The sequence below is a fragment of the Phlebotomus papatasi genome, chromosome 4 (assembly GCF_024763615.1).
Source record: "Phlebotomus papatasi isolate M1 chromosome 4, Ppap_2.1, whole genome shotgun sequence".
NCBI classification, from domain to species: Eukaryota; Metazoa; Arthropoda; class Insecta; order Diptera; family Psychodidae; genus Phlebotomus; species Phlebotomus papatasi.
In genome coordinates, this window is record NC_077225.1 from 448,781 (window position 1) to 592,959 (window position 144,179).

Here is a 144,179-nt window from a genome sequence, read left to right on the forward strand (position 1 = left end):
CTTTGTAAGAATATTACTAAGGGAAAAAGGTGGTTGTTATTTGGAGAAGAGGGAGGTGGTTGATCGGTAAGGTTTGGGGAGGTTGGAAATAGAACATGTGATCTCTGCGAAATTCAGTGAATTTGAAGAAATATAGTTGTGTCAGCTCCGGCAGCCTTAAACATCGTTATAGACAAACGAAAAATGTAAACACGAGAAAGATAAGTTATTCTAGGATATTCAACCGTTTCATTACTGATTTCAATACCAGTGAAATTTTGGCTTTAAAAAATTGCTCGCTTGGACCACCTCCAAAACATTTCCGAAAATAAAAGAAAACGTAGGAGCCGTTTTCGAGCAAAGCCAAAAAAACATGGTTTTTGAGAGGATGAAGGAGGGTGGGGGAAAATAAAAATCATAGTAATGTTTCTTGGGTCAACTTATGGGAGGGGGGGAGAAGAAAAACGTTTGGTGATATCGTTTTTTTTTAATCCGGGTCACTGAAGATCGGAGCTTGGTATCTCTTACCGTTTATGATCTAGAACGGTAACAAGTTGAAAAACTCGATTATATAACTGCTCTCTCTTTGAGTTCAAGCAGTAAAATTAAACCCTCGATTTTGAGGTCTAATTTTTGGCGTACCTAATGGAACAAAGTTCCAAAAAAACGATTAAATTATAATAAATTAATATGATCTACACTTTAATGGGTTTAATAAAAATAATTAAGGCTTTCGCTGTATTTACCAGCTTGTTAAAAAGCGAATTTTATATGAAATAAAAAGAAACATCCACTACAGTAGATTTTAAAAAATCACATTTAGAGCAACAGCCGTACTTTTTTGTAGTCTGAGACATATACGTTCTTTCAGATCCGCAATATTGAATTTCATTTTATTCTAACAACCTGGGTGATTCAAGATAATCAAAAGTCGAGAAAAAGCTGCGGTATCTTGTTAAATCGAACGAAAACACCGATGAATTGACATTTTCTGGCATGTCAGAAAGCCAAACATATGAGAAAAACAGCTTACGCCAAAGCACTATTCCACGTTCCTACATACGAAAATATATTTAAAACTGGCTTGACTTTAACTCTAGAATAACTTTGGTATGTGATACAAACTGAAGTTATTTTTCATTTCAACATTCAGCTGTTAAGATTTATTGTCTTTAGAATTAAATTCCCTTTTAATGAAACCTATATAATTATTGAAAATCTATTTTTAAATTTTTCGCAAATTTTACAATCAATATTTTATCTGTAAAAACTCATTTGTGCTAAACTGAATAAATGTTTCAATTTCACAATTTTCTCTATTTTTTTATTTCATGTTTCACAATTAGATTTTTTGTTATTTAGGAACACCATGACGAATTGGCCTGCTAATTCAGGAAGCCCTTTAACAGATTTAAGCAAATTTAGGTTCTAAAGAGAAATCTTAGAACCCATAATGCAGTGGGAATTATTTTTTAAAATGAAGAGCGTAAAAATAAATTACTGAGTGTATCAAAAGTACCATATTTTCGTAAATGATTGTACTAAATCAACGAGAAAATTGTTCAAGAACTTGAATTCAAAAAATTGAAAATTAATGCATAACGTAATTTAATAAAAAGTAAAATATCTCGCTTTTCAGTCAATTACAATAGCTGTGAATATTTGTAAAGATATGTGCTGACGTTACACATAACCTCCAATAAGTTCCTGGACAGTGTCTGTGTGTGGAGGGAAAGTGACTGAATCCCTGGATGAAAAAATATGATCCCAGAAGCGTCTGGAAGGCTCTGACCGCGCTATCCGCCACCTGGAGTGAAGCAATTTTTGGTGTTGTGTTTTGTGTATGCGGGAAAGGTGTAGTGAATGCATCTCTGGCTGCAGGAAAAAACTGCCAGAGGCGTCCGGATAAGTCTGGCCACGCTACCCACCACTCCAGGTGGAGGTTCGATCTCTTTCAGGTTATCTTCTAGAGCCACCAGACGCTTTTCCTCAAAGTGAAATAACTCTTTTAGAGTTGTGTGTTTTCCGTGGGGGGAAATATGCGGTGACAGCATCTCTGGCTGCAGGGAAAAAGTGCCAGAGGCGTCAGGATAATTGGCCGTGCTATCCTTCACCTTGGGTGGAACTTCAAGATCTTTCAGGGCATGTGCTAGAGCCACCAGACTCTTCTGAGCCAGAAGTTCCCAGTACTTCTGACTCGGACAAGTACTCGGAGCCGGTGTTGAGATCACATCTGTGTTGATCAAGGCTCTCCGTCTTTTCTTCACATAGAATTTTCTTTCCACTGGCTCAATGAAGAGTCTCAGGATTTTTTTTATCTCTAATTTAGCATTTTTTCTGAAGCACTGAAGGTGCTAAGATATTTTAAAATTTTAGAGATTTTTGTGGAGACTCAGGAACTGTCCGGGAATAATTAATTCATGCATTCTGTACAATGTCTTCATCCTCATCCACTATGATCTAGGAATTTGCAAATTTTAGAGAGCAACTCTTGGATTTTCATCCTTTGCTCCTTACCATCATCACATTTTCACAAGTCCAAGACTTTGTGAGAAATTTTCAAATTTATTTTCAACATTTTTTGCGCGCTGTTATACAATTATCACTGGAAAGTTATTTACATTTGAGTAAATTTAACCTAACTTCTCTCGCGCCACGCACAAAAAATTGATTTATATTGTATTAATTCATTATTTTCCTTAAATTAAAAGGTGTTTGTCAATAACTTTTCATGATAAGTCGAGGAAAGTACGAAAATGAATTTTAATTTACAGGAAAATTGATAAATCAGACTGAAACAGAAATATTTTTGAACTCATATTTTACGCTAATTTCTTAATAAATACTCATTTATTTGCAGATAAAGAGCCTTTTTAAGTTTCAAAATTAATCAAAATTAACAATATTCTTCATTTTAAGTTATTTGGAACATTTTTTTTAAGTAAATGTGAAAGATGAAAATGTTGAGTTTATTCATTTATCAAACTCAACATTTTTGCTCAAACTCACACAATTTTACTCACATTGAGTTGAAACTCAACTCACATTGTTTGAGTTGCGAGCGATTTTTTCGAACAAAATATTCTCAAATTGAGAATCTCATTCTCAAATTTGAAATTGTAAAATTCGCTTGCAGGTCACAAATATTTTATCTTCGCCACATAAATATAATTGGTGCACCTCTATTCCCTCTTTAGATACGAAAGACATTAATTCTGCCTGCGAATTACAGATTGTTGTCTTTTTTAAATCTTCTCTTTGGATAAATTTTCCCCATAAACTGTTTAGCATAAGCTTTGACAGGTTACGGAGGCCCTTATTTACAGAAATATTTGCCCTGTCGAGTTTTATATGTTCATTCTCGAAATACTCCTGCAAATACCGTTCTCTAGACTCTTCAGATTCGCAATTCTCGGGCCAACCGCTAGACTCTTGTTTTATTTTAAGGAAATTATCCACATAATCTGCAAATAATCCCTTTTCTCCAGAATTACGGTCATATTGGATGGTATCATATACCCATAATTCAAGAGTATCTAATATTTTGTAGCCGTTTTGAACTGCTAGTCTAATCTCGTCTAGAGACCAGTATCCTAAGAGAGAACGTTCATGATCACTATGTGTACACACATCTAGATCGGATTTCTCTAGTGTACACATAGCACAGAGAGGAAATGTCAATCTGTCATTGCACCGATAAGGCAGACATGGTAAATAAAGGTTTCGCGGGGGCAATATTCGACATTTTGCAACACCATCATACTGCAAAATTTCATCCGGAACTGTGAAATTTCGAATTATTTTTGGATGTCCCACGAAATATTTAGTATATTTATTAGCCCAGGGGTACAAAGATGTAAAATCGTAATAATACATCTTATCACCTGGCCGAGCTTTATAATATAATTTAAATACCTCTGTGCGTCCTCCATAAACAGCTGATCTTAAATCAAACCCAGAGTTAACAATTTCTCTATGGTTTTCAAGAAGATTATTCAACTCTGGGTAAGATTTCAGAATTTTGCGAAATTCACATTCCCAGATGTAATTTAAATTGTATCCCAAATGCCGTAATTTGTTTATTTTATGTTGCGTCATTTTGTATCGATTTTCCAATATGTCTAGCGGGTCTTTGCTGCAACAGTGTTTTCGATTAGACAAACAAGTATGTCCATGGTAGAAACATCCAAAAAATTCGAAAACTGTGTTAGACTCTTTATCAAAACCGTCAACAATATAATTTGTATTTTTAATTTTTTCTTCATAGCGCAAATTAGGGTAATCAGTCTCTTTTTGAAAAATTAGCCAACGAAGACCGATTTTGCTCTGTAAATGAATGAAATTCGGATTGTAATTATTTTTAGGTGTAATACTTAGCGTATTCTCCTTTAAATAATTTTTTCTGTATGCTTTCATTACAGCATCCGCGATTGTTATGGACTGTAGAAAAGGATTGATATTAGTGGTTCTTAGAAAAGAAATCATAAAGTTCAAACAACCCGCGCGCAAAATATGTACGTCTTGTTGACAGTATTTTTTTAATTCCTCTTTATTGTTAAACACACGATGTTTATTTTCATCATACCATTTAACAAATTTAGAATACTTATCCTTAGACATATTGTCAATAGGATAATATTCTATCGGAGGATATGGTCCAACATAGTTTTCATTTTCCGGAGTGTTAAACTTATATGGATATTCGCCCTTATTGCAATCCTCTAATCCAAAACTTGAGGCGAATTTAGACAACGCGAAGGGAATGAAAGCAATTGAATCAATAAATTTTACGTCGTTAACAGAAATGCATAAAATTTTTCGTCCGACTAAAATAGGAGAAATTTTTACATCTCTGCTACATAATTCTCGAAGAATAAATTGTGCATCATATCCTTTGGAATTATGTGCAATTGCCACAACAGGCCATGTACGAAATTTGAGAACATAATCAACGAATTTTGACACGCAATCTTTCGAATCATTATTATAAACATTTTCAAATGGATTGCAATTAGGGCAGTTTGTCGGAAATGACGAAGCATAGCAACAAATATGGCATACAATATTGGTAATGCAAAGATTCGGAACGTGACGGTGAATCCCTTGGCCATCTTCAATCAATTGACATTCGAAATCATAAAATATGATTTGAAATTCTTGTGGTGGATTTTTTTTATAAAGTTGTACAAAGCAATAGTGTGGAACATCGACTATTTTATTGCAATTGAAACATTTCTTTGTGTTACATTTATGTTTGGTTGATGTGTTTTTAAATAGAATGCCGCAAGAATCACAAATTTTAATTTTGTCACACATTTTTTTAATTTTATGATGATCGTAACATTCCATACCTCTGAAGTGCCTGTTACAATCTTTACATTTAACCAAAGTTTTGGAAAATGAACAAGGGGGTTCACGATCGCAAAATTTGCACTTAAGTGGGCATTTGTGATCGTGATTATACAATGTTTCGCATACAGTGCATTCATGCCTATAATTAAAAAATGACTTTAAATTTCGAATTAAAAAATAATGATTATTTCTTTTATCATAAAATATATTTATATGTTTCGAATTTTTGTCTGCAATTTTGCTGCTTCTATATGCGAAACTTTTATAATCCCCCAATTTATCATAAACGGTTATAATATATTTCGGAAATATTATTTCAAATTTCGGGATGAATGATAAATCATATGACCCATTGGTATGCAAGACCTCACCACATTGGCTTATTAGATCGATAGCGTGGCGTTCCAATTCTCTTCTGTAACGGGTCCAGCTTCTTAGTGTCCTGTCTCGGCGTTCGTGGTTTTTCATATGAATGACACGTCCAAAAAGCAATGCTATTGGCAAACAGAATTTCTCAGCCCTCGTGTCTATTATACTATACTTTTTGAACCTTCAATAGAATAAATTTTAAATAAGGATTAGTTTTAAAAATATTTAATCATTTATTTATTTATTCATTTTATTATTTATTTACTTATTTATTTATTTATCAGTATTTAATACCTTCTTATTTCCGCCGGATTCATGTGGGCAGTTCTTCTTCTCCCAGCTCCATGCATCGTATGCAAAATATTTGCTGATAGCATTAATTCATCGGAAGCTCCAAAAGACGCATTACTTTGATTAATTTTTTCAAATCGATCAAGTATAGTGTCAGCAGAGAGGGCAGTTATTGGAGTGAGAGGAATGTATAATGGCTTAACTTCTGGTTTATGAGGTAGATAAAATTCTAGCCCTGCCTTATCACCAGCATTACCCTCGCAACTGATCATTTCAATAATCTCCCTAAACGCGTTTTCCATCCACTCAAATCCAGATGCAGCACCTTCGGGTCTTCTTAGGCGAAAATTTAAAGCAAGCTGTGTTAAATTAAACCGCTTATTGTATGATTTCTCCTTGTTCAAAATTTCTACCGTACTTGATGAATTAATATTTGAATCGTTGCCTGTAATATTAATAAAACATACGAATGAAGTAAAAATCAATTAATTGTATAGCTATTCGAACATACCATGTCCAGTTTGGAGAATTTCATGATCATTTTCAGCATCTTCTGATACAGTATCCATGTTAATAGAATTATCCAAAAAACTAGGTACTGATACCGGTGGAAGTAGCAAATTCGTTGGTGGTGTAGGTAGTGGATTTAAATGAGAAATAGGTAACTGATGTGAATTTTCTAGAGATGTGACAAAAAATAAAAACAATATAACATTAATAATATTCCGTTATATGAAAAAAGTGTAACTTACCTCTTCCGTTCCATAGCATTTTAATGATTCGAAAGCATAACATTTCATATTCATCAATATCCATAATAGCCCGAATGAAGGTGTTTCTTTCTTCTGGAGTCACTGTAGCACCATCGCGTAACACTCTCTCAATTTTTGTTAACACATTTTCTCTAAAGAACCTTAACTGCGGTTCTCCAAGAATCTTAAACAAGATAAGAAGGCTACTTGTAGAAAGCAACACTTCTTCCAAAAAGTTGTTTGAACTTTCCATTTCTCTCACTGGATGCACGATTAGCGTATTCAATGCACTTTGGGTGATGAATAAAATGAATTTCTACAGATTATGGTGGAATTGCAATTGAAATATGAACACAAAAGTGCGTCATTTCCATTTTTTTTTCGTCAGAAACAAATAAGCCAATGCAGCATTTCAACACATAAATGCACATACATAAAAAACACTTTTTTCTTCTTGCCAAATATTTTTATTATCATTCAGAATTGGTTTAATCTTCTAAGTTAATTTCAGTTACATTTTCGTACATATACGGTATTTCACTAAATAATCTAAAGTAATTTATTGGGGGTCGTAAATCCATTGGTGCTGTATATGATGATGAATCCAGCTTTTTTACTTTCATATTTTTACATGTTGCAATATATCTATCTAAATACTCTTTAATAAAATATTGTACAGAATTATTATAGATTAAAGTGGTATGTATAAAATCGTTTAATATCATTAAGTTTTGAAATTCAATTTTAGTTAGTACTAATGATACATCATTTTGGGTAAAAACTATACATGTAGAATTATTGAAGTCCAGGAAATCAATTTTGATTATATTTCCTTCTTTACTATTTGTTGATAATCCTGTTTGTTTGGTTTTTGCTTCAGCTGCATCTATTTCTAAGCATTCCTCAATAAATGTTCTGTTGCCGTAAATTGTTGACCACTGATTTCGTGTGAAGTTCACAGAGTCGATGCCAAAATGGTAATTTTGAGTAGATATCTGGACCCTTGGTATAAAATCAGAGGTTGAAAATCCCACAGTTACAAAAGTCGAGCAACTGGTATTTAAAAAGTAGACGTATCCTTGAAGAAGGCTCAAAGTATTTCTACTTTTTACTACTGTAACAGTTGATTTAGGATATCCATCTTTTTCTATTAGCAATTCCAGTTTCTTGTCGCTTTCATTTTTGTGGCTTCCTGTAGATTTCTCAAGCAATTTCTTTTTTATGTTCTTTGGTTTCTTTGGTTTAAAGAAATTTTCACACTGTGTCTTCATTGCAATTATTTGTATATGCAATGCTTACCAAGATTCGATCTTGACTAACATTAATTTGTATGATATCACTTAATTTAAAAAGTTTTCTTAAGTTGAGAAATTTTTTCGAAATAGCTCGGATATTTTTCGGTCGTTTTCGGATAAACGATTTGAAAATAGTTTGGCAAATTTTTCCATCGATTTATTTTTTGACCTATACAATGCAAACATGCAACAGTAATGTCCACATACACTTGAAAAAGGTGACTGAATAACTTTTCTATTAAAAACCACTTTATTTACAGACGTATTTCTTTTAATAAAATTTTTCAAGTATTTGAAATTTAATATCCTTCCATAAGAGTCGAAAACTTCAAGAGGTTTTCTATATGTTAATGGTACATAAACAGCTATCCAATGTTCACCAGGATGTGTAGATATAGCTGTATTTATTATAATTAATGAAGGTTTTTTATATATGTGATCAGGTAGCTTATCTATTGGATAAACTCCATAAAATATTTTTCTAGTATATTTATTTCTTTTTAGACATGTTACTATTTGAATTGTATCCATGACTGAGGAAAAGATAATGTTGGTTTGGCTTTATAAAATATTTCGATTGTTGTATCTCGAAGAGAGAAAGAGTGAGAGTGAGAGAAAGACAGAGAACATCATATTATTTTTCTAACCTTAAAAGTATGCCTCTGCGTATGAGATTTAGCACTGTACATATGAGAATGTATGTTTGCACACAATGTTTTAAAATAAGGTTTAGTATTGTACAGTGCAAACGTGTACCTCTGTAAAATGAGGCTCAAACCTGCACAATACAAAAGTATTCTTTGAGGGTAAGGTTTGGTGTTGTACAGAGTGTGTATTTCTATGCCTAAGGTTTAGATATGCACAAAAAAGGGGGGCGTGCGGTACCATACTTACTACTCGCGTGACTTTACGGAATTTATTGGATCGAGAAAGGATCAACTCAATAGGATGGATATTTCTTTTACGCGGAACAGCCACCATTGCCAATGGTTCCGGAAGAATTCTGGTTGGATCCAGTGGCCATAGATTAATAGTTTGTGTGACAAACTGTGGGCCATTCCACCACAATGTGTCGTTTATCAACTCAAGTGGGAGCATGCCACGTGAAATTACATCAGCTGGATTTATATCAGTTGGGACATGGCTCCATTTATGGACATCTGTCAAAGACTGAATTTCAGTAATTCTACTGAGAATGTAGGAATCAAGTTTAGTCCGCTTGGACCGAATTTGACCTAACACAATAGTAGAGTCAGTCCACATAAAGTATTCAGTAGTGTTTATGGATTTACGAATCTTATTAAGGAGACGAGCTCCAAGTAGAGCTGCACAAAGCTCCAGGCGTGGTATAGTGGGGGGATCGGTGGGAGCAATTTTGGATTTAGCCATAATAATTTATCACCATTAAGTGACCTTGAAGGTTTTCAGTGACAGCATATGCTACAGCACCGTATGCATATGAACTGGCATCTGTGAATATGTGGACTTCCCTTAGTATCGACCCAGACATATTGGATATCCAGCGTGGAATGGTCAGGGCTTTAATAGGGGGCAGAGCTTTGGAGGAACGCATCCATTCCACAAGGATGTGATTAGGGATGGGTTGATCCCATCCTAACTCATGTTTCCACATTACTTGGAGGATTAATTTTCCGCGTAAAACAGTAGGACCTATTAAACCTAATGGGTCATACAGCGACGCAACACAAGCAAGAATGTCCCTTTTTGTGCGAGCTAAGGTAAAGTCGAGTGATAGTTTATAATGAAAGCGGTCAGTAGTTGAGTGCCACGTCATGCCAAGAGCTGATGAGTTTGTGTGAGCTGAACTTTGGTCAGAACTGAAAGATGATGGGGCTACAATACTAGGATCATTAGCATTCCATTTGGCCAATTTCATACCAGTACTTGATAAAAGATCTTGTAGTTCTTCAATCGACTGGCGGGCGTGTTCGACTGATGACACAGATACCAAACAATCATCCACATAAAAATTGTGCGTGAGCAGATGACTGGCCAATGGATGAGTGAATTTTCCTTGCTCAGATAGATCATTCAAGACCCTAGTGGCTAAAAATGGGGATGATGTAACACCAAAACAAACTCCTCTGGCACGATAATGTGTTATGGGATGATCTGGATGAAATTTCCACAAAATTCTGTGATAATCACGGTGAGGGGGATGGATAAGAATTTGAGGATACATCTTTTCAATGTCACATGTAAAGGCGAACTCATTCATTCGAAATCGTAGAAGGATTTCGACAATATCAAGTTGGACTATGGGGCCCATCATGGCAACATCATTAAGACTGAGCCCTGTTTGGCTTCTTGAACTGGCATTCATGACAACTCTTGTTTTGGTGGAATTTTCAGTGGTCTTTACCACGGCATGGTGGGGTAAATAGTAAGAGGGTCGATTCAATTCTTCGTCTGGAACCTTTTCGAAAAATTGAAGAGTAAAATTCTCCGACATCGCTTTGTCGTGATTGGCTTTGAGAGTGGGGTTCCTCTGGAGCTTAGCTTCCAACGGCAAAAATTGCTTTGTGACATTTGGCAAATTAGTGCCAAGTCGAGTGAGATTGGGCTTAAATGGGATATGTGTAACATAACGACCAGTGGCGTCGCGAATTGTGGTTTCTCGGAAAATCTCTTCCACCTTTAAATGGTCAGAATTGGAATGGCGAGGTGGCTCGATTTCTTCCGAAGCCCAGAATTTTTTCAATGTAACATCAATGGAAGCAAGTGTTGTAGCAACAACTGAACATGTTATGGGATTTGGTTCTGGTTGATATGGACCAGAAATTACCCAGCCTAGGCAGGACTCCTTCAGAACTGGCAGCCCAGTGCCTAGATTGATAACTGCACCAGAAATTAGGTCATTATAGAATTCATTGCTGATAAGCAAATCAATGGGCTGAGAGACAAACCAGGTTGGGTCAGCTAACTTATAGCCCGATGGAATTTTGAGTTGGGCTTCATATATTTCCCAATTTGGAATCTTCTGCTCAAGTACTGAAGACACAATCTGGCAAGACATAGTGAAATTCACATTGTCCACCAAAGAATGTACATTTCACTCTGTTTGATATTTGGAACGAGAACCTCCCTGGACGACGCTCTCATTGAAAATATTAGATATAGTCCTTGGTAATTTCAGACGCTGATAGAGAGACTGAGATATTAGGTTAACCTGAGCACTTGAGTCTAAAAGTGCTCGGCACTGAGTAGGTACGCAATTTCGATCGAGAACATGCACTATTGCACTCTCTAAGAAAACCTTTTTGGGAATGTAAGAGATCCCGGAAATGGAATTTATAGCAGAAGCATTGGCCAATGTAATTGGCGTTGTTGAATTAGTAGCACTATTGGCTGTGCATGGACCCGTGGATTGGGTTTCCTGTACTATAGAAGCAACTTGTGGGCTAGTAGCCGGCGTTGCCGGTATAATAGATGGAGTTGGGGTAGTTCTTGAGGTATTAGAACTGTTGGGATGAAATGAATTATGTAATAAAGTATTATGGTGATTAGAACACGTTCTACATGTGAAAAACGTGCAATCCCTGGTGGGATGGGTGCTGATAAGGCAATTACGACACAGGTTCTTTTGACGAACGAATGTCAATCTATCTGGAGCTGACATATTAAGAAATGTTGGACATTTGAAGACCTTATGGTCGGCCTTGCTGCAAGCAGGGCATAGGTTGGAAGTTGCGGTAGCAAGCACAGTTGCCTGGTTGGATTTGGAATTATTAGATTTGGGTTGGTGGTGTTATGATGATTTAGAGCTCCCAGATTTTGGTGGATTATCTGGGGGCTTATTTGGCATGGTTTGGCATAAGCGTAGAGCTCGCACTCTTTTATCGAGAAAAGACATAAAGTCATTATAAGTGGGCATTTTATTGGCGGATTCTTGAGCCCAGAGTCCCTCAGTTTCTTGGCCTAGTTTAGAAAGCAGGAAATAAATAATCCAAGGATCACGACTTTTAACATCAAGGGCATCAAGTGAGTTGAGGACAGAATGGGCTGTGGAATAAAGTCCTATGATTGAGGCAGCTGTGGCAGTGGTCACAATTGGAATTTTGCAAAAACGATCAATTTGACTGTGGACCACTGCAAATTTATCATCATAATGCTTCACCAGAATATTCCATGCAGCCTCGTAATTTTCCTCAGTGACTGAGAGAGTGGATATCATTCGTTCTGCATCATCTTCGACATATGACATGAGATACTGAAGCTTTTGTACTTGTGATAATTTTGGATCATTATGAATGATGCTTGTGAACATGTCCTTGAATGGTTTCCATTTCGTATGATCCCCAGAAAAATTAGGAATTGATAAAGCGGGTAATTTATTATGGCTTTGTGAGTGGTTGTTAGAAGTAGAAGAATTATTGTGGGACCTTAAATTAAGCAGACTTTCATTCAAGTGTTCGAAATGTCTCTGATTTCTCAAATCAGACTCCTTTTGGTGTTCGATCAATTTTGCAAGAGCAATTTCGAGAATGGAGGGTTGTGGATTCTGAACAATATTTTGTGCTGTAGCACCAGTGGGAGATGGTTGGGGATTATCAAGAATAGGCAAATTTTTAGCGCCACTTAATTCCTTTTTTTTAGATTGTTGAGAGAAAGATGTCCACAGGGCGCCTGTTCACGCGAAAAAGACATATCCTAAATTTGTCCATGGAAACTTCCACCCATTATTATTTATTGGGTGACTCGTCTAATATGTCAATTGATTTTTTCCCCTCTCCATAACGGACTTTTTTTTCCTCTTTTCTTTTTTCCTTGTGCAAGTTCAAATGATTGTGTGTAATTTTCGCTCTGCCAGAAATTTCTTTAAGTTATTGAATAAAATAAACAAAGGGGGGTATGCACAGTAACCAGTTGATTTATTAATTTGGTAATAAATAAGAAAACCTATGGACAGTAACCAGCTTACTAATTTATAAATAAGTTACTTATTAAAATGGCCGTTAAAAGCTTAATTTCAAATTAATAAGTGTTCCGATGCACAGAACTTGACATTTTATTAACTAATGGAATTTTTGATTTATAAACATGCTCCTCGAGAGGAGGTTATTACACATTATTGTCAAATTAAGTGTTGGAAATCATGCCTCAAAGTACAATTTGTGTATTTCTGCTGTTGGTGCTTTTGCGAAAAAGGAAAGCCCAGGATGCTCGGTGAGAAAAATATATTAAAAAATTCTTTTAAAAAATGTAGTAAAATTTGTACAATTAATTTATCTTTTGCAGAACGAGAACTCTCCGGAGACTGCGAGAACTTCGAGACAAAAACAATGCATTTGTCCTTCCAGAAAACACATTTCGAAGGAAATACAGATTTCCGCGTGCTTTGGCAAAAGATTTGATGGATGAGTTGAGTCCTTTCGACGAAGGAATTGAAGAAGATATTCCTTTCTACATAATGGTTTTATCTACACTGTACTTTTACGCGAATGGTAGTTTCCAGGGAGTAGTTGGCAACTGTAATACTCTTAATACAAGCCAATCTTCTGTCTCTCGAAATTTATCAAAAATTACTAATCTAATTGTGCAGCACTTGGCTCGAAAGTACATTTCATTTCCATCAACAGACGAAGGGAAAAATATAGTTCAGAGAGGATTTCTTGATAAATTTGGCGTTCCAAACATCCTGGGAACGCTTGATTGTACACATGTAGCAATTTCAAAGCCTTGGAGTTCTGATATAGAGCATCATCCTCGTCATTACCGGAATCGTAAAAAATATTATAGTATTAACGTGGAAGCTTGTTGCACATCTGACCTGATTTTTACAAGTGTAAATGCTCGATATCCTGGAGCTGTTCATGATAGTTCCATATGGGTGATGTCTCCTGTTCGTGAATATTTACAGCAAAATTTTGATTTAAATAATCCACTATTCTTACTGGCTGATTGTGGCTATCCAACAGAACCCTGGTTGCTAACGCCATATATAGAGCCTCATGAGGATTTTCAAAGTTTCTATAATATGAAGCATAAACAGGCTAGAAAATGCATTGAACAAGCTTTTGGTGTTTTAAAGGGAAGCTTTAAATGTTTGTCTAAAACGCGAACCCTTTATTATCGTCCGACAAAAGCTGGGAATATAATATATGGCTGTGTGATCCTGTACAACTTCTTAAAATTAAACAATTTTCCACTGAACGATGTGGAAGAATTGGAAGATCAATCAGTGGAGTTTGCCATTGAAGAAGATGAAGATTTACTACAAATGGCTCGAAACATCCGAAATGACTACGCACAAACACTTCACCCAAGACTTCACCAATAGAATTCATTTGAATCGCTTCAATATATTTCAATGACTTGTAATCACATGAATTCATTTGTACTGTATTTTTTGATATCAGAAAGTAATACAAAAATATTATTCTTTATTTTGTGTTTGGCGATTTCCAGCGATAAAGAAACCCACCATATCCTTAAGAGAATTAGCGATGGTAGCAAAGCTCTCAGCGTTCTTCTCAGCAATTTGAGCATTTTTCTGGTTGACTTTATTTTGGTCAGAAAGAACATTCAGAATCTCTGCCATATCAGGATCACGTAGCAAAGATCGAGACTTCTTTTTCGGTGGAATTACCTGCTCCAAGGATTCCGCAGGAATATCAAATGATTTTGTCTTCTGTGAGAGTGATTCTTTGTCATGTTGATTAACAAAATCCTCCATTTCTAGAGACGTGCAACAACCAACTTCACCTAAAAAGGATTCATCTGGAGAGGCTAGTGAAGAATTTGCACCTGACTGTCTGCTCAAAATCCTTGTGGTAGGTGTCGATGTGGAAACTGTTTCAGGAAAAAATAGGTTTGAAAGTTCTGAATTTCCTTTCAAACGTATAGTTAAGTCAAGTCATATCATGTTCAATCATGTTTGTATGATCACCACTGAATTCTTATTTTTTGTACACCCTAATAATTCCATTTTGTATTTAAAATCTTGAAGAGTTGAGAATAAATTAGAAGAAGTTGACACTTTTATTGCCTTCCGCACTTGGACAAGTTAAAAGGGAGAAATTCAGAGAACCCAATAATGAATCACAAGGCAATAGTGATCTCATTATTTTTACTATTGAATCACAAAGATCTTGAGCAGTGGCTCAAAAGTTATATAAGATGTAAAAACACAATTTTGGATAGAATAAAGTGGACATCGAGAGAAGCAAGAAGTCTTCTTTATTTCTCAACATTCTGATTTCCCAGCTCGGAAATCATAATTGGCGCAGTCGGTAGGATAGAGTATTTTGCGACGGATTATCGCAAAGTAGCTCTATCTATCATATATCCTGACGGTTTATCGGGATATCCTGACGGTTAATCAGGACTATCTTCTCTGTGCTCAGTGCTTTCCTTTTTTCAACCTTCTATCAAGTGAAAGTAGTGAAAAAATCTACAAGAAAAATCTAATTAAGAAATTAAATCTAAAGTGAAACAAATCTACAAAATAAATCTCTCATTTAAAACCTAAATTAAAATTATAATTGATACAAAAACGTATTAATCCAAAGAAAGTGCCAAATAAATATATTTATAATCTTCTGTGAACCGGAACATTCAGCAGTTTCCAGTGAAGAAAAAAAACTTTTCCTGCGATTCCTGAGTGAAATTTTTTATACAACGATTTCCAGTTTCTAAACAATTCAACTTAGAACAACACTAAGGAAAATTTCGTGAGCTTCAAAAAGGACTCAACATATTCTTCAAATCCTCAACTACTTGAACAACCGAGATTCAACTCATCAAAATAATTGCAGCATTTTTGTGAGTGCAATCCTATTTTCCTATACCCAATCCCTTAATCTGAGATTGTTTAGTAATTAAATAAATAGTAAATAGTAAATTAATGTCACAAGAAGATCTTATAAGTGCTCTTGATAATTTTCATTTTAAAGAAGAATCAGAAAATCATACAGAAAATATAGAAAGTGAAAATCATTTAGAAAGTGAAATTGAAACAGAAATTGTAACAGAAACAGAAATAACGATGGCTACTGCGAATTTGAATGCAATCATGGCTTTGTCCAATTCTCTTAAAATTCCAGATGTAATTAAAACTTTACCTGATTATGATGGAAACCCACGGTTACTTTTTGATTTTCTCCAAGATGTGGATGAAATTCTCGCGATTATGGTGGCTTATCAAGAAATGCCTATTTATAATCTCTGGCTTAGAGCTATTCGTAATAAAATTACAGGACAAGCTAATGAAGTTCTTAACATGTATGGTACTGCTCTTAAATGGGTGGATATTAAAAGCAATTTAATTTCACATTATTCAGATAAAAGAAACGAAACTTCCTTGATCCAAGATCTTCATAACATGTATCAAAGTTCAACAATAGAAGAATTTTATGGAAGAGTGATTGAAATTTTTTCCAACCTTATTAATCAAGTGAAAATTCACGAAGTTTCTGAATCAGCTATTCAAGCAAAACATAATTTATACAAGGAAATGTGTTTAAATGTTTTCCTTCGCGGTTTAAAAGAACCGATTGGTTCAAATATTCGGGCAAGAAATCCAAATTCTCTTAAAGATGCTTTCGAATTTTGTCTTAAAGAACAAAATATTCATTATTCTAAAAGAAATATGATTCCTCAAAATAAGACCCAAAATAATTCAAGTCATACTACTACCTTTAGTAGCAATCATAAGAAAGACACACAATCTTCAAATCTTCAAATTAAGCAAAATTCTCAAACAATGCAAAATGTAATGCGTACCCCTCAAGCAACCCAATATTTTGTGGCTACTCCACAAACAACTCCAAATTTCGTGCGTATTTCTCAAATACCTAAAACTCAAAATTTTCAATCTAAACAAAATATGCAAGCTCAACAGTACACACAAAATCGTGGTGTCGTGAATCAAAATCGACCCTTTACTTCACAAAAACCTACTCCGATGGAAGTAGATCGAAGCACACTTATTAAAAATGTCCCCAAAACAACAAATTATTTTATTAATCGAAACCTTTCAAACAAACCAAACTTTACTTTCGAAGAATTACGAAACGCTGAAATGATTGAAGAAACTGAATTAAATAATGATAATCAAGCTTCATCATACCAAAATTTGGATGATATAATTGATTTACAAGAAAATGAAGAAATTGAATTAACTGACGATACTCAAGAGGATTTTCAGATCGACTCTATGATCCCCTCACCTTCATAGATACTAATTACCAAGAAAATACTGTTCTACCATATATCAACATCAGTTCCCCATTCGGATATTTAAAATTTTTAATTGATTCCGGAAGTTCTGCTTCTATGATTGATCCAAAATACATTCCTAAAGAATTTATTCAAAAACATTCTAATATTCAAGTTAAAACTATCATTGGACAACATAATGTATCTGAATCAGTTCAATTACCACCTTTTATTGAATTTAACAGTGATAAAAATCACATGTCATTTTTTATTTGTAAATTTCATAATTATTTTGACGGATTAATTGGCTGGGATATAATTAAAAATCTTAAAGCAATTATTGATGTTTCTAATCGATTAATGAGATTACCTTCAGCAGAAATAAAAGTTTATGAAAAACCGAATTTATGTTCTGGTAAATACACTATTCTTCCTAAATCACAAATTATGGCGCAAGTCCTTGTTGATAAAAAATTCGGAAATAATTATTCTAAAAAATATTCTTATTGGAGAGAAATTTAAAATTCCTGGTGGAGTTTATACAGCTGAAAATTGGAAAATAATCATTCCAGTTCAAAATCTGACTGATACTACAGAAATCTTCTTTATAGATCAACCATTAAAAGTTGACTATCTTGAAAAAGATTATGATTTATTTGACTTTAATATCAAAAACGAAATTCATAATATTGAATTTCTACCTAATGATGAACATGAAGAAATAAATTTAAATGACAATTTGAGACTTGATCATCTTAATTCGGAAGAACGCGAAGCTCTTATTAATGTTTGTTCGAAATTTAAATCGATTTTCTCCATGAATAATAATCAATCAGCTCTTGACGGAAATGTTACTCATAAAATAATAACCAAAGATGAAATTCCTATTTATACAAAATCTTATAGATACCCTTATATTCATAAAGAAGAGGTACGATCTCAAATTTCAAAAATGTTACAAGACAATGTATGTGGAGAATTACCTGTGGTAAACAATAATTTCTCTGTGATAGGATTCTGTGATATCTAATACCCTCTTCTTCCTGCCCAGTTTACCTATAAATATATTGTGGTGTTATAAATCGATCAGGGACTGTGTGTTTCTTTGGCTTCCTTCTACCGTTTGTGATATTCACGTACCTGGAAATATATATTCCTTTATTAAATGTCTTTAACAGTGATCCGGAACGTAGGCGGCTGGATTTTCCAGAAGATGTTTCCTCGATGATCGCCAAATGCCCTTCACCAAATCCACTGAGGCAGTGAAACACAATTATTCCCTTCACCAATTATTTATTTACACCAATTCTCCTCTACTAGACTGAACACAGTTTAACTCTACGTCACTGTCGTTTTTCTGTATTTTAAAGTTAATATTTTTGATAATAATTCACTAAATAAACTAATAACTTCAACCTCACGTCTCTTTGCAAAATCAAGTCTCTTACGTAACGCCCTGACAAGTTCCCGCTCATTCCCCTACTTTCTTTCCAGCTGATACTATTCACCACTTTTTCCTCTTTCTCTCTCCCTCCATGCATGTTCAAAATCCAACCGTCTTTTGTCTCTTATTGTTAAGAGGTCTTATAGAATGGAAATTCTATACAGTAATAAGACCTAGTTATTCACCCTGGTCATCCCCTGTTTGGATAGTCCCTAAAAAGATGGACGCAAGTGGTAAAAATAAATGGCGACTTGTTATAGATTACAGAAAACTTAACGAAAAGACAATTGATGACAAATATCCTATTCCTAATATATCTGATATACTTGATAAACTCGGAAAAAGTATGTACTTTACTACATTAGATTTAGCTTCTGGTTTTCATCAGATAGCAGTTCATCCTAAGGATATACCTAAAACGGCTTTCAGTGTTGAAAATGGACACTATGAATTTATAAGAATGCCATTCGGATTAAAGAATGCTCCAGCAACTTTTCAACGATTAATGGATAATGTTTTAAAAGAACTTCAAGGAACAATTTGCCTTGTTTCCATGGACGATATTATAGTTTTTTCGACTTCATTACAAGAACACATTGAAAATTTAAATAAAGTATTTTCAAAATTAGAGTCAGCTCAATTAAAAGTACAATTGGATAAATGTGAATTTCTTCAAAAAGAAACAGCTTTCCTAGGTCATATTGTTTCCGCTGATGGAATTAAACGTAACCCTGGAAAAATAAAAAGCATTAAAAATTTTCCTATTCCTAAAACACAAAAAGAAATAAAACAATTTCTAGGATTAGTTGGCTATTACCGAAAATTTATTAAAGATTTTGCAAAAGTCACAAAACCACTTTCAAAATGTCTTAAAAAAGGAGAAACAGTAAAACATACTACTGAATTTATAAAAAGCGTAAATATTTGTAAACATTTACTAATGAATGATCCAAATTTGACATACCCTGACTTTAATAAAGAATTTATTCTTACAACTGACGCCTCAAATATTGCTATAGGTGCAGTTTTATCCCAAGGAAATGTAGGACATGATAAACCTATCTGTTACGCAAGTAGAACATTAACTGACACAGAACAGAAGTATTCTACAATCGAAAAAGAATTACTAGCTATTGTATGGGCAACCAAATATTTTCGTCCTTACCTATTTGGTAGAAAATTTAAAATTTATACAGATCATCGACCCTTGACATGGTTATTTTCAATTAAAGAACCCAATTCTAAATTAATTAGATGGCGTTTACAGCTAGAAGAATTTGATTATGAGATAATCTACAAACCTGGAAAAATTAATTCTAACGCAGATGCGCCTTCTCGAGTTAAAATTGAAGAAGTTAATATGAACGAAAAAGAAATTGAATCTAGAGATTCATCTCTCACTCAAAATTCTGATGAAATGGATACAGTCCATAGCGCTCAAGAAGATACAGTAGATAATATTCCAATTTCTGAAAATTTATTAAATGACTTTTCGAATCAAATAATTGTCTTAAAAAACAATGAAACCCCTCATTCAAAATTTGAAATATTGTTCAAAACAAAAAAACGTCATACTTTTCAGTATCCAGCTTATAATGACGATATGATAATTTGGCTTCTAAAGACAGCTACGCCGCCCAAGAAATCCTGTGGAATTTACTGTCCCGATCTAGAACTTTTTACTCGAATACAAGAAATTTATTCACACTATTTCTCAAGAAATAAACTTTTTAAACTGGTGAAATGCATCAAAAACGTTCAAAATATTATTGAAGAAAATGAACAAGACAAAATTATTGAAAATCAACATAATTCCAACGGACATCGTGGAATAAATGAAGTTTATTTGCATTTAAGACGAGATTCTTATTTTCCAAAAATGAAATCAAAAATTACAAAATTGATAAATTCCTGCAAAATATGCAAAGAAAATAAATACGACAGAAGTCCACCATAACCAAAATTTGAGATTACTCAATCACCATCTCGACCTTTAGAAATTTGCCATGGTGATTTATTTTACGTAAATCGAGAAAACTTCTTTTTTACAATCATTGATAAATTTTCCAAATATGCACAAGCATTTAAACTTGAATCAAGAAATAGTATTCATATTAAAGAAGCTCTTTTCAAAATTATCTCATCTTATGGAAAACCTAAACTATTGATTTTAGACCAAGAATGTGGATTTAATTCGATTGAATTCAAAAATTTTTGCTCATCTTCTAATATAGATCTTCACATTACCTCTGTTAAAGGACATAGTTCTAATGCTCCAATCGAAAGATTCCATTCATCACTTTTAGAACTTCTTAGAATTACTAATGATACATCTGAATATAAAGAATATTCAATTGAAAGTAAAATTAATCAATGTATTTTCTTCTATAACAATTCAATTCATTCGACGACGAAACATACTCCTTTCGAACTCTTCTTTGGAAGAAAATATGATGAAAGTTTAACTCCAAATTTGGAATTCTTGATGAAATATCAGAATGATTTCTATGAGAAAATAACTCCAGAAATAAATAAAAAGAAAGAAAATATTATTAAGAAAATTAATCAGAAAAGATCAGACCCTATTCAATATAAAAATGATCAAGAAATTTTTGTCGTAAAAGACAGGCGTACTAAACTTACCCCAAAATTTAGAGAAGTAAAGCTCAGTAACCAACAAAAAGTTACAATAACAGATATAACAAATCGTAAATTACATAAAAGTACATTACGAAAACCGAATAAAACTTAGTAATTTTCAAGATATAATTATTTTAACGAAAACGACCTAAAAGACAATTCTGGAATGTAATATTACTTTTAACGATAAGTCAAACTCGCATTGTCCACAAATATTTTAAGTTATTTCATATAATAACAATAAATAAGAGAAATATATAAAACAAGAGAATCAAAAGTATTATCATACTAATATTAGAAATAACAATTTAAAGAAATAAAATTTTTAAATTTGTATCCTTTACGAAAACCGAAAAGAAAAAAAATCTTTTAATTTACTAAAACTACGATTAAATTTTACTGAGAAATTTAAATTCAATAGAAGCTTTGCTATCCACATATAGTAATCGCACCGTCTATTTCTCGAACTTTTCGTCAAGTGGCGTTCCTACCTTTGAGATTTGACAACTCACTTCGCGCCCGCTGGGCATTTTCTTCTCTCTCCTACCTCAGTTGGCTTTCAGCAGCCCAGCGAGTAAGACGTGGGGAATGTGTTGCTCGGGCGCTCGTTGTGAGAACACGTATTCTTAGTCATGGCCTCCTTCACAGCAGTGAGGAGATGTAAAAATTAATTTTCAGGAGTTATTTTTCACTGCGACGTTCATCGCCGCAGTGAAAAATAACTCCTGAAAATTAATTTTTACATCTCCTCACTGCTTCTCACATGATTTCGTTTTCGGTTACTTTTCTTCAGGAAAAAAAATGGAAACTGCTTTTAAATGCTCGTATGAGCTTTCAAATACTTAAACAATATGTTTTTTTCTATAATATACTTTATGTTTTAAGAATTTTAAATGATAAGTTCCTCTCGGATTGATACTGTAATCTTTTCTTTGAATAAACCGGAATTATTTGTTGAACAGTAAAATAACTAGTTTTTCTCAATAAAATAATAAATATAGAGACCGAGTATACGACAGTAAATAATTATTTTAGTCAGAAGGAAAACAAAATTTACTAGTAAAATGGTTTAAAAAAATCTTAAAATAATAAATTGGCCATAATATTATTTTAAAATTTCTACAGTAGTTCTCATAAAAAAATTTCAATAAAAAAGATTTAAAATTTAAAACAATAAATTTTTCAAAACATGAAAATTGTGAAATGATCATTGGAAAGAAGAATCGTAAACAATATGAATCATATTAACCTTTCTGGTTTAAAATGATTTATTGTTTCGATGTTTTCTAATAAAATACTTAATGGTATATCATAAATATATTTTATAAAAAGAATTGCATGAAAGAATAAAGTCTTTTTAGCATAAAAAAAATACCAGTTAGCCTAAAATTTTAACGAAAACTGAATATAATTTCTACAGGTAACAACTGAAGTGTTATAGCAAAATTAAAAATTCCTTTCTTCCTTTCTAACAAAACCTGCTGAACAAAGCAAATCTAATCGAACATTTTGCCACCCTTTTTCAATAAAAAGTATAATAATAGATTTGCTTTGTTCAGCAGGTTTTGTTAGAAAGGAAGAAAGGAATATTTTAATTTTGCTATAACACTTTAGTTGTTACCTGTAGAAATTATATTCAGTTTTCGTTAAAATTTTAGGCTAACTGGTATTTTTTTTATACTAAAAAGACTTTATTCTTTCATGCAATTCTTTTTATAAAATATATTTATGATATACCATTAAGTATTTTATTAGAAAACATCGAAACAATAAATCATTTTAAACCAGAAAGGTTAATATGATTCATATTTTTTACGATTCTTCTTTCCAATGATCATTTCACAATTTTCATGTTTTGAAAAATTTATTGTTTTAAATTTTAAATCTTTTTTATTGAAATTTTTTTATGAGAACTACTGTAGAAATTTTAAAATAATATTATGGCCAATTTATTATTTTAAGATTTTTTTAAACCATTTTACTAGTAAATTTTGTTTTCCTTCTGACTAAAATAATTATTTACTGTCGTGAAGGAGGCCATGACTAAGAATACGTGCTCTCACAACGAGCGCCCGAGCAACACATTCCCCACGTCTTACTCGCTGGGCTGCTGAAAGCCAACTGAGGTAGGAGAGAGAAGAAAATGCCCAGCGGGCCAAAGCAGAGATACTAGCGCCTCTATTGAAAAGTTCGAAGATTACACTTGTAAACAATGACCCAACCGATACCACTATATAGGATATATAGCAAAGATAGAAGTTAAGAACATTTCTAAATAAATAAAAATTAATGGATACAAAATATAATATATACGCATTAAACAATTTAATAATAAGGAAATTCAATTATTTAAAAACTAAAAAGTGTTAAAAAAATGCAATTTATATGAGTAATGCTAAAATCTTAATATAGTAATGTTTAAATACATCTTTATGTAATAATTGAATCACTCTTAAATGTCATGAAAAAAAATGAATGAAAAGTAATTCCTGAAATAAAAATAAATAAATAAATAAATATTGAATTGTAAAAGTGATCTTTTATAAAGAAATTTACGAATATTGTTCTCTGAAAGCTCTGTACAACAACTCTTAGATTAAAAATTTCCTAAACCAAGAATTCACATTCCAAAATCCTTTCCAAGGACAATTTATAAAAATTATGTTTCCTCCTTATCCTAACGCACTTTATAATGAAAAAAAATTATCTTCATCTGAGAACTTCATCTGTAATATGGAGGAATTAATCAACATTTTGAGAGGAAACCCATTATAATGTTCCTGCAGTCATCAAGACGAGTCGGAAACCAAACAGCTCCAGAATCAGCATTAATTTCTATTATTGTAAAATTTTATAATTGTAACCTACACAAAGAATTGTTAATTTTCACAATATTATTGATAAAATTTAAAGGGTTCTATTACATTCAATGAATTTATAAAATTTAAAATTTCGCTGCTACGTCAACAGATTATGAAATAATCATTATTATCTCCGTAGCATCGATTAAGGGTGGAGGAGTTAAGTCAAGTCATATCATGTTCAATCATGTTTGTATGATCACCACTGAATTCTTATTTTTTGTACACCCTAATAATTCCATTTTGTATTTAAAATCTTGAAGACTCATTAGAGTTGAGAATAAATTAGAAGAAGTTGACACTTTTATTGCCTTCCGCACTTGGACAAGTTAAAAGGGAGAAATTCAGAGAACCTAATAATGAATCACAAGGAAATAGTGATTTCATTATTTTTACTATTGAATCACAAAGATCTTGAGCAGTGGCTCAAAAGTTATATAAGATGTAAAAACACAATTTTGGATAGAATAAAGTGGACATCGAGAGAAGCAAGAAGTCTTCTTTATTTCTCAACATTCTGATTTCCCCGCTCGGAAATCATAATTGTATGATTCCAAAGGCTGCTAGAGCCCTCATCTCAAAATTGGACATTTCTGTTGCCACCCGGGAGTTTTTTTCGCTTTATTGTATTTGGATTTGAGGGAGTACTCCCATTCTTTGAGGTTCTTTATCCACGCACTGGTACTCTTCTTCGGCTCAATCGTATTAAGTTTACTTGCCAGAATTTTCCATTTTTTTGCATATGCTGCATCATTATTGTCTAGTACTTCCGGATTTTGCTCCACAAAACTAATGAAAATATCGCGCTGGCTGAGTTTGGTACGCTTCTCTCTGGTCTTCAGTCTTTTAGGTTGGTTTTCAGCTTCCTGCTCTGTTTCGTAAAAAAATATTGCATAATTTTAGTTTGCCTGTACTTGGCAATGACTTACCCTCCACATCAAGTGATAGAAACTCATTTTCCTGCATTAGAGCCATTTTAGAGACGAATTAGCACATAAATTCGGAAATATTGATATTAATTCACATTATCTCGCAGCCAAATGTCAGTGCACAAAATTTTTTGCACAACATTTACAATTTCTTAGCGATTTCAATAAAAAAATAATAGCTTGTGATTCAAAATGAAGATTTATAATATTTTATAATCAAAAAACAGTGAAAATTTGCAGAAAATATTATTTCAGTAATTCAGAAATGGCAATAATTTTTTAAATTTAGGAACCCTTCATTATATGAATCAGATGGTCGTCAAAATTTTCACATCCTCTATGCGCCCGTTCTGATCTCTAGCGGTGGACACAGTGAACACACTGATTAATTCGAAACAGAACTTAACAGAGCTTTCAAGTGTCATTTTCCGTGTCTGTGCATAGGTTTTCTGATTAATTAATTAATAAGCCTAATAAATCAGCTGGCTACTGTGCATACCACCCAAAAGGTGATCTTTCGCGACTGCATAAGTTGTTTAACTTAACCCTCATCGAGTGAGGCCCCAAGTGTTTCCCTGAAAGTGTCTTGTGTTGAAGAAAAGTGGAAAATTCTGCAGCGTCGTGCAGTCAGCCCAACGAGCGTGCGCTCTTCCAGGAAAAATTCTGCGCACAAGAACACGGAGGAAAATTTTTATTGATCCTCCTTCGCCAGGATAAACAGGCGTGTGTTCTCTCCATTTCAGGTATCATTACCAAGGATTGTTGGGGAGAATTTGTCTTGGATAATCAGGAGGTTTTTTACGTTTTATTCAGGTATCATTACCAAGGATTGTTGGGGAGAATTTGTCTTGGATAATCAGGAGGTTTTTTACGTTTTATTCAGGTAAATCCTCACCACTTTTATTGATCGCCAGGATAAACAGGCGTGTGTTCTCTCCATTTCAGGTATCATTACCAAGGATTGTTGGGGAGAATTTGTCTTGGATAATCAGGAGGTTTTTTACGTTTTATTCAGGTAAATCCTCACCACTTTTATTGGTCCTGCCGAGCACCGTTGGAGTCAGTGGAACTTCAGCCAGCGACATGCCGCACAAAACGTCATCTCGTGCCTCGTACAAAGGTCAATTGACAACCCTCAAGAGGAACATTGAGAGGTATGAGAATGATCCGCAGCTGTTAACTGAGCCTAACGCTAAATCGGAGCTGAAAACTCAGAGAGTTGGTGGACAGATTCGAAAAAAAGTTCCAAGAAGTGCAGCATTCAATTATTCAAGAGTGCGCCACTGCTGAACAAATTGAAGCTGAGAATTTAGAACTCTTGGCATTTTTGGAAGAATGCATGCAAACTTATGAAAGGATCTCGGTTCTCATAACCACAATTGAGGATTCTAAAGAACATTTGACACCACAATTGGATGGAGATTCCTCTTCCCTCAATAGACTTCTTAGCCTCATGGCAAGTCAGTTGGAGGAGCAAAAACTCCAAAGAACTTCAGAGGAAAGGAAGCTGAAAGAAATTCTGGAAGCTCAGAACAATAATTTCCGTTCTTATTTGGAACAATCCAGACAAGAACTTCTGAATGCTTCACTAGAAAATGAAACAAGTTTTGCGACGCAATCTTCTGCAAAATTGGAGCCAATTAAGGTCCCTGAATTTTCGGGATCTTATGCTTCATGGAGAACATTCCATGATATGTTCATATCCATAGTCGACAGCAATCCATCGTTGACTAAAGCGCAGAAGATGAACTACCTCAAAAATGCTGTCAAGGAAGAGGCTGAGCAACTCATCAGCAAATTCAGCATCTCAGATGACAATTACGCAAGAGCTTGGAATCGTCTCAAAGAGAGGTACGATGACAAACTTTCCATAATGTGCGCGCTGATGGATCAGTTTTTGGACCAGCCGTCAATTACTCAGCCCAATGTTGGAAGTATCAGGCGCATCCAATCTAACACTTCATCAGCAATTGACGCATTGGAAGGGATGAACATTACTCAACGAGATCCATGGCTCATCCATTGGATACTGAGGAAATTTGACAGAGAAACTAAGTGGCTTTGGGCGCAAGAGAATCACGATATCTCCACCACCACATGGGAAGATTTCGACCGGTTCCTGAACAAAAGATGTCGCGCATTAGAGCACACAGGACCCTCTGAGGACACTCCTGAACCAGGTCCGAGTAAGTCACAAAAACCTCAGTTTCCACCCAAAAAGAAAGCATCTACACTGGTATCAGGGATTCAAACCAATTGTTCTTATTGTAAAGAATCTCCCCATAAATTGTATCGGTGCAAACTTTTTTTGAGTCACACATGGAAAAAAAGATTGGAAGTAGTTCGTCAGCTAAATATTTGCCAAAATTGTCTTTCTGATTCTCATCCTATTGATCAGTGTAGTTACCCATTTTGTAAAACTTGTAATAAGTCTCACAATAAGTTGTTGCACGAAGCATTCAAGCCTTCAGCATCTTCCGGTGATTCTGACCAATCAGGATCTGCCCTTTGCGTTACAACTCAAAATTCGATCCCAGACACTGTCGCCGCCATGTCCAGTCAGTTGGCTTTGAATCCCACGATTCATTCTGCGGATAAGTTAACTTCCTCCACAACACCCACGTGTTTAACTACTAACGGGGGAGTTCACTCCAACGTGCTTTTTGCCACTGCTGTGGTAACGGTGTTAGGTCAAAACAATCAGAAACATTTCTGTCGAGTTCTTTTGGATCCAGCTTCACAGGTTAATATCATTAGCACCAATTTGTGCCAACTGTTGAAGCTCCCATGTAAGATTTCTCGTTTTTCCATCAATGGAGTAAATGACAGCACACAATTGTGCAAACAAGAGACTCAAGTCAAACTTGAATATGAGATTAACAATATTCTCATGAGCCAGTCTCTTGACTGTCTAGTCATGCCACGTGTGACTACAGACCACCCCAATTGGGAGGTCAATGATGCCAAGATCAAGATCCCATCTCATCTTAAGTTAGCAGATCCCCATTGGAACCACTGCCAACGTATAGATCTTTTGATAGGTGGGGCAAATTCTTGGGATTATTTCGGTGTCGACAAGTATGAATTGGGAGAGGGCCAACCGCGTCTGCTCAATAGCGTTTTCGGATGGTTAGTAGTAGGTCCTTGTTTTAAGGTCTCACCACCTCAATCCGTCTCTTGCAACGTCACCACCTTAGCTTCACTCGATAAAACCATGAAACAGTTCTGGGAAATCGAAGATATCCCCAAAGAGGACGTCAAATCGTTTGAGAAAGCTGAGGCGGAGAAATCCTTTGACACAACTGTCACTCGAACTAATGAAGGGAGATATCAAGTTCAACTTCCTCTCAATGAGAACATTCAGGTCTTACATTCCAATCGAAATCAAGCATTGCGTCAATTTTCGCACCTTGAACGCCGACTTGATAAGAACTTGACTCTCAAAGAATTATACTTAACTGTATTTCGTGAGTATTTACAGTTGGGAATTATTGAACGGGTCCCTGCAAACCAATTGTTTGCTCCTTCAATACCAAAATATTACATGCCACATCACTGCGTGATTAGGGAAAATGCGTTGTCCACCAAAGTTAGACCAGTATTTAATGCAAGTTCCGTCACAGCGTCAGGTGTGAGTCTCAATGACTGCTTGCATGTGGGACCTATCGTTCAGCCCCTTCTGATTTCAATCCTTTGGAGATTTAGGATGCATAAATATGCATTAACCTGCGACTTTGTTAAAATGTATTTGCAGGTTGAGCTTCACCCTTCCCATAGAGACCTGCAAAGATTCGTGATCAGACTCGACAATGAAATCGAAGATTTTCGATTTACACGGGTTTGTTTCGGGCTTGCCAGCTCTCCATTTTTGGCAACTAGGGTTCTCATGCAGTTGGCAGAAGACGAAGGTAATCGATACCCAGCTGCAGCTAAATTCATTCGCGAGAATACCTATGTTGATGACTGTTTGTTGTCAGCACCCACCGTTGATGAGGTTTTGAAAATTAAAGAAGAATTGAAGTCCCTATTTCTCTTGGCAGGCATGGAATTGTCCAAATTTCAATCCAACAGCTCTGCTGTGATGGAATCGGAGGTTTCCTCTTCTACTAATGAGGAAGTCAATTTGAGTTTCGAAACCAAAACCCTTGGAATTGTTTGGCTACCAAGTCAAGACTGTTTTCAGTTTCGTGTTTCCAATTTGGCTGATCAAGCTCTCCCAACTAAACACCACATTCTATCCACTATTGCGCGTATTTATGACCCATGTGGCTTTGTTGGTCCCATTCTGACCAGAGCAAAATTAATAATGCAAGCAACATGGATTGAAGAGCTTGACTGGAGGGACGAAGTATCCCAGAGTGTGAGGGAAAGGTGGCGGGAATTCATTTCTGATCTGCCAAACATTGAAGAACTGAAAATCCCACGGTGGTATTCCAAATTTGACCGGGTGGTTGGCAGAGAACTCCATGCGTTCTCGGATGCCAGTGGGTCGCGTATGGTGCGGTGGTTTTTCTCGTAACAATCAACAAGTTAGGAGAAAGATTTTCTAGACTTGTTTCGTCAAAGTCTCGAATCTCTCCACTTGACAAAAAGAAAAATTCCATGCCTAAACTCACTATCCCAAAGGCTGAGCTTTGTGCTGCAGTTTTGGCTGTGGATCTCATGATCTCAATTTCACAGTCACTGGCAATTGAGAATTGCAATTTCTGGACTGATTCAGCTGTAGTTTTGTGTCAGATCCATCAACCCAAAATCATTTTGTCACATTCAAAAACCCACCAATGGAATTATGTGTCAACGCATGAGAACCCGGCAGACCTCATCTCGCGAGGCACAAGCGCCAAAGATTTATTATCGAGCGACTTATGGTGGTCTGGACCCAAGTGGTTGTGCCTTAAGAGGGAAAACTGGCCCCCAGTGTTCTCTATTTCGTCATTTCACATGCGTTCTCCTCAAGCGTTATGCTTTGTGGAAAGTTCCATTCCCAAAGGGGGAGAAACAGAAACACAAAAATTTCGTTCAATTTACGAACATTTAGTTTGTCGTATTGGAACATTCACGCGTATTGTCCGGACGCTTGCGTGGTGCATCAGAGCTTCTGATTTCTTCAAGTCTCATCGACGTGTAACACGATCTCTTAAGATAGCGCAACAATCACCACTAACAGTTAGTGAAATTTGCAAGGCTGAGACTTTGCTCATCAAATGGGCACAGCACGAGGAAATGCCTGAAGTGGTAAATGCAGTGGCTAAAAACACCCTCGACTCTAACAACAAATTGAAATACATCAGAAAACTCCGTCCATTTCTGGATTCTGATGGGGTATTGAGGGTGGGGGGACGACTTCATTATTCTAATGAACCCTACGATGTCAGGCATCCCAAAATTTTGCCAAATGCAAAAATTTCCCATCTCATTGCCGTTAGAGAGCATATCACTCTGATGCACGCAGGTCCGCAACTTGTCCTTTCCCATTTACGCCAAAAATACTGGCCAATTCGTGGTCGAAACCTGGTCCGAAGAGTTTTCCGTGAATGCGTTGTTTGCAAAATAGTCAAACCTCCGTCTTGCGAACAGCTCATGGGGGAGCTTCCCGCATGTAGAGTATCTCATATCCGACCCTTTGTGGCCACTGGGGTGGACTTCACGGGCCACATAATGATTAGACGTTTGCCCAGAGGCAAGTCCTTGGAAAAAGCGTACGTAGTAGTATTCGTATGCATGAGTGTAAAGGCCGTACACTTAGAATTGGTGACATCATTGTCAACAGAGTCATTTATTGCGGCACTGAGAAGGTTCGTAGCCCGTCGCGGAATTCCCAATCAAATGTTCAGCGATAATGGGACAAATTTTGTTGGCTCAGATAACGAGCTAAAGACCCTGCTCAGTCACCATGCATCCCAAGAACGAATTACAAATTTTGCTTCATCCTTGTCCATTCAGTGGCATTTCAATGCCCCTGCTACTCCTTCTCATGGAGGATTATGGGAATCCGCCGTTCGTTCTTTCAAACACCACTTTCGTCGCACGGTCGGGCAAGCTCTGCTTACTTATGAGGAGATGGTAACGGTCTTGGCTGAAATTGAGGCCATTTTGAACAGTCGGCCTCTCGTAAGTATTTCCGAAGACAGTGAAGATCCTGTCATTTTGACACCAGGCAATTTCTTAATTGGAATTCCTCCTTTACAACTGCCTGATCCTTCTGTAGGCCATTTGGCCATGAATAAATTGAGTAGATGGCAATTATGCCAACGCATCCAGCAATATTTTGCTGCTCGCTGGAAGAAAGAATACCTTTCAACACTGCAAATCCGCAGCAAGTGGGATAAAAGGCACAAAAATTTAAAAGTTGGAAACGTTGTGCTTTTAATTGAAACCGATAGTGCCACAACTCATTGGCCACTTGGTGTTGTGAGGGAAGTTCATCCGGGGGTTGACGGATTGGTAAGGGTGGCTACAGTGAAAACTGCCAAGGGTGAATATAAAAGGCTCATTACTAAACTAGTCCCTTTACTTTCGGAATTAAAGGATGATTGAATCCATTTATTATTGTGAGAACTTATTCTAGTTCTAAGTTTAGCTTTGCAAACATGAATTAAATATTGTAAATTCAATTAAGTTCAATATTTGCAGTCGCTCAAGAGGGGGAGTATGTTCACGCGAAAAAGACATATCCTAAATTTGTCCATGGAAACTTCCACCCATGATTATTTATTGGGTGACTCGTCTAATATGTCAATTGATTTTTTCCCCTATCCATAACGGACTTTTTTTTCCTCTTTTCTTTTTTCCTTTGTGCAAGTTCAAATGATTGTGTGTAATTTTCGTTCTGCCACAAATTTCTTTAAGTTATTGAATAAAATAAACAAAAGGTGATCTTTCGCGACTGCATAAGTTGTTTAACTTAACCCTCATCGAGTGAGGCCCCAAGTGTTTCCCTGAAAGTGTCTTGTGTTGAAGAAAAGTGGAAAATTCTGCAGCCTCGTGCAGCCAGCCCAACGAGCGTGCGCTCTTCCAGGAAAAATTCTGCGCACAAGAACACGGAGGAAAATTTTTATTGATCCTCCTTCGCCAGGATAAACAGGCGTGTGTTCTCTCCATTTCAGGTATCATTACCAAGGATTGTTAGGGAGAATTTGTCTTGGATAATCAGGAGGTTTTTTACGTTTTATTCAGGTAAATCCTCACCAGCGCCCATTCTGGATATAATTCCATTGTGCTCAGAATCTTCCTTGTCTTTATCAAAGGTTGTGGCCAAAAGTTCGCGGTGAATTTGAATAAATTGGGATTCATAATCTTTAATTCTGTTCAAAATGGTTTGAATCCCATCATAATCGATTTCTTGATTTCCCGATGCAATTTCAGCAGAGAGATCTTCCAAACGCTTGATATACCCCTTAATGGAGCTTCTTTTCTCAGCTAATGGCATTGCAAAAGTTTAAAAGGGAGCACAACTGAAGGAAATGGTGTGGAAGGGAATCGAATTTAGAACAATAGAGAGAAAAATTACTCACCCCCGGTGCTTTCAACAACGTAGCCTGTCGCTGAGGCTCGGTTGGACCAACGATGGGGGCGCTCACCTGAATAAAACTTAGGGGTTAAATTTGTCCAGCTTATCCGGCTCGAAGGACCAACGATGGGGGCGCTCACCTGAATAAAAATTAGGGGTTAAATTTGTCCAGCTTATTCGGCTTGGAGGACAGAACGCGGTGAGTCCCTGGAGTTTGTGCTGGTTGATGGGTGGGGATCCTCAAAGGATTTTTGTCCTTTCACCTCCTTGTTCACTCGATATCGTTCCCCAAATGTCCAATGCACACAGTATGTGGGGAAATGGAATTCAAAAAAAGGGTGTTCTTCACTGGGTGATAAACGACTTTTATTCACCATAAAACTCCACTTCTACTTCACAATTTCACAAAATTAAAAAGTATTGAACAATGTGTTGAATTTAGGGTATGCGATTTACTTGATGAGTTTCCCGCAATGGTTACTAAGAGACTAAATGATTGAGGTGCAAAATTGCCTCTCGGAGAGGTCGAAGCATACGAGGAATCTGCTGACTCGCGTCTCTTGCCACACGCGGCGGCTGGACACATGATCCTCATGCCCGTGTGCAGAGGCGGATTCCTCATGGATAGGAATAATGCGTCAACACCCACTTTACGAGTTTTCCAGGAATAGAGGATGCCTTTGTTTGCTTAAGCCAACAAATGCATCCCCTTTTTGGTCACTCATATCTCGCCCATCGTGATCTTACGAACACCTGCCTAATGGCTTAAGATGTTACTTTGTCTCTGGGCTATAAATTTCATAAGGATAATTGGATAGAAAACTCTCGCGGCGCTAGACATGATCTATCATGTCTCTTCTTGATATTTCACAAAAGAACCAGCGCGATCATGAATATTTGATAACCGAGTTGTGATGCACAAAATGCGTCACAACAATCTATTGACAGAAGATGAAAATCATTGTTTCAAAATTATGGAGTATATATCATCTTTTGTGACACTGAAATTTTTGTCATTTCATCGTTTTATTTTTACTAGTGTAGGCCACACTTAGGACTACAATTTTACTGAATATTGCGAGGAAAAAAACAATAACACTCGAAATTGTGAAGGTTTTATTTAGTTGGCTGAATGCTCATTTTTCATTTGAACCTCGATATCGAGTTTAAAAAACAATCTGAGAGAAAAGTTGTACATGGTCGAAAATGTAGCTGATTAAATTCTCTATCAAACCCACAAAACAGATTGTTAGGGACAGTCCTAGTTTTCGAGATATTTTTGATCAAATTTGCTATAAAGTTTGATTTTTCCATTTTTTCTGAGATATTTGAGACTACAGCGCCCGTGGTGTCAGTTGTACGAACTTCATCTGTTCAGAGGATTTATCGGGCATGTAAAGGAGATCAAATTATTCCCTATTGAGATATAAATCGGTTAAGCAGAATCGGAGATATAGGCACCCAAGTATCAAGAAACGGAAAAAACGGTTTTCCTTAAATACCAGACGCAAAATCCAAATGAAATCAAAATGATAAGTATTTTCGTAAATCATTTGACCCTAGCAATAGAAAAAATAGCATGAGAACCCAGGGACAAAAGAAAAGTTCAAAATTGTATTGTATTGTATTGTATTTATTCTTCCATTATCATTGACAATATTTGGCCTTGTTCAACCTTTCATACCTTGCGGCCATCGCCGTCTTAGTGTTGGTTACCAACCTCCAGGGTGAAAACGATGAGAAACCCCTTCACAGGTTGTATATTGTCAGGTTTACACTTTTACATTTTTGTATTGAATCCTGAGCTTGTCCATGAGTGCCTAAGTCAATGATAAGAATAAAGGCCTAGCTATACTAGCTGTTGGCCATAAGAATGCAGCAAGATATCACAACATACATAGAAACGAAGACCGTAAATGAAGTACTGTAATTAATGTAATGTAATGTAATTTTTCTTTTTTTTTGATAATCAAGAGTAATTCATATTAGTAGTAATAATCTAGCAGCGTACTGTTGTGACGTCACCTGTGTTATCCAGCAGAGTACTGTTTTGTGACGTCACGGTGCAGTAATGCTGGTCGATGGGCTACTTTCAGGCCAAGCTCCGCCCCCCTTACCCAACTCCCGCGCCCCACCACCCACTTCTTATTGTTGGTTAAGGGTTCCTATTGGCTATCCAGCAGAGTACTGTTGATTCTTATTGGCTATCCAGCAGAGTACTGTTGGTAATACTCACTTTTCATTGGCTATCCAGCAGAGTACTGTTGATTCTTATTGGCTATCCAGCAGAGTACTGTTGGTAATACTCACTTTTCATTGGCTATCCAGCAGAGTACTGTTGATTCTTATTGGCTATCCAACAGAGTACTGTTAGTAATACTCACTTTTCATTGGCTATCCAGCAGAGTACTGTTAGTAGTAGTAAGGTCCCCGCAGACTCCTGTTTTGTGGGCGTGGCTTTCCATCGAGCACGAGACTGTTTGGTGCCGCCCACGTCGATAACTCTGGTGGGTGGGCTACCTGTAGGCCGGTTCTCCCGCCCCTCGCTCCTCCTCTTCTACATTTTGGTTAATAATTTTAACTGAATATGCCCGTGGAATGCTGTTTATAAATGATTTTCATTGGCTGGGCCCGCAGAGACCTGTTTGTGGGCGTGGCCTCCTGAGTACTCTTTTGGGGGGAATTGAATTTCATTGGCTGGGCCCGCAGAGACCTGTTTTGTGGGCGTGGCCTCCTGAGTATTCTTTTGGGGGGAATAGAATTTCATTGGCTGGGCCCGCAGAGTACTGTTTTGTGGGTGTGACTTCCTGAGTACTCTTTTTTGGGAAATGAATTTCATTGGTTGAGCCCGCAGAGTACTGTTTATGATTACTTTTTATTGGATGTCGCGCACAATACTGTTTTCTTGAATATTAACGGTTTTTTTGATGGCCATATTGCTTTTGAGCTAACGCTTTTTCATGTCCATTTTTATATATTTGAATTAACGGCAATTACTTGGGTGGATTCTTACTCATGTAATTTTTTTTCTCCCTATGCATTTGTGTGTGAAAAGATCTGCCGTCCATGGGAATTGATCACGGGACCTCTCAGTTGCGAGTCCAGTACCTTATTTATTACACCAATCGTGGCATGATAGAATCTATCCAGAGGTCTTTCCTATGCAGTAAGCGAGATTTTTTGTATTCTTTGTCATATGCACTGTCCATGTGAGGAAAAATGCAATGTAATATGACACCTTTTCGCGCGCTCGCTACCATATGGTAATGAGTGTGGCTATCGCTGAGCATGAAAATTTGATTCCTTGAGACGGGAAAATTGTCTTGTGTGTGCGATGCAGTTTTTTTAATTGATAAGTGGAATTTCGCAATATCTTGAAAATATTATATCATTCAATTCTTCAGAAGAATTACAAGTTGTAGTTTTTTTTTGCTGTTAATGAATGAAATTTTAGGTAAGATTCTTCATTATCTTTTTCCTCCATGCAATGTCCAAGTGTGCCAAAAATGCAAATGCAACAAATGCAATATGAGACCTTTTCGCGCGCTCGAGACCATATGGGAGAGACTTTTGCTATCATTCTCCACGCGAGAATTTGATTCCTTCAGATGAATAAAGCTATATGGAAAAAATGTCTTGCAGTGGGCAAGATATGTATTAAATTGAGTGGAATTTCACAATATTAATTAATTTTACTAACGATAAGGAGTATCAATGATTTTTCATTGGTTATTGAGCACATTGATGTTAATGACGTCATGCCATTTAAGACATTTTCACTGTATATTGATCAATAGATACTGAAACGTCATGTACTTCTGAGCTCGTATATTTCAATATTGTTTGCAATATTTGACTTTTTTCTTTAAATTGTAGCATAAATTACCGAAAAATGTCATACTTTTCCACTTACATGATTGTATCTGGCATCATTCGTATCTCTTGTTGATATGTTCAAATGATTTTTATGCAATTTGACTAATAAAATGTTTTTCATACAGCGATTTCAGATTAGAAGTGATAAATTTTGTGAAATTTATTGAATTTCTGCTCATTTAAGATGACGATTGTCATAAAATTTCAAGAATCTCTGTTTCAGATCACCAATTTTCAAAAAACAAACTGTTGATAAAAGATGTTGCTATGCTTTTTTATACACTTGTGTGGGATTATTCGAAATTTGCTCATCAATATCATGCATAAAATAAGAGAATTGAAAGATGAATGAAAAAAAATATCAGTGAGTGCAAAATTTCATGTCTTGTGTATGAATCATTTAACTCTCTTGATCGCAAGTGGGGGGAGGTATGGAAAAAGTGTTAGATTTCTCATTGCAAATTTTGGTGTTTTTCGCTATCAATGATTGAGATTTTAGTGGAGATTCTTCATAATCTTTTTTTCACTGCACTGTCCAAGTGTGAATAAATTCAAATGCAATATGAAACCTTTTCGCGCACTCGAGACAATATGGGAGAGACTACTGGTATCATTCTTTGCGCGAGAATTTATTCCTTGAGATGAATGAAGCAACATGGAAAAAAATTCTTGCATACTGCGTAAGGTACCAGTAATTATCAAATTGACTGGAATTTCGCAATACTCACTAATTTTACTGGAGATAAGAACTATCAATAATTTTACATTAGTTATTGAACAGATTGATGTTGATGCCGTCATGCACTTTAAACCATTTTCATTGGATATTGGCCAATAGATACTGAAACGTCATTGAGTTCAGATTTGAATTTAAACAGTTTTTTTATTTTAAAGAATGCAAGTTTTGAGCTTGTGTATTTCAATATTGTTTGCAATATTTGACTTTTTCCTTTAAACTGTAACATAAATTACCGAAAAATATCATACTTCTCCACTTACATGATTGTAACTCATATCATTCACATGACTTGATGATATGATCAAACGATCAATTTTATGCAATTTGTCTAAAAAATATTTTTCATTCAGTTATTTCAGATAAGAAATGATAAATTTCGTGAAAAATTATTAAATTTCGGCTTATTGCAGATGATGACGACCATGAAATTTTATGAATCTCTATGTCATATCCGCAATTTTCAAAAAAAAAACAAAACAAACTGATTATCAAAGATGTTGCTATGCATTTCTATACAATTGTGGGATTATTCGAAATATGATCCCTTGTATCATGCATAAAATAACAGAATTAAAAGATGAATGAAAAAAAATGTCAATGAATCCAAAATTTCGTGTCTTGTGTATGTAACAACTCATTTAACTTTCTTGATCGCAAGCGAAGAAAGTATGGGAAAAGCGTTAAATTTCTCATAACTTTGTATTATAATGTTCTTTTCTCTGACATTAGAGAATTTTTACAACATTACAGAACAAAATTTTTCAAAGTGAATTATTGATTTGTATTTTCTCTTATTATAATTTAACAAAATGAAAAATATCTTTAAATATATGTACAATATTTACCTAAGAATCTGACAATGTGGAGAAAAGACAGTAGAATGAAATAAAATAGGAACCAACTTTTCATATAAATTGATTTTTATGGTGAAATTTTGAATACAATTCAATAATTCGGTACCTGGGATGGTGAATTAACTTTTGCATATTTCATTGATGGCTCATTATCAAATTTATGTGTATATATGTGGGACATATCACAAAATAGAAGATGAAATACTTTTTAAGCAAAACTGCTTTAGGAAAAGAAACTACAATACTCAAACATAATATTTTTCATTAGAGTGAAAATTATCACTCATTGAGTAAAATGACTTGAATTTTGGGCTATTTTTGTCCCTGTCCCTCGTAGGGGTAAAAAATGCACCGAATCAGAATCTCTTGGACTTTCCATGATTAGATGTAAGACATTTAATTGATGTCGTTTATCGGTTAAATTTTTATTGTTGATTTTATGTCCGGAAAAAGTGTCTCGTCATTAAAGGATTAATCCTATCAGTATTTGCTAAATTTAGTTTAATTCTTGTCGGCTCAATCAGACATGTCGATATTTTTCGTGATACATGGAAGAAAACATAATTGATGCCTTAAGAGAAATTGAATCACTATGGGAAAGAGTATGATTTTTATACGGAAATAAAAAAAAAATGTCTATGCCACTCTCATTTAAAATCACCTGCGATAAAAAAAATTATGTTTGTCAAGATTTTACAATCAACATAAACAGGAATGAGTGGAATTACATAAAAAATGAATCAATTTACTTCATACTCTTTTCATAAGTTACCCGAGAATATGCTGAAGAATATTTCTCAGCTATTAGCCTTCGATAAAAAAATGCTTGCAAAATTTTTCCAGTTGCTGTAATACATGTGTAAAAAAATGAATCAATTTACATCAAATTTTTCTCATAGACTAAAAGTGAAAAGTTAGTATACATATGTCTCAATTTTTCTATGCAGATAGAAATTTTACACTTTTCGCATCATCATTTTCTATCGATTGTATCTAAAAAAAAAAAACCTTTTGAAGTATTTAAACGCTTGGACAAATGCAGATGCAATTAGTATCAGTCTTTTGATATTACAAAGTAAACATTTAAGTGGAATAAGAATGGAAAACAGGGAATTCCTTGCCAGATTAATTGCGGCTGAAAAATCGGAGACTGAGCTTATTGGACTCGTACTGGAGGATAAGACAACACCCCAACTCATCACAATTCTCCGTGCATGTGAGATCCCAGCGTTGCAGTGGGAGATTATACTGAGGCTCCAGCAAGCACCCCCGCTATCATTGGAGGAAAAGATGCAGATAGTCAGTTTCATCTTATCTTGTTCCAATACTGAAGTGAGGATTCTTGCTCCACTGGGTCAAATCTTATTTGGCACCACAGAAAACAGTCATGACCAAGTATGCGATGCCGAGAGGACACTTCTGTGCAAGATATGCTGGTCTGCAACAGTGGAATACATTTTTTTGCCGTGCAATCATGTGGTAGCCTGCGAAAGCTGCGCAATCAGAGTACGAGGAATATGTCCCCTGTGTCAACCCTCTCATTCTCGGGCCCATGCTAAGAGAATTTATTTCGGCTAGCTCTTAAGGTAAGACAATTTCTGTTTTTATATTACTGTTCACTAAATGATTATTCTTGATAAGTTTTATGAGATTTTTTTTAATTCCAGACGATAACCAAAATTAATTGAGGATGCAACATGACTGTGGAGCAATCAGTGGAGGAGTCCATGTAGGATTGATCACAAAATTAAAATCTCTAATGAAATTGAAATATTTTAAAGTTATATAATAAGAAATGTTATTAAATAAATTGTTAATTTAGTATATTCTATTTTCTTCATTATTTTGCTTCTTCAATATATTTTTTGCTGTAAGTGTTCTTAAAATGGATGGAAAATGTGTCGTTGGTAATGAAAGGTTTTTTCAACAATTGGTTACCATAAATTGCAACGTCGACGCTATGAAGTTAAACATAGAAATCGAGCTGATGGGAATATTTTAAATAAAAAACATAGTCTCATTTAAAAAATATATATTTTTCTAAAATGTCCAACATCGCAGTTACAAATCTTTAAATTCGTCATAAGAGTGCCGGGCCAATAGTTGAAGCAGGGGGCTCTCGACATTTCAATTTTCCATACGTTTTTGCATAGAGACAATGAAGACTATTGGTGAGTTAATATATTATTGCACAATTTTACATTGCAGTGACTAAGGTGACTGAGGTGTTCGACATGCATCAAATAAAAAAAAAAATTTCATTCAGTAATTCCATCAATTTTTTTGTTATTGGTTGGACACATAGTTTTTTTTTTATAAGCTCCTTCTTATCACTGATCACTAATTTCAACCCCTGTTCCATTTCTGCCTTAATTTTCGACAGGGTGGCAATAGATAATTTTTCATAACTTTTATTCAGCAACACAATCAGTTCCTCAACAGATTTATTTTTCAATAAAAAGTTGAGTAATTCTGTTTCGGATTTTTCCTGGACAAGAATCTCCATCAGTACTTTCAAATTATTTTCATTTTACTTTTACACTTGTACAAAACTAGGAGATATTGCAATCCCCCCAAAATTTCAGAGACTGTGACAAAATTTGATTTATCGATGGGTTTTATACTCTCATTCATTTATTGCGTAATTGTTGAGATGAAAAGTGCTTTCTTTGTTGATTAAGCTAACTTATCTACTGTTAAAATAAACTAAGAATGACATTTAAAGCAAATCATTTTCTAATTGAACACTGAAATGCAATAAAAAATTACAACATCATCAGATTTATAAGAATTATTCATTTGAAATATGATTCCTCTTTCTATGTTGATGTAATATTACGAAATTCTTTTAACTTAAAAACAAAAATTTGCTTTTTTTACACGATCCCTCTTTCTATGTTGACGCAATATTGTGAAATTCTTTAACTGAAAAACAAAATTTTTTGCAACAATTTCTGCTGATTTACAATTATTTCAACATTATTTCACCTTAGTCACTGCAATGTAAAATTGTGCAATAATATATTAACTCACCAATAGTCTTCATTGTCTCTATGCAAAAACGTATGGAAAATTGAAATGTCGAGAGCCCCCTGCTTCAACTATTGGCCCGGCACTCTTATGACGAATTTAAAGATTTGTAACTGCGATGTTGGACATTTTAGAAAAATATATAATTTTTAAATGAGACTATGTTTTTTATTTAAAATATTCCCATCAGCTCGATTTCTATGTTTAACTTCATAGCGACGACGTTGCAATTTATGGTAACGATTTCTCCGGATTGGTGATCTGACAAAACAAAAAATGATCATCATGATCATATTGAAAAAGATTCTCTGTTAAAGCAATTGTTGAAAAAACCTTTCATTACCAACGACACATTCTCCATCCATTTTAAGAACACTTATACCAAAAAATATATTGAAGCAGCAAAATAATGAACAAAATAGAATATACTAAATTAACAATTTATTTAATAACATTTCTTATTATATAACTTTAAAATATTTCAATTTCATTAGAGATTTTAATTTTGTCATCAATCCTACATGGACTCCTCCATTGATTGCTCCACAGTCATGTTGCATCCTCAATTAATTTTGGTTATCGTCTGGAATTAAAAAAAAATCTCATAAAACTTATCAAGAATAATCATTTAGTGAACAGTAATATAAAAACAGAAATTGTCTTACCTTAAGAGCTAGCCGAAATAAATTCTCTTAGCATGGGCCCGAGAATGAGAGGGTTGACACAGGGGACATATTCCTCGTACTCTGATTGCGCAGCTTTCGCAGGCTACCACATGATTGCACGGCAAAAAAATGTATTCCACTGTTGCAGACCAGCATATCTTGCACAGAAGTGTCCTCTCGGCATCGCATACTTGGTCATGACTGTTTTCTGTGGTGCCAAATAAGATTTGACCCAGTGGAGCAAGAATCCTCACTTCAGTATTGGAACAAGATAAGATGAAACTGACTATCTGCATCTTTTCCTCCAATGATAGCGGGGGTGCTTGCTGGAGCCTCAGTATAATCTCCCACTGCAACGCTGGGATCTCACATGCACGGAGAATTGTGATGAGTTGGGGTGTTGTCTTATCCTCCAGTACGAGTCCAATAAGCTCAGTCTCCGATTTTTCAGCCGCAATTAATCTGGCAAGGAATTCCCTGTTTTCCATTCTTATTCCACTTAAATGTTTACTTTGTAATATCAAAAGACTGATACTAATTGCATCTGCATTTGTCCAAGCGTTTAAATACTTCAAAAGGTTTTTTTTTTTTAGATACAATCGATAGAAAATGATGATGCGAAAAGTGTAAAATTTCTATCTGCATAGAAAAATTGAGACATATGTATACTAACTTTTCACTTTTAGTCTATGAGAAAAATTTGATGTAAATTGATTCATTTTTTTACACATGTATTACAGCAACTGGAAAAATTTTGCAAGCATTTTTTTATCGAAGGCTAATAGCTGAGAAATATTCTTCAGCATATTCTCGGGTAACTTATGAAAAGAGTATGAAGTAAATTGATTCATTTTTTATGTAATTCCACTCATTCCTGTTTATGTTGATTGTAAAATCTTGACAAACATAATTTTTTTTATCGCAGGTGATTTTAAATGAGAGTGGCATAGACATTTTTTTTTTATTTCCGTATAAAAATCATACTCTTTCCCATAGTGATTCAATTTCTCTTAAGGCATCAATTATGTTTTCTTCCATGTATCACGAAAAATATCGACATGTCTGATTGAGCCGACAAGAATTAAACTAAATTTAGCAAATACTGATAGGATTAATCCTTTAATGACGAGACACTTTTTCCGGACATAAAATCAACAATAAAAATTTAACCGATAAACGACATCAATTAAATGTCTTACATCTAATCATGGAAAGTCCAAGAGATTCTGATTCGGTGCATTTTTTACCCCTACGAGGGACAGGGACAAAAATAGCCCAAAATTCAAGTCATTTTACTCAATGAGTGATAATTTTCACTCTAATGAAAAATATTATGTTTGAGTATTGTAGTTTCTTTTCCTAAAGCAGTTTTGCTTAAAAAGTATTTCATCTTCTATTTTGTGATATGTCCCACATATATACACATAAATTTGATAATGAGCCATCAATGAAATATGCAAAAGTTAATTCACCATCCCAGGTACCGAATTATTGAATTGTATTCAAAATTTCACCATAAAAATCAATTTATATGAAAAGTTGGTTCCTATTTTATTTCATTCTACTGTCTTTTCTCCACATTGTCAGATTCTTAGGTAAATATTGTACATATATTTAAAGTTATTTTTCATTTTGTTAAATTATAATAAGAGAAAATACAAATCAATAATTCACTTTGAAAAATTTTGTTCTGTAATGTTGTAAAAATTCTCTAATGTCAGAGAAAAGAACATTATAATACAAAGTTATGAGAAATTTAACGCTTTTCCCATACTTTCTTCGCTTGCGATCAAGAAAGTTAAATGAGTTGTTACATACACAAGACACGAAATTTTGGATTCATTGACATTTTTTTTTCATTCATCTTTTAATTCTGTTATTTTATGCATGATACAAGGGATCATATTTCGAATAATCCCACAATTGTATAGAAATGCATAGCAACATCTTTGATAATCAGTTTGTTTTGTTTTTTTTTGAAAATTGCGGATATGACATAGAGATTCATAAAATTTCATGGTCGTCATCATCTGCAATAAGCCGAAATTTAATAATTTTTCACGAAATTTATCATTTCTTATCTGAAATAACTGAATGAAAAATATTTTTTAGACAAATTGCATAAAATTGATCGTTTGATCATATCATCAAGTCATGTGAATGATATGAGTTACAATCATGTAAGTGGAGAAGTATGATATTTTTCGGTAATTTATGTTACAGTTTAAAGGAAAAAGTCAAATATTGCAAACAATATTGAAATACACAAGCTCAAAACTTGCATTCTTTAAAATAAAAAAACTGTTTAAATTCAAATCTGAACTCAATGACGTTTCAGTATCTATTGGCCAATATCCAATGAAAATGGTTTAAAGTGCATGACGGCATCAACATCAATCTGTTCAATAACTAATGTAAAATTATTGATAGTTCTTATCTCCAGTAAAATTAGTGAGTATTGCGAAATTCCAGTCAATTTGATAATTACTGGTACCTTACGCAGTATGCAAGAATTTTTTTCCATGTTGCTTCATTCATCTCAAGGAATTAAATTCTCGCGCAAAGAATGATACCAGTAGTCTCTCCCATATTGTCTCGAGTGCGCGAAAAGGTTTCATATTGCATTTGAATTTATTCACACTTGGACAGTGCAGTGAAAAAAAGATTATGAAGAATCTCCACTAAAATCTCAATCATTGATAGCGAAAAACACCAAAATTTGCAATGAGAAATCTAACACTTTTTCCATACCTCCCCCCACTTGCGATCAAGAGAGTTAAATGATTCATACACAAGACATGAAATTTTGCACTCACTGATATTTGTTTTCATTCATCTTTCAATTCTCTTATTTTATGCATGATATTGATGAGCAAATTTCGAATAATCCCACACAAGTGTATAAAAAAGCATAGCAACATCTTTTATCAACAGTTTGTTTTTTGAAAATTGGTGATCTGAAACAGAGATTCTTGAAATTTTATGACAATCGTCATCTTAAATGAGCAGAAATTCAATAAATTTCACAAAATTTATCACTTCTAATCTGAAATCGCTGTATGAAAAACATTTTATTAGTCAAATTGCATAAAAATCATTTGAACATATCAACAAGAGATACGAATGATGCCAGATACAATCATGTAAGTGGAAAAGTATGACATTTTTCGGTAATTTATGCTACAATTTAAAGAAAAAAGTCAAATATTGCAAACAATATTGAAATATACGAGCTCAGAAGTACATGACGTTTCAGTATCTATTGATCAATATACAGTGAAAATGTCTTAAATGGCATGACGTCATTAACATCAATGTGCTCAATAACCAATGAAAAATCATTGATACTCCTTATCGTTAGTAAAATTAATTAATATTGTGAAATTCCACTCAATTTAATACATATCTTGCCCACTGCAAGACATTTTTTCCATATAGCTTTATTCATCTGAAGGAATCAAATTCTCGCGTGGAGAATGATAGCAAAAGTCTCTCCCATATGGTCTCGAGCGCGCGAAAAGGTCTCATATTGCATTTGTTGCATTTGCATTTTTGGCACACTTGGACATTGCATGGAGGAAAAAGATAATGAAGAATCTTACCTAAAATTTCATTCATTAACAGCAAAAAAAAACTACAACTTGTAATTCTTCTGAAGAATTGAATGATATAATATTTTCAAGATATTGCGAAATTCCACTTATCAATTAAAAAAACTGCATCGCACACACAAGACAATTTTCCCGTCTCAAGGAATCAAATTTTCATGCTCAGCGATAGCCACACTCATTACCATATGGTAGCGAGCGCGCGAAAAGGTGTCATATTACATTGCATTTTTCCTCACATGGACAGTGCATATGACAAAGAATACAAAAAATCTCGCTTACTGCATAGGAAAGACCTCTGGATAGATTCTATCATGCCACGATTGGTGTAATAAATAAGGTACTGGACTCGCAACTGAGAGGTCCCGTGATCAATTCCCATGGACGGCAGATCTTTTCACACACAAATGCATAGGGAGAAAAAAAATTACATGAGTAAGAATCCACCCAAGTAATTGCCGTTAATTCAAATATATAAAAATGGACATGAAAAAGCGTTAGCTCAAAAGCAATATGGCCATCAAAAAAACCGTTAATATTCAAGAAAACAGTATTGTGCGCGACATCCAATAAAAAGTAATCATAAACAGTACTCTGCGGGCTCAACCAATGAAATTCATTTCCCAAAAAAGAGTACTCAGGAAGTCACACCCACAAAACAGTACTCTGCGGGCCCAGCCAATGAAATTCAATTCCCCCAAAAGAGTACTCAGAAGGCCACGCCCACAAAACAGGTCTCTGCGGGCCCAGCCAATGAAATTCAATTCCCCCCAAAAGAGTACTCAGGAGGCCACGCCCACAAACAGGTCTCTGCGGGCCCAGCCAATGAAAATCATTTATAAACAGCATTCCACGGGCATATTCAGTTAAAATTATTAACCAAAATGTAGAAGAGGAGGAGCGAGGGGCGGGAGAACCGGCCTACAGGTAGCCCACCCACCAGAGTTATCGACGTGGGCGGCACCAAACAGTCTCGTGCTCGATGGAAAGCCACGCCCACAAAACAGGAGTCTGCGGGGACCTTACTACTACTGTTGTTTAAACATTAATCGTTTTGGCGGCCATACTGCTTTTGAGTATGCGTTTTTGGTGGCTATTTTGAATATTTGAATTTTAAATTATAACGGAAATTAATTTAGTTGACCCGTTCATAGTGCTCATCAATATTTTGAAAATCTTATTTAGCGAATTTCAGAATGAGTATAAATAGATGTTATCATGAGCGAAATAAATTATTTAACTATGAATACTCTTGAAATTAGGGTCAAATTGCTTGGCAACAATGATACAAGAAAATTTTTTGGTGGAGTTTACCCTATAGACAAGCTTCCCAAATATAATGTCAAATTTCCTTCTATAATAATCGTCAACACGGCCCCTTCGCATCATCCCGGTAAACATTGGATTGCGATTTATCTACCTACAGATAATAATCCAGTTGAAATTTTTGATTCATATGGCCGTTTTCTGAGAAATAAATATTTAGCTAGATTTATAAAGCAACATGTTCATCACAGAACAGTTATTTACAATAAGAAAAAACTTCAGGCTGAGTTTTCTTCAGTGTGTGGACAATATTGTTGCATGTATGCGTATTTTCGATCAAAAGGAAAGTCTATGTCCGAATTTCTCCGAATATTCGGCACAAATACATATGCAAATGATCGGAAAATACTAAAACTCTTCAGAGACGTATATCAATAAAATCAAATAAGGACTTTTGTCAGTTTGTCATTAGAATTCGAAGAGTGAAGTAATGGGTAATACACAGTCTAAAATGGGAAAGATTGTGGAGAATAAAAAGAATAAAAAAGTTACTAAAAAGCAAAGTGCAAAAGCGATCCCACCGAAACAATCTCAAAATAAAAGATCTGAACATGTAGAAGAAGGAACTTCAGGTCATAATTCAGCTGCAGAGCCAATTTCCATGGACATTGGACCATTTATTGAAAAGGAACCCAAATTACTGACTGATATGACTATTCTAAATGGATACACATACTTTCTAAATGATTTGAATACTACTTTTGTCACTGTTGGATTCTGGACACATGAATTTACACCGATCGTGAAAATTTCTGCAACAAACTACTGGCTTGGATCTGACACTGTTTACTTTACCCAAAAGTCATGGAATATGCTGTGTTCCAGCGAGGCGAATATCAGAGATATCCTGAAGAATGGAGAGACAGACCTCATGAATGCTGGATATATTAATTCAAGATTTGAAAATTTGGAATTTAATTTTATTCAAGTTGAAAATATGAAGCCAATAATGTTGTCTCAAAATGGAAATACAATTCTCTTAAACGAAAAAGAATTTGATTGTCTCATGAATTTAAAGTATTTCATAAATGTTACTTTGATTTATAATCATTCCATTCAGAATTACATTCAACAATATTTTGACAATTATATACAAACATGTAAAATAGCAGGAGTAAATAAACTTGAAGCTACTTCATTTACACCTCCTGTAGGAAATCGTTCACCGATAAATTACTTCAGATTATTTACCGAAATAAGTTTTTATATTGAAAAAATTAATTCATCCGCAAAATTAGATCAGGAAAAAATGTAATAACTTTAAAAATAAAGAAAATTATTCTCAAATTACTTGCTGTCTTTTCCCCACTTCTTCAACTTCTCAAAGTGGAAAAGCATCAACGTTGCAATTCAGTGGAAAATTAAAGATATTTATTTTCTATATAAAATCATTTATTAGACAATAAAAACTTAAAGTATATAACATATTCTACACATATATATATATACAAAAATTATATTATAAAAGATAATCTATTTTTAAACTATTAAGGATAAATCTTATTATAAATCTAAATCTAAAATCCGAATGGCAAAGTGACATTATTGTCAATGCACCGTCTTTTTATTAAAGTAAATCGGGCTGTTTTTGAAGAGGGTCCTGATATGATTTTAAAATGTTTCTGGCGCTGAATTTTATTAGGGTAGGTTATTTTGATTTCTGTATCGTCGCAGAGGACCAAGGATTTCAGACTATCAAAATTTATATCTTTTGCAACTTCCCTGTTTTGTGATATCCCCTTGCACACTACTTTGTATGAGTAAGAGTTTGTAGATGGGGAGTAGATTTTCAAACCATAGGCTTTTGGCCCTGTGCTTACAAACTCATCGATGAAAGCTCCCTCACCGAAATCAGCCAATTCATCAGTTAACTCTCCCAAAAATTTACCAGTGGAAAGAGGATTCTCTTCCCCTGCTGGGACTACGTAGATGACTGAATCCGTGTCACAATATAAAATATTATGTCCTATCTTTGATAAGACAGAATACAGCTTGATCCTTACATTGGTTGTGGTGCAGATTCCGACACCCATATTTACATATTTCGATGGAGGCTCAGAATCATGAATATGCTTCCATGAAACTAAATATTGGTTGTCACTTGCGGGATAAAACTGTACAATTTCAATTGCTTCTGAAGAAAGAAGTTCATTCAATTCCTCAGGAGAATTGCAAATTGTAGTTTTAGTGAAATTCTCCCGCATTATGAATCTGCCCCACAAACTATTCAACATTATTTTTGCAAGGGAACGCATACCTTTGTTAACACGGATGTTTTCTTTATCAAGCTGTATTCCCTCATTTTCAAAGAATTCGCGGATATAATTATCTTTATCAGAATCAGATTCAACTCCCGAGGGCCATCCACTAGCCTCCTGTTTAATTTTGAGAAAGTTGTCGACGTAATCGGCAAAAAGTCCACGTTCACCCGTCTCGCGATTGTATTGAGAAGTTTTATATGCCCAAACTTCAAAGCATTTTGTGATCACGTACCCATGATCAACAGCGAGACGGACCTCATCAATGGACCATGTTCCCGTGAGGGATCTTTCATCATCTGAATGGAGGCATCGATCAGTATTGAGATCTTCCGCACATTTTCGACAGAGAGTGAAGAATAGTCGGTTATTGCACCTAAAGGGAAGACAGGGGATGTAAAGGCCTTTTGGTGGGAGAATAGTACATTTCACCACACCATCATGCTTCAATACATCCTCCTGACTTGGGATGTCTTTGATAATTTGGGGGTGCCCGACAAAATACTTCGAATATTTGTTCGCCCACGGGTAGAGAGACGTAAAGTCATAGTAATAAATTTTATCCCCGGGGCGACATTTGTAATATGTACGGAAGACCTCAGTTCGGCCCCCGTAAACCGCTGATCGTAAATCAAACCCTGAATCTACAACTTCAGGATGATTGTTCAGCCTCTCCGCAAGCACAGGGTCCGATTCTAACATCCGACGGAATTCACACTCCCATATTGAAATAAGATTATACCCTAATTGACGAATGTGGTCCAACCGTTTTAGAGTGCCTTCATAACGACTCTGCATGGTATCATTGGGCTTTTTCGAGAATACATGCCCTCTATTAAAAAAGCATGTATGCCCATGGAAGAAACAGCCCTCAAAACTATACACAGTGTTAGAAGCCTCATCATATCCATCAGCAATATATCGAGAGCCGCGCAGTTTGACCTCATACTTTATGTTAGGATTGGAAGTTTCCTTCATATACACAAGCCATTTCAAAGAAATTTTGCTCTGCATTTGAAGGAAATTGGAATTATAATTGTTTTTGGGAGTAATGGCAAGGGTATTTGGGGTAAGGTAATTTTTCCTGTAGGCTTTCATCACAGCATCTGCTATGGTGATAGCCTGCAGGAAGGGATTTAGAAATGTGGTTTCGATGAAGGAAAACATAAAGTTGAGGCATCCCATCATCAGAATTTTAACATCCTGACGGCAGTAATGGATGAGTTCTTTGCGGTTGTCAAAGGGGAGTTCTTTGACTTGCTCATACCATTCTAAAAATTCGGCATATTGCTGTGAGGACATGGATTCGATTGGGTACATTTCAATTGGAGGATAAGGTCCAATATAAGAGCGGTTTTCCGTGGTGTTGAATTTATACGGATAATATCCTTTATCGCATTCAGGCAGCCCAAAACTCTTTGAGAATTGTGACAGAGGGAAGGGAATAAACGATAGAGAGTCTAGAAATGTGACCCCTTTAACTTTTGCAAACAGAATTTTGCAACCTTGTAATACAGGTTCGATCTTCTCTTCCCTCTGACACAGTTCCTCGAGTATGAACTGCCCATCGTAGCCTTTGGCATTGTGAGCGATAGCAACAGTGGGCATAGGCCTGAAAGTTAGAGCATAATCTATAAATTTTGCTACCGCTGATCTGTTGCTGTCGCTCTCAAAAACATGTTCCACGGGGGTACAATTACGGCAATTCGAATCTAAAGGCGAATGACTGCACAAGTGACATACAGTGTAAGAAATACAAAGATTAGGAACATGTTTTGAAAATCCATTCCCCATATCTACAAACTCTGACTCAAAATCGTAAAAAATAAGGGTATATTCTCTAGAAACTCTTTTCTTATATGCTTGCATATAGCAAAAATGTGGAAGTGGACAAACTTTAAAGCAGATATCACAAGTTCGAGAGTTGCAGTCATGTGGAGTACTGGGATCGTATATGATAAAGCATTGATCGTACAATTTTCTATTGTTGCATACCCCCTTATCAATATGGTGTTGAAGACAATTAGTACCCCTGAATGAACGATTACAGGCAATACGGGGGATCATATCCCTGACAGAGGGACATGGTGGGGTATTTGTGCAGTATTTGCATGTTTCAGGACATATATATGTGTTATTATATAAAGTGTCGCAAATACCACATTGATGTTTGAAATCAAAAAATCCTTGAACTGATTTTATACAAAAATAGTGCTTTTCCGCTTTATCATAAAACAAATTAATTACTCTATTCTGATTTTCCTTGGTCCTCCGCGATTTATATGCTACACTTTCAAAATTTCCGGAATCGTCATAAATAATGATTCTAAATTGATTTCCGAATTTCTTATCAAATCTATTAACAAAATCAAGCCCGTAAGAACCCTCTTCACTAACAGGCCCTCCTATATTTTTGATTAACTGTAAAACTTCTCTCTTGAGAGCAGTGGGGTAACGTCTAATGCGATGTAATTGCTTTTTACGTTCTTCCTGATTGTTAATTAAAAGACACTTACCAACAAAAAGTGATGTTGGTAGGCAGTTGGATGTCCCAGAGATATCTATTATGCTCTTCTGTTTGTACCTCCTCATTTCAGATAAATTCATCCTGCTTGGATTATGCCGTTTTCCCCGCCCTGTGGAATAAATTATTAGAAACAAAATTATTTTCTGTCATTTTATTCAACGCATTTATGGTGTTACCCAAATGCAATACAAAAATTTAAGAAAATATTTCAAAATTAATCTAATGATTGCTTACCTTCCATTTGATGGAGTACATAAGCTGTAATGCCTAGTACATCGGATGTACTGAATACAGGTGTACTTTGATGAACCTTTTCCATGGCAGAAAATATAGCTTCTGTTGATAAAGACCCCAAAGGGCGAAGACCCAAAAATATGGGCTTGTTGAATGGGTTCTCCTCAAGAAATACCTCGAGGATTACTTTATCCCCGGGGTCTCCCTCCTGCTGAACAGTTGAAATAACTTTGGCGAAAGCTTGGTCTAGCCAATCCGTAGGGATGTTCCTTGTAGGACATTGCAGCTTGAAAGTCAGCTCAAGTTGGGTGCTCCTGTATCGCTTGTTTTGCGTATGAATTTCACCAAATCTTCTTGAGGATTTTCTGGAGAGTCCCGTTCCTCTTCACTGACTTCAGCATCTTCTTCTGCAACATCTGCCTTAAAACCCTCGTTTTCAGCTTCCGGGTCCTTGAATTAAATAATTTTATTTAGTTTTATATCCGTATAGATTACTTAAAAGAATGTATACATACCATCATATCACGAGATGTCCCAGCTTGCATATTGACATCTGCATTTCCTCCCGCAGTCTGAACATGATCATTGCTGATCTTGCTGAAGAATAAAATCTCGTTGAGCAGCTCCATCAAATTTTCAGATATTGGCTGCCAACATAGGTTTTTTACGAGTTTCTTCTTATCAGATATCAGCAATTGCAGGCCTTGTTCCATGTCAGACTTGAGTTTTGTCAGGATTCCGCGAGATAGCACTTCATCACCTTTGTTCAGCATCTCAATCATCTCCATCACACTTTTATCTTTGAATAAGAAGTTGAGCAATTCGACTTCGGACTTCTCCTGGGCAAGGGTTTCCATCACAACTTTCAAATTACTTTCACTCATTTTTCACCAAAACTTGACTTCTTCACTTATAGAGCACGAGATAGTGTAATCACCAAATTTGCAGCGACTGTGACAAAATTTCATTCCGCGATGGGTTTTTATACTCCCATTCATCTATCGCGAAAATGCATTTTCCCATAGAATGGACAAACTTTGTCCAGACAAAAATCTCTAATTTCAATTGCACGTGGGATTAGAATTTCTTATTCCAAGAAAAAAGTCGCGATCGCGAAAATTCACTGGTGTCTTCAACGCTTATTCCATGCAGAGGAAAAGTGTCCAATTTCATTTTTTGCAAATGATGCTCTTCCAGGAAATTATTTCACAATTTTGCATTTTCCATTAGACTTTTATTGCACGTGTGCAAAGGATCATATTTCAAGTGGGAATGGAATTCACTTTTTCCAAGAAAAAGTCGCGATCGCGAAAAATTCAGTAGTGTCTTCGCGATAAACTTAGTCCGTGCAGGGAAAAGTGTCCAATTTCATTTTCGCAAATGATGCTTTTCCAGGAAATTATTTCACAATTTTGCACTTTATGTGAGACTTTTTTATTGCACGTGTGCAGTGGATCATATTTCAGGTTGGGAATGGAATTTTTTCCGAGAAAAGTTGCAATCGCGAGAATGCATTTTGATAGCGTCATCCAGACATGTTCGAAACATGTCCTAATGCAGACAAAGAGGAAAAGTGTCCAATTTCATTTTTATCGGGTGTGGTGTTTTTTTTTTCAGGAAATTATTTCAAAGTTTTGCATTTTCTTATACTGAAAAATCATATTTCAATTTCCCGTGGGATAATTTTTCAACTGATGCACTTTTTGGGCAGTATATAATGCAATCGAAGTTTTAAAATTTTAATTATTCTACAATCAGCAGTCAGAGTGTCAACATTTACGTTTGCTGTCATCTACTTAGAAATCTCAGCCAAAATGGTAAGATTTTATTGATTGATTTTTTTTTAAAGATGATCAAAACTTATATTGCTCTTTATTTTTGTTACAGGATCTTCAGAAAATGTTCGATCAAGCTAGGAAGGAAGTCAAAATGCAGAAGGCAATTACTGCAAGCAGCCTGACCGAAGGAAGATATTATCATATCCAGGCAATAAGGATGGTGAACACAAAGTTCGGGAAAACCTACATTGCAGAGTTGGAGGAAAATATTAGTATTTGGCTCCCGAAATCATGGACAAAGCGGATGAACGGAGATGAACTGATAAAAGTTGCACCAGACGATATGTCGGAGCTGGCCTACCTTGGAAAGATGCAGGAGGAAATTTTGTTAATTTGGATGTAAGAAAGAAGAGTAATTGATTTAATCTTTTTGTGGTTTGACAAATAAAAGATTTTGTAAAATGTACTCAATTTATTTTCTTGGGAATCTTCTATGGGGTTGTTTTTCCTTTTTGGTCGCATTTTCCGTTTTCACTTTCAAATTTCTTCAAAGATCATGATGGGAAAAAGTATAAATACTTCAGCCTCTATCCGAACTTTCATCATTTGATTATACTCTTGAAAAGAAGATGTTTAAATTTCGATTGCCTTTCTCGATAATTCTGGCTGGCCCATCGGGGTGTGGGAAAACAACTTTTGCTCTCGATCTCTTGAGAAACTTGAGAGAGTACACTGATACGGACTTTGAGAACATTTATTGGTGTTTCTCTGAACAAGGGAGTGTTGGCAATTTACCAAAAATTGAAAATCTTAAAATTTGTCAAGGCATTCCCGATAGAATAGGTAGCAATGATAAAAATGCTAAATTGGTGATTATTGATGATATGATGACTGATAAAAGATATGAGCAAAGAATTTGTGACATGTTTATCAAAGAATCACATCATCGAAACATTTCAATAATTTTTATTTGTCAAAACATTTTCTATCAATCGAGATTCTCGCGAACCATTTCTCTTAATGCAAAATATCTTGTGATCTTCAAAAATGTACGTGATAAATCACAATTTTTTCCTCTCGCTCGTCAACTACATCCAGAAAATCCTGGACATTTGTTGAACGTATATAAGGAGTGCACTGAACAACCTTTTGGCTATCTTATGATTGATCTAAACCAGGAGACACCAGATATTTTTAGATATCGATCCAATATTTTCAATAAATCTTTTTGCGAGTGTTTTGTTAATCCCGAATATCTATCCAAAAATGAAACAGAAGAAGAAGAAGGTAAATCACAGGAATTGTTTCAAGAGAATGAAGGAAAACAAGCATATTTTGTATGTGCTTAAAGATGCATCTCCAGCATTGAGGAAATCTATTATCCAAAATTGTTCCCAATCAACTATCAAAGCTTTGCAAGAAATCGTACAAAATACTTTAAATGGCAATCTTCAAATTCAGCCTAAGCGTATTGGACCTCTGAAAAAGTATAAAAATGAGATCCGCAAAATTGCATGCTCAAAAACATCACAGTGCTCCAGGAGGAAATTACTAGTGCAGAGAGGATCAGGATTTTTACCAATCCTAATTTCAACTTTATTATCAGGAGCGATTGGAAAATTTTTGGGATCATAATGGATATGAAGAAAAATTCTCTACAACGATATGTAGTAGTCACACCCGAGTTGTTTGATGAATTAAAGCCTTTCATAAATTTTGAGAAAAATTTGGCATCTCTGGATCGTGAGATATATAAAATTCTCTCTAACAAAAAAATGAACAATGTTGAGAAATGGTACAGATACAGACATTCTCTTGCAAAGCAATCAGAATTGAAACGCAAAAAGCAAAATTTTCCTCGATCTATCAATTTGCATCGTGAAAAGCAGAGAAAAATTTTACCAACATATTCAGTGGGTACCCAAACAAGATACAATGGACCACCAACGTTGGATAAATCTACTACAACTGCGTTTGAAAATGATGATATGTTCATTGATGATGAAATTCAAGATATTGTTCAAGAAAATGAACTTTCTCAAAAAGAAGATTCCCTGATCAATTTAGGAGAGGAGGATATTTTCGAAACCACTAATCTTGTTGATGATGAACATTTTGATGGACTCCCGAGAAGTGCTCAACAAAAGCTCTTAAAAAAATTGTCGAAATATGAGCGAGATCCATCTCAAAGATCTAGCATTCCAGCATGTATAACAATTGAGGATAATGAAGGAAATGTATACAGTGTGCCTACAAATAAAGATGAGCCTGAGAAAACACCTGCTAAACCAAAGAGGGCCAGAAAAATTACACCACGTTCACCGAAACGGACTCGAAGCTATATAAGGAAGATGCCACAAGGCTCTGGTCAATCTGAAATCAATTTTCCTGTGCAAAAGAAATTATCATGGACTCCAGTACCTTAGATGAGGAATATTTGAATTTAAACAATAAAAACTTGTATGCCAGACCACAGAAACTGTTTGAAAATTTGAAAAATATTGTCAGCAAAAAAGACATAACAAATTATTTGCAAAAACAGGATGTGTATACTTTGCATCATCCTGTAATAAAGAATTATCCGAAAAATAAATATGTAGTTACAAATATTGATGAGTTATGGGAAATTGATTTGGTTGATATGAGACAGTATAAAAAGAATAATGACAATTACTCTTTCATTCTAACCGTGATTGATGTATTTTCCAAATTTGCATTTGTGCGCCCACTTAAGAATAAATCTGCAGAAGAGGTTACTAAAGCTTTTGCCGATATTATTAAAAAGAGTGGGAAAATTCCTGAAAAAGTACAGTCTGACCATGGGAAAGAATTTAAAAAATCAATTTTCAAAAGTTACCTAAAAAGCAAAAATATTCAGCAAAATTTTTCTTATAACCCATCAATTAAATGTGCCGTCGTGGAAAGATTCAACAGAACGTTTAAACAGAAAATGTTTAGATATTTTACACATAAAAAGACAGAGAGATATATCGATGTTCTGAATCAATTGATTTTTGTCTATAATAATTCTTATCATAGAACTATAGGAATGACACCTAACGATGTAACAGATGATGATGTTGCAAATTTAAATAAAAGATATAGAGACCAACATTTGGATTTTTTATCAAAATATTCAAAGAATGCAAATAATCTTCAAGTAGATGATTTGGTGAGAGTCGCAAAATCTAAACCATCATTTGACAGAGGATTTCAGCAACATTGGACAGTAGAAAAATTTCACGTAGATAAAATTATTGATAAAAAACCCTTCCCCATATACATTTTGCGTGATTACAAAAATACTCCGATTTCTGGAAGATTTTATAAACAACAATTGCAAAAGGTGAAGCTTAAAGATGGCCATCCTCCCATTGAAAAGATTATAAAAACGCGAGGATTGGGGAAAAATCTTCAGTTTTATGTAAAATTCAAAGGAGATGATACATCTCATTGGATAAATCAAGTCGAGATTTTAAATCAATATGGCATCGAGCGACATGAAAAATGATTTTTACTTGACTCTGTTGAGCAATTCCTCTCAGAGATATTTTCCTCATAACACACTGGAAAATTTTTACACCAAATTGCCAACAAAAATATTCTTGCCCGGTGAATGGATTGTTGGACTTGCTGAAATATCATTTAATGTGGCAGAATCATCTGGTGATAGAGAAAAACCTAAATCTGTAAAGCCAAAAACCATCACCATAATAAATAATCAGGGAACGAGAAAGCCGATAACAATTCCCATTTACACACCACAAACACCTCTAAGAAGTCTTCTCTACTTGGTGAAAAATGCTTATAATCATAATTCTGTAATGGACAATCCAACTGTGGGATCTTCTTTCGAGGCATTCAACATTGAAATGAAACTCGAGCAGCTTATTGAGGAATGCACAGAGTGCACATATGACACTGCGCACGTGGAGATGAATGAAAATAGTGGAAATGCCAAACTCGCAGCTCTTCTGAGACCAAAACAACAATGCGAGCCAGCTGATATAATTGTAAAACAATCTTTTGATGAGGTGTCTGAACCTTTGACCACAATCAGCATGTATTTGAATGACACAATGTTTGATATTCCACTGTACAGAGATAATTATGAATCTATTGATGATCTTATGAAAACAATATTTGCATCTGTTCCACAATATGCACGCAACAAAGATGAACTTTTAAAAATTTTAGAACATTCAAAATTATCTCCAATCATACATGATGTGAACAGGGATGATTTTGTTTCATCAGTTTTGCATCCATCAATTTCTCCAGTCCCATTTACAACAAGCCACACCAGGGACTTAATGTTTGTGTACACTGATATAATTAGGCCTCAACTTGTAAGCAATACTTTTACAAGATGCCTGAGGACCATACTTTTAATTCAGAACAATGAAGTTTATAAATCATTTGAGAGAATTCAATATTTTCCTGTAGAAAAAAATGATTTTGATACGATTGAAATTTTAATCACATCCCAAAATGGGAAACCCTACAATTTTCAAGCAAGCTCAACACCAACAATGTTAGTACTTCATTTTAAGAGAAATAAATGATGTTATGAAAAGATATAAATACTCCTGTTATTATTGATTTCTTCACTATCTCAAGGATGGCTAACCTATACACTTCATATTATATGAGACAAATTGGCCGTGGAGAAATTGGGAGTGTTTATGTTCCTGATTTCTACGGCGTACAAAGAGGTCGAGGACTGGGTTCAGTTCTTGGAGGCTTAATTCGATTTCTAAAACCACTTTTTATTAGAGGATTGTCTGCATTGAAAACACAAGCTGCAAAAACAGGAGCTGAAATTTTAACAGATATTGGTACAAAACCCCTTAAAGATATTCTTCTGGAGAGGGGTAGAGAAGCTCGAGATGATTTAAGACAAAAAGCTATTAAAAAATTCAAAACTATGACTGGAGAAGGTATATATACGAGTCCACAGAGAGGATCTTCTATTCCCTCATCATCCTTAGTGAGGTCCAGATCGAAGAAAAGGAATAAAACCAAAAATATTCTTAACAAAATTCAGGAAAAGATTATTAAAAAGAGATCAAAGCTCAAAAAGGTCAAAGCCAAGCAAAATAAAAAAACTAGAGTCTTGGATATTTTTTCATAATGGCGCAATACACAGAATGCATGAAGAGCGAACTGGATATTTTTCTATCTCCACCCTTGCAAACATCTATTCTCAGAGCCGATGAAATCTCTTATCAACCCGTTGCCAGTCTAGATAATTCATCAGTGATTGAATTTTACTCTGTATCCAATGGAGATTGCTATCGAGATCTATCTTCAATCTACGTGAAATTTAAAATTCAACTCTTAAATGAAAATGGAGAAAGATACACAGATGAGGATATTGAACAACCAGGAATTGTAAACAACATCCTGCATTCACTCATACGATCGGTGTCTGTTTCACTCAATGGAAGGATCATTTCCCAGAGTGAAGGAGATTATCATTACAGAAGCTATTTTGAGACACTTTTGTCTTATGGACAAGATGCCAAAAATACTTTCCTACGCAACTCGGGATGGATAAAAGATCAATCAAAAAGAAATAATTTTATTAAAAATAGTAAAATAATTGAGGTTTTGGGTCGGCTGCATTGTGATATGTTCAATCAGCCATTATTCTTAATTAACAATGTAGACCTAAGGATTATTATTACTCTTGAGAAATCATCTTTCTTTCTTCTTTGCAATGATAATCATAATCCACAATTTCGCATACACGATGCAACAATGTATATGAAACAGGTAACTTTAAACCCAAATATTCTTCTTGCCCATAACAAAGTGCTTGAACACAAGAATGCAGAATACCATTATAAAAAAGTTGAAATTAAGACACTCACTGTTCCCGCAGGGTCTAATTCCATAAATTTGGACAATATACTTCATGGAATTTTGCCTCGCCGAGTAATTTTTGCCATGGTTGACAATTCTGCATATAATGGGCAAAAATCTCAAGATCCATTTAATTTTCAGCATTATAATATCTCAGATTTCGCCCTACTTGTAAATGGCACACCATATCCGATTAATCCTCTTCAAATGAATTTTCCTAAAGATCAATATGCAAAAGCATACCAGACTCTCTTTACAGGAACAGGCATTCACTATGATGACAAAGGGCATGACATCACTTATGAAGAATTTAAAAATGGATTTTTCATCTTGGCATATGATCTGAACCCCGATGCTCATTCAGGTGGATGCCTTTCTCTGTTAGATCAGGGATCTATTCGCATTGAAGCTCGTTTCTCTGAGACAATTCCAAAAACTATTACTTGCATTGTGTATGCGGAATATGATGCGAAGTTAGAAATTGATAAGAATAGGAATATCATTTTGTCATAAGCTAATGTGCAATAGATTAATTTTTTATCTGTCAATAAAGAATTTATAAAATGTGAAAATATGTGTTTTTTCTCTTTCATTGATCATCTGTTGTTGATCTTCATGTTTCATTGAGTGCCTACAATTTCATGCCACTCTCAAGACTTTTTTTCTGTGTTGCTTCCACCGTCTGAAGGAATCAAATTCTTGCAGTGAGAATAATAAAAAGAGTCTCTTCCATATGGTCTCGAGCGCGCGAAAAGGTTTCATATTGCATTTGCATTTTTCCACACTTGGACAGTGCAGAGGAAAAAAATATGAAGAATCTCACCTCAAATTTTATTAAGTGTATGCGACAGTGAAAAAGTCACAATTCATCTATGGAGTTGAATAATCTAAGATTATCAAAATATTGTGAAATTCCACTTATCAATTGAATTGCATCGTACTCCCAAGATTTTTTTCACGTGTTGCTTTCCTCTGTCTGAAGGAATCAAATTCTTGCACTCTGCATACTCATTCTCATATGGTAACGAGCGCGAAAAGGCCTCATATTACATTTGCATTTTTCCACACTTGGACAGTGCATAGAGAAAAAAGATTATGAGGAATCTCACCTAAAATTTCATAGCGAAAAAAACACAACACATTTTTTTTTTACCACGTGCGCATAAAGTGCACAGTCATCTGAGCATTGTATAGAAGAAAAAAATTACATGAGAAAGAATCCACAAAGCTAATTTGTGTACCAAAATAGCCATCTAAAAGCGCAATCTCAAAAGTTTACAGCTCAAAAGTTCAAGTTTACAGTTTAAAAGCCTAATATGATCACCAAAACGGTTGATATTCAAACAAAAGTACTCTGCTGGATAGCCAATAAGAATCAACAGTACTCTGCTGGATAGCCAATAAGAATCAACAGTACTCTGCTGGATAGCCAATAAGAATCAACAGTACTCTGCTGGATAGCCAATAAGAATCAACAGTACTCTGCTGGATGGCCAATAAGAATCAACAGTACTCTGCTGGATAGCCAATAGGAACCCTTAACCAACAATAAGAAGTGGGTGGTGGGGCGCGGGAGTTGGGTAAGGGGGGCGGAGCTTGGCCTGGAGGTAGCCCATCGACCAGCATTACTGCACCGTGACGTCACAAAACAGTACTCTGCTGGATAACACATGTGACGTCACAACAGTACGCTGCTGGATTATTACTACTCATATTTCATAGTAATTCATAGTGACTAATAATTTTTGTTTCACAATCGTTTGAGTAAACAGTTGCAAGTTTTTTTTTAATTGCACATTACATCTACATAAATCATAGACGATCCACGAATTAAGAACTCGCAAAACTTTACGAATTAAAATTTAAACTGTTTGGTCACCTTTCACCCTATTTAGATCCACAACCATGCAGCTTGTTTTGTTCCCTAAACCGAAACTTTCGTTTAGAGGACAAAAATTTTTACAAAAATTAAAAACAAAAAAGATTAACAAGGAAAGGGTACCAAAAAAGCAAAACTCTAACGCGTCCGACAAAATAAAACAAAATAAGATAAAACAAATCCAAAAAGAGAACAACAAACGAAGGTCAGAAAATCAAATCAGATCAAATCAGTATCGGAACACAGTAATGGAACACACACACGTCACCGACCAACCAAGCAGTATAAATTTACTATTGTATATTTACTTCGTATACCGCGACATTATCATGCGGGATGCATCCTCTACACCGTTCCGCCCGAGCCCCATTGTTGCACAGTGTTATTGTTTCTGTTTATTTCTATTCATCCATCTAATATTATTTCTAGTAGAGGTTAAATTTAAATTAAAGTATGATCTAAAGTTATTGCAATATACTTGCGAAATGTTCGCTGATGCATTTTCTCCTTATAATAAAAGAGTATTCCAAAATTGATTTAGGGGTTGCTTCTCGCGGCTGACTGTTGATTCGGGTTGGAAATGAAAATTATGTTGATGGTCCCTCGATAGAGCTAAAGAAGAATTTCAACATTTATTCATATTACACGTAAGTTTTAAATGATATTTTAACAGTTATCTTTAGAGAATTTGTTCTAAAAAGGACAGATAATCCTAACCGGTAGGTTAGGATGTAGGTGAGATTCTTAACGTTAGCTAACTCGGAGTGCATGCAAATTCGATTTATATCTGAAATTGTGAGTCGCCATTCAGTTATCTTGAATCAAATTCGTGAAATTATACAAATTTTGTATTTAAACCAAAATATCAAGGATTTGGATGAACTGACAGAAAAGTGTTATATGGGTGAAATGTAGACCAGAATGTACTCTATAATTTTCCTATAGAACATGATCTCATCGATTACTCAGAAGCCAAGATAAGCGAGGTTTTTTGTTTCTTAACTCGTTTTTTCATCCAGAGTGCCCCAAGTAGTCATTTGTTGAACTTCAACTATATCAAAGAATTGTTGTATTTTGTGGGACTTTCCATTTAAAACCCTATTTTAAGTGTCTTTGTGGAGTAGAGGCAGTCAAATTGACATCTGAGTGATTTCAAAGCGTTATTATGGGAAAAATCAATTTTTTCACACTTAAACGGTAAAATCTGAGTGATAGCGTAGTCTGAGCGGAAAATGATGTATGGACGAAATGTAGAGACAAATGTCCTCTACAATCATGTCGAAGTAATCATCAAAATCGGTTCAGCGACAGTCGAGATAATTGAGGTTATGCGATATTGAAATTGTTTTTTTGACTGTGGCGCCCCTGGTGTTGGTCCCACGAAGTTCAAATATTTTAGAAAGTTGTAGCATTTGGTGAGATCTTTCGTATAAGCCCTCATTCATCAAAATCGGTCACATAGAACCGGAGATATGATTTTTTGAATTTTGTGAACTTTGACCCCTCATATCTCCGGTTCTGTTTTAACCACAGCGCACATTTGCACCATTTTGGAAACGTCCTAGACTGGGCTACAACATACTAAAATTTCATTAACTTGCACAAAGGAATTTTTGAGAAAAATGATTTTGAATTTCGATGAATTTTGACGCTATCACAGCGCCACCTGTGGTGACTTTTTGAACTTCCATCTGAAAGTGCTCATCGAGACGAAACCAAAAAGGTAAAATTTATGTCGCTATGTTAATTAGAACCGGAGATAGAGGTCGGTCAATATTCGAACTTTGACCCCTTATAGCTCGGGTCAGGGGTTATGGATCGACTTAAGGTTTTTTTTGTTTGATAGGAGTAGTAAGCATAAAGCAGAGTACTGTTTTGTGGGCGTAGCTTTCCATGGAGCACGAGACTGTTTTGTGCCGCCATGTCGATAACTCTGGTGGGTGGTCTACGTGCAGGCCTGTTTCCCCGCTCCGCGCTCCTCCCCTCCTCCCGCTCTTCACCATTTTTGTTAATTATTTTAACTGAATATGGAGCACAATACTGATTTATGGGCGTGGCTTGTCTGTGGATATGGTGCACAATACTGATGGGGGGAGAATTTTGATTGGCTATAAAGCTCGATACTGTCTTGGGGGCGTGGCTTTGTATGTGGATATGGAGCACAATACCGTTGCAGGAAGCATTTTGATTGGTTATAAAGCACGATACTGTTTTGGGGGCGTGGCTTGTATGTGGATAGATTTTAGATTTAGATTTAGAAGAGGGGGCGGTCAAAAGTGACCGCTGCACCCAGGCCTCTGTGTCGGGCCCATTATGCATCCCCTAGAAAAATTTCCACTATTAAGGGCAGGGGGTGTCAAGCCAGCCCGATCTCCGGATGAACTCCATCAAACAGGCCGGCTTTATCCCTGGTAATTCACTATGAGGCAGTACCGCTTTACCAAGCAGCTTCCGCCTCAAGTTACACAAACTGGGGCAGTCACACACAAGGTGTATGACCGTCTCTTCAGTCTCATTACATCCTCTGCACATTGGATCGCATTGGATGCCAATCTTATTCAGATGTTTCTTTAAACAATGGCCGGTTAAAGTGTTGGCAGCCCGCCGGGCTCTCCAGCGGCTGCCACCCACAACATAATCCGTCCGTTTTTTATCGATATTGGCCATGAACAGTCTGGACACACGACAATTAGTTGTCGCGGTCCAGTCCGTTTGATGGGCCTTTAACATGTCTTCTTTTATAATAGACTTCCTCACTTGTGAGGAAAGCCCTAATACTGGTTCAGGTCCAGTGAAAGCTGTCCTAGCTCCCGCAACAGCGAGGCGGTCTGCTTCCTCATTGCCTGCAATTCCACTATGTCCAGGTACCCAGTGTAGTCCAACCTCACATATCTGTGAGGTCGCCTCCAACACCTCCTGGCATTCGGAGACAAGAGCAGACCGCGTGTTCCAACCAGATATGGAAAGAATCGCGGCCTTGCTATCCGAGAAGATTTGTATTTTCCTTCCTTCGACGCCGGCCTCCATCAGCCTACGCACTCCAAACACTATGGCAGCAACCTCGGCCTGAAACACAGTTGTGTATTGGCCAAGAGGCACCGATCCATTGAGCTGAAGCTCAGGACAGTGGTAACCGGCCCCTGAGGAGCCTTCCACACGAGAGCCGTCTGTGAATAATGCCACCGCTCCAGGTTCAATAATTTCCCCCTCGCGGTCGCTCCACTCAGACCTAGTGTGTATCGTAGAGTTAATCCGTGTTCTGGGAAAACTTTCGCACTGAAAGTCATCCCTCATCAAAAGATCAGGGTGCCTCCTGACAGGTCCGTCGAGTATTCTCGCGTGTCCCGCCGGATGACATCCGATCCTCCAAGTTCCTGGCGAGCGTAACCTCAAAGCAGCCAAACTCGCTTCCATCTTAATAAAGAGCGGAAGTGGTGGCAGGCTCAGCATTACCTCCAGAGCAGACGTTGGCGCTGTTCTGATAACTCCTGTAACTGCCACACAGGCAAGTCTCTGGAGCCGTTGCAGTGCCCGCGCCGAGTTTTTAAACTCGACTCTCGGCCACCAAATCACGGCTCCATATGAGACTACCGGCCTCACGACAGTTTTGTAAATCCATAGAACGACCTTCGGCGAAAGGCCCCAAGTCCTGCCGAAAAGACGTCTACAGCTGAAAAAGGATCTTATAGCCGCGCTAATACGGCTTTCGAGATGACTTTTCCAGGAAAGTTTCTTATCAAGCAAAACACCAAGGTATTTTACTTCTTGGTGGAGAGAGATTTCCTGCCCAAATAGTTTGGGCGCTCTAAATCCAACCAATTTCTTTCTTCTCGTGAAGATAGTTAGGGCGGTCTTCCCGGGATTAACGGTTAGTCCGCGAGCTATGCACCATCTTTCCACGATCCTTAACGCTCTCTGCATTAAATCACACAGAGTAGGCAGGAATTTGCCTCGCACTATGATACAGATGTCGTCGGCATAGCCTTGTGAGTAAAGGCCAGCCGCGTTCAACTCTACCAGTAGACTGTTGACGACAACGGACCAAAGTAAGGGAGACAGTACCCCACCCTGCGGGCAGCCGTTTCGGACGGCCGCTTTTAGACAGGCACCGCCAACCTTTACCTCCACGGTCCGTTGTCTTACCAAATTCGTAATCAATTTCTCTAAGGTATGGCCAAAACCGAAGTCCCTCATTGCCCTTAAGAGAACGTTAGAATTAACCTTGTCAAAGGCTCCTTCTATATCCAAAAAGACAACGAGTGCCATTTCCTTATCATTAATCGATTTCTCCAATCGGCTTACCAACTGATGGAGAGCCGATTCGGTAGACTTGCCCTTTTGATAGGCATGCTGCATAGGACTCAGGCGGTTCTTGCTAAGAACCCGACTTCTGATATACCTATCACATAACTTTTCCAAGGTTTTCAGCAAAAATGATGTCAGACTGATTGGTCTGAAGGACTTAGGGTCATCATAATTGCTTTTCCCTGGTTTCGGAATGAAAACAACACGTGTCTGCCTCCAGGCGTGTGGTATGTAACCGATGGCGAGACATGCTCTAAATAAATTTGCAAGGTACGCGGTAATCGGCTTAGCTACATGTTGCAGCATAGCCGGAATAATTCCGTCCATACCCGCCGTTTTGTACGGTGAGAAAGTGCTCACTGCCCACTCCACACCCTCAAGTGAGACAATTTCTTCAGCCTTTCTCCAATCACTGCCCTTCCCCCTATAAGGATCAGAGCAGACAGTCTCCGAATGTTGATCGCCGATTAAGCAATTCGGAAAGTGTTTCTCGAGCAGCAGGTGTGCAGCTTCTGTCGCGGTAGTCGTGTAACCGCCGCTGGGGAGCCGCAACATTCCCACTTGCTCGGAGGGATTTTTTGATAGGATTTTCTTAATCCTGGCCGCTTCATTTACGGTCGTGATTTCCCCACAAAAATCCCTCCAACTATCCCTTTTCCATTTTCTAACACGTTTTTTGTATGCCCTCTTACGTGCGGCTGCTTCATTCCAGTCACAATCCAGCATCGTATTACGGGCTCGGTTAATAGACTTCCTGGTGCTTTGTCTTAAAATACTAAGCTCCTTTGGAAGTGTATTCCGCTTCGATTTCTTTAAACCAAAAGTCAGTGGGCAAGCCGCTTCATAGGATGCCAGCAAAGATGAGTTCAGTTTACCGACCGCCTCATCAATGCCTTTTGCATCCCTCGGCATACCCACATCGTTCTCCCATCCCTGTGTAAATGACCGTTCGAAAAGATTCCAGTCTGTCTTACGTGGGTTTCGGTAAGGTGTTAAACCTTCGGTCTCAGCCGAAATGTCGAAATAAATCCTACCATGATCGGACATGGTGAGGCAATCCGACACGTGCCACCTTTTGGTTAGTTCGGCTGCCAAGCTAGTACCTAGTGTTATGTCAATAACTTCCTTCCTGCTTCTATTGAAGAAGGTAGGCTTGTTTCCGACATTAAGTATATCTAGATTGTTAGTACATATAAAATCTAAAAGTGACTCACCCCGTCTGTTGATTCCACTGCTGCCCCACGCCGTGTGATGTGCATTGGCATCTGCACCGATGATGAGCTCCCAGGAGTTCCGTTGACAAGCCTCGACCAGACCCGCCAGCTCAGAAGATGGCGGCGGGTCGGTCGAGTCATACGGCATGTAAGCTGAGGCAAACACCATTCCCCTCCTACCTTGTGTGGTGTCAACCTCCACCCTCACCGCTACTAGATCCCCCGTAGAAAATTGTGGCAAGAACATGGCACTAATATCATTAGATACATAGATGCAGGCTCTTGTCTTTTCGTTTTCACGGTGGCTGTAGAACAGCTTACCGCGCAGTAGGCTAATGCCTCTGATCTTTTTGTGAACTATCCAGGGTTCCTGGATCAATCCAATGCAGCCCTGCATCACCGCCAGCTTTTCATCCATGCAATGCATGGCTGCGCGGCAGTGATGCAGGTTTGCTTGGATGCATCTAATCTTCTGCAGCCGCATCCTGATCCCCTCCCGAGCCCGCGCCGAGTCTCATCCGCAAGGTGCCGAATCCATAGAAAATTCGGCCATTTTCCTTACGGAGGATGTCAGCGGATGCCCTGTCAAGGCCCAGGTGCAGCAGCTGACCACTCTCCTGTCTCTCGGCGTGATATATCTGCCATCCTGATATAGCAAGATGGCGGTTCTGTCCGCCGATTTGGGAGATCACAATCTTCGGATCTTCCACAATGCCTGGGACGAATAGAGTTCCCTTCGTCCGTCTCAGCTCCCCCATGCTAATAAGCCTGAGGTTGGTGTCCGAAGTCTGCGGAATGTCTCGCATTTCCCTGACCAGCCATGCACGCGATGGCTCGTCATAACAAACTATGCGAAGCACCCCGGCATTCCATCTGACCCCTGCAAATCTTGGGCTCATGCCGTCAGCAATAGCGGCACGCAATCTCTCCTGCAGGTAAGAGAGAGTTCTCTCTGACATTTCCCGTGATATTCCTCCTACCGCCCCTTGATTAATGACCGCCATCCTGAGATTGTCCGCAACAACCTCCCGGAAGCGCCTTATGGGGGTTGTCTTATGACAAGCCCGTTTCCCTGGGCGTTCCGGCGGTGTAGCATCTTGGGGTCTGGGTCTCTTACTTGGGGTTGCCTGATGATCCTGAGAGCCACTTGGAATTGGCTTTCCAGCGGCTTTCCCGGCCCCCCTAGCACACCCATGGCCATGTTTTTTAGCCGCTTTATCTGCGGCCTTTTGGCCGGGTTGTTTTTCCCCGGCATTGGCGAGGTCCCTTTTCTCAGCCTCTTGCTTAGCCAATGCCTTCTTTCTTAGCAATCGCCTCTTTTGGGTTCTTGTCGGCTTCTCTTTTGTTGGTAGTGGCACGTCCTGAGGTGTAGGGACGTCCACATCCATAGGAGCCGTATTTCTTATCAGTCTTTTACGAAGATCTTCTCTTGTTTCTGACTCACCGAAGCCGAATAAGGGCTCCCCAATTGCGCCGGCCTCACTGTCCGAGCGCAATAGCTCCTCCTCCTCGGCCTCGGTAAGTTTCAGCTCGGAGAGAGTACCAAACACATCCGCCCGATTATCAGAAAGTGTTGGAGGGAGGTTATCAGTTCCTACACCGGAACACCCCCCTGAGGTTCCAGTTTCGGGTTCCCCACGTCTGTTGAGGCCCAATGGGGTTTCAGAGCCAATATCTTTTGAATTCATGATCAATACCTGCAAGGCAAACTCACATGAAAACACTCTTTGTCCTCAATTACACACCCCTCGAGTTCAGCATGACACGACGCTTTTGCTTCAAGAAGCATTTGCTTCTTGTGGTGTTTGTCCCGGGTGAAGTGAAATGAAATTGCCGCAGGGTATGCAAAATTGACTGTGCCAGCCAAATATATTCATTCGGCCAACACAACTTCACAAAAACCCAACGGCACCACACAATCACCCGAGATACTCTTTGTCTACTTGCTAAGAGATCGCAAGAAGAAAACGCGAATATCGCGAGAATGATACACTCGAGGGGCTAACGCACAACACCAGACGATGCACCGCTATGGCAGGATTCCGCCCACATACAGCACTTACCGGCACTTGCAGCAATTGCGACAAATTGCGAATTAAATCACAGAGCACTTTGTTTGCGCTTTTTCACTAAACGCCCGCCAGAACAGTTTTTTTTTTTTTTTTTTTTTTTTACGATACTGTTTTGGGGGCGTGGCTTGTATGTGGATATGGAGCACAATACCGTTGCAGGAAGCATTTTGATTGGTTATAAAGCACGATACTGTTTTGGGGGCGTGGCTTGTTTGTGGGTATGGAGCACAATACTGTTGCGGAAGGATTTTCATTGGTTATAAAGCACGATACTGTTTGGGGAAGCGTTTTCATTGGCTATGGAGTACGATGCAGTTGTTCGAAATCTGATCCATTTCAGACTCCATATTGGACTTTACGCTGTGAGCTTTAGATGTGGCCATCTTGAACTTTTTGAGCTTTGAACTTTTTGAGATGTTAAATGAAATTTTAGGTGAGATTCTTCAGAATATTTTTCCTCTATGCACTGTCCAAGTGAGGAAAAATGCAAATGCAATATGAGACCTTTTCGCACTCGCTATCATATGTGAATGAGTATGCAGAGTGCAAGAATTTGATTCCTTCAGACGGAGGAAGGCAACACGGAAAAAATGTCTTGATGAGTGGAATTTCACAATATTTTGCAAATCTTAGATCACCCAACTACTCAGAAGAATTGCAAATTGTGGTTTTTGGTGTCACATACAGTGAATGAAATTTTAGGTGAAACTCTTTATTATCTTTTTCCTCTGCACAGTCCAAGTGTGGAAAAATGCAAATGCAATATGAGACCTTTTCGCGCGCTCGCTACCATATGGGAGAGTCTCTTTCTATCATTCTCAGTGCAAAAATTTGATACCTCCAGACAGAGGAAGGCAACACAGAAAAAAAGTCTCGGAAGTGCAATGCAATTGTAGCACCTCAATGAAAAATGAAGATCAGCAACAGATGATCAATGAAAAGAGAAAAAAACACATTTTTTACATTTTATAAATTCTTTATTGGCAAACAAAAAAAATTAATCTATTGCATATCAGCTTATGACAAAATGATATTCCTATTTTTATCAATTTCCAACTTCGCATCGTACTCTGCATACACGATGCAAGTAATAGTTTTAGGAATTGCCTCAGAAAAACGAGCTTCTATGCGAATAGAGCCCTGATCTAACAGAGAAAGGCATCCACCTGAATGAGCATCGGGGTTCAGATCATATGCCAAGATGAAAAATCCATTTTTAAATTCTTCATAAGTGATGTCATGCCCTTTGTCATCATAGTGAATGCCTGTCCCAGTAAGGAGAGTCTGATATGCTTTTGCATATTGATCTTTAGGAAAATCCATGTGAAGAGGATTAATCGGATATGGTGTACCATTTACAAGTAGGGCGAAATCTGAGATATTATAATGCTGAAAATTAAATGGATCTTGCGATCTTTGCCCATTATATGCAGAATTGTCAACCATGGCAAAAATTACTCGGCGTGGCAAAATTCCATGAAGTATATTGTCCAAATTTATGGAATTAGACCCTGCGGGAACTGTTAGTGTTTTAATTTCAACTTTTTTATAATGGTATTCTGCATTCTTATGCTCAAGCACTTTGTTATGGGCAAGAAGAATATTGGGGTTTAAAGTTATCTGTTTCATATACATTGTTGCATCGTGTATGCGAAATTGTGGATTATGATTATCATTGCAAAGAAGAAAGAAAGATGATTTCTCAAGACTAATAATAATCCTTAGGTCTACATTGTTAATTAAGAATAATGGCTGATTGAACATGTCACAATGTAGCCGACCCAAAACCTCAATTATTTTACTATTTTTAATCAAATTATTTCTTTTTGATTGATCTTTTATCCATCCCGAGTTGCGTAGGAAAGTGTTTTTGGCATCTTGTCCATAAGACAAAAGTGTCTCAAAATAGCTCCTGTAATGATAATCTCCTTCACTCTGGGAAATGATCCTTCCATTGAGTGACACAGACACCGATCGTATGAGTGAATGCAGGATGTTGTTTACAATTCCTGGTTGATCAATATCCTCATCTGTGTATCTTTCTCCATTTTCATTTAAGAGTTGAATTTTAAATTTCACGTAGATTGAAGATAGATCTCGAAAGCAATCTCCATTGGATACAGAGTAAAATTCAATCACTGATGAATTATCTAGACTGGCAAGGGGTTGATAAGAGATTTCATAGGCTCTGAGAATAGATGTTTGTAAGGGTGGAGATAGAAAAATGTCCAGTTCGCTCTTCATACATTCTGTATATTGAGTCATTATGAAAAAATATCCAAGACTCTAGGTTTTTTATTTTGCTTGGCTTTGACCTTTTTGAGCTTTGATCTCTTTTTAATAATCTTTTCCTGAATTTTGTTAAAAATATTTTTGGCTTTATTCTTTTTCTTCGATCTGGACCTCACTAAGGATGATGAGGGAATAGAGGATCCTCTCTGTGGACTCGTATATATACCTTCTCCAGTCATAGTTTTGAATTTTTTAATAGCTTTTTGTCTTAAATCATCTCGAGCTTCTCTACCCCGCTCCAGAAGAATATCTTTAAGGGGTTTTGTACCAATATCTGTTAAAATTTCAGCTCCTGTTTTTGCAGCTTGTGATTTCAATCCTCTAATAAAAAGTGGTTTTAAGAATCGAATTAGGCCCCCAAGAACTGAACCCAGTCCTCGACCTCTTTGTACGCCATAGAAATCAGGAACATAAACATTTCCAATTTCTCCACGGCCAATTTGTCTCATATAATATGAAGTGTATAGGTTAGCCATCTTTGAGATAGTGAAGAAATCAATAATAACAGGTGTATTTATATCTTTTCATAACATCATTTATTTCTCTTAAAATGAAGTACTAACATTGTTGGTGTTGAGCTTCCTTGAAAATTGTAGGGTTTCCCATTTTGGGATGTGATTAAAATTTCAATCGTATCAAAATCATTTTTTTCTACAGGAAAATATTGAATTCTCTCAAATGATTTATAAACTTCATTGTTCTGAATTAAAAGTATGGTCCTCAGGCATCTTGTAAAAGTATTGCTTACAAGTTGAGGCCTAATTATATCAGTGTACACAAACATTAAGTCCCTGGTGTGGCTTGTTGTGAATGGGGCTGGAGAAATCGATGGATGCAAAAATGATGAAACAAAATCATCCCTGTTCACATCATGTATGATTGGAGGTAATTTTGAATGTTCTAAAATTTTTAAAAGTTCATCTTTGTTGCGTGCAGATTGTGGAACAGATGCAAATATTGTTTTCATAAGATCATCAATAGATTCATAATTATCTCTGTACAGTGGAATATCAAACATTGTGTCATTCAAATACATGCTGATTGTGGTCAAAGGTTCAGACACCTCTTCAAAAGATTGTTTTACAATTATATCAGCTGGCTCGCATTGTTGTTTTGGTCTCAGAAGAGCTGCGAGTTTGGCATTTCCACTATTTTCATTCATCTCCACGTGCGCAGTGTCATATGTGCACTCTGTGCATTCCTCAATAAGCTGCTCGAGTTTCATTTCAATGTTGAATGCCTCGAAAGAAGATCCCACAGTTGGATTGTCCATTACAGAATTATGATTATAAGCATTTTTCACCAAGTAGAGAAGACTTCTTAGAGGTGTTTGTGGTGTGTAAATGGGAATTGTTATCGGCTTTCTCGTTCCCTGATTATTTATTATGGTGATGGTTTTTGGCTTTACAGATTTAGGTTTTTCTCTATCACCAGATGATTCTGCCACATTAAATGATATTTCAGCAAGTCCAACAATCCATTCACCGGGCAAGAATATTTTTGTTGGCAATTTGGTGTAAAAATTTTCCAGTGTGTTATGAGGAAAATATCTCTGAGAGGAATTGCTCAACAGAGTCAAGTAAAAATCATTTTTCATGTCGCTCGATGCCATATTGATTTAAAATATCGACCTGATTTATCCAATGAGATGTATCATCTCCTTTGAATTTTACATAAAACTGAAGATTTTTCCCCAATCCTCGCGTTTTTATAATCTTTTCAATGGGAGGATGGCCATCTTTAAGCTTCACCTTTTGCAATTGTTGTTTATAAAATCTTCCAGAAATCGGAGTATTTTTGTAATCACGCAAAATGTATATGGGGAAGGGTTTTTTATCAATAATTTTATCTACGTGAAATTTTTCTACTGTCCAATGTTGCTGAAATCCTCTGTCAAATGATGGTTTAGATTTTGCGACTCTCACCAAATCATCTACTTGAAGATTATTTGCATTCTTTGAATATTTTGATAAAAAATCCAAATGTTGGTCTCTATATCTTTTATTTAAATTTGCAACATCATCATCTGTTACATCGTTAGGTGTCATTCCTATAGTTCTATGATAAGAATTATTATAGACAAAAATCAATTGATTCAGAACATCGATATATCTCTCTGTCTTTTTATGTGTAAAATATCTAAACATTTTCTGTTTAAACGTTCTGTTGAATCTTTCCACGACGGCACATTTAATTGATGGGTTATAAGAAAAATTTTGCTGAATATTTTTGCTTTTTAGGTAACTTTTGAAAATTGAGTTTTTAAATTCTTTCCCATGGTCAGACTGTACTTTTTCAGGAATTTTCCCACTCTTTTTAATAATATCGGCAAAAGCTTTAGTAACCTCTTCTGCAGATTTATTCTTAAGTGGGCGCACAAATGCAAATTTGGAAAATACATCAATCACGGTTAGAATGAAAGAGTAATTGTCATTATTCTTTTTATACTGTCTCATATCAACCAAATCAATTTCCCATAACTCATCAATATTTGTAACTATATATTTATTTTTCGGATAATTCTTTATTACAGGATGATGCAAAGTATACACATCCTGTTTTTGCAAATAATTTGTTATGTCTTTTTTGCTGACAATATTTTTCAAATTTTCAAACAGTTTCTGTGGTCTGGCATACAAGTTTTTACTGTTTAAATTCAAATATTCCTCATCTAAGGTACTGGAGTCCATGATAATTTCTTTTGCACAGGAAAATTGATTTCAGATTGACCAGAGCCTTGTGGCATCTTCCTTATATAGCTTCGAGTTCGTTTCGGTGAACGTGGTGTAATTTTTCTGGCCCTCTTTGGTTTAGCAGGTGTTTTCTCAGGCTCATCTTTATTTGTAGGCACACTGTATACATTTCCTTCATTATCCTCAATTGTTATACATGCTGGAATGCTAGATCTTTGAGATGGATCTCGCTCATATTTCGACAATTTTTTTAAGAGCTTTTGTTGAGCACTTCTCGGGAGTCCATCAAAATGTTCATCATCAACAAGATTAGTGGTTTCGAAAATATCCTCCTCTCCTAAATTGATCAGGGAATCTTCTTTTTGAGAAAGTTCATTTTCTTGAACAATATCTTGAATTTCATCATCAATGAACATATCATCATTTTCAAACGCAGTTGTAGTAGATTTATCCAACGTTGGTGGTCCATTGTATCTTGTTTGGGTACCCACTGAATATGTTGGTAAAATTTTTCTCTGCTTTTCACTATGCAAATTGATAGATCGAGGAAAATTTTGCTTTTTGCGTTTCAATTCTGATTGCTTTGCAAGAGAATGTCTGTATCTGTACCATTTCTCAACATTGTTCATTTTTTTGTTTGAGAGAATTTTATATATCTCACGATCCAGAGATGTCAAATTTTTCTCAAAATTTATGAAAGGCTTTAATTCATCAAACAACTCGGGTGTGACTACTACATATCGTTGTAGAGAATTTTTCTTCATATCCATTATGATCCCAAAAATTTTCCAATCGCTCCTGATAATAAAGTTGAAATTAGGATTGGTAAAAATCCTGATCCTCTCTGCACTAGTAATTTCCTCCTGGAGCACTGTGATGTTTTTGAGCATGCAATTTTGCGGATCTCATTTTTATACTTTTTCAGAGGTCCAATACGCTTAGGCTGAATTTGAAGATTTCCATTTAAAGTATTTTGTACGATTTCTTGCAAAGCTTTGATAGTTGATTGGGAACAATTTTGGATAATAGATTTCCTCAATGCTGGAGATGCATCTTTAAGCACATACAAAATATGCCTGTTTTCCTTCAATCTCTTGAAACAATTCCTGTGATTTACCTTCTTCTTCTTCTGTTTCATTTTTGGATAGATATTCGTGATTAGCAAAACACTCGCAAAAAGATTTATTGAAAATATTGGATCGATATCTAAAAATATCTGATGTCTCCTGGTTTAGATCAATCATAAGATAGCCAAAAGGTTGTTCAGTGCACTCCTTATATACGTTCAACAAATGTCCAGGATTTTCTGGATGTAGTTGACGAGCGAGAGGAAAAAATTGTGATTTATCACGCACATTTTGAAGATCACAAGATATTTTGCATTAAGAGAAATCGTTCGCGAGAATCTCGATTGATAGAAAATATTTTGACAAATAAAAATTATTGAAATGTTTCGATGATGTGATTCTTTGATAAACATGTCACAAATTCTTTGCTCATATCTTTTATCAGTCATCATATCATCAATAATCACCAATTTAGCATTTTTATCATTGGTACCTATTTTATCGGGAATGCCTTGACAAATTTTAAGATTTTCAATTTTTGGTAAATTGCCAACACTCCCTTGTTCAGAGAAACACCAATAAATGTTCTCAAAGTCCGTATCAGTGTACTCTCTCAAGTTTCTCAAGAGATCGAGAGCAAAAGTTGTTTTCCCACACCCCGATGGGCCAGCCAGAATTATCGAGAAAGGCAATCGAAATTTAAACATCTTCTTTTCAAGAGTATAATCAAATGATGAAAGTTCGGATAGAGGCTGAAGTATTTATACTTTTTCCCATCATGATCTTTGAAGAAATTTGAAAGTGAAAACGGAAAATGCGACCAAAAAGGGAAAACAACCCCATAGAAGATTCCCAAGAAAAGAAATTGAGTACATTTTACAAAATCTTTTATTTGTCAAGCACAAAAGATTAAATCAATTACTCTTCTTTCTTACATCCAAATTAACAAAATTTCCTCCTGCATCTTTGCCAAGGTAGGCCAGCTCCCACATATCGTCTGGTGCAACTTTTATCAGTTCATCTCCGTTCATCCGCTTTGTCCATGATTTCGGGAGCCAAATACTAATATTTTCCTCCAACTCTGCAATGTAGGTTTTCCCGAACTTTGTGTTCACCATCCTTATTGCCTGGATATGATAATATCTTCCTTCGGTCAGGCTGCTTGCAGTAATTGCCTTCTGCATTTTGACTTCCTTCCTAGCTTGATCGAACATTTTTTGAAGATCCTATCACAAAGCAAAGAGAAAACTATAAGTTTTTTACATCTTCAAATAAATCAATCAATAAAATCTTACCATTTTGGCTGAGATTTCTAAGTAGATGACAGCAAACGTAAATGTTGACACTCTGACTGCTGATTGTAGAATAATTAAAATTTTAAAAGTTCGATTGCATTATATACTGCCCAAAAAGTGCATCAGTTGAAAAATTATCCCACGGGAAATTGAAATATGATTTTTCAGTATAAGAAAATGCAAAACTTTGAAATAATTTCCTGGAAAAAAACACCACACCCGATAAAAATGAAATTGGACACTTTTCCTCTTTGTCTGCATTAGGACATGTTTCGAACATGTCTGGATGACGCTATCAAAATGCATTTTCGCGATTGCAACTTTTCTCGGAAAAAATTCCATTCCCACCTGAAATATGATCCACTGCACACGTGCAATAAAAAAGTCTCACATAAAGTGCAAAATTGTGAAATAATTTCCTGGAAAAGCATCATTTGCGAAAATGAAATTGGACACTTTTCCCTGCACGGACTAAGTTTATCTCGAAGACACTGCTGAATTTTTCGCGATCGCGACTTTTTCTTGGAAAAAGTGAATTCCATTCCCACTTGAAATATGATCCTTTGCACACGTGCAATAAAAGTCTAATGGAAAATGCAAAATTGTGAAATAATTTCCTGGAAGAGCATCATTTGCAAAAAATGAAATTGGACACTTTTCCTCTGCATGGAATAAGCGTTGAAGACACCAGTGAATTTTCGCGATCGCGACTTTTTTCTTGGAATAAGAAATTCTAATCCCACGTGCAATTGAAATTAGAGATTTTTGTCTGGACAAAGTTTGTCCATTCTATGGGAAAATGCATTTCGCGATAGATGAATGGGAGTATAAAAACCCATCGCGAAATGCAATTTTGTCACAGTCGCTGCAAATTTGGTGATTACACTATCTCGTGCTCTATAAGTGAAGAAGTCAAGTTTTGGTGAAAAATGAGTGAAAGTAATTTGAAAGTTGTGATGGAAACCCTTGCCCAGGAGAAGTCCGAAGTCGAATTGCTCAACTTCTTATTCAAAGATAAAAGTGTGATGGAGATGATTGAGATGCTGAACAAAGGTGATGAAGTGCTATCTCGTGGAATCCTGACAAAACTCAAGTCTGACATGGAACAAGGCCTGCAATTGCTGATATCTGATAAGAAGAAACTCGTAAAAAACCTATGTTGGCAGCCAATATCTGAAAATTTGATGGAGCTGCTCAACGAGATTTTATTCTTCAGCAAGATCAGCAATGATCATGTTCAGACTGGGGGAGGAAGTGGAGATGTCAATATTCAAGCTGGGACATCTGATGATATGGGGGTATGTACACAATTTTTTTTTTAAAATAATCTTGAGGGTTATAAAACTAAATCAAATTATTTAATTCAAGGATCGGGAAGCTGAAAACGATGCTTTTGGGGCAGATGCTACAGGAGAAGATGCTGAAGAAGATTTGGTCAAATTTATTTGAAAAACCAAATCTTTCAACAAGCGATACAGGAACTTAAAAAATTATTCAATATTGGGAAATTCAAATATTATTTTTCACACGTGCAATGAAAAATACACACAGCTTGAGACAATTAGCAGAAGCTTTGGCAAAAGAAAAATCAGAGTCTGATTTGGTGCAATTTATTTTACATAAAAAGACAATTGCACAAATGATCGACCTACTTTATGAAAACAAAAATGAGATTTTACGTCGCGGTGTAGTGGAAAAAATTTCAAGAAAAATGAAAAATGGACAAAGCATGACTATTTTGGAGAAAAAACAATTGATGGTACAATTCTTTAAAACTAATGATGAAAATACAATTGATAATTTGTTCGAGATATTCTTTGGTGATCAAATTTTGGATTGTGATAATGTAAAAGCAGAATACGATATTGTACAGCAATCACATAAAATCTGCAAAATATGCTACAACAATGAATACGATACCGCTTTCCTACCTTGTGGACACGTTGCTGCTTGTCAAGGATGTGCTTCAAAAACAAGACATTGCCCTATATGCCGAGAGCCATACGTTGAGTCGACAAGAATAAATTTCTCGTGAAGAAAACAAAAAATGAAGTCAAGATTTTTTTTGTGTAATGAAAAACTACAACCGACTAAGTTATAAATAAAATTGATTGTAAAACAATGAAATGAGTTTTCTTTCGCATCTGATCAAAGTATCATTATTTTTTTTTGTTTTTATGTTGCCATCAACATGAGGAATCATGTGAATTGTTTAAAAGTAGTTGCATGCAATCGAGTAGATTTTGTCAAAGAAGTTCGATACAATCATTTTTGATTGTGCTATAAAATGTAATTAAACAATCCTGCTAATGCTGCAAAGAAAAAATCAGATTACGTTGAGAAAAAATGCCAGACGCCACTTTGAAGATTTTTTTTCACGTGAAGAAAATATTCTGATGCAGAAAAAATGCAAGATGATAAAAAATATGATAGCTCTCTGCAGATTTTTTTTATGTTGGTAAAATTTTTCACTGCATTTTCATATTGATTTTTTGATCATGCATCAATGAAACATGTTGTGTTTTTCTTGATGCACAGATGAAACATTGTCTGATGTTGAAATAATTGATTGTAAAACAATTTCTTTTCACAACAAGACAAAATTCTCACAAATAATTTTATTTTATTGACTTTAATCTTGCTCACATAGCAAATATGTTGAGATGAAAAGGGAATGTTGGTATAGATAAATATTGGCATAATGCATAACCCTGTGTAATTGAAGTTTCATTTTTTCTTCATTCTTCTTATCTTAAGAGGATTCAGATTGCAAATATACAAGATTAAAACAATTTACATTTACGTTTTCTCATCTTTATATTTGACATCATTTGATTTTTATACACATGTTACATTTTAAGAAATATTTGATTTACTTGCTACAAAAGGAATTTCATGAAACAGACGAAAATAATTGACTGGTGGATCAAAAGTATTGCTGTTTGAAAAATTAGAATTTTCCAATCTTTGCACACCTAAAGATCTACAAGCACTGCTGTATCTCTCAAAATATTCTTGTACATACCACTGTACAGAAGTATTGTAAATCAAAGTTGCATTTATAAATTCAGAAAGTAACATTAATTTGTCAAATTCTGAAATATTTAGGGATAGACGATCATTTCCATCATTTTGACTGAGAATAAGTAGTTCGGAATTTTCCACGGCATAGTAACTACTAATGTTCATGCAGTTTTCAAGTTGAATATTCAGCAGCTCAAGTTCCATATTAGCATCATCCTTTCCAGCATCCTCTCCCAACATTTTTCTTAAAGTTTGCTTGCTGGCACAGAACGTTGTCCATGTATTTTCGGTGAATTCTACAGCGTCAATCCCACCCCAGTAGCTTACGGCACATATTAGGTGAGATTCTTAACAATCTCACCTACTATAATCCTAACAAAATTTCATGTCGTCCGATCGACCTCAAACTTGGCCAAAATGTGTTTCAGCACTTCCTGATCACGAATATATATGTGGCTATTTTACGTTCCCGGCCGGCCGGCTGGCCGGCCGCTCTTTGGAGCTTAATAGCTCCTAAACTAAAAAAGATATCGACTTGCGGTTTTCGGCAAAGGTTATATATCGGGTGAAAATTGCAACTTGGTGCATAGACCCCCCACCCCCCACCCCTCCTTTCGCCATTTTGAAGACACCCCTTTTTTTGTTTTCTCAATAGCTCCGCCCCTATGGCATTCAGCGGACTCAAATTTTAGTATGTTATAGCTGGGCCTTAGAGCTTTCCATCAATACCAAACTTAAGGTCCCCCGACCCCCCTGACCCGAGCTATAAGGGTCCAAAAAAAATTTCTTAAAATGGTCATAACTCCGGTTCTAATTGTCAGAATTTAAAAAGTGAGGGCTTTTTGGAAAGCTCTCGTGAAATTCCACTTCCCCTTCTAACATCGCAAGTTCATAAAACCACCGCTAGGGGCGCTTTTTTTAAAAAGAAAATTTTTAAATCTTAAAAGTTAAATAACTCAAAAATTCCATTGTGCATCGGGCTGAAAATTTAGTATGTTGTAGCCGTTGATTATACCTATCAAACAAAAAAAACCTTAAGTCGATCTAAAAGCCCTGACCCGAGCTATAAGGGGTCAAAGTTCGAACATTGACCGGCCTCTATCTCCGGTTCTAATTAACATAGCGACCTAAATTTTACCTTTTTGGTTTCGTCTCGATGAGCACTTTCAGATGGAAGTTCAAAAAGTCACCACAGGTGGCGCTGTGATAGCGTCAAAATTCATCGAAATTCAAAGTCACTTTTCTCAAAAACGGCATTGTGCAAGTTAATGAAATTTTAGTATGTTGTAGCCCAGTCTAGGACGTTTCCAAAATGGTGCGTATGTGCGCTGTGGTTTCAATAGAACCGGAGATATGAGGGGTCAAAGTTCACGAAATTCAAAAAATCATATCTGCGGTTCTATGTGACCGATTTTGATGAATGAGGGCTTAAACGAAAGATCTCACCAAATGCTACAACTTTCTAGAATATTTGAACTTCGTGGGACCAACACCAGGGGCGCCACAATCGAAAAACCAATTTCAATATCACATAACCTCAATTATCTCGACTGTCCCTGAACCGATTTTGATGATTACTTCAACATAATTGTAGAGCACATTTGTCTCTACATTTCGTCCATACATCATTTTCCGCTCAGACTACGCTATCACTCCGACTTTGCCGTTTAAGTGTGAAAAAATTGATTTTTCCCATAATAACGCTTTGAAATCACTCAGATGTCAATTTGACTGCCTCTACTCCACAAAGACACTTAAAATAGGGGTTTAAATGGAAAGTCCCGCAAAATACAACAATTCTTTGATATAGTTGAAGTTCAATAAATGAACACTTGGGGCACTCTGGATGAAAAAACGAGTTAAGAAACAAAAAACCTCGCTTATCTTGGCTTCTGAGTAGTCGATGAGTTCAAGTTCTACGGCAAAATTATAGAGAACATTCTGGTCTACATTTCACCCATATAACACTTTTCTGTCAGTTCATCCAAATCCTTGACATTTTGGTTCAAATACAAAACTTGTATAATTTCACGAATTTGATACAAGATAACTGAATGGCGTCTCCCAACTTCAGCTCCAAATCGAATTTGCATGCACTCCGAGTTAGCTCACGTTAAGAATCTCACCTACATAAGCCGGTTAGGATTATCTGTCCCTTTTAGCAACTGGTGAAAAATTCTCTGGAGAAAACCCGATCGTGATAAACAATGTACATGTTCGATTTAGAAAGTAGGTGTATGCATTCAGTAGTTCAGGAGTTGTATTTTGATGTCGATTTTTTGCATATTTTTCCTCTTCCTTGCGAAGTTCTTCAGAAGGATCAGGATTATATTTGTTGAACCGCTGCTTTTCCTTTATTATACTTGGAACTTGATGTGATCTTTCTTGGGTTTCCATATTTTCAGACAACTTTTTTTGCGACTTATTACTTTTCACTGAGAATTTAACCTCCACTCACCATTAAATCTGACATACAAATAAAAGTTTTTTCTTCTAATTGCTAAAATTCCTCTAAAATAATTTAGGATCTTTTGATCGTACTAACGAAATTTTCCGAGAAAATTATGCAGACGTGTGCAAAATATTTGTTTCATATCCATAGAAACATGTTCGGACATGTCATGTTCACATCTTAGAAAAAAGTGTAGAAGTAGGATGTGAGGGGTAAGTAGTACATTTTTTCTAAATTACAACAAGTGAAGTTACTTTTATTTACGAAAAGTCGGTTTCGATTTTATTTTATTCCACTTCCTTTTCCCCATTTAGTCAAATTCTTAGGTAAATACTGTACATTTTTTAAAAGATTTTTTTTATACTTGTTAAATTATCATAAAAAGAAAACATCAATCACTTTGAATAATTTTGTTCAAAAAAAATTTTGGGGCTATTTAGGAAAAATTCTTTAATGCCAATTATTGTAATACAAAGTTGTCAGAAATCTAACATTTTTTCCATTCTTTCCTCACTTGCGTTCAAAAGAGTTCACACACAAGACATGAAATTTTGCACTCAATAATAATTTTTCATTTATCTTTTAATTCTTTTACTATATGCATGATAGAGGAGATCGTATTTCGAATAATCCCACAATTGTATAGAAATGCATAGTAACATCTGCGATTGTCAGTTTATTTGAAAATTGGGATTCTAAATTCGCTGCATGAAAAATATTTTTTAGATAAATTACATAAAGATCATTTGATCGTATTATCAAGAGATGTCTATGTATGATGTCAGAGAAATTCAAATAAATCTAAAACCATCTTATTTTTGGTAATTTATGTTACGATTTTAGAAAAAAATTAAATATTGCAAACATTATTGAAAGACATAAGCTCAAAAGTTGCATGCCAAAGAAAAACGGATTACATTCAAATCTAAACTCAGTGACGTTATTCGTTCAATATCCAATGAAAATGGCTTAAATCTCATGACGACATCAAGCGGGAATGATAGAAAGAGTCTCTCCCATATGGTCTCGAGCTCGAGTGCGCGAAAAGGTCTCATATTGCACTTGCATTTTTCTACACTTGGACAATGCAGAAGAAAAAGATTATGAAGAATCTCAACTAAAATTTCATTCATTAATAGCAAAAAAAAAAACACAATTTGCAATTCTTTTAAGGAGTTGATAGATCTGAAATTTTCAAAATATTGTGAAATTCCACTGATCAATTAAATAACTGCATTGCATGCATATCAATAATGAAGAAAAGAAGCAATATCACTCCCTTCTTTCTGAATATGACGTCAGTGATCATATGGAACATTCTGAACCCATGAAGGGATTGAGCTGTAATCACAAACACGTACATATGATCAATTGTAGCTCTGCTCGATATGACATTGTGGGAGTAAGCAACGAACATATACTAGTAAATTCATAAACTATGTCAATTCTACCTCTGTTCGATATGACAATGTATGAATAATTGTTGAATCTATACTAAATAAATAGAAAGAATGCACTGATGTAGTTCTGCTCGATATGGCAATGTTCGTCTGTTAGTATGTGTGTGTGTGCAATTCACGCATACTATGACACTTGCATTTGCATTTTTGCACACATGGTCAGTGCATATGACAAAGTATACAGAAAATTGCGCTTACTGCATAGGAAAGACCTCTGCATAGATTCTATCATGCCACGATTGGTGTAATGGATAAGGTACTGGACTCGCAACCGAGAGGTCCCGTGATCAATTCCCATGGACGGCAGATCTTTTCTCATATAAATTATATAAGCAGAAAAAAATTACATGAGAAAGAGTCCACCAAAGTAATTTCCGTTAATTTAAAATATTCAAAATGTCCATCAAAAAGCGCAATATCAAAAAGTTTTAAAGTTCTAAAAAGTTCAAGATGGCCGTCTAAAGCTTACAGTTTAAAAGTCCAATATGGCGACTGAAACGATTCACATTCAAACAACAGTATCGTATTCCATAGCCAATGAGAATGTTCTCCGCAATAGGACCGTGCTTCATAACCAATCAAAACGCTTGCCCCCCTCAACAGTATCATGCTACATAAGCAAGCCACGCCCACAAAACAGGATCGTGCTTCATATTCAGTTAAAATAATTAACCAAATCTCCGCCCACAAAACAGTATCGTGCTTCATAACCAATCAAAATGCTTCCCGCAAAAGTATTGTGTTCCATATCCACAAACAAGCCACGCCCACAAAACAGGATCGTGCTTCATATTCAGTTAAAATAATTAACCAAAATGCAGAAGAGGAGGAGGAGGGGAGGAGCGCGGAGCGGGGAAACCGACCTGCACGTAGACCACCCACCAGAGCTATCGATGTGGCGTCACAAAACAGTCTCGTGCTCCATGGAAAGCCACGCCCACAAAACAGGACTGTGCTTCATTATTACTACTGATAGGTATAATCAACGGCTACAACATACTAAAATTTCAGCCCGATTGCATAAGGAATTTTTGAGTTATTTAACTTTTAAGATTTAAAAATTTTCTTTTTAATAATAGCGCCCCTAGCGGTAGTTTTATGAACTTGCGATGTTAGAAGGGGAAGTGGCATTTCACGAGAGCTTTCCAAAAAGCCCCCATTTTTTAAATTCTGACAATTGGAACCGGAGTTATGGCAATTTTAAGAAATTTTTTTTGGACCCTTATAGCTCGGGTCAGGGGGGTCGGGGGACCTTAAGTTTGGTATTAATGGAAAGCCCTAAGGCCCAGCTATAACATTCTAAAATTTGAGCCCGATCGATACCATAGGGGCGGAGCCATTAAGAAAACAAAAAAGGGGGTATTCAAAATGTCGGAAGGAGGGGTGGGGGGTGGGGGGTCAATGCACCAAGTTGCAATTTTCATACGATATATAACCTTTGCCGAAAACCGCAAGTCGATATCTCTTTTAGTTTAGGAGCTATTAAGCTCCAAAGAGTGGCCGGACGGACGGACGGACGGACGGACGGGAACGGTTTTTAGCCATCCATATATTCGTGATCAGGAAGTGTCAAAACACATTCTGGCAAAGTTTGGGGCCAATCGGAGGACATGAGATTTTGTTAGGATTATAGTAGGTGAGATTCTTAAGAATCTCACCTAATAGGTATTTTATATTTTCAGAAAATGACAAAAACCAACAAATGAGGCATTTAGAGTGATCGGAGCGCAATATCTTAACTGAGCAAAATTGTAGTCCTAAGTGTGGCCTATCACGTGGTATCATTGGATTTTTAATATTTTGTTTAGTTTCTTTTATACAAATTTTTGAAACCTCACTTTAGGACCATTTTTTTGGTAATTCTTAGAGAAACTTCAATTTTACACCCAGGAGCAGTTTTACAAAGTTTTTTACTCTACAAAGAAGTAGTTTTACAAAGTACTGCTTTTCCTTCGAAATGGCATTTCCCAACTGGAAAATTCGAATGGAAGGCAGTGGTGAATTCACAATTACAATATTCAGATACACAACATTCGCCGAAATTCAGGCAAGTGCTCAAGATTCAAGTTTTTTCTCTCTCCAATTTTCATTTACTTATACAGAGTTTTTCCTTTTTCGAGGTATTATTTGAGAGTCTTTGCGGCTTCTGGGGACCACGGAAAATCTCACTCTCTGTGGGCCTACAATTCTGTGGTTTCTCAGCCTGATAAAGTGAACTGAAATTTCTTGGCGGACGTTCCGTGTGGCTGTCAGCTGTACTGTGGCCTATTGTGTTGATCGCTGCATTGGATATTGCTGAGACTACGTGTCCTGTGACCTATCTTCAGTGATCTGTGGTGGTGCCCCTTTGCTCTGTTGCATACTCATTGATAGGCTTTTTCGCCCACAGTGAGTGCATTAGAGCGGGTGCTCCGTTGGTGGCTTCCAACTATATTTACATTTTTGGTGCCTCCATAATCAATTATTCTTGGCGCAGCGCCATCTGTCTGTTGGGATTGTGACCCCTGCGATGTGTCTTGGGTGTTGTGTTTGGGATACCTTATTCTTACACCGTGAAAAACGGAAGCCGGTTTGACATTTTTGTGACTAAAATAAAATGACTGTGCATCGTTGTGGTTCGTGCACCATTGTGATCAATCATCGACGCAATCCGGGTTTACCTTGTAATGGACCTGGCAATTCATGGTACCATATATCTTGTTGTGAGACCCCGGTTGATGAGGCATTAATCAATGATATATTGATTGGGAGCGTAACATGGCTGTGTGATGCCTGCGGGCTGTCAAATCGCAGTAAAAGTACAAATGCGTCTATTGTGTCCGGTCCCCGGGACGATCGTGATGATCGGAATGACTTATTCGGTAGAACTGCGGCTGATGGCGAGACCGAGGAGCTATCATGGGGAGCAGTTTTTGCTAGGCTGCACAAGTTGGAGGGCAAGATCCAGGCTCTCTGGGAGGAAAATGCGAGTCTTAGAACGGAGCTTGCTCAATGCCAGACATTGCGATCTGATGTAAAAGCCCTGGAGTATCGCCTGGATGCGATGACTTTCTGGGGAGTAACTCCCGGCCGACCATCTGATTTTGGCCAATCTAAATCCCTGGCGGGTGGATCTCTCCTGACATATGGCCTGGGTGATCTCTCTGGACCTTACAGCGCCTCTTCTCCAGTAGTATCAAAGCGAGTAAGTGCTGCATCTGGGATCCTTTATAGAGATATTTTGAGTGGAGGCCTTGGCTCGCCACGTCTTGGTCGTCCAATGCCTGGTGTGTCTGCTGTGTCGTCCGTAGGGGGACGCTTCCTGGCTCTGGTGGCTCTGTTATGGTGGCTTCGGCTACTGGGACTAGAGTCTCGACGACTATTGTGTCCGGTCCTTCGGGACTCGGTCTTGGCTCTTCGGGTTCGGATCTTGTGCTGGCACCGGTTCCGTTCGTATCATCTCCTAACCTCGAGACTATTGCTGAGGTTTCTGGTTCAGCTCCTGTTCCTGGACCCTCAACAGTTGCGGATCGGTGTGTGACTTCTGCTGCTGATGGACTCGGGACTGTGCCTAATGTGCGTGACGTTGCGAGGAGTGAGGGTGGTCCTGATCATATTGTTCGTGGGGATCGTGAGGAGGGTCGACGTGTTCATATAGCTGAAAATAAAAAAAAGGCCTCTCATTGTCGGCTCTTCCGCCTCATGTTCATTTTCTGCTGTCCCCATCGGAGGGGCCATTGCTGATGGGAGGTCCGATCCAGCCCTTGCTCAAGTATTTGTGACAAGTGTTACCGCCACCAGGTCAGTCGGGTGGCGATGTTTTTTGACGTCTTCTCTTTGTGTGCGTGTGTGGCACCGGGCGGGACTATCGACTGCCAAAGGGGTATAAAAGAGGGGAAAAAGAGAGTGGCTTCCTCTTTTCCCGTCAGTGACTTCATGATAAATTTAGTGCGATTAGTGTTATAAAAAATAAAATCTTTGCTTTTCATAAATTAAAAAATAGTTTGCATGAAAAAACGGGTGTCTCATTGTGTTGAGAAAACTGTGAATCACAAAAAAGGTGCATCTTAAGAGTAATTTTCTTCGTCTTTGTTCCTGAGAATCACGTTGCCGCTTCATCATAACCTCACTCTGCCTTCCGGAGGTCTCCAGAGATTGTGGTTTCGCGATCGCTTCTAGCCGGATTTACGGCTCTGAAGTTCCCTTTTTAACACCTGAATACATTTACAGGTACATATCATATTTTAAGAGGTTTTCTGAGGCCTGGATAGTTTAAAGTGGACATCGGGCTTAACCATCTGCCTTTTACAGGTAATTTGCATCCTCCTTTGTGTCCTCATTGACATATGGTCCTTCGAGCCGGATTTACGGCTCTGAAGTTCCCTTTTTAACACCTGAATACATTTACAGGTATATATCATATTTTAAGAGGTTTTCTAAGGCCTGGATAGTTTAAAGTGGACATCGGGCTTAACCATCTGCCTTTTACAGGTAATTTGCATCCTCCTTTGTGTCCTCATTGACATATGGTCCTTCGAGACCCAACGTGGAAGATTTTGTCCAGGGAACCAGGACGTTCTGCATTCATTTCACGAAGGGAAAGTGCAATATAATCATCTCTGCCCTCCTGAACATTACTAGAAGGCCTCTTATAACTGCTGCTTGCTGACCTCAGACATCAAACATTACATTGCAAAATCGTAAGTACAGCCTTTCTAATTGATCCCTCTGCTATTGCGCAACCGTAAAATATAATCGGCATTCCCATCCAACATTTCCTTGCGAGATCTTGTACATTTATATCATATAAATTGCATTGAAACATTTAATATATTCGCGATATTTCCTACGTGATTCACAATGCCCGTAAAATCCTTTAAAGATTTCGATTCGTTAAGAGCCACTCTTTGTGTTATTTTTGATCATGCAAATTCTACACCGTTAGAGCAATTAAATTCTACCGTTTGTTTGGAAACCTTGAACGACAATTTGGCCACAGTGGATTCAATTATTACATCTCTTGAACAAATGCAAGCAAACCCTTCTGAATTGGAGTTTTTCAATCCTATCGAGTGGCAAGCGGAATTTAATAAGGCCAAGCAAACTAAAAGCAAACTTGAGCAATTAATCGAGTCGGTGGAGCAAGGGTTGGTTGATGACTCCGTGAAACAAGCATCAACCATGTCATCCATTCCTCCATCAATTGACTCTGATCTACGGCTTCTTTTCTCTAAATTTCTCGAGTCGCAAACTTCTACAAATATTCAAGTCTCCAATCAGCTTAATCAAGCTCTAGCAACCAATGAAATAATTTCACAGCTCTCGTCTCTTGTCCAAAATCTCAGTCAACATTCGCCCTCTAATATATCAGCTCCTCGCCTGCAATCAATTTCCATTCCCATATTCTCGGGAGACATATGCTCTTGGACTACCTTTAAAGATTTGTTCACAAGTCTTGTTCACAATGAACCTAAATTGACCAAGGTACAAAAGATGCATTATTTAGTATCTTCCCTATCGGGAGAAGCCCTTAAAAATGTTGAAAACATAATAATTTCTGAAGATAATTATGACCCAACTTGGCAATCACTCCTCAAGCGCTATGGGGATTCATACAGCATTGTCACTGCTAACATTCAACGACTCCTATCAATTCCATCAATTCTCACTGAGTCCCATGAATCTCTGAGCCATATGCATGCCACTATGAACTCAGTGCTGAGATCTTTAAAATCATTTTCGCTCACGGGTGGTGAGCATTGGGTCATCTTCATTCTCAAAGATAAGTTGGATCCAGAGTCACGGAGATTATGGGCACGACAGTGCAAAGGAAAAATTCCAAGCTTCGATGACTTTACTGAATTTCTCATTGATAGAATTAGAGAGCTTGAAACTTGCACTCAGCCTACCTCGAATTCTAAACCAAATAATCCCAAATCAAACCCTCCACAGACCAAAACGTCTCTTTTGGTCTCCTCAGGTGATTCAGGAACCTGTGTCTGTTGCCAATTGAACAGTCACAAGCTTTACCAATGCGATAAATTTAAGCAACTCTCTCCATTTGATAGACTAACTATAGTGCGGGATAATGGTCTTTGCAGAAATTGCATTACTCAAACACATCTTACCAAGGATTGCCCAGCGCGAGGCTGTTTTAAGTGCAACTCAAAGCACAATTCTCTATTACACGACTCATTTGCCCCTGTATCACAACCAGGGAACTCCTTTGTCAACTCACAGAATTCAAATTCCACGTCAGCTACCAATCTAACACAAGTCACTCAAAGTCACATTTCGACTGAATCGTCTTCCATCTCTGATTCGGCACAAGATGCATCCAAATCCGAAAACAATTCTTCATCAGATACTGTTACCCTCACATCAATTTCACCACATGAATATCCCAAAATATTTTTGGGTACAGTAATAGTCAAAATTCTTGATTCAAATGGAGAGGAACACCTATGCAGAGCAGTGGTAGATAATTGCTCCCAATCAAATCTTATTACCGCCTCCTTAAGCCAAAAATTAAAATTATCTAAATTTTCCTCAAAATTTGAGATCGGTGGAGTGACGGATCGACGCACTATCGGAAATTACAAGACCCAAATTTGCATTGCACCTCGTTTTGGTGGAGATTTTCACGAAATGTGCTGCAAGATTGTTCCCAAAATTACTGGAAATCTCCCTAATTGGATTGTCAATCCTAAGGAGATACCACTTCCAACTAACTTACCACTTGCTGATCCCTCGTGGCACGTCCAACAACCTATCGATTTATTAATAGGTGCCGGAGTTTTCGCAAAAATTGAGAAGGATAAGTCCTATCATTTGGGACCGGATTTCCCGAAACTAAAGTCCTCATCCTTTGGATGGATTCTCATGGGAGAACACAAGGCAGCATCGTCTGCTGTTACTGAAGATTATTCAATATGTAATATTACAACGCTATCCTCCATCGATAAGACATTGCGGACATTCTGGGAGATGGAAACAATTCCTAACCAAGTACCCTTATCCACCGAGCAGCAGGAAGTCGAAGACCTATATCGTATTTCCACCACACGGAATATAGACGGGCGTTTTGTTGTCCATCTCCCCTTTCGGAATAATCTCCAGCGACTTGCGGACAACAAAACCAATGCAATTTCCCAATTCTTGCGTCTTGAGCGCAAACTTGATAAGGATCCCTTACTCAAGAAGCAATATTCTGACAATATTTCTGAATACTTGGAATTGGGGTTTCTCGAATCCGTGCCTGTACATGAGTTGAATAATAAATCATATTATCTTCCGCACCATGGTGTTGTAAAGGAATCCTCTATTTCAACGAAACTCCGCATTGTATATAACGCAAGTTCAAAATCATCTTCCGGCCTCAGTCTTAATGACACATTGAAAGTCGGTCCAATAGTGCAACCAGACTTAATTAGCATCTTGCTCCGTTTCCGTATGGGGAAATTTGCCTTTTCATGTGACGTGTCAAAAATGTATCCCCAATTTCTGCTTCACGAACCTCATCGTAATTATCAAAGAATCATTTGGCGCTTCAACTCTGAGGAAGAGTTACAACATTTTCGTTTAAAGGGAGTGTGCTTCGGAGTCGCTTCCTCGCCATTTTTGGCGACTCGTTCTCTGAACCAGCTGGCATTGGAGGAAGGCGACAAGTATCCTTGTGCAGCCAAAACCATTCTCGAGAGTTTTTACGTGGACGATTGTCTGGCGTCATTCTCGTCGCTTCCTGAAGCCTATTCCACCCAGGATGAATTAATTAAGGTCATGAAAACTGCCGGTCTTACCCTAGCAAAATGGAATTCCAATTGCACTGAACTAACTCCTGACTCTAACTCGCTAAACCAGTCATTCAACTCAGTTCCTCTCCCCGATCTTCATACTAAGGCTCTTGGTATGAAATGGAGTGTTGCTTCTGATTCTTTCACATATGACTTCGTCCCAATCAATCCACCACACTATACCAAAAGAACATGCTTCTCTATGATTGCTTCTTTATTTGATCCCTTAGGACTCATAGGCCCTGTCATTGTTCACGGAAAAATATTGATTCAAACGCTGTGGAAATTAAATTTAGAGTGGGATCAAGCTCTACCTCTAAGCATCGAAATAGAGTTTCAAGACTTCTTTTCCGACCTGTCTACAGTCAAATCTATATCCGTTCCTCGGTGGATTTCTACCTTCGACACAATCTCCATTTCGGAACTACATCTCTTCACTGATAGTAGCAGTTATGCTTACGGAGCAGTTATTTATTACGTGACACAAAATCCAAAGGGTGAAAGATTCTCGCGACTTTTAATTGCCAAATCACGAATAGCCCCTATTAAGACTCTTACAATTCCGAGACTTGAATTATGTGGAGCAGTTCTTGGCGTACGTCTGTTGCATAAAATGCTGTCAATATTCTCCGTTTCTTCTTATCATTGCTGGACAGATTCCCAAATCGTTCTTAGTCAAATAAATGCCACTACAGAAAGATTTGATACCTTAGTATCCCATAGGATCTCTGAGATTCAAGAGAGAACGATGCAATCTGCTTGGCGCCATGTGCCTGGTGATCTAAATCCTGCGGACATTTTGTCTCGAGGGACTAAACCCCAAACTCTCAGAAGTCTCGATCAATGGTGGTGTGGCCCACCTTTTTTAAATCAAACAAAATCCGATTGGCCCGCGCCATTCGTGCCTATGTATTCAAATTTAAAGGATGATACTTATTGTGGCATCACAGCTGAAAGTTATCCGCATAAAGGCTCATTTATCGCGCAATGTATTGATAATTCGTCAGATTTCGACGAAGTAACGCGGTTGGTAGCAATATCTCGCCGTTTCTTTTCCCGTTCCAATAAGCTCCACTCCATTTCTGGTCCCATCGCCCCCTCAGAAATCCTTCATGCCGAAATGATTATATTGAAGTGGGAGCAAGAGAACCAGATGGGTGAAATATGCAAAGCTGTACGGGAGGGCACTCTGATATCGAAGAAAAAATTCACACACATTCGTCAACTTTGTCCCTTCTTCGACGACGACGGTATTCTTAGGGTCGGCGGGCGAATTGATCAATCACACGAGGCATATTCAACACGTCATCCAATATTGGTTCCAAAGGGAAAGCTCGCCCATCTCATCGCTAAATCTGAACATTTAAGACTGCACCACGCGGGTTCCCAACTTCTCCTGTCTTCGTTGAGACAGAGATTTTGGATCTTATGCGGCCGTAATATAAGTCGTGATATCGTTCGAAGGTGTTTTTGATGTTGGAGAGTGAGCCCTAATCTACTGTCTCAAAGGATGGGAGACTTGCCAGTTCACCGCATAAGTGCGCCAATACCCTTTAAGGCTACTGGAATTGACTTCGCGGGACCTGTTCTGATTCGCCGAGGTCAACGTAGATCTCAGACACTTACAAAGACATATATATGTGTATTTATTTGTCTTGCTACTCGTGCGGTGCATTGTGAGGTTGTCAGCGATCTCTCAACCAGTGCTTTCATGGCTTGTTTTAGACGGTTTGTGGCACGTAGATCCATTCCTTCAGATGTGTACTCGGACAATGCCACCTTGTCACCTTCATCTAGCATCTGGTCGCTTGGACTCCTGGCAACATTGTCAGAAAATAGTTGAATCTTTTGCAAAGATGTGGAAACGTGACTATCTCACAGCACTTCAAAAGAGGAATAAGTGGTTTGCTGAATCTCCTAATCTCAAGATAGGAGATATCGTCACAATATACGAAGACAACGCCCCGCCCCTTTCATGGCCACTTGGAAGGATTATTGAAATTCATCCGGGACAGGACGGAAGAGTCAGAGTGGTCACTGTGCAAACTTCGAGAGGCGTTTATAAGCGTTCCATTCACAAACTCTCCAAATTGCCTGAAGAAGGATTATCACCTTCGTCCTAATTGAGTCCTACGGACATCAATTGTGGGGGGAGGATGTTACCGCCACCAGGTCAGTCGGGTGGCGATGTTTTTTGACGTCTTCTCTTTGTGTGCGTGTGTGGCACCGGGCGGGACTATCGACTGCCAAAGGGGTATAAAAGAGGGGAAAAAGAGAGTGGCTTCCTCTTTTCCCGTCAGTGACTTCATGATAAATTTAGTGCGATCAGTGTTATTGTTGGCGCCAACACAATCCTGAGCGCCATCAGCGCCAACCGATCGTGCGGCGAGCACTGAAATAACTCCGAAAAGTGAACCCTAATTTTCCCCTCTTTGTCAATCCTCACTTCCGCAAAAAATCCCACAAAATTAAACGTGCAAAGTGCAAATTTAAATAAATCAAAGTGAAAATCCAAAAGACCGTGAGTTTTTATTGTGAAAGGTGACTCGTGAATGTGCTGCCAGTTGTTCCAGAGAAGAGGATCGCGCCGTTTTGTCCTCCGGCCGAATACTAAGGCTTTATTCCTTCTCTCAATAGGTAATCATTCACACTGAAGACTCCCAAGGGGGATACCTTCTAATCATTTGGTTAATTCCTCCCAATTAATAGGTAACCATTCACACTGAAGACTCCCAAGGGGGATACCACTCTAATAATTTGGTGTATTCTTCCCAATCAATAGGTATTTCACATACACTTGGTCCTTCGAGCCGGATACTAAGGCTTTATTCCTTCTCTCAATAGGTAATCATTCACACTGAAGACTCCCAAGGGGGATACCTTCTAATCATTTGGTTAATTCCTCCCAATTAATAGGTAACCATTCACACTGAAGACTCCCAAGGGGGATACCACTCTAATAATTTGGTGTATTCTTCCCAATCAATAGGTATTTCACATACACTTGGTCCTTCTTCGTCAACCAGCAGAGGCTACCCCCGGCCAGAATGGAAGAGCAACGCCGCTCAGCTGTCCAAATTCGCAGTGGCTTCAAGGCAAAGGCTACTCGTATCAAGAAGATCATTGAGAAATACGAGTCTGACGTCACACTGCTAACACTGGGTACAGCACTCGCTGAAATTGAGCACAATCTGAATCTCCTACCCGAATTACGTCAGAAATTTGAGAAAATTCAAGAGACTATCATTCAATTGACGGAAGATTCGGAAGAAAGGGAGGCTGAAGTCAATAGTCTTTCCACCATGCTCGATGCTTTTGATGACAGCGAAGCTCAGTTAGTCAAGCTTCGCGAAAAGGCGGTGTCAATGAAGGGTAAAGACGACAATATTCGAGGAATGTTCGAGTTCATCAATGCCAGGCTCGATGAACAGCAGATTCAGCAGGAAGTAGAACGCAGATTGGCAGAAATGAGATACAAAGAGGATCGAGAGGCTGAGCTGAACAAATTTGAGGCTACATTGAACATTTTGATCTCAGAAAACAACTCCATTACGGCTTCTACACCCAAAACCAAGAATGCTGATGCATGTTCAGCTGCAAAATTAGAAGAGCTTTCTGTCCCAGAATTTGATGGCAAATATACTGAATGGACAACCTTCCGAGATATATTCCTCGCAATTATTGACCAAAATGAGTCCCTGAACGACATCAACAAGTTCTATTACTTGCACAAAGCGTTGAAGGGAGAGGCAAAGTCAGTCATAGATAATCTCTCAGTAACAGCAACGAATTACAAAATTGCTTGGGATATGCTGATGGAAACATATGACAACGTCTTGGTGATTGCAATGAGTCACGTTCGTGCCTTCATGAATATTCCGAAGATGACTGAACCCTCCGCCGAAACCACAAGACGCATGTACAGAACAATGACGTCATCAGTACAGGCATTGGATTCCATGGACATCAAGGAGAGAGACATTTGGTTGATTTATCTCATCTTGGAGAAATTAGATCCTGAAACTAAGGTCTTGTGGTCAAGGGTTGTCTACAATAAAATTCCAACTTGGACAGAATTTGTCAGTTTCCTTTCTAAACGCTACAAGACCATGGAAGCGGTCATCACTTCCAAGACAGAGAAGCCAGCCAAGAGGACTGAGATGAAATCCAAGCCACCAAACAAAGCAGCACCGAACTGGTCAGCAAACCTGGCGGCAGCGACCTCATCGAGTCAAGGTAATACAGTTACCAATGTCCATTCAACCATTCCATGCGCTTGCTGTGGAAAATCAAACCACCGCACAGTCAAATGTTACAAATTTCGTGGACTGAATGATACAAAACGTTTCGAAATTGTGAGAACAGCAAAACTGTGCATTAATTGCTTGGATCCAGGCCATTCTGTGAATAACTGCCAATCCTCAGCATGCAAACATTGCGCGGAAAAGCATAGCACTTGGCTCCATTTTGCTTTCCATCCGGAAATGCCATCAATTCAAGATGCAGCATCCGCCAACTTGGCATCAATCGAGACAAACGCAGTTACTAACACAACGGGAACTCAACCCACGCCGGTACCAGGAACTTCTTCTTCTCTGAACTGTACAGCTCCATCAATTGTACCTAATGTATTGCTGGCTACTGCTGTAATCTACATTCAGACCGCTGAAGGAGACAAGCTACCATGCAGGGCAGTCCTCGATTCCGGGTCCCAAGTCAATATCATCACGGAGAAGATGTGCCAATTGTTGAAACTCCCCAAGAGGAACTCAAATTGCCGTCTTGAGGGAGTAGGAGCTCAAATCTCACCATCTCGCTTTCAAGTCACGGTGAACTTTAGCCCTAGAGGATTCAGCAAGTGGACACAAACCGATTGCTTCGTCCAGACAAAAATTACCGGACTGCATCCCGCAGTCGAAATCCCAAAGGCATCCTTACCAATTCCATCAAAACTTGTGATGGCTGATCCTCAGTGGTACCGTCCTCAACCGATAGATATTCTTATTGGGGGCCAGCATTATTGGGATTTGGTCTTGGATCGCACAATTCGCATGGGCCCTGGTCTTCCAGTACTCAAACAGAGCGTATTTGGATGGCTCGTAGTTGGAGAAATCGGACCGATTCCAGCTGCTCAAGAGTCAACTCAAAGTTGTTGCATGACCACACTGGAAAGTATCGACAACACTCTCAAACGCTTCTGGGAAATTGAGGATGCAGCAGGTCCAGCGGAAAGAAAAGATGAAGATGAACAGGCTGAAAAGATCTACCAAGAAACTATTACTCGAGATGAGACAGGGAGATTCATCGTTCATCTGCCCTTTACCGAAAGGGTACAAGACTTGCCTTCAAACAAACCAAATGCGGCAAGACAGCTCTATTTCTTAGAGAGGAAGCTCAGAGCATCTCCAGACTTGAGAGCCAAATATGAGGGAGTTTTTGCTGAGTACCAAGCTTTACGCATTATTGAAAGGGTACCGAAGGATGAGATCGATCGCAAGGCCTATTATTTACCATACCATGGGGTGTACAAGGAGAGTTCCACAACGACGAAATTGAGAGTGGTATTCAACGCCAGCTCCAAGAGCAAGAACAGTCTAAGTCTCAATGATACACTCCTGACCGGGCCACTTACTCAACCGCCATTAATAGAAACACTTTGGAGGTTTCGCCAACATCAATGGGCTTTGACATGCGACATCACCAAGATGTATTTGCAGTTCTTGGTGACACCAGAGCAGAGAGATTACCATAGATTCCTCTGGAGAACTCACAAGTCAGGCGAAGTTGAGGAATATCGATTCCGAACCCTATGTTTCGGTGTTGCGTCATCACCTTATTTGGCCACAAGATCATTGATGCAGCTAGCCTCTGAAGATGGAGACAAATTCCCAGCAGCCCAGGAAACAATTCGTTCATCATTCTACGTGGATGACTGTTTGGTATCAGCAGATTCCATAGAACAACTCCAACAAATCAAGAGCGAATTGATAGAGCTTCTTGCTGGTGCTGGCCTACAACTCAACAAATGGACATCCAACGCGCCCAGTCTTTGCGGTAGCGAGCAAACCAAGGATGTCACCGCAAATGTAGCTGATAACGAACCAGTGAAGACCCTAGGCCTGCTATGGAACCCACAATCTGATCAATTTAGCTATAAACTTGCAGAAAACATCAACTGCAATCACCCTACCAAACGTCAAGTGCTTTCTCTCATCGCACGGACATTTGACCCATTAGGATTTATTGGACCGGTAATGGTGAACGCCAAATGTCTCATGCAGAATCTTTGGCAACTCAAGTGTGATTGGGATGAGGAAGTCCCGGAATCAGTGCTTAGTGAATGGATATCATTTCTCAAATCCTTGAGATTCATTCCCAACATCAAAATTCCGCGGTGTATATCCGAATTCACCCAAATTTCCAAACGGGAAGTGCACTTATTCACCGATGCCAGCAAGAAAGCATATGGCGCAGCCATATACATCGTGACTGAAAACTCTTCAGGATTCCGATCCACCCGGCTTCTGACTGCCAAGTGTCGTGTTGCACCAGTGAAGGTCGCTACAATCCCAAAGCTTGAGCTGTGCGCTGCTGCATTGGGTTCCAGGATCTTGAAAGCTGTGTGCGATTCCTTGAACTGTCACAACCACTACTGCTGGACTGATGCTATGATTGTGTTGTGCCAAATTAGATCACCCGTGAAACGTGAAGCATTTGTTAAGAAGCGCCTGGAAGACATTCTCAACAATACCAGGGCTGAAAGATGGCATCACGTTCCTACCACACACAATCCGGCGGACTTGATTTCAAGGGGAGTCACGGCAGAACAGTTAGATGAATCCTCGCTCTGGTGGAAGGGGCCGGACTGGCTCTCAAAATCCATCGAGTACTGGCCAACCGAACCTGAAAGTCACCAAGAAGGATGCCTACTCGCAACCACGGCTCAATGGCCCGACATACGTGAGTATCTATATCAAAAATCTAATTCGTTTTCTCGTATTCGAAGGGTCATAGCATGGATTTTGCGATTTCTGAGCAAAACCACGGGGAAAGGTACTCAGCAATCTGGACCGTTACTTCCCGAAGAAATTCAGAGGGCAGAAATTGTACTGGTGAGGCTGGAGCAACAGGAGTTGCTCGTTGATGACATCAAAACAATATCTGGCCCAAAGAAGACACCAGTGAGCAAACAGCTACATCATCTTCAAGTCTTTTTGGATGACGATAAGGTTATGCGTGTGAAAGGGCGGTTGGAAAATGCGAATGTGGATGAAAATACCAAGCAGCCCATGATCCTCCCCAGCGGACCGCTGGCCAAGATGATTCTACATCATGAGCATTACCGTTTACTGCACGCAGGCCCTACCCTTATCATGACAGAGATTAGACGCAAATTCTGGCCTATCTTTGGAAGACGTTTACCACGAGATGTCTATTGGAGATGTATCACCTGCAACAAAGCCAAACCTCGACCTTGTAAACAGCTGATGGGCCAGTTACCGACACCTCGTGTCACCCTGACTCGACCATTTGCCTCCACCGGAGTGGACTTTGCGGGGCCCGTGCTTGTCAAGGCAAGTAAACTTCGAAAAGCACCCGTTCAGAAGACCTATCTGGCAGTATTCATCTGTATGGCAGTGAAGGCCGTGCACATTGAGGTGGTGAGCGACCTCACCACCGAGGCTTTCTTGGCTTCACTTCGCCGATTTTCTGCCAGAAGAGGAACACCCAATCATGTCTACTCCGACAACGGGACAAACTTCGTCGGGGCTGCCCACTACCTGGGGAAATTTCTTGCAAATCCAGCCAACCAGAATGCCCTCATTGATGCCACCTCCGGAAACTCAATCACTTGGCACTTCATCCCACCTCGCTCTCCGCATTGGGGTGGACTCTGGGAAGCTGCAGTGAAGACGCTGAAGTATCACCTGAATCGCGTCATGGGCACAACCGTGCTAACCTATGAAGAGTTGACGACTGTTACCACGCAGATTGAAGGAGTAATGAACAGCCGCCCTCTCACTGCACTCCCGGAAACTGAAGCTGACCCTGATGCTCTCACACCGGCCCATCTACTGATGACAACACCAATCACCAATCTTCCGGACTGGGACTTGGAGAAGGTGTCCCGACTCGATCGATGGCAACTCACCCAGAAGCTATACCAGGACATCTCCAAGAGGTGGAAACGTGAGTACCTAGTCTCTTTACAACGCAGGTCAAAGTGGGACAAGGAGTACTCAAATTTGCATCCGGGAGATGTGGTGCTCGTGCTTGACAATGCCTCGTCCGGGCCGTCATGGCCAATCGCTCGTGTAGTGGATACACATCCAGGAAGAGACGGCAGGGTCCGCTTGGTCACCATCAGGATGAAAAACGGCACCTACAAGCGCCCCATTCATGTCTTGGCCAAGCTACCTACGGAATCAGAGCATCCGGAGACATCAGAAGTGTCAAAATGTGACTTTTCCCTGGGGAATGTGTTGGCGCCAACACAATCCTGAGCGCCATCAGCGCCAACCGATCGTGCGGCGAGCACTGAAATAACTCCGAAAAGTGAACCCTAATTTTCCCCTCTTTGTCAATCCTCACTTCCGCAAAAAATCCCACAAAATTAAACGTGCAAAGTGCAAATTTAAATAAATCAAAGTGAAAATCCAAAAGACCGTGAGTTTTTATTGTGAAAGGTGACTCGTGAATGTGCTGCCAGTTGTTCCAGAGAAGAGGATCGCGCCGTTTTGTCCTCCGGCCGAATACTAAGGCTTTATTCCTTCTCTCAATAGGTAATCATTCACACTGAAGACTCCCAAGGGGGATACCTTCTAATCATTTGGTTAATTCCTCCCAATTAATAGGTAACCATTCACACTGAAGACTCCCAAGGGGGATACCACTCTAATAATTTGGTGTATTCTTCCCAATCAATAGGTATTTCACATACAGTTATAAAAAATAAAATCTTTGCTTTTCATAAATTAAAAAATAGTTTGCATGAAAAAACGGGTGTCTCATTGTGTTGAGAAAACTGTGAATCACAAAAAAGGTGCATCTTAAGAGCAATTTTCTTCGTCTTTGTTCCTGAGAATCACGTTGCCGCTTCATCATAACCTCACTCTGCCTTCCGGAGGTCTCCAGAGATTGTGGTTTCGCGATCGCTTCTAGCCGGATTTACGGCTCTGAAGTTCCCTTTTTAACACCTGAATACATTTACAGGTACATATCATATTTTAAGAGGTTTTCTGAGGCCTGGATAGTTTAAAGTGGACATCGGGCTTAACCATCTGCCTTTTACAGGTAATTTGCATCCTCCTTTGTGTCCTCATTGACAACAAGATTAGCACTGGATGTTACGCCAGAGCGTATACGTAATTATTTGTTATCGCTTGGCTACAGTTCCACGGTGATTAAACTGAAGCCTCCTCAAAGGATTACTACTGTAACCTACAGCTCATTCAAGGTTGCCATTCCGCGGGAGTCTCTCAAGAACCTGCTGAGCCCTGATATTTGGCCCCCTGGAGCTGGAGTGAAGGAATGGTTTTTTCGGGCCCCAAATACGTCGAGGAACTGAGGATCCTGCACCGCTGGCCTCCGGTTATTCATATGACTTCTCTTCATCTCGTGCAATCTCTGTGTGTCCTATACTCAGTGAGCTGCCCATTGATGTGGTTGCGGATGACGCCCAATCGAGTGACTCCTTTGCTTCTTCGTGTGATTCATCGGCTGTGACGAGCCCTGCTATCTATTACAATTCTTCTAATGTTCCCTCAGATATCAATCTGTCAATTTTTCCCGGTAATTGTCAAAATACCTCTATTTGCATATCATCACAGAACTGTAACCCGGACCTCTCGTACTTGAGTGGTGAGACCAGTGGAGTCGGTCGGGCGGTTATTGATGTCAGTCTGAACTCGATTATTGCTGACTCTGGATACTCGGTCATTGTTGCGCACATTAATGCTCGTAGTCTTAAATGTCATATTGACGAGGTTCGTTGGTTGCTTCGCACTAAAGTGGTTGCGGTTCTGTGCGTCTCTGAGACCTGGCTGCGCTCCTCTGATGCTGCGGCTGCGGCTAGTGTTGCGGGTTATTCCTTTTATAGGAGTGACCGTGGCGTTGGCCGTGGTGGGGGCGTTGGAATATATGTCAGGTCCGACCTTAAGTCTCAGGCGTTGGATCTTTCTGTTTGTCTTAGCTCTTTTCCGATTGGCCGCCTGGAGTTTCTGGGTGTTAAGGTACTCATGGGGCAAATTGCATTGTCGGTATTTTCAGTTTATAATCCTCCTCCTGTGCAGAGCGTCTGTGAGGTGGAGTCGATTTTAAATCTTGCATTGAGCTTTGATAATCCACTGATCCTAGGAGATTTCAATATTGATCTCTGCTCCGATGTTTCCGTCGCAAGAAATTACAGAGATCTACTCTTTCGGCATAATTTTTCTTTCGTCGATTTTGGAGCAACCAGAGGTGCTTCTTTTCTTGATCATATGCTGGTGCCCACAAATGACTTTCCACGGATTTTACGCGCACTTACTCATCCCATTCCGGGGATCTCTGATCATGATCTCATTCTAGGGGCTTATAACTATAAAATACCAAAACCTCCAGTTACTATTGTTTCTTTACCAAATTTTCGTGCTGTGACTCCTGAAAGTCTTTTTCGTGGAGCCTGTGCAGTACCTTGGAGGGATCTTGATCTTCATTCCTGTCCCTCTGTAAGGTCTGAGGTGCTATCCCATTTCCTTGATTGTCTGATCAGGGAGGTAGTTCCCACTCGAAGGGTTGTGCTTCGCAATCCAGTCAATCCCTGGTTCAACCTGAAAATTCTTATCATGTTAAAATGCAGAGATCGGGCCTATTCTAGATGGCGTAGAACAGGCTGCGAGGTGTCTCGCGCTAATTTTTTGAGACTTCGGAGGCAAGCTAAGTATCTCATCAGGAGGGAGAAAAAACAATACTTTTTCAAACACTTGGACCCAAATTTGCCTCCGAGAACCCTGTGGAGGAACATTAGGCAATTGGATGTGAGCCCCACGGTCACTTCTAATCCCGATCACCTGTTTTCGCCTGAAGAGCTTAATCTTCATTTCGCGTCCATTAGCAGTGTGTCCCAAGATGACACGGGTACATTCCTTCCTGCGCTTTTCTGCAATGGGTTCTTCTTCCGTCACCTAACTGTGACAGAGGTCACAGCTGCATTCTCTAGACTTGGTTCTAATGCCCCTGGAATAGATGGCGTTCCGGAATCTTTTCTTAAACAACTCCTTCCCTTAATTCAGGAGCTTATCACTGATCTTTTCAATCAGATTATTACCACGTCAATCTATCCCGAAAACTGGAAAACTGCTCTGGTAATCCCAATAGCAAAAGTTGCTAATCCTCTTACTGGCTCGGACTTTCGTCCGATATCTTTATTACCTGTGCTCTCTAAGGTCTTTGAATCCCTCCTGTCTGCTCAGATCACGGAATATTTTAATTCTCGGAGTCTTTTCTGTGAGTTTCAGTCCGGGTTCCGTAGGGGACATGGCACTGTGAGCGCCCTTCTTCGGGTTGTCCATGATATTTCTCAGGCCTTGGACAACTCACAGTTTGCAGTCCTAGTTCTTTTGGACTTCAGCAAAGCATTCGACAGCTTACCTCATGGTCGATTGTTATGGAAGTTGTCGAACCATTACGGATTTTGCTCATCTGCCATCTCTTTGGTATGTTCATACTTTCATGAGCGTAAGCAGAGAGTTAAGTTCAATGGGCAAACCTCCTCTATTAAGACTCTTGCTCGAGGTATTGGTCAAGGTTCGATTCTAGGACCTTTATTCTCAATCTATTCTCTATTCTCAATCTTTATTAATGACTTGCCTGAAGTTCTTGTTTCTTCTCATTACCACCTTTATGCAGATCATTTACAAATATATGACTACGGCACATTTTCTACTCCTCATTCTGTTTTTCTTCGTCTGAATGCTGAGCTTGATAAAATTTGGGCTTGGTCTGTAGAGAATGGCTTGGCACTTAACCCTGGCAAATCCCAGGCCATTGTTATTTCGAAGAGAGACATTGGGATTCCGCTGCCAGTATTAAGTATTGGAGGCACTCCCATTCCATATAGCCAATCGGTCAGGGACCTGGGTGTGATCATAAATGGGGATCTGACTTGGTCGGATCACGTGTCTCAAGTGTGCCATAGAGTTGGCTTTTCTTTGTACTCCCTGCGGCGGCATAGGGATCTTATTCCTACCGACACTCGGCTTTTGCTTGTTCGGTCTCTCATTATGCCGCATTTCACTTATGGCTGTGAGTTATTTTTTCAATCTGACGCTGAGGCTATTCGTAAGCTTAAAGTCTCCTACAATGACTGCCTACGATTTATTTACAATCTGAAGCGGGGTGACCATGTCTCCCCTGTATCTCGGTCTGTTGTGGGGTGTGACCTGCCTCAGTATCTTGAATTTAGAGCTATGCTCTTTATCCTACGCCTTTCTCTGACCTCGACTCCGTCCTACCTCTTCTGTCTGCTAAGCCGGGGGGCATCTGCCAGGTGTCGGTGTTTCATGGTGCCAAGATCGCGAAGTGCCAGTTTTCAACGAACTCTTTTTGTGCACGGGATTTACATTTATAACTCGATTCCACCTGCTTCCAGAACGTCTGAACTCTCCCTGCGGTCTTTTTACTTGGATCGGGAAGTCTAGGATTTTTTTTATCTCTTCTAATCTTGTTGTAACTTTTCTTTCTCTTTTGTTTTTTTTTCTCTTTTTGTTCTTGTTTGTAACTGTACGTGAGGAACTTAGAAGTCTATTGTATGGTTTCTTTAATAAATAAATAAAAAAATAAAAAGATATACTTTCGTGTGTGTAGTTGTGAGTTCTTTATCGAATAAGACTGAATCTACTTATGCTTCTGTGATTCTCGTGAATGAAAATGCATTATTACTATGTAATTTTTCTTTTTCTTGATAATCAAGAGTAATTCATATTTCATAGTAATTCATAGTGACTAATAATTTTTGTTTCACAATCGTTTGAGTAAACAGTTGCAATTTTTTTTTAATTGCACATTACATCTACATAAATCATAGACGATCCACGAATTAAGAACTCACAAAACTTTACGAATTAAAATTTAAACTGTTTGGTCACCTTTCACCCTATTTAGATCCACAACCATGCAGCTTGTTTTGTTCCCTAAACCAAAACTTTCGTTTAGAGAACAAAAATTTTTACAAAATTTAAAAACAAAAAAGATTAACAAGGAAAGAGTACCAAAAAAGCAAGTGTACTCTGAACCGCCATATTAGGTGAGATTCTTAACAATCTCACCTACTATAATCCTAACAAAATTTCATGTCCTCCGATCGCGCTCAAACTTGGCCAAAATGTGTTTCGCCACTTCCTGATCACGAATATATGGGGGGCTAAGTTACGTTCCCGGCCGGCCGGCCGGCCGGCCGTCCGGCCGCTCTTTGGAGCTTAATAGCTCCTAAACTAAAAAAGATATCGACTTGCGGTTTTCGGCAAAGGTTATATATCGCATGAAAATTGCAACTTGGTGCATTGACCCCCCACCCCCCACCCCTCCTTCCGCCATTTTGAATACCCCCTTTTTTTGTTTTCTGAATAGCTCCGCCCCTATGGCATTCAGCGGACTCAAATTTTAGTATGTTATAGCTGGGCCTTAGAGCTTTCCATCAATACCAAACTTAAGGTCCCCCGACCCCCCTGACCCGAGCTATAAGGGTCCAAAAAAAATTTCTTAAAATGGCCATAACTCCGGTTCTAATTGTCAGAATTTAAAAAATGAGGGCTTTTTGGAAAGCTCTCGTGAAATGCCACTTCCCCTTCTAACATCGCAAGTTCATAAAACCACCCCTAGGGGCGCTATTATTAAAAAGAAAATTTTTAAATCTTAAAAGTTAAATAACTAAAAAATTCCTTATGCAATCGGGGTGAAATTTTAGTATGTTGTAGCCGTTGATTATACCTATCAAACAAAAAAAACCTTAAGTCGATCCATAACCCGTGACCCGAGCTATAAGGGGTCAAAGTTCGAACATTTACCGGCCTCTATCTCCGGTTCTAATTAACATAGCGACATAAATTTTACCTTTTTGGTTTCGTCTCGATGAGCACTTTCAGATGGAAGTTCAAAAAGTCACCACAGGTGGCGCTGTGATAGCGTCAAAATTCATCGAAATTCAAAATCATTTTCCTCAAAAACGGCATTGTGCAAGTTAATGAAATTTTAGTATGTTGTAGTCCAGTCTAGGACGTTTCCAAAATGGTGCAAATGTGCGCTGTGGTTAAAACAGAACCGGAGATATGAGGGGTCAAAGTTCACAAAATTCAAAAAATCATATCTCCGGTTCTATGTGACCGATTTTGATGAATGAGGGCTTAAACGAAAGATCTCACCAAATGCTACAACTTTCTAGAATATTTGAACTTCGTGGGACCAACACCAGGGGCGCCACAGTCGAAAAACCAATTTCAATATCACATAACCTCAATTATCTCGACTGTCGCTGAACCGATTTTGATGATTACTTCGACATAATTGTAGAGCAGATTTGTCTCTACATTTCGTGCATACATCATTTTCCGCTCAGACTACGCTATCACTCCGATTTTGCCGTTTAAGTGTGAAAAAATTGATTTTTCCCATAATAATGCTTTGAAATCACTCAGATGCCAAATTGACTGCCTCTACTCCACCAAGACACTTAAAATAGGGTTTTAAATGGAAAGTCCCACAAAATACAACAATTCTTTGATATAGTTGAAGTTCAACAAATGACTACTTGGGGCACTCTGGATGAAAAAACGAGTTAAGAAACAAAAAACCTCGCTTATCTTGGCTTCTGAGTAATCGATGAGATCATGTTCTATGGAAAAATTATAGAGAACATTCTGGTCTACATTTCACCCATATATCACTTTTCTGTCAGTTCATCCAAATCCTTGATATTTTGGTTTAAATACAAAATTTGTACAATTTCACGAATTTGATTCAAGATAACTGAATGGCGTCTCCCAACTTCAGCTCTAAATCGAATTTGCATGCACTCCGAGTTAGCTCACGATAAGAATCTCACCTACATAAGCCGGTTAGGATTATCTGTCCCTTTTCTTTCGTATTGCGATTTTAAAAGAAAACATTAAATTGTTTAGTAATTAAATTTTGAAAGATGTATTGTGTTGGTTTATATTTAATTTATAGGAATAGTGTTCATGTGTGCAAATGACACCTGTTTTTAAATTATTTTCCGTAAATAGTGGAAACTCAAATTTACATAAATAATTAGATAGATCACTAATTTTCCAATTGACACTCACAAAAATATCAAATGACGTTTTCGGTTAGGTTAAAGCGTATTAATCATTTTTTAAATGTAATTAAAATAATATTTAAAATCAAAATTTTATCTTTACTTTCATTTGAATTTCTGAATTATCTATATTATTTAATAAAAATTTGAACCAGACAACATCAAATGCTGAATCACAGTAAAATTTTGCACTCACTTAGAAAAACTAAACTACAAGCTCTGGATTTTCTGCACTTGGAAATGAATTAAATGTAATTGCATTTAATTGCATTTAAATAATTTAAATGCAATTAATGAAATGATAAGTTATTATCAAAAAGAATCAATTTATCAAATTATTTGGCGCCAGAAAAATATTGGAATTCCATGTAAAATTCCTGGAAATGTGCTAGAAGCCCCTCAAACTTACTGGAAATTTACTGGAATCGCGCTAAAATTATTGGAATTTGTTTGGAATGGCGCCAAATTCAATGGAAATTGTCTGGAAATAAGATTGGTGTTGGAAATTAGTCCATGTTTTCAGCATGAACATATGTTTTGGAATGTATGAAATGTCACTTCGCAAGAGAGGGGAAAAAAGGGAAATTTTTATCCAGCGGCAAACTGGATAAAGCTCTTCATGTTAAAAGAAACTTGGAGAAAAATCGTCATCGAGTAAGAACGCCATTAATCAAACTTATTCTGAATTTTCATTTATTGATCAATTGTGAGACCGGTTGTAGAGTTAGAAGATATTAGAAATTGTCAGGAGAGTGAAAATAAAAGATCCTGTGAATAGAGATCCTCCGGCGTTTCAATTTGAAGATTCAGGGAGCGTCTTCAAAGGAGTCCCCGAGGCACAAAGGAATCCGGTCAATCGACCCGGATTTAATCATTTGTGTCTCTTCAACAGGTATCTATTCTGGATGTGGGTTTCTGTAGGAAGGCAGTCAACCTAACCTAATATTATTTATTGAATTGTGCAGGTATTGCTGGAAGTGAGTTGCAGTAAGGTCAGGAATTAATCAGGCTACAATTGCGACTCTTTTAGGTAATCCTCCACATAAAATTCTGGTCAATCGACCCGGATTTAATCATTTGTGTCTCTTCAACAGGTATCTATTCTGGATGTGGGTTTCTGTAGGAAGGCAGTCAACCTAACCTAATATTATTTATTGAATTGTGCAGGTATTGCTGGAAGTGAGTTGCAGTAAGGTCAGGAATTAATCAGGCTACAATTGCGACTCTTTTAGGTAATCCTCCACATAAAATTCTGGTCCTTCGATCGTCCAACAAGCAACCGCACCTGTGGACGATTGCCGATCCGTTTGACGTGTCTGCAAGGTCATCAGCTCCTTCGGCGTCAAGACAGAAGTACCACGGAAGTATTCTTCAAGACAATTTCAACCAAGGACAGTCAATTCTGGGTGTTGCTATCTCCGACATCTCAAGTACATCAAGGTCGGCTAGACAAGCGGCAGGATGGCGTCAAATGTAACCCTCTCAACTCTACACAAGGATCGAGGCAATGTCAAAAGACTTCTCACCACGCTCGAGAAGAAATTCAATGCTCAAGAAGTCTCGATTGCTCTCGCAAATGCAATGATGCAAGAAGTGCAAGAGATTCAGAAGAAATTTGAGTCCATTGATCAACAGTTGATGGAGCTCACACTAGACGATGATGAGCAGGCGCTCAAGGAAGAGAAAGAATCAGAAGGTATCTACCAAAGATGCATGGAAATCAAGCTTTCTCTTGGAGAGTTTCTTTTTGAGAACAATCCACAAGCGTCTGCACAACCAACTACACAAAGAGATGACGCAAACTCCAACCTGGACTCTGTGCTCTCCAATCAGACGAATATTATGCGACAGATGCTGGAGCTTCAGAGAACATCGATGACATCATCATCATCAGGACATGGTGGTGTTCGCACAAAACTACCACAACTCACACTACCTACGTTTGATGGTCGCTACACTGAGTGGTTGAACTTCAGGGATGCTTTCCAGAGCACAATACACGAAAATGATGACCTCAAGGACAACCAGAAGATGCAATATCTCAAGAGGGCATTGACTGGAGAAGCAGCTGAAGAGATTGGCAATGTGCAAATCTGTGACCGCAACTACGAGCCAACTTGGGCAAGACTTGTGAAGCGATATCAGAAGAAGACTCATTTGGTGAATGCGCTCATAGAAGAATTCTTGGCTCAATCAAGGAAAAAAGTGGAAAATGTCTCGGATCTACAAGCCGCAAACCGCAAATATAAGCAGATCTTTGACAGTTTGAATTCATTGGGCGAGGATTGTATGACGCTGGATATTTGGCTGATTTATCTGATGAAGCTAAATATGAATGAGAATTTCCGCATCAAATGGGAAGAGGGTAGGACCGCTGAGAAGATGGCAACACTAGAAGAGTTCTTTGATTTTATGACCCAGCAGACAGATGTGATGGAGAGAGCAGCCATGGATGTTTCGAAACCTCCTTCCTCAGAAGCAAAAGGATCTTCAAAATCATCCAAGACGGGTATCAAAACACATCACACAGAAGTTCAGCAATGTTTCAAATGCGGAGTTGGACATCCTCTCTTTATGTGCGATGACTTCAAGGCTCTTACTGTGGATGACAGGCGAAACTTGGTCGCAAAATCGACGCTCTGTTTCAATTGCCTTAGGAATAATCATTCTTCGAAGAAATGCCTGTCTAAGGCAAGATGTCACAAGTGCGGGAAGCGTCATCATAGCTTGCTACATTTGCCACAAGTTGTGGGAGCTAATCCGCAAACTCAAATACAAGGAACAGAGAAAGGCAGTGTTCCGGCACTCACGCAACCAGTTGCACCGCCAATTTCACAAGTAAATGCGACACAACAAACACCTTTGCCTCAACCAGGACCTAGCGGAAGTTCTGGAGTGATCACACACCATTCATCAGTTCATCACAGAGCTTTGCTACCTACAGCACTCGTGAATATCAAGGATGTCTATGGTGATTATCAACAATGCCGAGTGTTGATAGATGGAGGCGGAGAATGCACAATGATCTCGGAGGATTGTGCACAAAGGTTGTCTCTTCCGAGGCGACATGCTCGAATCCCTGTCACTGGCGCTGCTGAAGTGGCAATCGGATTCACTCGAGGGCTGGTCCAGCTGGAGATCAGTTCAATCTACAACCCAGATGAGAAGATACAAGCTGAAGCCTATGTTATGCAGAAGGTGACATCTCTGCTGCCACCGGCAGCACTCACAGAGAAGAAATGGCCACACATTGATTCTTTGCGTTTGGCTGATCCTCAGTTTAAGACGCCAGGAAAGGTAGATGTTATCCTTGGAGCAGAATACGCTCTGGCCATCACTCTTCCCCAGATATTGAAGGGCAGCGAGGGGGAACCTATCGCTCAACTCACTATCTTTGGCTGGATAGTGGGAGGAAAGGTGTCTGGAGAAGTGAAGTCTTTTACATCTCTTCATACTCAATGTGACCTGAATGAGACGCTCAAGCGATTCTGGGAAGTAGAAACTATCATGCCAAAGAAACCACATCTCACCGAGGAGGAGCAACTGTGTGAAACACATTTTGCTGAGACACACACTCGAGACAAGTCAGGCCGATATGTAGTAAAATTGCCATTCAAGCCTTCTCATGAAGACTTGGGTGACTCAGCAACAATTGCCATGGCTCGTCTGCAGGCCATGGAAAGGCGCTTCGCAAGGAATCCAGTGCTTCAGCAAGGATACAAACAATTCATGGATGAGTATCTGGCATTGGACCACATGGAACTCGTTCAACCGGACGAGCTTGAGAAGCCAAACAGCATGAAGTATGTACTGCCCCATCAGGCAGTCATCCGACCAACAAGTGAAACTACAAAGCTCAGGGTAGTGTTCGACGCATCCGCGGCGACTCGACCAAACAAACCATCTCTGAATGAAGTTCTAGCCGTAGGACCACCCCTACAAGATGACCTGCTGGTGCTACTTCAAAGGTTCAGGACTCATCAAGTGGCTCTATCAGCAGATGTAGAAAAAATGTACAGACAAGTTCTTGTGTCTGAAGCTGATAGAGACTTCCAGAGAGTCTTCTGGAGGCAAGCACCAACGAAGAAAGTTCAGACCTATCGTCTCAAGACCGTGACCTATGGAACATCGTGTGCTCCATATCTCGCAAAGAAGGTTCTTCAACAAATTGCTCACGACTACAGGAGTGAGTTTCCGGAAGCATCACAAGCTATTCTGTCCAGTTTCTACATGGATGACTTGTTGTGCGGCGCAGCCACTGTTGAAGAAGGAAAGAAACTGAGACGAGAGATTCAAGAGGTTCTCAACCGAGGACATTTTTCCCTCCGGAAGTGGTCTTCGAACTCAGAGGAAATCCTGGAAGAAATACCATCAGACATGATAGCCATTACACCTGACGAAATCCGAACTCAGTCAAAATCCATTTCAGCTCTTGGATTGAAATGGAACCCAGGGAATGACACATTTTCATTAATGATTGACACTCCACCACCAGTTACCACAAAGAGGGAGTTCAGAAAACATTTGACCCCTTGGGATTTGTCACACCAGTGACAGTGACATTCAAAATATTGTTTCAACTGCTTTGGGTACCAGGGATCAACTGAGAAAGTGAGCTGCCACCAGAAGTTCAGGATCATTATCAGAAGGTTCAGTCTCAATTCAAGTGTCTCCAGGAAGCTGAGATTCCAAGGATTATTCCTGCCAAAGAGGGTGTAATCGAGTTACACGGTTTTTCAGATGCTTCTGAGAAAGCATTCAGTGCTGTTGTCTACGCCAAGGGAATTGATGAAAAGGGACAGGCAATAGTGAATCTAGTTATGGCTAAATCCCGTGTAGCACCGCTCAGCCCAATCACAATTCCAAGGATGGAATTAAATGGATGTGTTTTGCTCGCGCAAATCATGGAAAAACTGAAGGATGCTTTGTCCAACCGGAAGATTGAGGTACATGCTTGGACAGACTCCATGATTTGTCTCCAATGGCTCAAAGATGATCCCCGAAAATGGAACCGATATATCGGGGCAAGAACAAGTTTCATCATGGAAATCATCCCACCTGACCGATGGCGACATGTATCATCTGGCGACAATCCTGCGGATTGTGCTTCAAGAGGACTTCTACCAGAAGAACTGATGCAGCACCATTTGTGGTGGCACGGGCCAGATTGGCTCAAGAAGGATGAAACTCATTGGCCAGCTACCAAAATCATCAAAAAAGCCGATCCTGATGAAGCAAAATCCACCAAGATGCAAGTATTCACGTCACAAAACACAGAGGAATTTCTGTTTGGTCTCCTTGAGAATCATTCGGACTATCTACGGACTGTAAGAGTGTTTGCCTTAACCTTGCGTTTCATCAAAAACACTCAAGTGACAGAAGACAAACGTGAGAAAGGATTTGTGACTGTGGATGAACAAAACAACGCAGCTGATCGTATATTTGCTTATATCCAGCAACAATACTTTCCTGAGGAGTACAAGTGTCTCAATTCCGGAAAACCCCTTCCCAAGTCAAGCAAATTGCGACATTTAGTGCCCTATCTGGACGATTCAGGCGTGATGCGAGTTCTAGGAAGACTACGACATGCTCAGGTGCCAGAGAGAACTCGCCACCCCATCATCTTGCCCAGCCAACATCCGTTGGTTAGGAGCCTAGTGACTTTCACACACAAAACTCATCTTCATTCAGGTGCTCAGCTGACTCAGGGCATCCTACGCTCAAAGTATTGGATAGTGGGGATGAGAAATCTCGTGAAGGATGTCATCCGGAAGTGTGTGATTTGTGTGAAAGCCAAGCCAAGAACGGAGAGCCCACTCATGGGAGACTTGCCAGCCGTGCGAGTCCAACAGTGTCGGGCATTCTACAATTCTGGATGTGACTTTGCCGGGCCTTTCCGGATTCGTGCCTCTTACCTGAGGAAATCTGTGGTCACAAAGGGATACATCTGTGTATTCGTGTGTATGGTAACCAAGGCCATACACCTGGAAGTTGTCAGCGACTTGAGTACCGAGAAGTTTGTCGCTGCCTTGCGCCGTTTCACCGCCCGTAGAGGTCATTGCCAGACGCTCTACTGCGACAACGCGACGAACTTTGTGGGAGCCGCAGGAGCTACTCGAGAAGATCGACTGAAAGGCATTCGTGATCACCAAAACAAGGTAACAAAGTTCATGTCTAGTTACGGAACTCAGTTCCACTTTATTCCGGCATATTCTCCAACCTTTGGGGGATTGTGGGAGAGAGGTGTGGGAAATGTCAAAACTCATCTCAAGAGAGTCTTGGGGGACTCCATCCTAACTTTTGAGGAGTTTGCCACTGTATTGACTCAAATAGAGGCGTGTGTGAATTCACGTCCGCTCTGTGGAATGTCTCTGGAAATAGAGGATCAGGAGCCATTGACACCAGCCCACTTTCTGGTGGGACATGCACTAACACTTGAAGCCACAGACGAAGATTTCACCGAAGCAAATCCCAATCGCCTCACCCGCTGGAAGCTACTACAGAGATTTGTCCAGCATTTCTGGAAGAGATGGAATCAAGAATACATCACTTCACTTCAGCAGAGGCCCAAGTGGTGTACATCAACCAGAAATCTCGAGATTGGTGATTTAGTTCTTCTCCGGGAGAACACGATGAAGCCAGCAGCATGGAAAATGGGACGTGTGACAGCCACTCATCCTGGAAAGGATCTTGCCGTACGGGTTGTCACAATCAGGACGAAGGATGGACTGCAGAAGAGAGCAGTCAACACTCTTGCGAAGTTGCCAGTGGAGTAACTTTGTTGAGGTTCCCTCAAGAGGGGGAATATGTTGGAAATTAGTCCATGTTTTCAGCATGGACATATGTTTTGGAATGTATGAAATGTCACTTCGCAAGAGAGGGGAAAAAAGGGAAATTTTTATCCAGCGGCAAACTGGATAAAGCTCTTCATGTTAAAAGAAACTTGGAGAAAAATCGTCATCGAGTAAGAACGCCATTAATCAAACTTATTCTGAATTTTCATTTATTGATCAATTGTGAGACCGGTTGTAGAGTTAGAAGATATTAGAAATTGTCAGGAGAGTGAAAATAAAAGATCCTGTGAATAGAGATCCTCCGGCGTTTCAATTTGAAGATTCAGGGAGCGTCTTCAAAGGAGTCCCCGAGGCACAAAGGAATCCGGTCAATCGACCCGGATTTAATCATTTGTGTCTCTTCAACAGGTATCTATTCTGGATGTGGGTTTCTGTAGGAAGGCAGTCAACCTAACCTAATATTATTTATTGAATTGTGCAGGTATTGCTGGAAGTGAGTTGCAGTAAGGTCAGGAATTAATCAGGCTACAATTGCGACTCTTTTAGGTAATCCTCCACAATTGGGGAAATGTTGTGAAATTCACCACACTTTCGAAAAACACTGTCTGGAACGTTTCCTTCGTAGGTTTGTGTGTGTGAGCCTTCGAAAGCCGGCGGCCGTGTGAAAGAGATAGAGTTATATAAATAATAAAAGCAAGAACGAGATAAAACATCGACTTTGGAACGCCTGTCCTTCCTTTGTCAGTTTGTTTGGGCCATAAATCACCTTGGAAAAACACTTTCTTCACAGAAAGCAAACATAAACAACAGCACATAACCTCACAATCACAGAGTTCTGTCCGGAAGCAGAAAAATTTCTATTTCTCCACATTTTTACACTTTCACTCACCACACTTGCAACTTTTGTATAAAAAAAAACTTAATATTACGGACAAAATAAGTAAATTTAATGACAAATATGCACACTTTCAGCATATTTGACTATCAATTTGTCCCAAAACATTTACAGTGTAAAAACTGGCAAATTAAATTTCAATTGGGGGCGTTAGTGGTGCTTTGAATGAGTCAATTTGACACTCTTTCAATTTATGCTCCTCTTTGCTATAAACCTTTCTCCTGAAAAGTTGCATTTTAGAGTTACATTAGTTTTCTTTTGAGCCGACGATATCCGTTTTTCTTCAATTTTAGTAAGCGATGAAATTATTAGTAAAAAGCGAAAAGGGACAGATAATCCTAACAGTGGCTGAACGACCCTCTCTGTAGAACAAATTTCTGATTTTACCGGATTTTACACTACAGGGAGGGTCGTTTAGCCACCTCTAAACAGCGTCTGATCATATGGTCGTAGAAGAAAAATTTTCTTGTCTCACCAAAGGGACAGATAATCCTAACCGGCTTATGTAGGTGAGATTCTTATCGTGAGCTAACTCGGAGTGCATGCAAATTCGATTTAGAGCTGAAGTTGGGAGACGCCATTCAGTTATCTTGAATCAAATTCGTGAAATTATACAAATTTTGTATTTAAACCAAAATATCAAGGATATGGATGAACTGGCACAAAAGTAATATATGGGTGAAATGTAGACCAGAATGTTCTCTATAATTTTCCCATAGAACATGATCTCATCGATTACTCAGAAGCCAAGATAAGCGAGGTTTTTTGTTTCATAACTCGTTTTTTCATCCAGAGTTCCCCAAGTAGTCATTTGTTGAACTTCAACTATATCAAAGAATTGTTGTATTTTGTGGGACTTTCCATTTAAAACCCTATTTTAAGTGTCTTGTTCAAGTAGGAGCAGTCAAATTGGTATCTGAGTGGTTTCAAAGCGTTATTATGGGAAAAATCAATTTTTTCACACTTAAACGGCAAAATCGGAGTGATAGCGTAGTCTGAGCGGAAAATGATGTATGGACGAAATGTAGAGACAAATGTGCTCTACAATTATGTCGAAGTAATCATCAAAATTGTGGCGCCCCTGGTGTTGGTCCCACGAAGTTCAAATATTCTAGAAAGTTGTAGCATTTGGTGAGATCTTTCGTTTAAGCCCTCATTCATCAAAATCGGTCACATAGAACCGGAGATATGATTTTTTGAATTTCGTGAACTTTGACCCCTCATATCTCCGGTTCTATTGAAACCACAGCGCACATACGCACCATTTTGGAAACGTCCTAGACTGGACTACAACATACTAAAATTTCATTAACTTGCACAATGCCGTTTTTGAGAAAAGTGACTTTGAATTTCGATGAATTTTGACGCTATCACAGCGCCACCTGTGGTGACTTTTTGAACTTCCATCTGAAAGTGCTCATCGAGACGAAACCAAAAAGGTAAAATTTAGGTCGCTATGTTAATTAGAACCGGAGATAGAGGCCGGTCAATGTTCGAACTTTGACCCCTTATAGCTCGGGTCAGGGGTTTTAGATCGACTTAAGGTTTTTTTGTTTGATAGGTATAATCAACGGCTACAACATACTAAAATTTCAGCCCGATGCACAATGGAATTTTTGAGTTATTTAACTTTTAAGATTTAAATTTTTTTTTTTTAAAAAAGCGCCCCTAGCGGTGGTTTTATGAACTTGCGATGTTAGAAAGGGAAGTGGCATTTTACGAGAGCTTTCCAAAAAGCCCTCACTTTTTAAATTCTGACAATTAGAACCGGAGTTATGGCCATTTTAAGAAATTTTTTTTGGACCCTTATAGCTCGGGTCAGGGGGGTCGGGGGACCTTAAGTTTGGTATTGATGGAAAGCTCTAAGGCCCAGCTATAACATACTAAAATTTGAGTCCGCTGAATGCCATAGGGGCGGAGCTATTGAGAAAACAAAAAAAAGGGGGTCTTCAAAATGGCGGAAGGAGGGGTGGGGTGTGGGGGGTCAATGCACCAAGTTGCAATTTTCACCCGATATATAACCTTTGCCGAAAACCGCAAGTCGATATCTTTTTTAGTTCAGGAGCTATTAAGCTCCAAAGAGCGGCCGGCCGGCCGGCCGACCGGGAACGTAAAATAGCCACATATATATTCGTGATCAGGAAGTGGCGAAACACATTTTGGCCAAGTTTGAGGTCGATCGGACGACATGAAATTTTGTTAGGATTATAGTAGGTGAGATTGTTAAGAATCTCACCTAATCCCATCAGGAAATTATGCACAATGCACAAACTGATCTAGATAAAATTAGTCATTGGGCGAACTTAAATAAAATCACAGTCAATGAAACTAAGAGAAAAGTCATGCATTTCGGAAAAAAACGTAATTCAAACAACTCAAAATTTAATAATAAAAATATAGAAATTGTAAAAAACTTTAGATACTTGGGTATAATTTTAGATGAAAAACTAAACTTTGAAGATCATATAAGTAGTCTTATTAAAAAGCTTTCAGCCCTAAAGGGCACTATTGCTAAGAACAAATATAAAAGAATTCCTAAGAAAATAAGAGAAATAATTTATTACTCTCTATGTGAATCCATCCTAAGCTATGGAGCTGAAATCTGGGGCTGTGCTAAAAAGACGCTTTTGAGAAAAGTCAAAATATCTCAGAACAAATTAGTAAAAGTAATTTTTAATTATGGTAAATATACTAAGACTAAAAAACTTTATAAAGAACTAGATATACTATCACTGGAAAACTTAATAAAACTTCAACAAATACTATACATTCATAAAACAAAAAATAATATGATTCACACACAGAATAAGTTAGAATTGCACACACAGGAGAGACGTAACAAAGGAAATGTGCTTAATGCGAAAGCTAGAATTACAAAATTTAGAATACGTTCGATAAAATATACAGCAATTGTAAATTATAATACTCTACCACAAAAATTAAAAAAATTGGGAACACAATACATGTTAAAAAATTTAAAAAACTAATTAAGGAAACACTGTAAGCTTTTCATCTGTCTGTAAGGGAAGGTCGCAACTCAAAATCTAATATTAAAAAAAATGTATCAAATATAGTCTTAAGAACAGATCTGTAGATCTAAAAGGCATGAAATAAACTGAAATCTATCTATCTATCTATCCTGCCTCATCCCTCTTCCAGAACTGGACGGATTTCGAGTCCATCCACATGGTGATTATCCTCAGCATTCAGCTGGACAGGGAGTTCCCTTGCTTTTTGCTCGTCCTTCTTCCAGAACTGGACGGATTTTGAGTCCATCCATAAGGTGATTATCCCCAGCATTCTTCTGGACAGGGAATTCTCTTGCTTTTTGCTCATCCTTCTTCCAGAACTGGACGGATTTTGAGTCCATCCACATGGTGATTATCCACAGCTTTCTCCTGGACAGGGAGTTGCCTTGCTTTTTGCTCATCCTTCTTCCAGAACTGGACAGATTCTGAGTCCATCCACATGGTGACTATCCCCAGCATTCTTCTGGACAGAGAATTCTCTTGCTTTTTGCTCATCCTTCTTCCAGAACTCGACGGATTTTGAGTCCATCCACATGGTGATTATCCTCAGCATTCAGCTGGACAGGGAGTTGCCTTGCTTTTTGCTCATCCTTCTTCCAGAACTGGACAGATTCTGAGTCCATCCACATGGTGACTATCCCCAGCATTCTTCTGGACAGGGAATTCTCTTGCTTTTTGCTCATCCTTCTTCCAGAACTCGACGGATTTTGAGTCCATCCACATGGTGATTATCCTCAGCATTCTGCTGGACAGGGAGTTCCCTTGCATTTTGCTCATCCTTCTTCCAGAACTGGACGGATTTTGAGTCCATCCATATGGTGATTATCCCCAGCATTCTCCTGGACAGGGAGTTCCCTTGCTTTTTGCTCATCCTTCTTCCAGAACTGGACGGATTATGAGTCCATCCACATGGTGATTATCCTCAGCATTCAGCTGGACAGGGAGTTCCCTTGCTTTTTGCTCATCCTTCTTCCAGAACTGGACGGATTTTGAGTCCATCCACATGGTGATTATCCCCAGCATTCTCCTGGACAGGGAGTTCTCTTGCTTTTTGCTCATCCTCCTTCCAGAACTGGACGGATTTTGAGTCCATCCACATGGTGATTATCCTCAGCATTCAGCTGGACAGGGAGTTCCCTTGCTTTTTGCTCATCCTTCTTCCAGAACTGGACGGATTTTGAGTCCATCCACATGGTGATTATCCCCAGCATTCTCCTGGACAGGGAGTTCCCTTGCTTTTTGCTCATCCTTCTTCCAGAACTGGACGGATTATGAGTCCATCCACATGGTGATTATCCTCAGCATTCAGCTGGACAGGGAGTTCCCTTGCTTTTTGCTCATCCTTCTTCCAGAACTGGACGGATTTTGAGTCCATCCACATGGTGATTATCCCCAGCATTCTCCTGGACAGGGAGTTCTCTTGCTTTTTGCTCATCCTCCTTCCAGAACTCGACGGATTTTGAGTCCATCCACATGGTGATTATCCTCAGTTCTCTTGCTTTTTGCTCATCCTCCTTCCAGAACTGGACGGATTTTGAGTCCATCCACATGGTGATTATCCTCAGCATTCAGCTGGACAGGGAGTTCCCTTGCTTTTTGCTCATCCTTCTTCCAGAACTGGACGGATTTTGAGTCCGTCCACATGGTGATTATCCCAAGCATTCTCCTGGACAGGGAGTTCCCTTGCTTTTTGCTCATCCTTCTTCCAGAACTGGACGGATTATGAGTCCATCCACATGGTGATTATCCTCAGCATTCAGCTGGACAGGGAGTTCCCTTGCTTTTTGCTCATCCTTCTTCCAGAACTGGACGGATTTTGAGTCCATCCACATGGTGATTATCCCCAGCATTCTCCTGGACAGGGAGTTCTCTTGCTTTTTGCTCATCCTCCTTCCAGAACTGGGCGGATTTTGAGTCCATCCACATGGTGATTATCCTCAGCATTCAGCTGGACAGGGAGTTCCCTTGCTTTTTGCTCATCCTTCTTCCAGAACTGGACGGATTTTGAGTCCATCCACATGGTGATTATCCCCAGCATTCTCCTGGACAGGGAGTTCCCTTGCTTTTTGCTCATCCTTCTTCCAGAACTGGACGGATTATGAGTCCATCCACATGGTGATTATCCTCAGCATTCAGCTGGACAGGGAGTTCCCTTGCTTTTTGCTCATCCTTCTTCCAGAACTGGACGGATTATGAGTCCATCCACATGGTGATTATCCTCAGCATTCAGCTGGACAGGGAGTTCCCTTGCTTTTTGCTCATCCTTCTTCCAGAACTGGACGGATTTTGAGTCCATCCACATGGTGATTATCCCCAGCATTCTCCTGGACAGGGAGTTCTCTTGCTTTTTGCTCATCCTCCTTCCAGAACTGGGCGGATTTTGAGTCCATCCACATGGTGATTATCCTCAGCATTCAGCTGGACAGGGAGTTCCCTTGCTTTTTGCTCATCCTTCTTCCAGAACTGGACGGATTTTGAGTCCATCCACATGGTGATTATCCCCAGCATTCTCCTGGACAGGGAGTTCCCTTGCTTTTTGCTCATCCTTCTTCCAGAACTGGACGGATTTTGAGTCCATCCACATGGTGATTATCCCCAGCATTCTCCTGGACAGGGAGTTCTCTTGCTTTTTGCTCATCCTCCTTCCAGAACTGGACGGATTTTGAGTCCATCCACATGGTGATTATCCTCAGCATTCAGCTGGACAGGGAGTTCCCTTGCTTTTTGCTCATCCTTCTTCCAGAACTGGACGGATTTTGAGTCCATCCACATGGTGATTATCCCCAGCATTCTCCTGGACAGGGAGTTCCCTTGCTTTTTGCTCATCCTTCTTCCAGAACTGGACGGATTATGAGTCCATCCACATGGTGATTATCCTCAGCATTCAGCTGGACAGGGAGTTCCCTTGCTTTTTGCTCATCCTTCTTCCAGAACTGGACGGATTTTGAGTCCATCCACATGGTGATTATCCTCAGCATTCTCCTGGACAGGGAGTTCCCTTGCTTTTTGCTAATCCTTCTTCCAGAACTGGACGGACTTTGAGTCCATCCACATAGTGATTATCCTCAGAATTCTCCTGGACAGGGAGTTCCCTTGCTCTTTCCTCATTCCTCTTCCAGAACTGGACGGATTTTGAGTCCATCCACATAGTGATTATCCCAGCGTTCTCCTGGACAGGGAGTTCCCTTGCTTTTTGCTCATCTTTCTTCCATAACTGGACGGATTTTGAGTCCATCCACATGGTGATTATCCCCAGCTTTCTCTTGGACAGGGAGTTCCCTTGCTTTTTGCTCATCCTTCTTCCAGAACTGGACAGATTCTGAGTCCATCCACATGGTGACTATCCCCAGCATTCTTCTGGACAGGGAATTCTCTTGCTTTTTGCTCATCCTTCTTCCAGAACTCGACGGATTTTGAGTCCATCCACATGGTGATTATCCACAGCTTTCTCCTGGACAGGGAGTTGCCTTGCTTTTTGCTCATCCTTCTTCCAGAACTGGACAGATTCTGAGTCCATCCACATGGTGACTATCCCCAGCATTCTTCTGGACAGGGAATTCTCTTGCTTTGTGCTCATCCTTTTTCCAGAACTCGACGGATTTTGAGTCCATCCACATGTTGATTATCCTCAGCATTCAGCTGGACAGGGAGTTGCCTTGCTTTTTGCTCATCCTTCTTCCAGAACTGGACAGATTCTGAGTCCATCCACATGGTGACTATCCCCAGCATTCTTCTGGACAGGGAATTCTCTTGCTTTTTGCTCATCCTTCTTCCAGAACTCGACGGATTTTGAGTCCATCCACATGGTGATTATCCTCAGCATTCTGCTGGACAGGGAGTTCCCTTGCATTTTGCTCATCCTTCTTCCAGAACTGGACGGATTATGAGTCCATCCACATGGTGATTATCCTCAGCATTCTCCTGCACAGGGAGTTCCCTTGCATTTTGCTAATCCTTCTTCCAGGACTGGACGGACTTTGAGTCCATCCACATAGTGATTATCCTCAGAATTCTCCTGGACAGGGAGTTGCCTTGCTCTTTCTTCATTCCTCTTCCAGAACTGGACGGATTTTGAGTCCATCCACATGGTGATTATCCCCAGCTTTCTTCTGGACAGGGAGTTCCCTTGCTTTTTGCTAATCCCTCTTCCAGGACTGGACGGACTTTGAGTCCATCCACATAGTGATTATCCTCAGAATTCTCCTGGACAGGGAGTTCCCTTGCTCTTTCCTCATTCCTCTTCCAGAACTGGACGGATTTTGAGTCCATCCATATGGTGATTATCCCCAGCATTCTTCTGGACAGGGAGTTCCCTTGCTTTTTGCTCATCCTTCTTCCAGAACTCTACGGATTTTGAGTCCATCTACATGGTGATTATCCTCAGAATTCTCCTGGACAGGGAGTTCCCTTGCTTTTTGCTCATCCTTCTTCCAGAACTGGACGGATTATGAGTCCATCCATATGGTGATTATCCTCAGCATTCAGCTGCACAGGGAGTTCCCTTGCTTTTTGCTCATTCTTCTTCCAGAACTGGACAGATTCTGAGTCAATCCACATGGTGACTATCCTCAGCATTCTTCTGGACAGGGAATTCTCTTGCTTTTTGCTCATCCTTCTTCCAGAACTCGACGGATTTTGAGTCCATCCACATGGTGATTATCCTCAGCATTCTTCTGGACAGGGAGTTCCCTTGCTTTTTGCTCATCCTTCTTCCAGAACTCGACGGATTTTGAGTCCATCTACATGGTGATTATCCTCAGCATTCTCCTGGACAAGGAGTTCCCTTGCTTTTTGCTCATCCTTCTTCCAGAACTGGACGGATTATGAGTCCATCCACATGGTGATTATCCTCAGCATTCAGCTGGACAGGGAGTTCCCTTGCTTTTTGCTCATCCTTCTTCCAGAACTCGACGGATTTTGAGTCCATCCACATGGTGATTATCCTCAGCATTCTCCTGGACAGGGAGTTCCCTTGCTTTTTGCTCATCCTTCTTCCAGAAATCGACGGATTTTGAGTCCATCCACATAGTGATTATCCTCAGCATTCTCCTGGACAGGGAGTTCCCTTGCATTTTGCTAATCCTTCTTCCAGGACTGGACGGACTTTGAGTCCATCCACATAGTGATTATCCTCAGAATTCTCCTGGACAGGGAGTTCCCTTGCTCTTTCCTCATTCCTCTTCCAGAACTGGACGGATTTTGAGTCCATCCACATGGTGATTATCCCCAGCTTTCTTCTGGACAGGGAGTTCCCTTGCTTTTTGCTAATCCTTCTTCCAGGACTGGACGGACTTTGAGTCCATCCACATAGTGATTATCCTCAGAATTCTCCTGGACAGGGAGTTCCCTTGCTCTTTCCTCATTCCTCTTCCAGAACTGGACGGATTTTGAGTCCATCCACATAGTGATTATCCCCAGCGTTCTCCTGGACAGGGAGTTCCCTTGCTTTTTGCTCATCTTTCTTCCAGAACTGGACGGATTTTGAGTCCATCCACATGGTGATTATCCCCAGCTTTCTTCTGGACAGGGAGTTCCCTTGCTTTTTGCTCATCCTTCTTCCAGAACTGGACAGATTCTGAATCCATCCACATGGTGACTATCCCCAGCATTCAGCTGGACAGGGAATTCTCTTGCTTTTTGCTCATCCTTCTTCCAGAACTCGACGGATTTTGAGTCCATCCACATGGTGATTATCCTCAGCATTCTCCTGGACAGGGAGTTCCCTTGCATTTTGCTCATCCTTCTTCCAGAACTGGACGGATTTTGAGTCCATCCATATGGTGATTATCCCCAGCATTCTCCTGGACAGGGAGTTCCCTTGCTTTTTGCTCATCCTTCTTCCAGAACTCGACGGATTTTGAGTCCATCTACATGGTGATTATCCTCAGCATTCTCCTGGACAAGGAGTTCCCTTGCATTTTGCTCATCCTTCCTCCAGAACTGGACGGATTTTGAGTCCATCCACATGGTGATTATCCCCAGCTTTCTCCTGGACAGGGAGTTCCCTTGCTTTTTGCTGATCCTTCTTCCAGAACTGGACGGATTCTGAGTCCATCCACATGGTGACTATCCCCAGCATTCTTCTGGACAGGGAATTCTCTTGCTTTTTGTTCATCCTTCTTCCAGAACTCGACGGATTTTGAGTCCATCCACATGGTGATTATCCTCAGCATTCTCCTGGACAGGGAGTTCCCTTGCTTTTTGCTCATCCTTCTTCCAGAACTGGACGAATTTTGAGTACATCCACATGGTGATTATCCCCAGCCTTCTTCTGGACAGGGAGTTCCCTTGCTTTTTGCTAATCCTTCTTCCAGGACTGGACGGACTTTGAGTCCATCCACATAGTGATTATCCTCAGAATTCTCCTGGACAGGGAGTTCCCTTGCTTTTTGCTCATCCTTCTTCCAGAACTGGACGAATTTTGAGTACATCCACATGGTGATTATCCCCAGCCTTCTTCTGGACAGGGACAGGGAGTTCCCTTGCTTTTTGCTCATCCTTCTTCCAGGACTGGACGGACTTTGAGTCCATCCACATAGTGATTATCCTCAGCATTCTCCTGCACAGGGAGTTCCCTTGCATTTTGCTCATCCTTCTTCCAGAACTGGACGGATTTTGAGTCCATCCACATAGTGATTATCCCCAGCGTTCTCCTGGACAGGGAGTTCCCTTGCTTTTTGCTCATCTTTCTTCCAGAACTGGACGGATTTTGAGTCCATCCACATGGTGATTATCCCCAGCATTCTTCTGGACAGGGAATTCTCTTGCTTTTTGCTCATCCTTCTTCCAGAACTGGACGGATTTTGAGTCCATCCACATGGTGATTATCCCCAGCTTTCTCCTGGACAGGGAGTTCCCTTGCTTTTTGCTGATCCTTCTTCCAGAACTGGACAGATTCTGAGTCCATCCACATGGTGACTATCCCCAGCATTCTTCTGGACAGGGAATTCTCTTGCTTTTTGTTCATCCTTCTTCCAGAACTCGACGGATTTTGAGTACATCCACATGGTGATTATCCCCAGCCTTCTTCTGGACAGGGAGTTCCCTTGCTTTTTGCTAATCCTTCTTCCAGGACTGGACGGACTTTGAGTCCATCCACATAGTGATTATCCTCAGAATTCTCCTGGACAGGGAGTTCCCTTGCTCTTTCCTCATTCCTCTTCCAGAACTGGACGGATTTTGAGTCCATCCACATAGTGATTATCCCCAGCTTTCTCCTGGACAGGGAGTTCCCTTGCTTTTTGCTCATCCTTCTTCCAGAACTCGACGGATTTTGAGTCCATCCACATGGTGATTATCCTCAGCATTCTCCTGCACAGGGAGTTCCCTTGCATTTTGCTCATCCTTCTTCCAGAACTGGACAGATTTTGAGTCCATCCACATGGTGATTATTCCCAGCATTCTCCTGGACAGGGAGTTCCCTTGCTTTTTGCTCATCCTTCTTCCAGAACTGGACAGATTCTGAGTCCATCCACATAGTGACTATCCCCAGCATTCTTCTGGACAGGGAATTCTCTTGCTTTTTGCTCATCCTTCTTCCAGAACTCGACGGATTTTGAGTCCATCCACATGGTGATTATCCACAGCTTTCTCCTGGACAGGGAGTTGCCTTGCTTTTTGCTCATCCTTCTTCCAGAACTGGACAGATTCTGAGTCCATCCACATGGTGACTATCCCCAGCATTCTTCTGGACAGGGAATTCTCTTGCTTTTTGCTCATGCTTCTTCCAGAACTCGACGGATTTTGAGTCCATCCACATGGTGATTATCCTCAGCATTCTGCTGGACAGGGAGTTCCCTTGCATTTTGCTCATCCTTCTTCCAGAACTGGACGGATTATGAGTCCATCCACATGGTGATTATCCTCAGAATTCTCCTGGACAGGGAGTTCCCTTGCTCTTTCCTCATTCCTCTTCCAGAACTGGACGGATTTTGAGTCCATCCACATGGTGATTATCCCCAGCTTTCTTCTGGACAGGGAGTTCCCTTGCTTTTTGCTCATCCTTCTTCCAGAACTCGACGGATTTTGAGTCCATCCACATGGTGATTATCCTCAGCATTTTCCTGGACAAGGAGTTCCCTTGCATTTTGCTAATCCTTCTTCCAGGACTGGACAGATTTTGAGTCCATCCACATGGTGATTATTCCCAGCATTCTCCTGGACAGGGAGTTCCCTTGCTTTTTGCTCATCCTTCTTCCAGAACTGGACAGATTCTGAGTCCATCCACATGGTGACTATCCCCAGCTTTCTTCTGGACAGGGAGTTCCCTTGCTTTTTGCTAATCCTTCTTCCAGGACTGGGCGGACTTTGAGTCCATCCACATAGTGATTATCCTCAGAATTCTCCTGGACAGGGAGTTCCCTTGCTCTTTCCTCATTCCTCTTCCAGAACTGGACGGATTTTGAGTCCATCCATATGGTGATTATCCCCAGCATTCTTCTGGACAGGGAGTTCCCTTGCTTTATGCTCATCCTTCTTCCAGAACTCTACGGATTTTGAGTCCATCTACATGGTGATTATCCTCAGCATTCTCCTGGACAAGGAGTTCCCTTGCTTTTTGCTCATCCTTCTTCCAGAACTGGACGGATTATGAGTCCATCCACATGGTGATTATCCTCAGCATTCAGCTGGACAGGGAATTCTCTTGCTTTTTGCTCATCCTTCTTCCAGAACTCGACGGATTTTGAGTCCATCCACATGGTGATTATCCTCAGCATTCTGCTGGACAGGGAGTTCCCTTGCATTTTGCTCATCCTTCTTCCAGAACTGGACGGATTATGAGTCCATCCACATGGTGATTATCCTCAGAATTCTCCTGGACAGGGAGTTCCCTTGCTCTTTCCTCATTCCTCTTCCAGAACTGGACGGATTTTGAGTCCATCCACATGGTGATTATCCCCAGCTTTCTTCTGGACAGGGAGTTCCCTTGCTTTTTGCTCATCCTTCTTCCAGAACTCGACGGATTTTGAGTCCATCCACATGGTGATTATCCTCAGCATTCTCCTGGACAGGGAGTTCCCTTGCATTTTGCTCATCCTTCTTCCAGAACTGGACGGATTTTGAGTCCATCCACATGGTGATTATCCCCAGCATTCTCCTGGACAGGGAGTTCCCTTGCTTTTTGCTCATCCTTCTTCCAGAACTCGACGGATTTTGAGTCCATCCACATAGTGATTATCCTCAGCATTCTCCTACACAGGGAGTTCCCTTGCATTTTGCTCATCCTCCTTCCAGAACTGGACAGATTCTGAGTCCACCCACATGGTGACTATCCTCAGCATTCTTCTGGACAGGGAATTCTCTTGCTTTTTGCTCATCCTTCTTCCAGAACTCGACGGATTTTGAGTCCATCCACATAGTGATTATCCTCAGCATTCTCCTGGACAGGGAGTTCCCTTGCATTTTGCTCATCCTTCTTCCAGAACTGGACGGATTTTGAGTCCATCCACATGGTGATTATCCCCAGCATTCTCCTGGACAGGGAGTTCCCTTGCTTTTTGCTCATCCTTCTTCCAGAACTCGACCATCCACATGGTGATTATTCCTGGATTTTGAGTCCATCCACATAGTGATTATCCTCAGCATTCTCCTGCACAGGGAGTTCCCTTGCATTTTGCTAATCCTTCTTCCAGGACTGGACAGATTTTGAGTCCATCCACATGGTGATTATTCCCAGCATTCTCCTGGACAGGGAGTTCCCTTGCTTTTTGCTCATCCTTCTTCCAGAACTGGACAGATTCTGAGTCCATCCACATGGTGACTATCCCCAGCATTCAGCTGGACAGGGAGTTCCCTTGCTTTTTGCTAATCCTTCTTCCAGGACTGGGCGGATTTTGAGTCCATTCACATAGTGATTATCCTCAGAATTCTCCTGGACAGGGAGTTCCCTTGCTCTTTCCTCATTCCTCTTCCAGAACTGGACGGATTTTGAGTCCATCCATATGGTGATTATCCCCAGCATTCTTCTGGACAGGGAGTTCCCTTGCTTTTTGCTAATCCTTCTTCCAGGACTGGACGGACTTTGAGTCCATCCACATAGTGATTATCCTCAGAATTCTCCTGGACAGGGAGTTCCCTTGCTCTTTCCTAATTCCTCTTCCAGAACTGGACGGATTTTGAGTCCATCCATATGGTGATTATCCCCAGCATTCTTCTGGACAGGGAGTTCCCTTGCTTTTTGCTCATCCTTCTTCCAGAACTCTACGGATTTTGAGTCCATCTACATAGTGATTATCCTCAGCATTCTCCTGGACAAGGAGTTCCCTTGCTTTTTGCTCATCCTTCTTCCAGAACTGGACGGATTATGAGTCCATCCACATGGTGATTATCCTCAGCATTCAGCTGGACAGGGAGTTCCCTTGCTTTTTGCTCATCCTCCTTCCAGAACTGGACAGATTCTGAGTCCATCCACATGGTGACTATCCTCAGCATTCTTCTGGACAGGGAATTCTCTTGCTTTTTGCTCATCCTTCTTCCAGAACTCGACGGATTTTGAGTCCATCCACATAGTGATTATCCTCAGCATTCTCCTGGACAGGGAGTTCCCTTGCATTTTGCTCATCCTTCTTCCAGAACTGGACGGATTTTGAGTCCATCCACATGGTGATTATCCCCAGCATTCTCCTGGACAGGGAGTTCCCTTGCTTTTTGCTCATCCTTCTTCCAGAACTCGACGGATTTTGAGTCCATCCACATGGTGATTATCCTCAGCATTCTCCTGCACAGGGAGTTCCCTTGCATTTTGCTAATCCTTCTTCCAGGACTGGACAGATTTTGAGTCCATCCACATGGTGATTATTCCCAGCATTCTCCTGGACAGGGAGTTCCCTTGCTTTTTGCTCATCCTTCTTCCAGAACTGGACAGATTCTGAGTCCATCCACATGGTGACTATCCCCAGCATTCTTCTGGACAGGGAGTTCCCTTGCTTTTTGCTAATCCTTCTTCCAGGACTGGGCGGATTTTGAGTCCATCCACATAGTGATTATCCTCAGAATTCTCCTGGACAGGGAGTTCCCTTGCTCTTTCCTCATTCCTCTTCCAGAACTGGACGGATTTTGAGTCCATCCATATGTTGATTATCCCCAGCATTCTTCTGGACAGGGAGTTCCCTTGCTTTTTGCTCATCCTTCTTCCAGAACTCTACGGATTTTGAGTCCATCTACATGGTGATTATCCTCAGCATTCTCCTGGACAAGGAGTTCCCTTGCTTTTTGCTCATCCTTCTTCCAGAACTGGACGGATTATGAGTCCATCCACATGGTGATTATCCTCTGCATTCAGCTGGACAGGGAATTCTCTTGCTTTTTGCTCATCCTTCTTCCAGAACTCGACGGATTTTGAGTCCATCCACATGGTGATTATCCTCAGCATTCTGCTGGACAGGGAGTTCCCTTGCATTTTGCTCATCCTTCTTCCAGAACTGGACGGATTATGAGTCCATCCACATGGTGATTATCCTCAGAATTCTCCTGGACAGGGAGTTCCCTTGCTCTTTCCTCATTCCTCTTCCAGAACTGGACGGATTTTGAGTCCATCCACATGGTGATTATCCCCAGCTTTCTTCTGGACAGGGAGTTCCCTTGCTTTTTGCTCATCCTTCTTCCAGAACTCGACGGATTTTGAGTCCATCCACATGGTGATTATCCTCAGCATTCTCCTGCACAGGGAGTTCCCTTGTATTTTGCTAATCCTTCTTCCAGGACTGGACGGACTTTGAGTCCATCCACATAGTGATTATCCTCAGAATTCTCCTGGACAGGGAGTTCCCTTGCTCTTTCCTCATTCCTCTTCCAGAACTGGACGGATTTTGAGTCCATCCACATGGTGATTATCCCCAGCTTTCTTCTGGACAGGGAGTTCCCTTGCTTTTTGCTAATCCCTCTTCCAGGACTGGACGGACTTTGAGTCCATCCACATAGTGATTATCCTCAGAATTCTCCTGGACAGGGAGTTCCCTTGCTCTTTCCTCATTCCTCTTCCAGAACTGGACGGATTTTGAGTCCATCCACATGGTGATTATCCCCAGCTTTCTCCTGGACAGGGAGTTCCCTTGCTTTTTGCTCAACCTTCTTCTAGAACTGGACAGATTCTGAGTCCATCCACATGGTGACTATCCCCAGCATTCTTCTGGACAGGGAATTCTCTTGCTTTTTGCTCATCCTTCTTCCAGAACTCGACGGATTTTGAGTCCATCCACATGGTGATTATCCTCAGCATTCTCCTGGACAGGGAGTTCCCTTGCTTTTTGCTAATCCTTCTTCCAGAACTGGACGGATTTTGAGTCCATCCACATGGTGATTATCCCCAGCTTTCTTCTGGACAGGGAGTTCCCTTGCTTTTTGCTCATCTTTCTTCCAGAACTGGACGGATTTTGAGTCCATCCACATGGTGATTATCCCCAGCTTTCTTCTGGACAGGGAGTTCCCTTGCTTTTTGCTCATCCTTCTTCCAGAACTGGACAGATTCTGAGTCCATCCACATGGTGACTATCCCCAGCATTCTTCTGGACAGGGAATTCTCTTGCTTTTTGCTCATCCTTCTTCCAGAACTGGACGGACTTTGAGTCCATCCACATAGTGATCATCCTCAGAATTCTCCTGGACAGGGAGTTCCCTTGCTCTTTCCTCATTCCTCTTCCAGAACTGGACGGATTTTGAGTCCATCCACATGGTGATTATCCCCAGCTTTCTTCTGGACAGGGAGTGCCCTTGCTTTTTGCTAATCCTTCTTCCAGGACTGGACGGATTTTGAGTCCATCCACATGGTGATTATCCCCAGCTTTCTTCTGGACAGGGAGTTCCCTTGCTCTTTCCTCATTCCTCTTCCAGAACTGGACGGATTTTGAGTCCATCCACATGGTGATTATCCCCAGCTTTCTTCTGGACAGGGAGTTCCCTTGCTTTTTGCTAATCCTTCTTCCAGGACTGGACGGACTTTGAGTCCATCCACATAGTGATTATCCTCAGAATTCTCCTGGACAGGGAGTACCCTTGCTCTTTCCTCATTCCTCTTCCAGAACTGGACGGATTTTGAGTCCATCCACATGGTGATTATCCTCTGCATTCAGCTGGACAGGGAATTCTCTTGCTTTTTGCTCATCCTTCTTCCAGAACTCGACGGATTTTGAGTCCATCCACATGGTGATTATCCTCAGCATTCTCCTGCACAGGGAGTTCCCTTGCATTTTGCTAATCCTTCTTCCAGGACTGGACGGACTTTGAGTCCATCCACATAGTGATCATCCTCAGAATTCTCCTGGACAGGGAGTTCCCTTGCTCTTTCCTCATTCCTCTTCCAGAACTGGACGGATTTTGAGTCCATCCACATGGTGATTATCCCCAGCTTTCTTCTGGACAGGGAGTTCCCTTGCTTTTTGCTAATCCTTCTTCCAGAACTGGACGGATTTTGAGTCCATCCACATGGTGATTATCCCCAGCATTCTCCTGGACAGGGAGTTCCCTTGCTGTTTGCTCATCCTTCTTCCAGAACTCGACGGATTTTGAGTCCATCCACATGGTGATTATCCTCAGCATTCTCCTGCACAGGGAGTTCCCTTGCATTTTGCTAATCCTTCTTCCAGGACTGGACGGACTTTGAGTCCATCCACATAGTGATCATCCTCAGAATTCTCCTGGACAGGGAGTTCCCTTGCTCTTTCCTCATTCCTCTTCCAGAACTGGACGGATTTTGAGTCCATCCACATGGTGATTATCCCCAGCTTTCTTCTGGACAGGGAGTTCCCTTGCTTTTTGCTCATCTTTCTTCCAGAACTGGACGGATTTTGAGTCCATCCACATGGTGATTATCCCCAGCTTTCTTCTGGACAGGGAGTTCCCTTGCTTTTTGCTCATCCTTCTTCCAGAACTGGACAGATTCTGAGTCCATCCACATGGTGACTATCCCCAGCATTCTTCTGGACAGGGAATTCTCTTGCTTTTTGCTAATCCTTCTTCCAGGACTGGACGGACTTTGAGTCCATCCACATAGTGATCATCCTCAGAATTCTCCTGGACAGGGAGTTCCCTTGCTCTTTCCTCATTCCTCTTCCAGAACTGGACGGATTTTGAGTCCATCCACATGGTGATTATCCCCAGCTTTCTTCTGGACAGGGAGTTCCCTTGCTTTTTGCTAATCCTTCTTCCAGAACTGGACGGATTTTGAGTCCATCCACATGGTGATTATCCCCAGCTTTCTTCTGGACAGGGAGTTCCCTTGCTCTTTCCTCATTCCTCTTCCAGAACTGGACGGATTTTGAGTCCATCCACATGGTGATTATCCCCAGCTTTCTTCTGGACAGGGAGTTCCCTTGCTTTTTGCTAATCCTTCTTCCAGGACTGGACGGACTTTGAGTCCATCCACATAGTGATTATCCTCAGAATTCTCCTGGACAGGGAGTACCCTTGCTCTTTCCTCATTCCTCTTCCAGAACTGGACGGATTTTGAGTCCATCCACATAGTGATTATCCCCAGCGTTCTCCTGGACAGGGAGTTCCCTTGCTTTTTGCTCATCTTTCTTCCAGAACTGGACGGATTTTGAGTCCATCCACATGGTGATTATCCCCAGCTTTCTTCTGGACAGGGAGTTCCCTTGCTTTTTGCTCATCCTTCTTTCAGAACTGGACAGATTCTGAGTCCATCCACATGGTGACTATCCCCAGCATTCTTCTGGACAGGGAATTCTCTTGCTTTTTGCTCATCCTTCTTCCAGAACTGGACGGATTTTGAGTCCGTCCATATGGTGATTATCCCCAGCATTCTCCTGGACAGGGAGTTCCCTTGCTTTTTGCTCATCCTTCTTCCAGAACTCGACGGATTTTGAGTCCATCTACATGGTGATTATCCTCAGCATTCTCCTGGACAAGGAGTTCCCTTGCATTTTGCTCATCCTTCCTCCAGAACTGGACGGATTTTGAGTCCATCCACATGGTGATTATCCCCAGCTTTCTCCTGGACAGGGAGTTCCCTTGCTTTTTGCTCATCCTTCTTCCAGAACTGGACAGATTCTGAGTCCATCCACATGGTGACTATCCCCAGCATTCTTCTGGACAGGGAATTCTCTTGCTTTTTGCTCATCCTTCTTCCAGAAATCGACGGATTTTGAGTCCATCCACATGGTGATTATCCTAAGCATTCTCCTGGACAGGGAGTTCCCTTGCATTTTGCTCATCCTTCTTCCAGAACTGGACGGATTTTGAGTACATCCACATGGTGATTATCCCCAGCATTCTCCTGGACAGGGAGTTCCCTTGCTTTTTGCTAATCCTTCTTCCAGGACTGGACGGACTTTGAGTCCATCCACATAGTGATTATCCTCAGAATTCTCCTGGACAGGGAGTTCCCTTGCTCTTTCCTCATTCCTCTTCCAGAACTGGACGGATTTTGAGTCCATCCACATGGTGATTATCCCCAGCTTTCTCCTGGACAGGGAGTTCCCTTGCTTTTTGCTCATCCTTCTTCCAGAACTCGACGGATTTTGAGTCCATCCACATGGTGATTATCCTCAGCATTCTCCTGCACAGGGAGTTCCCTTGCATTTTGCTCGTCCTTCTTCCAGAACTGGACAGATTTTGAGTCCATCCACATGGTGATTATTCCCAGCATTCTTCTGGACAGGGAGTTCCCTTGCTTTTTGCTCATCTTTCTTCCAGAACTGGACGGATTTTGAGTCCATCCACATGGTGACTATCCCCAGCATTCTTCTGGAAAGGAAGTTCCCATGCTTTTTGCTCATCCTTCTTCCAGAACTGGACGGATTTTGAGTCCATCCACATGGTGATTATCCCCAGCATTCTCCTGGAGAGGGAGTTCCCTTGCTTTTTGCTCATCCTTCTTTCAGAACTGGACGAATTTTGAGTCCATCCACATGGTGACTATCCCCAGTACTGTTCTAGACAGGGAGTTCCCTTGCTCTTTCCACATTCCTCTTCCAGAACTGGACGGATTTTGAGTCCATCCACATGGTGATTATCCCCAGCATTCTCCTGGACAGGGAGTTCCCTTGCTTTTTGCTCATCTTTCTTCCAGAACTGGACGGATTTTGAGTCCATCCACATGGTGATTATCCCCAGCTTTCTTTTGGACAGGGAGTTCCCTTGCTTTTTCCTCATCCTTCTTCCAGAACTGGACGGATTATGAGTCCATCCACATGGTGATTATCCTCAGCATTCAGCTGGACAGGGAATTCTCTTGCTTTTTGCTCATCTTTCTTCCAGAACTGGACGGATTTTGAGTCCATCCATATGGTGACTATCCCCAGCATTCTTCTGGACAGGGAATTCTCTTGCTTTTTGCTCATCCTTCTTCCAGAACTCGACGGATTTTGAGTCCATCCACATGGTGATTATCCTCAGCATTCTCCTGGACAGGGAGTTCCCTTGCATTTTGCTCATCCTTCTTCCAGAACTGGACGGATTTTGAGTCCATCCATATGGTGATTATCCCCAGCATTCTCCTGGACAGGGAGTTCCCTTGCTTTTTGCTCATCCTTCTTCCAGAACTCGACGGATTTTGAGTCCATCTACATGGTGATTATCCTCAGCATTCTCCTGGACAAGGAGTTCCCTTGCATTTTGCTCATCCTTCTCCCAAAACTGGACGGATTTTGAGTCCATCCACATGGTGATTATCCCCAGCTTTCTCCTGGACAGGGAGTTCCCTTGCTTTTTGCTCATCCTTCTTCCAGAACTGGACAGATTCTGAGTCCATCCACATGGTGACTATCCCCAGCATTCTTCTGGACAGGGAATTCTCTTGCTTTTTGTTCATCCTTCTTCCAGAACTCGACGGATTTTGAGTCCATCCACATGGTGATTATCCTCAGCATTCTCCTGGTCAGGGAGTTCCCTTGCTTTTTGCTCATCCTTCTTCCAGAACTGGACGGATTTTGAGTACATCCACATGGTGATTATCCCCAGCTTTCTCCTGGACAGGGAGTTCCCTTGCTTTTTGCTAATCCTTCTTCCAGGACTGGACGGACTTTGAGTCCATCCACATAGTGATTATCCTCAGAATTCTCCTGGACAGGGAGTTCCCTTGCTCTTTCCTCATTCCTCTTCCAGAACTGGACGGATTTTGAGTCCATCCACATAGTGATTATCCCCAGCGTTCTCCTGGACAGGGAGTTCCCTTGCTTTTTGCTCATCTTTCTTCCAGAACTGGACGGATTTTGAGTCCATCCACATGGTGATTATCCCCAGCTTTCTCCTGGACAGGGAGTTCCCTTGCTTTTTGCTCATCCTTCTTCCAGAACTGGACGGATTATGAGTCCATCCACATGGTGATTATCCTCAGCATTCAGCTGGACAGGGAATTCTCTTGCTTTTTGCTCATCTTTCTTCCAGAACTGGACGGATTTTGAGTCCATCCATATGGTGACTATCCCCAGCATTCTTCTGGACAGGGAATTCTCTTGCTTTTTGCTCATCCTTCTTCCAGAACTGGACGGATTTTGAGTCCATCCACATGGTGATTATCCTCAGCATTCTCCTGGACAGGGAGTTCCCTTGCATTTTGCTCATCCTTCTTCCAGAACTGGACGGATTTTGAGTCCATCCATATGGTGATTATCCCCAGCATTCTCCTGGACAGGGAGTTCCCTTGCTTTTTGCTCATCCTTCTTCCAGAACTCGACGGATTTTGAGTCCATCTACATGGTGATTATCCTCAGCATTCTTCTGGACAAGGAGTTCCCTTGCATTTTGCTCATCCTTCTCCCAGAACTGGACGGATTTTGAGTCCATCCACATGGTGATTATCCCCAGCATTCTCCTGGACAGGGAGTTCCCTTGCTTTTTCCTCATCCTTCTTCCAGAAGTCGACGGATTTTGAGTCCATCTACATGGTGATTATCTTCAGCATTCTCCTGGACAAGGAGTTCCCTTGCATTTTGCTCATCCTTCTCCCAGAACTGGACGGATTTTGAGTCCATCCACATGGTGATTATCCCCAGCTTTCTCCTGGACAGGGAGTTCCCTTGCTTTTTGCTCATCCTTCTTCCAGAACTGGACAGATTCTGAGTCCATCCACATGGTGACTATCCCCAGCATTCTTCTGGACAGGGAATTCTCTTGCTTTTTGTTCATCCTTCTTCCAGAACTCGACGGATTTTGAGTCCATCCACATGGTGATTATCCTCAGCATTCTCCTGGACAGGGAGTTCCCTTGCTTTTTGCTCATCCTTCTTCCAGAACTGGACGGATTTTGAGTACATCCACATGGTGATTATCCCCAGCTTTCTTCTGGACAGGGAGTTCCCTTGCTTTTTGCTAATCCTTCTTCCAGGACTGGACGGACTTTGAGTCCATCCACATAGTGATTATCCTCAGAATTCTCCCGGACAGGGAGTTCCCTTGCTCTTTCCTCATTCCTCTTCCAGAACTGGACGGATTTTGAGTCCATCCACATAGTGATTATCCCCAGCGTTCTCCTGGACAGGGAGTTCCCTTGCTTTTTGCTCATCTTTCTTCCAGAACTGGACGGATTTTGAGTCCATCCACATGGTGATTATCCCCAGCTTTCTCCTGGACAGGGAGTTCCCTTGCTTTTTGCTCAACCTTCTTCTAGAACTGGACAGATTCTGAGTCCATCCACATGGTGACTATCCCCAGCATTCTTCTGGACAGGGAATTCTCTTGCTTTTTGCTCATCCTTCTTCCAGAACTCGACGGATTTTGAGTCCATCCACATGGTGATTATCCTCAGCATTCTCCTGGACAGGGAGTTCCCTTGCATTTTGCTCATCCTTCTTCCAGAACTGGACGGATTTTGAGTCCATCCATATGGTGATTATCCCCAGCATTCTTCTGGACAGGGAGTTCCCTTGCTTTTTGCTCATCCTTCTTCCAGAACTGGACGGATTTTGAGTCCATCTACATGGTGAATATCCTCAGCATTCTCCTGGACAAGGAGTTCCCTTGCTTTTTGCTCATCCTTCTTCCAGAACTGGACGGATTATGAGTCCATCCACATGGTGATTATCCTCAGCATTCAGCTGGACAGGGAGTTCCCTTGCTTTTTGCTCATCCTTCTTCCAGAACTGGACAGATTCTGAGTCCATCCACATGGTGACTATCCTCAGCATTTTTCTGGACAGGGAATTCTCTTGCTTTTTGCTCATCCTTCTTCCAGAACTCGACGGATTTTGAGTCCATCCACATGGTGATTATCCTCAGCATTGTCATGGACAGGGAGTTCCCTTGCATTTTGCTCATCCTTCTTCCAGAACTGGACGGATTTTGAGTCCATCCATATGGTGATTATCCCCAGCATTCTCCTGGACAGGGAGTTCCCTTGCTTTTTGCTCATCCTTCTTCCAGAACTCGACGGATTTTGAGTCCATCTACATGGTGATTATCCTCAGCATTCTCCTGGACAAGGAGTTCCCTTGCTTTTTGCTCATCCTTCTTCCAGAACTGGACGGATTATGAGTCCATCCACATGGTGATTATCCTCAGCATTCAGCTGGACAGGGAATTCTCTTGCTTTTTGCTCATCCTTCTTCCAGAACTCGACGGATTTTGAGTCCATCCACATGGTGATTATCCTCAGCATTCTGCTGGACAGGGAGTTCCCTTGCATTTTGCTCATCCTTCTTCCAGAACTGGACGGATTATGAGTCCATCCACATGGTGATTATCCTCAGAATTCTCCTGGACAGGGAGTTCCCTTGCTCTTTCCTCATTCCTCTTCCAGAACTGGACGGATTTTGAGTCCATCCACATGGTGATTATCCCCAGCTTTCTTCTGGACAGGGAGTTCCCTTGCTTTTTGCTCATCCTTCTTCCAGAACTCGACGGATTTTGAGTCCATCCACATGGTGATTATCCTCAGCATTCTCCTGGACAGGGAGTTCCCTTGCTCTTTCCTCATTCCTCTTCCAGAACTGGACGGATTTTGAGTCCATCCATATGGTGATTATCCCCAGCATTCTTCTGGACAGGGAGTTCCCTTGCTTTTTGCTCATCCTTCTTCCAGAACTCTACGGATTTTGAGTCCATCTACATGGTGATTATCCTCAGCATTCTCCTGGACAAGGAGTTCCCTTGCTTTTTGCTCATCCTTCTTCCAGAACTGGACGGATTATGAGTCCATCCACATGGTGATTATCCTCAGCATTCAGCTGGACAGGGAGTTCCCTTGCTTTTTGCTCATCCTCCTTCCAGAACTGGACAGATTCTGAGTCCACCCACATGGTGACTATCCTCAGCATTCTTCTGGACAGGGAATTCTCTTGCTTTTTGCTCATCCTTCTTCCAGAACTCGACGGATTTTGAGTCCATCCACATAGTGATTATCCTCAGCATTCTCCTGGACAGGGAGTTCCCTTGCATTTTGCTCATCCTTCTTCCAGAACTGGACGGATTTTGAGTCCATCCACATGGTGATTATCCCCAGCATTCTCCTGGACAGGGAGTTCCCTTGCTTTTTGCTCATCCTTCTTCCAGAACTCGACGGATTTTGAGTCCATCCACATAGTGATTATCCTCAGCATTCTCCTGCACAGGGAGTTCCCTTGCATTTTGCTAATCCTTCTTCCAGGACTGGACAGATTTTGAGTCCATCCACATGGTGATTATTCCCAGCATTCTCCTGGACAGGGAGTTCCCTTGCTTTTTGCTCATCCTTCTTCCAGAACTGGACAGATTCTGAGTCCATCCACATGGTGACTATCCCCAGCATTCTTCTGGACAGGGAGTTCCCTTGCTTTTTGCTAATCCTTCTTCCAGGACTGGGCGGATTTTGAGTCCATTCACATAGTGATTATCCTCAGAATTATCCTGGACAGGGAGTTCCCTTGCTCTTTCCTCATTCCTCTTCCAGAACTGGACGGATTTTGAGTCCATCCATATGGTGATTATCCCCAGCATTCTTCTGGACAGGGAGTTCCCTTGCTTTTTGCTAATCCTTCTTCCAGGACTGGACGGACTTTGAGTCCATCCACATAGTGATTATCCTCAGAATTCTCCTGGACAGGGAGTTCCCTTGCTCTTTCCTAATTCCTCTTCCAGAACTGGACGGATTTTGAGTCCATCCATATGGTGATTATCCCCAGCATTCTCCTGGACAGGGAGTTCCCTTGCTTTTTGCTCATCCTTCTTCCAGAACTCTACGGATTTTGAGTCCATCTACATGGTGATTATCCTCAGCATTCTCCTGGACAAGGAGTTCCCTTGCTTTTTGCTCATCCTTCTTCCAGAACTGGACGGATTATGAGTCCATCCACATGGTGATTATCCTCAGCATTCAGCTGGACAGGGAGTTCCCTTGCTTTTTGCTCATCCTCCTTCCAGAACTGGACAGATTCTGAGTCCATCCACATGGTGACTATCCTCAGCATTCTTCTGGACAGGGAATTCTCTTGCTTTTTGCTCATCCTTCTTCCAGAACTCGACGGATTTTGAGTCCATCCACATAGTGATTATCCTCAGCATTCTCCTGGACAGGGAGTTCCCCAGCATTTTGCTCATCCTTCTTCCAGAACTGGACGGATTTTGAGTCCATCCACATGGTGATTATCCCCAGCATTCTCCTGGACAGGGAGTTCCCTTGCTTTTTGCTCATCCTTCTTCCAGAACTCGACGGATTTTGAGTCCATCCACATGGTGATTATCCTCAGCATTCAGCTGGACAGGGAGTTCCCTTGCTTTTTGCTCATCCTTCTTCCAGAACTGGACAGATTCTGAGTCCATCCACATGGTGACTATCCTCAGCATTTTTCTGGACAGGGAATTCTCTTGCTTTTTGCTCATCCTTCTTCCAGAACTCGACGGATTTTGAGTCCATCCACATGGTGATTATCCTCAGCATTGTCATGGACAGGGAGTTCCCTTGCATTTTGCTCATCCTTCTTCCAGAACTGGACGGATTTTGAGTCCATCCATATGGTGATTATCCCCAGCATTCTCCTGGACAGGGAGTTCCCTTGCTTTTTGCTCATCCTTCTTCCAGAACTCGACGGATTTTGAGTCCATCTACATGGTGATTATCCTCAGCATTCTCCTGGACAAGGAGTTCCCTTGCTTTTTGCTCATCCTTCTTCCAGAACTGGACGGATTATGAGTCCATCCACATGGTGATTATCCTCAGCATTCAGCTGGACAGGGAATTCTCTTGCTTTTTGCTCATCCTTCTTCCAGAACTCGACGGATTTTGAGTCCATCCACATGGTGATTATCCTCAGCATTCTGCTGGACAGGGAGTTCCCTTGCATTTTGCTCATCCTTCTTCCAGAACTGGACGGATTATGAGTCCATCCACATGGTGATTATCCTCAGAATTCTCCTGGACAGGGAGTTCCCTTGCTCTTTCCTCATTCCTCTTCCAGAACTGGACGGAGGTCCATCCACATGGTGATTATCCCCAGCTTTCTTCTGGACAGGGAGTTCCCTTGCTTTTTGCTCATCCTTCTTCCAGAACTCGACGGATTTTGAGTCCATCCACATGGTGATTATCCTCAGCATTCTCCTGGACAGGGAGTTCTGCTCTTTCCTCATTCCTCTTCCAGAACTGGACGGATTTTGAGTCCATCCATATGGTGATTATCCCCAGCATTCTTCTGATCCTTCTTCCAGAACTCTACGGATTTTGAGTCCATCTACATGGTGATTATCCCCAGCTTTCTTCTGGACAGGGAGTTCCCTTGCTTTTTGCTCATCCTTCTTCCAGAACTCGACGGATTTTGAGTCCATCCACATGGTGATTATCCTCAGCATTCTCCTGGACAGGGAGTTCCCTTGCTCTTTCCTCATTCCTCTTCCAGAACTGGACGGATTTTGAGTCCATCCATATGGTGATTATCCCCAGCATTCTTCTGGACAGGGAGTTCCCTTGCTTTTTGCTCATCCTTCTTCCAGAACTCTACGGATTTTGAGTCCATCTACATGGTGATTATCCTCAGCATTCTCCTGGACAAGGAGTTCCCTTGCTTTTTGCTCATCCTTCTTCCAGAACTGGACGGATTATGAGTCCATCCACATGGTGATTATCCTCAGCATTCAGCTGGACAGGGAGTTCCCTTGCTTTTTGCTCATCCTCCTTCCAGAACTGGACAGATTCTGAGTCCACCCACATGGTGACTATCCTCAGCATTCTTCTGGACAGGGAATTCTCTTGCTTTTTGCTCATCCTTCTTCCAGAACTCGACGGATTTTGAGTCCATCCACATAGTGATTATCCTCAGCATTCTCCTGGACAGGGAGTTCCCTTGCATTTTGCTCATCCTTCTTCCAGAACTGGACGGATTTTGAGTCCATCCACATGGTGATTATCCCCAGCATTCTCCTGGACAGGGAGTTCCCTTGCTTTTTGCTCATCCTTCTTCCAGAACTCGACGGATTTTGAGTCCATCCACATAGTGATTATCCTCAGCATTCTCCTGCACAGGGAGTTCCCTTGCATTTTGCTAATCCTTCTTCCAGGACTGGACAGATTTTGAGTCCATCCACATGGTGATTATTCCCAGCATTCTCCTGGACAGGGAGTTCCCTTGCTTTTTGCTCATCCTTCTTCCAGAACTGGACAGATTCTGAGTCCATCCACATGGTGACTATCCCCAGCATTCTTCTGGACAGGGAGTTCCCTTGCTTTTTGCTAATCCTTCTTCCAGGACTGGGCGGATTTTGAGTCCATTCACATAGTGATTATCCTCAGAATTATCCTGGACAGGGAGTTCCCTTGCTCTTTCCTCATTCCTCTTCCAGAACTGGACGGATTTTGAGTCCATCCATATGGTGATTATCCCCAGCATTCTTCTGGACAGGGAGTTCCCTTGCTTTTTGCTAATCCTTCTTCCAGGACTGGACGGACTTTGAGTCCATCCACATAGTGATTATCCTCAGAATTCTCCTGGACAGGGAGTTCCCTTGCTCTTTCCTAATTCCTCTTCCAGAACTGGACGGATTTTGAGTCCATCCATATGGTGATTATCCCCAGCATTCTCCTGGACAGGGAGTTCCCTTGCTTTTTGCTCATCCTTCTTCCAGAACTCTACGGATTTTGAGTCCATCTACATGGTGATTATCCTCAGCATTCTCCTGGACAAGGAGTTCCCTTGCTTTTTGCTCATCCTTCTTCCAGAACTGGACGGATTATGAGTCCATCCACATGGTGATTATCCTCAGCATTCAGCTGGACAGGGAGTTCCCTTGCTTTTTGCTCATCCTCCTTCCAGAACTGGACAGATTCTGAGTCCATCCACATGGTGACTATCCTCAGCATTCTTCTGGACAGGGAATTCTCTTGCTTTTTGCTCATCCTTCTTCCAGAACTCGACGGATTTTGAGTCCATCCACATAGTGATTATCCTCAGCATTCTCCTGGACAGGGAGTTCCCTTGCATTTTGCTCATCTTTCTTCCAGAACTGGACGGATTTTGAGTCCATCCACATGGTGATTATCCCCAGCATTCTCCTGGACAGGGAGTTCCCTTGCTTTTTGCTCATCCTTCTTCCAGAACTCGACGGATTTTGAGTCCATCCACATGGTGATTATCCTCAGCATTCTCCTGCACAGGGAGTTCCCTTGCATTTTGCTAATCCTTCTTCCAGGACTGGACAGATTTTGAGTCCATCCACATGGTGATTATTCCCAGCATTCTCCTGGACAGGGAGTTCCCTTGCTTTTTGCTCATCCTTCTTCCAGAACTGGACAGATTCTGAGTCCATCCACATGGTGACTATCCCCAGCATTCTTCTGGACAGGGAGTTCCCTTGCTTTTTGCTAATCCTTCTTCCAGGACTGGGCGGATTTTGAGTCCATCCACATAGTGATTATCCTCAGAATTCTCCTGGACAGGGAGTTCCCTTGCTCTTTCCTCATTCCTCTTCCAGAACTGGACGGATTTTGAGTCCATCCATATGGTGATTATCCCCAGCATTCTTCTGGACAGGGAGTTCCCTTGCTTTTTGCTCATCCTTCTTCCAGAACTCTACGGATTTTGAGTCCATCTACATGGTGATTATCCTCAGCATTCTCCTGGACAAGGAGTTCCCTTGCTTTTTGCTCATCCTTCTTCCAGAACTGGACGGATTATGAGTCCATCCACATGGTGATTATCCTCTGCATTCAGCTGGACAGGGAATTCTCTTGCTTTTTGCTCATCCTTCTTCCAGAACTCGACGGATTTTGAGTCCATCCACATGGTGATTATCCTCAGCATTCTGCTGGACAGGGAGTTCCCTTGCATTTTGCTCATCCTTCTTCCAGAACTGGACGGATTATGAGTCCATCCACATGGTGGTTATCCTCAGAATTCTCCTGGACAGGGAGTTCCCTTGCTCTTTCCTCATTCCTCTTCCAGAACTGGACGGATTTTGAGTCCATCCACATGGTGATTATCCCCAGCTTTCTTCTGGACAGGGAGTTCCCTTGCTTTTTGCTCATCCTTCTTCCAGAACTCGACGGATTTTGAGTCCATCCACATGGTGATTATCCTCAGCATTCTCCTGCACAGGCAGTTCCCTTGCATTTTGCTAATCCTTCTTCCAGGACTGGACGGACTTTGAGTCCATCCACATAGTGATTATCCTCAGAATTCTCCTGGACAGGGAGTTCCCTTGCTCTTTCCTCATTCCTCTTCCAGAACTGGACGGATTTTGAGTCCATCCACATGGTGATTATCCCCAGCTTTCTTCTGGACAGGGAGTTCCCTTGCTTTTTGCTAATCCCTCTTCCAGGACTGGACGGACTTTGAGTCCATCCACATAGTGATTATCCTCAGAATTCTCCTGGACAGGGAGTTCCCTTGCTCTTTCCTCATTCCTCTTCCAGAACTGGACGGATTTTGAGTCCATCCACATGGTGATTATCCCCAGCTTTCTCCTGGACAGGGAGTTCCCTTGCTTTTTGCTCAACCTTCTTCTAGAACTGGACAGATTCTGAGTCCATCCACATGGTGACTATCCCCAGCATTCTTCTGGACAGGGAATTCTCTTGCTTTTTGCTCATCCTTCTTCCAGAACTCGACGGATTTTGAGTCCATCCACATGGTGATTATCCTCAGCATTCTCCTGGACAGGGAGTTCCCTTGCTTTTTGCTAATCCTTCTTCCAGAACTGGACGGATTTTGAGTCCATCCACATGGTGATTATCCCCAGCTTTCTTCTGGACAGGGAGTTCCCTTGCTTTTTGCTCATCTTTCTTCCAGAACTGGACGGATTTTGAGTCCATCCACATGGTGATTATCCCCAGATTTCTTCTGGACAGGGAGTTCCCTTGCTTTTTGCTCATCCTTCTTCCAGAACTGGACAGATTCTGAGTCCATCCACATGGTGACTATCCCCAGCATTCTTCTGGACAGGGAATTCTCTTGCTTTTTGCTCATCCTTCTTCCAGAACTGGACGGACTTTGAGTCCATCCACATAGTGATCATCCTCAGAATTCTCCTGGACAGGGAGTTCGAACTGGACGGATTTTGAGTCCATCCACATGGTGATTATCCCCAGCTTTCTTCTGGACAGGGAGTGCCCTTGCTTTTTGCTAATCCTTCTTCCAGAACTGGACGGATTTTGAGTCCATCCACATGGTGATTATCCCCAGCTTTCTTCTGGACAGGGAGTTCCCTTGCTCTTTCCTCATTCCTCTTCCAGAACTGGACGGATTTTGAGTCCATCCACATGGTGATTATCCCCAGCTTTCTTCTGGACAGGGAGTTCCCTTGCTTTTTGCTAATCCTTCTTCCAGGACTGGACGGACTTTGAGTCCATCCACATAGTGATTATCCTCAGAATTCTCCTGGACAGGGAGTACCCTTGCTCTTTCCTCATTCCTCTTCCAGAACTGGACGGATTTTGAGTCCATCCACATGGTGATTATCCTCTGCATTCAGCTGGACAGGGAATTCTCTTGCTTTTTGCTCATCCTTCTTCCAGAACTCGACGGATTTTGAGTCCATCCACATGGTGATTATCCTCAGCATTCTCCTGCACAGGGAGTTCCCTTGCATTTTGCTAATCCTTCTTCCAGGACTGGACGGACTTTGAGTCCATCCACATAGTGATCATCCTCAGAATTCTCCTGGACAGGGAGTTCCCTTGCTCTTTCCTCATTCCTCTTCCAGAACTGGACGGATTTTGAGTCCATCCACATGGTGATTATCCCCAGCTTTCTTCTGGACAGGGAGTTCCCTTGCTTTTTGCTAATCCTTCTTCCAGAACTGGACGGATTTTGAGTCCATCCACATGGTGATTATCCCCAGCATTCTCCTGGACAGGGAGTTCCCTTGCTGTTTGCTCATCCTTCTTCCAGAACTCGACGGATTTTG

The 144,179-nt window shown here is 39.7% G+C and overlaps 6 protein-coding genes and 1 long non-coding RNA gene across 7 annotated transcripts; 4 read left to right on the forward strand and 3 right to left on the reverse strand.

Moving 5' to 3' along the window:
* Positions 1–9,419: 9,419 nt before the first annotated feature.
* Positions 9,420–11,075, reverse strand: LOC129808439 (uncharacterized). The gene has a single exon (XM_055858214.1). It carries the CDS (start codon positions 11,073–11,075, stop codon positions 9,420–9,422), a length of 1,656 nt encoding a protein of 551 aa, XP_055714189.1.
* Positions 11,076–13,061: 1,986 nt separating this feature from the next.
* On the forward strand, positions 13,062–14,654 carry LOC129808490 (putative nuclease HARBI1). The gene is made up of 2 exons (XM_055858268.1): positions 13,062–13,225; positions 13,298–14,654. The coding sequence occupies exons 1-2, from the start codon at positions 13,155–13,157 to the stop codon at positions 14,337–14,339; spliced, it is 1,113 nt and encodes a 370-aa protein (XP_055714243.1). The 5' UTR covers positions 13,062–13,154; the 3' UTR covers positions 14,340–14,654.
* Positions 14,655–24,735: 10,081 nt separating this feature from the next.
* On the reverse strand, positions 24,736–25,176 carry LOC129808440 (uncharacterized). Its single transcript, XM_055858215.1, has 2 exons — positions 25,093–25,176; positions 24,736–25,034 (listed from the first exon to the last, which is right to left on the reverse strand). The coding sequence occupies exons 1-2, from the start codon at positions 25,136–25,138 to the stop codon at positions 24,736–24,738; spliced, it is 345 nt and encodes a 114-aa protein (XP_055714190.1). The 5' UTR covers positions 25,139–25,176.
* A 999-nt stretch (positions 25,177–26,175) lies between these two features.
* Positions 26,176–33,273, forward strand: LOC129808441 (uncharacterized). Its single transcript, XM_055858216.1, has 5 exons — positions 26,176–26,246; positions 26,323–27,278; positions 27,549–29,590; positions 29,719–31,536; positions 33,127–33,273. The coding sequence occupies exons 1-5, from the start codon at positions 26,176–26,178 to the stop codon at positions 33,271–33,273; spliced, it is 5,034 nt and encodes a 1,677-aa protein (XP_055714191.1).
* A 12,413-nt stretch (positions 33,274–45,686) lies between these two features.
* Positions 45,687–50,566, reverse strand: LOC129808442 (uncharacterized). The gene is made up of 3 exons (XM_055858217.1): positions 48,958–50,566; positions 48,521–48,633; positions 45,687–45,767 (listed from the first exon to the last, which is right to left on the reverse strand). Exons 1-3 carry the CDS (start codon positions 50,564–50,566, stop codon positions 45,687–45,689), a joined length of 1,803 nt encoding a protein of 600 aa, XP_055714192.1.
* Positions 50,567–107,035: 56,469 nt separating this feature from the next.
* On the forward strand, positions 107,036–107,467 carry LOC129808424 (uncharacterized). The gene is made up of 3 exons (XR_008752407.1): positions 107,036–107,095; positions 107,169–107,233; positions 107,298–107,467. It is a non-coding gene; the product is annotated as an uncharacterized LOC129808424 (long non-coding RNA).
* Positions 107,468–107,664: 197 nt separating this feature from the next.
* LOC129808443 (uncharacterized) lies at positions 107,665–112,979 on the forward strand. Its single transcript, XM_055858218.1, has 2 exons — positions 107,665–110,753; positions 110,816–112,979. The coding sequence occupies exons 1-2, from the start codon at positions 107,665–107,667 to the stop codon at positions 112,977–112,979; spliced, it is 5,253 nt and encodes a 1,750-aa protein (XP_055714193.1).
* Positions 112,980–144,179: the final 31,200 nt, after the last annotated feature.

Coding starts and splice junctions, on each gene's coding strand:
- LOC129808439 (XM_055858214.1), bottom strand. CDS start 11,075: ATGTCTTGCCAGATTGTGTCTTCAGTACTTGAGCAGAAGATTCCAAAT.
- LOC129808490 (XM_055858268.1), top strand. CDS start 13,155: ATGCCTCAAAGTACAATTTGTGTATTTCTGCTGTTGGTGCTTTTGCGA. Junction 13,226..13,297: donor AGGAAAGCCCAGGATGCTCG/GTGAGAAAAATA, acceptor TATCTTTTGCAG/AACGAGAACTCTCCGGAGAC.
- LOC129808443 (XM_055858218.1), top strand. CDS start 107,665: ATGGCGTCAAATGTAACCCTCTCAACTCTACACAAGGATCGAGGCAAT. Junction 110,754..110,815: donor CCTTGGGATTTGTCACACCA/GTGACAGTGACA, acceptor CAACTGAGAAAG/TGAGCTGCCACCAGAAGTTC.
- LOC129808440 (XM_055858215.1), bottom strand. CDS start 25,138: ATGGCTCTAATGCAGGAAAATGAGTTTCTATCACTTGATGTGGAGG. Junction 25,035..25,092: donor TCTATCACTTGATGTGGAGG/GTAAGTCATTGC, acceptor TTTACGAAACAG/AGCAGGAAGCTGAAAACCAA.
- LOC129808442 (XM_055858217.1), bottom strand. CDS start 50,566: ATGCCCACTGTTGCTATCGCTCACAATGCCAAAGGCTACGATGGGCAG. Junction 48,634..48,957: donor AAACATCCGTGTTAACAAAG/GTATGCGTTCCC, acceptor ACACGGATTCAG/TCATCTACGTAGTCCCAGCA. Junction 45,768..48,520: donor GAGCTTTCATCGATGAGTTT/GTAAGCACAGGG, acceptor GTGTGTGAAAAG/ATCTGCCGTCCATGGGAATT.
- LOC129808441 (XM_055858216.1), top strand. CDS start 26,176: ATGCCGCACAAAACGTCATCTCGTGCCTCGTACAAAGGTCAATTGACA. Junction 27,279..27,548: donor CACTCCTGAACCAGGTCCGA/GTAAGTCACAAA, acceptor TGTTGCACGAAG/CATTCAAGCCTTCAGCATCT. Junction 31,537..33,126: donor ATCCGGGGGTTGACGGATTG/GTAAGGGTGGCT, acceptor CCTCTCGGAGAG/GTCGAAGCATACGAGGAATC.